Source organism: Podarcis muralis, chromosome 3 (assembly GCF_964188315.1).
Source record: "Podarcis muralis chromosome 3, rPodMur119.hap1.1, whole genome shotgun sequence".
Lineage (NCBI taxonomy): Eukaryota > Metazoa > Chordata > Lepidosauria > Squamata > Lacertidae > Podarcis > Podarcis muralis.
In genome coordinates, this window is record NC_135657.1 from 32,343,477 (window position 1) to 32,486,841 (window position 143,365).

General features: G+C 44.4%; 4 protein-coding genes and 1 long non-coding RNA gene across 6 annotated transcripts in view; 3 read left to right on the forward strand and 2 right to left on the reverse strand.

Moving 5' to 3' along the window:
• Nucleotides 1-1,977: 1,977 nt before the first annotated feature.
• Nucleotides 1,978-60,412, forward strand: XDH (xanthine dehydrogenase). Its single transcript, XM_028724488.2, has 37 exons — nt 1,978-2,195; nt 11,775-11,832; nt 13,210-13,306; nt 16,375-16,483; nt 17,242-17,368; nt 18,106-18,167; nt 19,951-20,019; nt 21,697-21,759; nt 22,359-22,445; nt 24,174-24,315; nt 25,469-25,561; nt 26,842-26,993; nt 28,374-28,467; nt 29,783-29,892; nt 32,535-32,719; nt 33,700-33,874; nt 34,510-34,599; nt 34,948-35,117; nt 35,812-35,935; nt 37,160-37,279; nt 38,578-38,674; nt 39,649-39,773; nt 40,898-41,031; nt 44,881-44,968; nt 45,795-45,881; nt 46,985-47,176; nt 48,310-48,455; nt 48,816-48,897; nt 49,483-49,578; nt 50,323-50,451; nt 51,327-51,401; nt 52,778-52,830; nt 54,365-54,479; nt 55,341-55,406; nt 56,443-56,631; nt 57,335-57,502; nt 58,385-60,412. The coding sequence occupies exons 1-37, from the start codon at nt 2,154-2,156 to the stop codon at nt 58,433-58,435; spliced, it is 4,062 nt and encodes a 1,353-aa protein (XP_028580321.2). The 5' UTR covers nt 1,978-2,153; the 3' UTR covers nt 58,436-60,412.
• LOC144327227 (uncharacterized) lies at nt 42,363-44,310 on the forward strand. The gene is made up of 2 exons (XR_013392163.1): nt 42,363-43,072; nt 43,835-44,310. It is a non-coding gene; the product is annotated as an uncharacterized LOC144327227 (long non-coding RNA).
• Nucleotides 60,413-62,737: 2,325 nt separating the features above from the next.
• Nucleotides 62,738-65,102, reverse strand: LOC114593414 (carbohydrate sulfotransferase 8-like). The gene is made up of 2 exons (XM_028721749.2): nt 64,909-65,102; nt 62,738-63,881 (listed from the first exon to the last, which is right to left on the reverse strand). Exons 1-2 carry the CDS (start codon nt 65,006-65,008, stop codon nt 63,070-63,072), a joined length of 912 nt encoding a protein of 303 aa, XP_028577582.2. The 5' UTR covers nt 65,009-65,102; the 3' UTR covers nt 62,738-63,069.
• Nucleotides 65,103-66,181: 1,079 nt separating this feature from the next.
• Nucleotides 66,182-90,911, reverse strand: EHD3 (EH domain containing 3). 2 transcript variants are annotated; one of them, XM_077925630.1, is made up of 7 exons: nt 90,064-90,911; nt 82,042-82,218; nt 78,256-78,353; nt 74,243-74,287; nt 72,121-72,533; nt 69,905-70,069; nt 66,182-68,886 (listed from the first exon to the last, which is right to left on the reverse strand). In XM_077925630.1, exons 1-7 carry the CDS (start codon nt 90,288-90,290, stop codon nt 68,359-68,361), a joined length of 1,653 nt encoding a protein of 550 aa, XP_077781756.1. In that variant the 5' UTR covers nt 90,291-90,911; the 3' UTR covers nt 66,182-68,358. The 2 variants fall into 2 exon arrangements, with proteins under 2 accessions (XP_077781756.1, XP_077781757.1); XM_077925631.1 differs by lacking the exon at nt 74,243-74,287 and having other exon boundaries at nt 90,064-90,910.
• Nucleotides 90,912-98,698: 7,787 nt separating this feature from the next.
• Nucleotides 98,699-143,365, forward strand: part of CAPN14 (calpain 14) — a 48,863-nt gene continuing 4,196 nt past the window's right edge. Inside the window, exons 1-19 of the mRNA XM_077925632.1 lie at nt 98,699-98,852; nt 110,590-110,941; nt 111,509-111,578; nt 112,398-112,519; nt 113,953-114,089; nt 114,862-115,043; nt 117,293-117,348; nt 119,880-119,965; nt 121,590-121,664; nt 124,327-124,490; nt 124,602-124,765; nt 126,465-126,473; nt 130,308-130,510; nt 131,914-131,950; nt 132,644-132,700; nt 133,212-133,269; nt 137,375-137,439; nt 139,578-139,646; nt 141,114-141,192. Of these exons, the coding sequence (XP_077781758.1) occupies nt 110,696-110,941; nt 111,509-111,578; nt 112,398-112,519; nt 113,953-114,089; nt 114,862-115,043; nt 117,293-117,348; nt 119,880-119,965; nt 121,590-121,664; nt 124,327-124,490; nt 124,602-124,765; nt 126,465-126,473; nt 130,308-130,510; nt 131,914-131,950; nt 132,644-132,700; nt 133,212-133,269; nt 137,375-137,439; nt 139,578-139,646; nt 141,114-141,192 (1,879 nt within the window). The 5' untranslated portion in view covers nt 98,699-98,852; nt 110,590-110,695. The remainder of the gene's footprint in view (nt 98,853-110,589; nt 110,942-111,508; nt 111,579-112,397; nt 112,520-113,952; nt 114,090-114,861; nt 115,044-117,292; nt 117,349-119,879; nt 119,966-121,589; nt 121,665-124,326; nt 124,491-124,601; nt 124,766-126,464; nt 126,474-130,307; nt 130,511-131,913; nt 131,951-132,643; nt 132,701-133,211; nt 133,270-137,374; nt 137,440-139,577; nt 139,647-141,113; nt 141,193-143,365) is intronic.

Consider the following 143,365-nt stretch of genomic DNA (forward strand, 5'->3'; position numbering starts at 1 on the left):
TCACTGACCTTTCCAGTCCTGAAATGTTTCCAACTTAATATCATTCTCAAACTCTAAGCTGCAAGGCTGCCCATCTCCATGAGTATTTCTATCTTGACATCCATGTACCCAGCTTATCTTGTTTACACATTCCACAATCCAGATTTATTGACCATTAATTGATGAAGAAAACGTTGCCTTTATTACCTTAAATGATGGATCGAGCATTTCCCAAACATCAGTTAAACCTTTAACCTCAAATATTAGTTTTATGGTCCAAAATTAATGTATGTCTATAAAACCGACCATTCCAGCTTGTGAATTAAGCTGATATCCGTTACCCACGATTTATTCTGAACTTGCTTTGAGTTAGTGTCCTTCCTTCATAATGTCACAGATCCAGGGTACCAGAGTCTGTTAGTGAATGGTAGAAATTACCGTAATAAATGGTAGTATTTAGATAATACAGTGGTACCTTGGGTTACATACGCTTCAGGTTATATACACGTCACATTACAGACTCCACTAACCCAGAAATAGTACCTCGGCTTAAGAACTTTGCTTCAGGATGAGAGCAGAAATCTGGCTCTCGGTGGAGTACAGGATCAGGTTTAAGGTGCTGGTTTTAACCTTTAAAGCCCTATATGGCCTAGGACCCTCGTACCTATGGGGCCTTCTCTCCTGGTATGTCCCACAGAGGACCTTGTGGTCTACAAACAAAAACATCTTGGAGGTCCTGGACCAGAGGGAGGTTAGGCTGGCTTCAACCAGAGCCAGGGCTTTTTCGGCCGTGGCCCCAATCTGGTGGAACGCTCTGTCACAAGAGACTAGGGCCCTCTGGGACTTGACATCTTTCCGCAGGGCCTGCAAGATGGAGCTGTTCCACCAGGCCTTTGGCCAAGGCACAGCTTGGTAATCCTCACAGAACTCTAGCCCAATGGTTGCCATTAATTTGATTTTGAATTGATTTTAGAATGTATTGATTTTAGAATGCTGTATTACTTTTGCTGTTGTTAGCCACTCTGAGCCCGGCTTTGGCTGGCGAGGGCGGGATACAAATAAAATTTTATTTATTATTATTATTAAAAGGGTATCATTGGCTACTAACCATAGTGACTGTGCTCTGCCTCCATAGTTACTGAAGGCCACAGGTTGTGGGAGTGCTCTTGCACTCAGACTGTACTTGCAGGCTTTTTATAGGCACCTGGTTAGCCACTCTGAGTAAAGACTGGTAGCTAGTTGAGCTTCTGACCTGATCCTGCAGGTTCTTCTTATATTCATAATAGTTTTTAACAGAGTTGAAGGTCATACGATGGACCACTTTCTATCATGTTATTTTGTCCAGCTGTTGATGCTTGTCACATTTTGAAATACTGCACTGCAAAACCTACTAAACCTATAGCTGGAGAAGATAAGCAGATGAGTGTGCGCTTGACAGATACTTGTGGGGTAGGCACTCCTGGATCCAGCCTTAAGCTACCTTCTAACTCAGGCTTCTCCAAACTTGGGCCCCCAGCTATTTTTTGGACTACAACTCCCATCATCCCTAGCTAGCAGGACCAGTGGTCAGGGATGATGAGAATTGTAGTCCAAAAACAGCCGGAAACCAAAGTTTGGGGAACCCTGTTCTAACTGTGCAAATCACTAGCCAAGGGGTCCCACGATCAACATGCTTTTTTTTAAAGTTAGTAAAATCTGCTATGAAGCTATAGCTAGGTGGGTGGCAGAGACAGCAGAAGTGGTTAGAAAATCTACCCGGGAGCTGAAGGAACAGGAGCACGACTTGTTGGCAAACTTTCTTGTGCCAGGTTCTGGGTGCCCTGATCTATTGGAACAGCAATGTACTTGAAGAGTGATTCAGTCTAATCTTGTGCCATAGAAAGGGGCGGTGACTTTGTTTTGTTCAGCTTCTCCTGTGCTATCATTAGAGAGGGGGGAGGGAGAAAAGAGAAGGCACAGCCAAGTGCAGCTGGCACGCCTCCGGGTGGCTCTTATATAACCTGGGCTCTCCCAGGGCACTACCGTTGGAATAAGGTGAAAGATTCTTAAGGAACTCCTTCTATTGCTTGCGCTGCCATTGCAGGGATTCAGATTGCTGTGGCGCTGGAACTGTTCGAAAAAGTGTGATCTGGGATCCTGCTCTGCTCTTGGATCAAGTTAGGAAGCTGAAGAGGATGGCTTCAGATGAGCTGGTCTTCTTTGTCAATGGCAAGAAGGTAGGGGAGACCCCTCACATTTAATTTTCTTTTATTTGTATCTCAACCCTTGGATTAACTTCACAAGTTGCAGATTGCACTTGAGAACTGTGCTCCACATGCAGCTAAACAGCCTTGAACATTTATGAAAATGAAAAACCATCATTTCTAAAACAAGCAAACTTTATTGAACTACTAAAACTTTTTTCAGCGTAGAGTAAGGGAGACACGTTAATCAAATGACCAAGTTTGCTGCTATTGCTCTCTCTCTCTTTTAGAAAGATAGTATCCAACTTTCTTTTAGCCAAAAAATAATAATGATCTGTAATGCTTTTCAGTCTTTTTCTTCCAGAGAATGCTTCTGTTTCATTGCTGAAATAGTTACGTTTAAAAAAAGATAGACCCCAATTCAATAAACACCCACATTTCCTAAACTTACATTGAATAAAGCAGAGTGGAAGAAGGCTACTGAAAGATGCCCAGTGAATGAAGTACATGCAAGGAAAACCATCCTGTTTCTATGTCATTTTAAAAATATGACTACCTGTCGGATAACATAACTATTCTCAACACCCTCTGCCTGTAGCTTGTCCAGCCAGCAACAAACAACAACTGAGTGACAGCGCTGGGCAGTTGCTGTTGGACTGATATCCTCACTAAATTAAATTACAGAAGCAAGCACGATGATTGCTACAAACCCACAGCGATTTCCACCTCTCCGTAAAGAGATCAAATGCTAGCGATTACCAGCGAAGCAGCTGCTTGCCAGGGGTGGGGTGGCAGGTTGTTCCGTTCCTGATGCATTTGAGAGAGAGAGAGAGCATTGCGCCTAGTCGTTCTGTCTGACCCAGCAAGGCTATGCTTAGGTTAATTTAGCCGGAGCTGCCTAACTGTGTGGAGATTTTGCTCCGGCCACGAGACTGCAGTACACAGACTGAAACGAATCAGCACCTCCCCTCTATAAATAGTGGTATTAATCTGATTCAGCATGGTGGAATTCTGTTCCTCTGCCCGGGGCTGGAGCTGACCTTCCCGAGCAAACAGATGGTTCTATGTTGCTACTGCCCAGTGGTGTCAACCAGGGCGCACCTTTGTGCACTGGGAGCTCCAGAGAGCTTCCATATGGATTGCACAGTTGGGAAGGGCCAGGGGTGGAGACGGGGGTTGAATTGCATCAGCAAATCACAGAGCAAATTGACTTGTCCGTCCTGCGCTCTGTCCTTTAGTAGCAGCAAGGCTGGACCTAGGAAAGCAGAGTGCTGACATCTGACTGCCCTAATATTTGGGCAGGAATCTGGCCCTCTCTGCAGTGTGTGTCCTACAAGTGTCACTCTAAGAAAGCAGTAATAATGGAAGGCTTAACAGGAGTCAACAGCTTTTCCAGAAACCACCAGGACACAGTTGGGACCCCATTTACACACCTGTTTCTGAGATGAATTGTGCACCTGCAGCTCATAGGGTTGAAGGCTGCATGTACCTTGTCCTACCCCTACCTCCCCAGCACCTCTTGCTAAAAGGATATTGGGTGGGAAGGCAGGACATAGGACCTCCAACCAATGTGGTGTAGTGGTTAGAGTGTTGGGCTCAGACCTGAAGGACCAGGGTTCAAATCCCCACTCTGCCAGGACTGGTTGACCTTTGACCAGGCACTCACTGTCAGCCCAGCCTACCTCACAGGGTTGTTATGAGGACAAAGGGGGGGGGGAGGAGAACTAGGTACATCACCTTGAGCACCTTGGGGGAAAGGTGGGATATAAATGTAAAAAATACATCTCTTAACAGCTAAATTGGATCAGGCAATGCTGGGCTAGGTGGACCTGTGGTTTGACTCCGCACAGGGCATAGGAAGCTGCCTTACACAGTTGCACCATTGGTCAATGTAGCGCAGTATTGTCTGCACTGGCTGGCAGCAGCTCTGCAGGGCTTTGGACAGGAGCCTTCCCCAGCCCTCCCTGGAGATGCCAGGGATTGAGCCTGAGACCTTCTGCATGCCAAGCAGATGCTCTGCTTCGGAGCCGCGGCCCTTTGTACTTGTGCCACTGCCTCCCTATGCCATTTCCACGTGGGTTAGGGCTGCTTCACACATCGTACATTTTAAACCGCATTTAGATATTCTGACGGCAAGCGCTCTTTGGCAGTGGAATGGTCTCTCTCGGGAGGTTGTGGACTCTCCTTCCTTGGAGGTTTTGAAGCAGAGGTTGGGTGGCCATCTGTCATGGATGCTTTAGCTGAGATTCCTGTGTTCCAGGGGGTTGGGCTAGATGACCCTTGTGGTCCCTTCCAACTCTAAGATTCTATGATTCTAAGTGCACACTTGCATTTCACAAATCCAGGAAATTGCCTAAGGTTAGTACCTCCAGATAGGCTGGTATTTTACCCATCAGCCCATCCATAAGGATAGCTTACAGTAGAACCTCAACTAAGAGTGGTGGACTCGTAATCTGGTGAACCGGGTTCGCGTCTCTGCTCCTCCACATGCAGCTGCTGGGTGACCTTGGGCCAGTCACACTTCTCTGAAGTCTCTCAGCCCCACTCACCTCACAGAGTGTTTGTTGTGGGGGAGGAAGGGAAAGGAGAATGTTAGCCGCTTTGAGACTCCTTCGGGTAGTGATAAAGCGGGATATCAAATCCAAACTCCTCCTCCTCCTCCTCCTCCTCCTCTTCTTCTTCTTCCCACTGCCCCATTCGCGAACAATCCAATTCACGACTACGGCAAACCTGGAAGTAAATACTGGGTTTGCTGCGATTCCTGCATGCGCAGAAGCAGCATCTGCCGACTGCACATGCGAAGAAGCAGCTGCTGATGTCTGCACATGCGCAGAACGGCGCTGCCGCCGAATGTGCACACACAGAACGGCGCTTCTCCCAGCAACCCGGATCGACTCACGAACAGACCTCCGAAATGTTTTCCATACCTGAGTAGAGTTTCCACTGTATTTAGCACTGTGCATGTGCTAAATAAAGCTGACCAAACCTGCAAGAGGTGTAGTGGTTAGAGTGATAGACCTGAGGGGCCAGGGCACTCAACCAGGAAGCTCCTTCGACCAGCCATTTACTGTCAGCCCAGCCTACCTTACAGGGTCGTCGTGAGGGTGAAACGGGGAGGAGGAGACCATAACCTGGAAGCTCTGAAGATTGAGCTCTGTTCCAAACCGTTTGTTCAGATCCTTGCAAACACGGCAGCAAGCAAAGGCCCGTCATTATGCAACGCTTACCAGAACAGGAGGCTTGAAGTACATATGGGTGGAGCATTGCAACACACCCCCTGGGAATGTTGACCGAGAGCCTGGAACAGAACGTGATACCTTGTCCTGCAGCTGGTGAGAAAGGTTACTTCGTCTCTGTTGCCGATAGCCTGACATCGCAAAAATAACCAGTGCTGTATTGTGCTGCGTGTGACTTCAAGGCTATGGGGCCGGGCGATAAGGGACAAACGATAAGATACGGCTTTTGCAGAGGAACACAAGCTACAATGAGACTTCACCAGCCAACTCTTATTTCACAGGCAAATCTGCTGGTGTGTCTTTAAGCACCTGTTTCATTTCTGCTATGTATCGGCTGCTAAGATAACGTTCCTTGACCTCTTATGAGAGTGCAGCATGACTGTAGCTGGAAACTTTTTTCTTTTTCTTCTTTTTTTAACATCTTGCTCTTGGGGAAATAGGTGTGTTTACATGTTAACCACATAAAGATAAAGAGCAGTAGCATGGGGAAGGCTTGTAAACCATTCATTTATTCATTTACACACTGCTGCCCGGACAAAATGAATTTACCTACTAAAGCTGCTAGCGCTATCTGAGGGGGAAGCTGCTATGGGAGCTCTGAAGGGGACTTTGCTTGGGAAAGCAGCACAAAAAAACCCCACCCGCTCCTATGCTGTAGCTCCAATCCTGATGCCCCTCTCCCTTGCTTCAATTTCAAAACATGCCCTCAAAACATGTACAGGGCCAAACTATATGGTGCCTTAGGGAAGCCCCCAAGCTAGGCTCTGAGGTTAATAGCTCTTTGTTGGTTTTCTGCTCTTCCCCAGCTTGTGTTCAGTGGTATACGGCCTCTGCATATGGAGGTTCTATATAAATAATCAATCCACCATTATAGCAAATAGCTGCTGCCATCCATATATTTGTCTAACTCACATTTAAAGCTGAATGAGTAGGTGTCTCCATGTCTCGTGGCATATATGAGTTCTGCGTATGATTCAAAACTTGATTGAACCCAGTGACCATGAAATATACTCGGAGTCGAGAGTGGATTTCATGCTCTTTATTCAGCTCATAGTGGTGAGGAGGAATGGAAGTTCCCCCAGAGTGTCTGCTTTATATACATTATTTACACAATGGGCCCCACGTGATTGGCTAATTCTGGGATTCTCCTGTAGGCCAATCGGGTTGCGGATTCACTTCCACCTGGAGCTGGATTGGGTGGCTCCTGTGGACCAATCAGACTGCTGCATTCTGAATCCTATTGTTCTAGGACCAACCAGACTGCTGCATTTTGGATCCTATTCAACTCAGTACATAACAGAGCAGGATTAAGAAAGTAAGGGAGAAATAAAAAAACCCTGAAGCACTTTATCCTAAAGCGTATAATAGAACTGAGATGGCTCAGTTGGTTAGAGCATGTGGCTCTTAATGCCAGGGTTGTGGGTTCGAACCCCACATTGGGCAAAATATTCCTGCATTGCAGGGGGTGGGACTAGATGACCCTGGTGGTCCCTTCCAACTCTACAGTTCTATGATTCTAGGGTAGAATAAGATGAAGAATTCCAATAGACCTCAGTAGAAAGGGCAATACAGGATTCATAGAAATTGTAGAGTTGGAAGGGACCACGAGGGTCATCTAGCTCAACCCCCTGCAATGCAGGAATCTTTTTGCCCAACGTGGGGCTCAAACCCACGACCCTGACCTACACGAGCCACAGATTCCATAGATAAATTATGTGTTATGTTTGTCTGCCCTGAGTCTTCTGCCAATCTAGGTGATGTAAACATAGAATAAACACTTTTCGGTTGCCTGTGCAGTGGTAAGAGCTAGGAGCACATGATCACCTTATTGCGCATGAGTAAGAAATGCGCTTAGATAATCTGTTAATAATAATCACAACAGAGTCTTCATGCCCTACGGCCAGGAAGAGAAATCCAAAGAAATGTTGTCCTTCTGACCCTAAGGGCAAAGTCTTTGAAATAAAACCTAAGTGTCTAGCTAATAAGGGCAGATAAAAGTAAGCAGTATTGCTAACAACAGAGGCTGAGCTGGCTGGGATGTTTCTGATTAAGAGTTCTCCAGAACCAGCTCTTGCCATTAGAGGTTCTGAATGAATTAAATTAATCAGGGGTCAGCAGACTTTTTCAGTAGGGGGCCGGTCCACTGCCCCTCAGATCTTGTGGGGGGGCCGGACTATATTTTTATTGGGGGGAAATGAACAAATTCCTATGCCCCACAAATAACCCAGAGATACATTTTAAATAAAAGCACACATTCTACTCATGTAAAAACACGCTGATTCCCAGACCGTCCGCGGGCCATATTTAGAAGGCGATTGGGCCGGATCTGGCCCCCAGGCCTTAGTTTGCCTACCCATGAATTAGAAGGTAATGAGGAGTTGCGTTAAATTGTGCTCCTTGGCCGGAGCAACATTTTGGCCTCAGGAGGCTGTGTTGTGGGGACATTTGCCCTCGTTCTGACTGGTCATTATTAAGTCAATCAGACTTGAAGTCAATGCTTCCTGCACTCACTCTGCAGCCTCCTTGTGAGGGAAGAGGATCTCCCAGAGGCACTGTCACCACTAAAAGGTAAAGGGACCCCTGACCATTAGGTCCAGTCGTGGCCGACTCTGGGGTTATGGCGCTCATCTCACTTTATTGGCTGAGAGAGCCGGTGTACAGCTTCCGGGTCATGTGGCCAGCATGACTAAGCAGCTCCTGGCGAACCAGAGCAGCACACGGAAACGCCATTTACCTTCCCGCCGGAGCGGTACTTATTTATCTACTTGTACTTTGACTGTGCTTTCAAACTGCTAGGTTGTCACCACTGCCAGGTTGATAAAACAGGTGGCAGCAGCTTAAAGTTGGCAGGGCAGTTTTGTGAAACCTTCCGCCTTCCCCGGGGGATTTCAGTTTCAAAAGACAATGTGAGAAGTCAGAACAAAGAAACTGCAAATTTTTACTAAAATATACAAAATGGGACAAACTATAACAATGAATGCAGTCATGAAGCGGATTAGCTGCAAATTTACAGCCTAATGCAGCCAAACATCAAAACGAACAGGCTTCTAAGCGCCATAAAGACATACATTGTATACAGAAAGATGGGAGAAAATGGCCTAGGAAGCTATCCTAGATAAACCACCACTTTCAGTTTGCCACAACAGTCAGCAGCCAAATGGAACTTTCAATGGCCAAATGTGTTTCTTCAGTAGCACAGCTTGAAACATTAAGTCCTAGAATAGGCAGTGGATACTCCCCCCCCCCCCCCGAAGGTGGATGTATATTCTAGTGCTGCTTTTAATCATGCCTGTAAAGCAGCTTGCGTATACAACAATAACATGCAATTCTTTCTGTTTTAGTATAATTTGTAATTTTTTAAAAAAATATGGAAGGACTTGATGGAGGCCAAGCGTTGGAAGGAAGGAAGCATATGCATACAGGGGTTCTGTTTCCAAAGAGGAAAGAGATGTCAGGAATCCTGCCTAGCAAACTGCAACAGTTACGACGGTTGGGTAAATTGTTATGTGTGCAGGGCATGGAATACCTGGGCATAGCAGGAAAGGATTAAAAAAGAAGTTGTAGAGCAAGTCAAACCAAATAAGAGACAGCTGCACAAGTGGTTATTGTCCTGACACGTTTGGAAAATCAATCTCTTCACTGGGGAATTTCCCTCAGTGTTCCTTAAGAAGCTGCTTGGCACACCTTCTCTTCCTGCTAGAATTCTCAGAATGCCCTGGGACAACAACATAACTTCTACATAACTGAGCACCCCGAAGAACACAAAGAAGAGCCTGTGGGATCAGACCAAAGGCCCATCTGGGCCAGCATCCTTTCCTCATAGTAGCCAACCAGATGCCTGTGGGAAGCAGGAGTAAAGCACAACAGGGCTCTCTCTACCCAGCAATTGGTATTTGGAGGCTTTACTGCCTCTGGCAGTTAATGGAGAATGTCGCCATTTTGGCTACTAGCCACTGGCAGCTTTGCCATTCATGGATTTTTGCCTAATCCTATTTTAAAGCCAGACAAGTTGGTGGCCGTAACTTCCTCCTGTGGGATTGAGTTCTATTGCTATAAACCCTGTAAATTAATAAGTGGTAGGATTTTGGTTATTTGGAGTATTGAAGGGAAGATTGGAGGTCAGCGGAAAAATACAGGCTAAGCTTCCTTTCCAAGCCAGGGCCTCAGCTGGGATAAGAGGCATTCTCGAAGCTATGAACATGAGTTTGACCAAACTGTGGGAGGCAGTGGAAGACAGGAGTGCCTGGCGTGCTCTGGTCCATGGGGTCACGAAGAGTCGGACACGACTAAACAACAACAACAACATGACAAAAGGTGTTGATGGCCACTGTAAGAGGAATCTTGAGCCTGGGCAGACTAAGGTTGCCACGGTGAAGGGGTGTGTGAGAGAAGTGGCAGGAAAAGACTGCTTTTGAACAAGGTGTGCTGGGAAGAAGGGAGAGAATAAAGACTGGGCTAATGGTCCCTTTACCTTTAAAAGTGAAAAGCGCCCCGCCCGGCTGCCATAATCCCCAAGGCTGTATGCTTTGGAGGACGTTGCAGCCATACCTAGCAAAGCCGGGGATTAAATCTGGGACCGCCTGCCAAACCACTGTGCCATGACCCATACATATGTGTAGAACACATGGTTTGTAGGTACGTACTTTGGATTAGCCTACTGAGAAAGCCAGCGAAGGTCATATGCAAGCAGCTATTGCACAAGAGCTGTTTTGTTGCAAGGAAATGGTTAATTTGGCTGAAGGCCGGGAGAGGAATTGGCAAGGCCAAAAGTGTTAAGCCAAGAATGTAGGAATGGAGCGCAACTTGAGGTGCAACGAAGTCTGCTTTGCAGTAATAAATATGCGTGCTTCCTCATGCCTGCCTTCTACATGTAGGAAGAAAATTGTGCCATTTTGATCTTGACAAAAAGTCCTGTCCCGATCCTGTGGGCTTGCAATAGCTGCAGCGGCAGGAACAAAGGCTTGTGCTGCCCCAGGCACCTGAAGTTCCATCTAGAACCTGACAGGCAAGGTAAACAAAGAAAAAAGCCACTTCAGATGTTGTCAGGCAGATTTTAATCTTTTACTGCAGGGGTCAGCAGCAGGGCATCCCTGAGCATCAGTTTGCCTGCCAGTACCTCCTATGGCACCCATGGGGAGGTGTCAGTCAAAATCCCCTCAAAAAATCACAATGCATGAAAGTGCCCATAGCTTAATTGCCATTATTATTAATTTTAATTTTATTTTATTTCAATTATAAAGTGCCCAAAATTACCTGCCCTCCAACCACCATACATATTTTGAAAGATAAGAGGTACCTGCCCCTGTATATTTTGTACAGACACAAAAGGAAAAGCAAATGGGGAGGGAAGAGGAAAGCAAGCACCAGAGTGGCTGCTCTTTCACTGGCTAATGGATAGGACAATGCTGGTCTCCCCTTTGCCCTTATAGCCTGTACACATGGTAGTTAGCAAGACTTTTATAAAAACAAGTAGAGCGTGGTGCTAATAATGCTCAGGTTGCAGGTTCAATCCCCTGCATATTACTGCATTCCAGGGGGTTGGACTCAAGGTCCCTTCCAGTTTTAAAATTCCATGAGTCAACAAAATAGAAAGGGGGAAAGGCACTTGGAGCTTCTAAAACAAAATAAAACACTGCATAGGACAGAAATACCACAATATAGTTATTGTCATACTATTTATTCCATTTTATATATAAAAAAAATTAAAAAAGATTTCTTAGTTTACAGTCACCCAATAAGAATAGCTCTCCGGATGATGTACAAAATTAAACAGGTTGAAAATCACAAGTCCCATAAAACAAGAATCTATCAAGCAGCAAATAAATAACAAACAACCTTTCCAAAGAAAAGATCCGTCAAATCAAACACCATAATATAATTGCCTGGAAAACGAAAGGGATAAATCCTACAGTGCTAAAATACCCATGCCATAACCATAGCATAATGCAGAGAGCTCTTTTGTTTGTTTGCTTGTTTAAAATGATGGTTTGGGAGATTTACTGACAATCATCAGAATTTTCTGACTTCTCAAAATACCGTATTTTTTGCTCTATAAGACTCACTTTTTTCCTCCTAAAAAGTAAGGGGAAATGTATGTGCGTCTTATGGAGCGAATGCAGGCTGCGCAGCTATCCCAGAAGCCAGAACAGCAAGAGGGATCGCTGCTTTCACTGCGCAGCAATCTCTCTTGCTGTTCTGGCTTCTGGGATTCAGAATATTTTTTTTCTTGTTTTCTTCCTCCAAAAACTAGGTGCATCTTATGGTCTGGTGCGTCTTATAGAGCGAAAAATACGGTACTTTCTGATGCTGGTGACGCACTGACTATAGCGCATGCATGAACACATATCTTAAGGAAATCATGTTTCTTGTCTTCCAGGTGGTGGAGAAGGATGTGGACCCGGAAACTACTTTGCTAACCTACCTTCGAAGGAAATGTATCTGATGTCAGCCGGCACGTCCTGCGTGCGATTTTAAAATGGCCAAGGCCTAGTTGTATAGATGGTCCTGCAGAATTTGAGCTTCACTTGAATTTAGAACTGGGCACCTGCTAATACTGTTTCTCCTGCTATTCCTACACCTACCATTCCCAGTCTCAGTGATGCTTAACGTAGTTCAAGACTGAGAGCAATAGCTTAATATGTGGAGATGGGCAGTCTCTCTGTTGTACCCCCCCCCCCCCCCTTTTTGGCTTCTGTCAGATTGGCTCTGAAATTTGTTGAGCCACCTACTCCCATGACCCACAACTGAAAAACAGCTTGGCCTATTTCTGAGTGAATTTGACTTCATAAACGAGTCGGTCTCCCTCACAGACTTGGAAGCCTCCTGTTTGCAGTAGTTGACAGCAAGCCATGGGTAGAGGGGAGGGTAGTCTCTCCCAGTCCTGTCTCTGATGCCAGGGAATGAAGTTAACTACTTTCCTCAAGGCCCCATGTTCCAGTGTATGGCAACACACCATGCCAGGTGCAGAAATATGTCCCCCCCTCTCTCCGTTTTCCTCATGGTTTGGTCCTGCTGGATATTGGTTTGGGAGGGGAGTTGGATAATCAACAGATTGGAGAGAGAACGGCTGGCTGGGTGGTTTGGAGGAAATACCTCTCTGGTTTTGATTAAAATTGAAGCAAATTCTGCAGTGCTGGGGGTTCATACGTGGTAACATAACTGATTTTTAGGGCCCAACTATTTGTTTTTTCCACAAAAAAAGGGCTGGCCTCTATTTTCATGGACAAGTGGCCATGTAGTGCTAACTAGATTAAGAATACTTTTAAGGTAAATATCATGCATTTTTTTCCATCCAAAGATATGCGTTAACATCCATAATAATCTTTGTCGGAACTAAAAATCTATGAACTATGTTGGGGAAGTGATGCTTAAATCTGATGTTTCTTTAGCTGGTCATGTGTTGTTATGAAGTAAATATAGCCTGTGTTTGTAAACACAATTCTACATTTATTTTTCACTGGCTGATCCACCCCAGCAATTAAAAAAGGATAATTCATATCTAGATATTTAAGACCATTCTTCTGTACTTTTGTATCAGCTGATACATTTAATTGCACAAGCAAAAATAAGTGAATTGCCACTAATAAGGAAACAGAAATGGTTTGGAAGGATGATGAAAAAACCTAGGCCGCAATATGTTTTTGTTGTGTCCTAAGAAAGTATTGGATAGTCCTAGACAAATTGGATAACTCAATCTTTTATTTACTCTGTGCATCTGGAAACTGAGCCTGCTATAAGAAGCAGTGGCTGTAGATATATTTAAGAATTTCTTGCTCAGTTGCTACTTTTTTCCTTAACTGCCATACTGTTAGTGGGGTTATGTGGAACCAAGCTGGGCTGTGGAGAAGGTGGATGTGGTGCCTGCACTGTTATGATTTCCAAGTTCGACAGATCCCAGAAGAAAACCATGTATCCTTTGAATGGCAAGTGATGAGATGGGTGAATGGGTTTCTAATGTGGGTATCGGCCGTACGGAGGACAGATTCTCAGTGGGTGGAAAAATGTAATTGTGTAAAGTCTGTTCCTCCCATAAATTTTCAAATGTATTTGATAATTTGTTTGCTCTGTTCCTTTGATGGGTGGCAGAAAGTTTGACTATGATTGGGAACCTGCAGCCCTCCAGAAATTCTCGGACGCCAACTCCCATCAGTGCCAGCCAGTGTAGCCAATGGTCAGAGATAATGCGAGTTGTACTTGAGCAGTTTCTGGAAGGTCAAAGGTTCCCCACCTCTGAGCGATGGTCATCTAGGACAAAATGCAATTTATTTTAAAAAATATTTGCCAAAGTAGCTGCTTGGCACTACATTCAAGCCTCATGCAGCTCCACAATATGCCAGCTGGGTCTTCCTTTATGTAATCACTTGGGCTGCAAGTATATCTTCATTCATGTGGCAGTAAGCCCCACTGAGGACTTGCTTCTGAATAGACACAGTGCTTAGCACGGTGCCGTTAGTCTTCCTTTTAAAATGCCAAGAATTGGGGCTGGTTCACGCAACAATCTCACTGTATAGAGTAGGGGGAACCAACCTGGTGTCTCCAGGCTCTCAACTCCCATCAGCCCCAGCCAGCATGGCCAATGATCAGGGATGATGGGAGCTGGAGTCAAGCAACTTCTAGGGGATGGCAGCTTCACCACCCCTGTCCTGTGCAATCCTTTTGGTTTCCTAGGAATGGCAAAGCACATGATTACCGTATGTTACGGCACATCCAAATGTTTTGCCCCCTGCTGTTATCTTGATTTCTTAGCTTTAGCATCTGATAAGGGTGCTTATTAAAACCCACTGGCCTTTCCCAGATTGGTTTGCTTAGTAAGATTAATGTTTGCTTTAATGTAATGGACAGTTTTGTGCCAAAGTTCAGTATCAGTATACTGAGTGAATCTACTCTTCTCTTGGTCTCTTCTTAGCTCATCTTCCCTGCTTTGCTTCCCTTTGCCCTGTTTCTCTTCACAGCAGCACAAACTTAATTTAAATCTTTAGGAGTTCACAGCCCACCCTTTTTTTCCGAACCCGGCCATTTTCAGAATGTTGGCTTTAGTAGTTTGTATAGTCTTGCTTTGGAAATGATTGTTCAGCATTTTGGGGGCTGGGGAACTGGGAAACTTTATTGGGTTTCCTGTGAAATTCTGAGCATGAATTCCTTTCCTGGGTCGGGAACCATGTGCTCAAATGGAACGTGGGTGTATATCTGTGCACACATCCAATGTGATATCTGCCTGTAGCGCTTGAGGAGTGTGTGTGGTATCTTCCCATCCATCTCACAACACAAGAGGCACAGCAATCACTTCCATCCTATGTCTTGAGCTTCTAGTTGCATAGAATACCTTGCAGCCCATGACTCTATCTGGGTTGGAGCCCAAGTTGGATTTATAACACTTAGGCTATGTACACCTTCCTGGCTTACAAGAAGCTCCTTTCGATTCCTTGGGTGCAGCTCATCAGACCCTAGAGATTTGAATTCCTTTACTGTAAAGTAGCTTGCCACTTCTTTTCCTATCTCAGGCTGCAGGTCTCTCCTTGCATCATTTATCCTGTTATCGCCAGGTTGGTCACTGCTTTCTTTTTGGGTGAAGACAGAGGCAAAGTAGGTATTGAGCAGTTCCACCCTCTCTCTGTCGCCCAATCACATTTCTCAGTCTTATCCATGCAGAGGGCTTGCAACTGTTGATTACCCCTGTGTACTCTCCCTTTGTGATTTCCGCTTTCTTTCCCTATGCATGCCCTTCTTGCATCTCAGCTCTTCTGTAAGCTGCTTACGCAGCCACACTGGTTTCATTAAATGCCCCCCCATTTTTCTTTCTTGTTGGAATTGTCTGCCTTGTGTCTTCAGTATTTCACCTTTAAGAAACTCCCATCCATCTTGGACTCCCTTCTCTTTGAGTATTTCGGAACATGGGATCTCACTCAGTTGTTCCTTAAGCTTCTTGAAATCAGCCTTCTTAAAGTTCAGAGTGTATGTCCAACTACACTCAGCTTTCCCTTGCATCTGTATCATGAAACTCAAGAGGACATGATCACTTCCTCCCAAGGTTCCCAGTACTTCCACTTCATCAATCAGTTCCTCCCTATTGGTGAGGACCAGGTCCTAGATAGACTTGTTGCTTCTTCCACTTTCTGGGAAATGTAATTGTCAGTGAGGCAATGGAGAAATTTGTTGGACCTTGCATTCTTGGTAGAGTTTGAGTTCCAACCAATATTGGGGTAGTTGAGGCACCCCATGACTACTATAAAGGTCAAGGTATAGGGACCCCTGGCCATTAGGTCCAGTCGTGACCGACTCTGGGGTTGCGCCGTTCATCTCGCTTTATTGGCCGAGGGAGCCAGCATACAGCTTCCAGGTCATGTGGCCAGCATGACTAAGCCACTTCTGGCGATCCAGAGCAGCGCACAGAAACACTGTTTACCTTCCCGCCGGAGCAGTACCTATTTATCTACTTGCACTTTGACGTGCTTTTGAACTGCTAGGTTGGCAGGAGCAGGGACCGAGCAACGGGAGCTCACCCCGTCACGGGGATTTGAACTGCCAACCTTCTGATCGGCAAGTCCTAGGCTCCGTGGTTTAACCCACAGCGCCACCCGCGTCCCATATCTCTCCTTTTTTGAATGTTGTAGGAAGGCATCATCCAAGTCTTCAGTCTGGCTTAGAGGTCTATAGCAGACACCTATAGTAAGTCACTGTTGTTTCCCTCTCCTACAGTTTTTACCCATATACCCTCAATCTGCCTTCCATGCTCCAGGTCATGGATCTCTTCACAAGTATACACATCCTCTACATATAATACTGAAGCCAGAGGAAATGGCAATGTGTACACAGCCTAATATGCATACCCTTCTGCCATATTTGCTTGCTAGGACAACTTGCTTCTGACCAATGTTGTGTAGGCAGTTTCAGTACAAGCCAACAGCCCATTGGCTTTCATTAGTGTTACCAGCAGGCAATTTTACAAAGTGAACAACTTCCTTAACTCATGGCTCTAGACATTTTTCTGCAAATGCTTGTTTATTCCCTATCTGTGCTCTCCACCATGTAGCAGTAACTACCATTGAAGGCATAGGAAGCACTAAGACAAGGCTGCACCCAGTGCAGGTAAGGTGTGGAGTTAAACCTACATTCTAACAGTCCCTGGCCTTCCATATTACCTTGCCCAAGGCACAGTGAATTGCTAAGGCTTATGTGTTTTGTAAGCCCTTTCCCAATCAATTCAGGCATTGTATGGCAGCCAAGGAGCTGGCTAAAGGAAAGAGGAGGATGCTCTCTAGTTGGAGAAAAGTGTATGGTTCACCAAGAGTAGATACAGTTCATCAAGATGAAGTCATTGCACCCTTCTGAACTATTTGGTAATCATTTTGGGAGCAAAGCAGGAGTATGCTTATTACATTTACTGATGACACCAAGTTGAAAAGTTAATGCAACTATGTATTGACAAACTATGCAGGGTGAATTGGGAAGTCTCACAGGAAAAATTGACACTGCATGAAACCCATAGCAACAGTACCAAGATTGTGCTCTTGTGCACATGGGTACGAGTATGAATGTGTTTTTTCCTTCAAAGTTTCAACCGATGAAAGAAGAAATATTATCGTGATTATGGTTGAGTACATCACTACTGGCAGTGAATCCTCAAATGAAGAATATGCATGTTTTAGGCACATGTTTAAGCATGGTGTTTCCATTAAGGATAAAGCACAATTACACACATACCACAGTAGATGTGGTTAGAGATTACTTAAGAAATTAGGCCTCTGAACTCTGTGCCTTCTTTGGCAAGACGTTGTTCAGTCCTGGGTCAACTAAGGGGGCCATTGTCATACTAATAAGAGCCTTCTGTCCTTGCATTCTTCCAGGAAAGAATAGCCAAAAGCCATGGGTCTCAGTGTGGTTTCTGCACTCCTGGCATTGTTATGTCCATGTACACGCTCCTTCGCAATCAGCCTGAACCAAAAATGGAAGAAATTGAAGATGCTTTCCAAGGTGAAAGGTTTTTGAACCTTACTAACTTTTGTCCAACCCCCACGACACAACTTGATTTTTTGGGGAGGGGGCTGCATATATGATTGGAGAAGTGATGGGCTGTTACATGTTCAACCTTACACCTTGGACATTAAGAAAAGAAAGCCGGCTGCCTTCAGCTGCTTTGCCATCCTTGGCGGTGGTGGGAATGGCCCTGTCATTGTGACTCAGCAGAGTATGTGTGCCTTTCTAAAATAAAAAGTTAACATACCCCCTCATGCATTCCAATTAGACTGTCCTTGCTGATTGAATTAGATCATTGAGGGGTGGGGATGGTAAATCATCTTGTATTTTTTTAAAAATTGCTAGGGAAAATACTGCACAAAATTTCTTCATCTCTTTTACCATTTGGCCCTCAGATAATTCTTGTAAGGTAGAGAGCTTACAAGGCAAAATTTATTAACTAGTAATGTAGCAGCAAAGCTGGGCAAACATTTGGAAAGGAAGTTTGGCAAACAATTCAGGTCAATTCTGTGTTACCTGGAGGTTATGGTTGTGGTGCCATTTGAGATTGGAACCCCATTTTCAAAGCTATATAGAACCACAATGATACTTACTCATTTCTCTGGGGGTGAATTTTGGATATCCTCAGAAAGTTTAATGTCCTCCATGGTAGAGCAGAGCCAAAATAAATATCATTTTTTTCTTGTACATCCTTAAGTGGCTCCTAACCTCTGCAACTTGATTTGGTGATTCAGGAAATCTCTGCCGCTGTACTGGATACAGGCCCATTCTGGAGGGTTACCGGACGTTTGCAAAGGTAAGAAGCCAGAGATCAAAAGCATTTCATAGAGTTAGGTTAGCTTTTGATCAATGCCAATGGATTATACACCTAAAATAGAAAAAGTTGGTCTGCTGTGTCCAGTGTTAGTCCTACTCAGAGCAGACCCATTCATATTAATGGTTGTGCATTAGTCATGTCTTTGAATTTCAATGGCCTACTCTGAACAGGACTAACATTGGATACAAATCAATTTGCTCTCACTTCTCCAGTGCCAATTTTTAGCATTCTTGCCACAAATGTTGTTACAGGAAAGGTAGTGAACATGGAATCCTCCAGATGTTGTGGGACTCCAACTCCCATCCATCTGTGGTCTAGCAACATATGGAAGGAACATTCCACATTGCCTACCTCTGCTTTACAGAGCTAGCACTTCTAATGGGGGCGGGGAAGATCTGTTCTAAAGTCTGGATTTTCTGGAACAGATCATGATTCTTGGAGGAGTTCTGGTGCAAACTCTGTTGAAATTAATATGGGATGTGAAAGAACACTCTGCCCTTCCATGGCTCCTACTCATTTATGTAGGACTGGAACAAGAAAACATCCTTGAAGATGATATCCCATGTTGGCAAATTTATTTCAAACTGGTGTTCACTTCATTAATTTATGTCTGTTTAGGGAAAGGGATGCTCCAGAAAGGAGATGGTATAAGAAAATCTGGATCAAGGGAGGGGAAAATGTCTATAGGCAGTGATTTGCGTGCCAAGGCTCCATGATCCGCAGTTCCCTATTGGATAATAAACACACGGATGCAAGTATTTAGGTTTATGGGTTCAAATAGGCCACAACTATATTGGTTACAGATGTGAGCGGTTTAGCTTAGACATTGGGTGAAGCCAGGCTGTATTTCGACTCCTGCCCATCTGCAGGGAGTCCATCTAAGAGTAAACCACCAACAGGGGGAGCCCTATAATTTAAATAAAATAGGGGTACCCTGAGGGGTCCCCGTTGGGGTCATGGCATGGCCCTAGCCCATGTCTGGGCATCAGACAGAACCCAGACCCACGGACCCCTTTAACAGGATACCCTTAATGAGGAGGGGCAGGCGGAGACTACAACCTCCCCTCCATCCAAACAAAGGCTTACCCAGTGCCTAATCTCACAACGTTGTGATGACTGCTATAAGGGAGGCGAAAGCCAAATGATTGGTGCCAATTTGCCCAGTGGGAAAAATTCCCATGCGGCCCCAACAATATGGCGGCTGACGTTTGTCCATAGCAAGGTTGTGTCATAGAAAAGCATAAAAAGAGGATGGGTGGGTTGGGAGATCCGGCGAAGGGCACAAGAGGAGGGCTCCCCATGGCCACACCTCCCATGGGTGCTGATTGGTCAGCAGGACCACCCATGGACGGGCCCCTGCCCAGGTCTAGTGACGCAGCCTGGACAGTGATGTGGGGGGCGCCAGTTCCAGCCCCCCACTGGATCACTGCAGGGCCCCGGATGCCTGGCTGCAACGCTGCCCAACTGGAAAAGGTGAGCGGACTTGTAGCAGAATTCCATACGGACTATGGAGAATTAATGGAGGTATGGGAACCTTACTTTCCACATTTAATGAATGAATGAGCCCTAAATCTGTATGGTTAAATGGTTTCATTAGCAAATGTGTTAAGTTAATATAGCTTTGATGGAGCTTCTTTTGAAACATCTCCCCAGAGTGGCTGGGGAGGCCCAGCCAGATGGGCGGGGTATAAATAAATTATTATTATTATTATTATTATTATTATTATTATTATTATTATTATTATTATTTCTTTCCATCTAGGATGGGGGATGCTGTGGGAATAAAGTTAATGGTCTTGGTTGCTGCATGGCTGGAAAGCAAAATAATGTGGTAAGTTGGTTAATGGTTTAATGTTTAATGTTGGTTGTCTCTTAAACCTCTCATATATTTCCAAGAGGAGAAAATTATTATTATTTTGAGTGATGTGCTTTAAATCACTGCAATTAGGATATTTCATATCTGTCTCTCCCCAAATCACCATTGCAGCTTGCTGAGGGTGCAGAGAATTCTGTTGAAAAATTTCCTAGCTCCCTCAAAACTACCAGGATTCTCTCGGGGAAGGGAGAATGACTATTAAAACCAGTTTTTAATTTTGTAGGTTATATTCTGAGATTCCCATGTCAGGTTTCAGGAAATAGTAGTTACTGTAGTATTGGGATTTCAGGAGCCTTTAGATTGCAATTCTGTGCACACTTAACTTGAGACTAAGCACCACTAAACGTACCCAGATTTACTTTCAAGTAAACATGCAAATGATTATGCTCTTAATATGCTATATGATTATATTATGCACCATCCATCACAGCTCTGACTTCACTCATTGGCTAAAAACACTGAAAGGTGGGAGCAGCCAGGCAGGGTCATCTCACAAAAATAACTTGGAAGGTTGATTGAACATTTTGCTTCATAAATTTCTTTCTAGAAGGGTCAGAGACTTAGGGATGAATTCAGCAACGTGCACAAGCATTTATGCTTGTCAGATGGACTGATCCCCCTTTCCTCACCTACATTCTCTTTTGGGGGTACTCCTGACCCTTCAGAGTGGAATGTGAAAGGGATCCGGGAGAAGGATGGGGAAAGCTGTGTTGTGCTGGTATCCCCTAGTAAACCTTATTAGTTGAGTCTTGGCCTTACTTTTAAAAAAGAAAAAAGAAAAGAAAGCCCAGAGTCTGGGGTACCTGCTGACTACGGGTCTGGTATACCAGTACTCCAGAACTTGTCTCTTGGCACTCCTGGATATAAACATAAGTCTGCAACCATATTCACACCTGCCTGGGAGTTTGCTCTACAGTGGTACCTCGGGTTACAAACACCTCGGGTTACAAACACTTCAGGTTACAGACTCTGCTAACCCGGAAGTAGTATCTCAGGTTAAGAACTTTACCTCAGGATGGGAACAGAAATCACACACCAGCGGCACAGTGGCAGCAGGAGGCCCCATTAGCTAAAGTGGTACCTCAGGTTAAGAACAGTTTCAGGTTAAGAACGGACCTCCAGAATGAATTATGTTCATAACCAGAGGTACCACTGTATTTAAAACATACTTATTTCAGTGGGGCTTATTCCCAAGTAAGTAGGGTAAGGACAGCTGTATTTGTTAGGATTTTCTCGGTTTGTAATCGTCTACAAGAAAGAAGATTCCACCTAAACATTAGGAAGAACTTCCTGACAGTAAGAGCTGTTCAACAGTGGAATTTGCTGCCAAGGAGTGTGGTGGAGTCTCCGTCTTTGGAGGTCTTTAAGCAGAGGCTTGACAACCATATGTCAGGAGTGCTCTGATGGTGTTTCCTGCTTGGCAGGGGGTTGGACTCGATGGCCCTTGTGGTCTCTTCCAACTCTATGATTCTATGATTCTATGAAAATAGTGTGTGTCCTTTTAAATCTTTTATGTGTGCCTTATATCTTAGCAGTTGCTGTTTTAAATGGAAAGACAGAACAAATGACATTCCATCTCCATGTAAGAAAGTTCCTGATTCCCATGTTGCTCTTTCTCTCCCCTCCAAATAGGGTGAAGGTTGCTGTGGAGAAAAAGTGAACGGCTGTTGCATGAATGGAAAAGAGAACAATACTGTAAGTGCCCCAAACCTATTACTGTAGTTCCTCTTCTTCCATCTTCTTTTGTTGAAATAAATATATAGAATATCAAGCCATGCTTAAGCAAATACAGATGAAGCTATACCTTTATTTATTGGTCTTGAAATGGTGTGCCCAGCAGCCTTTGCAACATAGTGAGTGATTTCTGAGGGAGGGAGGCTAACAATGAGCTGAGCCCCTTCCTGTATCTTGTTGGGAGAACTGGTTGTGAATGGGAGTTAGCAGAAGCCGTGCAAAATTTAATTCAACTGCAGTTGTTCTTGTTAGGTCATGGAGGTCCTCTGTGGACCAAGGTGCTTCCATGCTATTGATGGAATGTGTATCTATATAGCTATTTAAACCATGATAAGTATATTAAAAAGTTAAATGTTCATTATTAAACAAATATTGTGATTGTTTCAAGTCCTTTCCGTAGCAAGGATTTTAATTTTTTTTCAAAGTATCACTATGAGGATTTTACTACTGCTCTGTGTTGGGCTAGTAATATTGATATGTTTTGTATAAGACATACAGATAGTAATCTTCTTTAACAGTGAGAAAAATATATATGCACTAACCAATGACAATTTCTTCAGGGATTGATCTCCTCAGAGCTGTTCAATCCATCTGAGTTCCAGCCTTTAGATCCTACCCAGGAGCCAATATTCCCACCAGAGTTATTGGTAAGAACGTTCTCTTCTCATGACTTTCTTGTGGTGTTCCTCCTGCATGGAAGATTTACGTATCCATTGACTTCTGTGCATGGGCTGAGAACATGTTGAGATGATGCACTGTCTTGGGACAATAGACCATGAATTCACTTCAGCCTCTGTAGTTTAAGCAGTGAATCACTTAAACACAAGTAGGGAGAGGGAGAATCAACAACCATAGGCAGGATTGAGCCACTGGTCTTTCAGCTTTGGGAAAATATAGTTGTACACAACAGAAGGGCTGTTATCTCTGGGAGTTTACAGTTCCATAGGCAAAAGCACTTCCTATGACCCAAGATATGAAGCAATGGAGTACAGAACAACTTGTAATTCCATGTTTGTGTAGACTGGTGTTGTTGCATCGGTATAGCAATCCTAGGGTAGCCTTGGCACAGAGATATACAACTTCTTAACTGCCTTTGTGTATTGGTCTTTCCTCATGAAGTTCCTGGAGATGGACATATGATTGTTCCATATTATCATTCCAACTGGCCTGTGGGGTAGGATATTCTGAGGTAGTGAGTGGCTGAAGGCCGTCCATTGACCTTGAGCGATGGTTGTTAAGCTCTGCTTGTCTCCTTGCCTTGGCGGAGGACCTTTATTTGTGTCCGGATAATTGTCTTCAAACAGACACTGAGCACAGCCAGGAGAAGAGGCAAAGCTCAGTGGTAGAAGACCCCAGGTTCAGTCTCTGGTACTTCCAGGTAGGACTGGAAGAGAACCCTGTCTGAAATCTTGGAGAGCTTGTGCCAATATGTGTAGATGACACTGAGTTGGATGGACCAATGGTTTGATTCAGAACAAGGCAGATTTCTATGCTCCTACATGACAGGTGGGGACCACTGCCAGTTCACAACCACACCTAGGGGGTGGGACCAACCTGTGCATTCAGTATGATGTCAATTGATTTGACAGGTGCATGGTCTGGCCCACTTTTCAAAGTTGGTCCAGCAGGGTGGGGGAGATAGAGATCAGGCCTGCCACACTAAAAAGGTTCCTCAGCCCTGACCTATGAGGATAGGGACATCTGAACATGAGGCTAGCACATGTATCCCATCCAAACTTCATTCCTCCAGCTGCTCTATGGATGCTCCTGACAAAACTCACCTAAGGGCAGTGCTATTTTTCTAGAAAAAAGAAGTGCCGGAACTCACCACGAATATATACCTTGTTCTCTTATAATGGCAAAGGTGCCCACCTGAGAGGTGCCAGAACTGAGTTCCTGTGAGTATTGGCAGAAAAACACCTGCTCAAGGGTCAAACTACACATGACAATCACACTCCCCCCCCCCCTAAGCAAATTTGAAAGGTCTCACTTTCTTTATGAAGGTACATGGAATAAGAAGTGGCTGAGGTTCGTAATGATAATGATCTGCCCAAAGCATTGGAAGGTTAAACTTCAATGAATTTTGGAAGGCTGTTTGCTACATGTATATTGAAGGACAAAGTTACCTTGTGGTGTTGCTTTCACCTAAGATATGGTTTTGTTTTGCCTATGAAAACTTTGCAAGGTACCCTATAAAGGTGTGACACACCAAAGCACAACAATAACAGTTGACTACTTCTAACTTTTCTGTTTCTTGTCATAGCTTTATGGATTCAGTCTTGCTTCGCCATAGGAAGAATCAAACAGAGCCTAGATTCTTTGCTCCTGTGCCAACGTATTGTGATTTGAAGCTAAATCTGGTGTTGTTTCCTCAGACTCACACTGATCAGCCTCAGAAGCAACTGTGCTTCAAAGGGGAGCGAGTGATGTGGTTTCAGCCCTCAAGCCTCAAGGAACTGTTGGTGCTCAAAGCTCAGTACCCAACTGCCAAGCTTGTGGTGGGGAACACTGAAGTAGGTAAGGAAAGAACTCAGTTTCTGTTTGAGTTTTTTGTCAGTATAATGCAAAGGCTAAGGCTTCGTCCACACTTCTGCTTGTTCCAGGCCTAGAAAGTATGGGTCTGAGCGGTTTGCTATTTTCCCCACTGCTTTCCTGGTGAAAAAACCCCTCTAAATCAGAGCAAATGTCAATCCATGGAAAATCTGACTGACATTTGCTCTGATTCAGCTGTAAAGAGCAGGTTTTCTCTGGAGGAAAGTGGCGGCACAAACAGAAGTATGGACAAGGCCTTAAATTGCCTGCCTAGTTAAGAGTTTACCTATGCCTTTCTTTAAGAGATTGCCCTGCCTCCATTGTAATAGTTGAGCTTTTTAATAGTTGAGCTTTAAGGTATAATTGATGTGCTCCATCTGGAACATAGCAAACTGTCTTATACTAAGCTGTACCATTAGTCCATCTAGCTCAATCTTGTCTGACGCTCCCTGGCAGCAGCTCTCAAGAGTGTCAGTCCTTCCCAGCCATGCCTGGAGATGCCAGGGATTCATTCTGGAACCTTCTGCATGCAAAGCATGTAGTGCCTGAGATTGGCATGAAGAATCTGACCATGCCCCCACCCTTGGCGAGGCTCCTGGCAAACTGCACCTTCCAGTGCAGATATTTGGGCTTTCAGAACCTAATGGCAAGTTGGTTTTGTTATCCTCTGAGAGTCTAGAGGTGACCTTTACATATTTGAAAACAATGCACATTTTAGGTAAGGAGTGGAAAGTAGCCAGACTAATTAAATCTCCCGAAAACCATCCTTTCTAAGTCTCTATTGTCCCCATTCTTGATGTTTACCCTTGTGGTTTGCTAATGCCATGTTAGCTAGAATCTTGTAATTTCCCGTAGAAATCAAACTGTGTGTGCTGAGGCAGTGTTTGTTAACTTTGCTAGCTGCAATGGAGAGTCCCTTTGGCCCTTGACCTTAAACTTCCATGGCAAGACAGTGCAAATGCTTTGTGGAGAGATTGTTCAGGCGAAAGCTCTAAGAGTCACTATAGATATCGTCACAGAAACAGGCTTTGGTGGGCTGGGCCTGTTAAGTAACAGCCCTGCTCTTTCATTGGTAAACCTGTTAAGTCTGGCCGGCTGCCATGTCTGTATTGACCTCATTGGATTGTGTTTCCTTGAGGTATTGAAATGCGGTTAAAGAACATGCTGTACCCTGTGATCATAGCACCAACTTGGATCCCTGAAATGAACTCTGTTCAGCACACAGAGGAGGGTAAGTAGCAACATGCTTATCGCCTCAGGAGACAGGCCGTGGGCCTGAGGAATGTGCAAGGAAAGACTTCTAAGCAATGCAAAGGATTCTGGATGTTGATTTGTCACTAATTAGGTCCACAGGCCTGTCTCCCGCCCACTACTGATCTAGTGAGTAGGTGGATCCCCTGCTCTGATACCTTCTTTGTTCCTGAGGCCAAGGTGTACCGCTTGCATTTATGTAGGCAGTTCCAAAATGAAAATAATTGTCTACTTTGCATACTATTAGTGAGCATGCTGCTGAACAAACCGCCTCATTTTTTTCTTTAAGGGAGTGAACCCCCATGTTGTAGTGTGTCTGTGTCTGTCTGCGCTGATAACACACCCAGCACAGCATAGATTCAGCCACTCCTTGCCTTTCTTGCAAAAAGTGGTACATCTGAAGTAGTTTCCTGCCTCTGCATCCTCTAAATGTGGCAGCTGGCTCAGTGGTGGCTGGTGCCCATTGGGGCTGGTGGAGAAGAAGGCAGGGAGACCAGCACAGGTTGGGCACTGCCTCATATGGCCAAATTGACCAGTCTCCATTGAACTTGACATTCTGACAGCTTTAACATCCTTTAACTGTGCTTAGAGTTCCTGGTGCCCCAGGAACTCCCAAGATAATAAGCTGCAGGTAATAAAATGCTTCCAAGAAGCCACAGCCTCTTGGTTTAGAGGCCTTAAAATGCTACCAAGGCCCAGGGGCGAAGGAAGGTGTCATGACACCCGGGGCGGGCGTCACTACCAAGGGCACATGTGCGGCGTTGTTACGTATGACGTCCCCGTACGTAGCGACGACGCCCCAGCACCATATGGACGGTGCCGGGATCCCTCTGGCACCGCTACAGCCATGAACGGAGGATTCCGGCACCGTCGGTACAGCGCTGGAGTGGTGCTGGCGGCAAACCGCTATACAGCCCATGTGCGGCATCCCTATGTACAGTGCATGCATGCTATGCCACACATACGCTGTACTTATCGGTTTGCTGCTGGTGCCGGGATCCTCTGCTTGAGGCTGCAGCCGCGAACAGAAGATCCTCCAAAGGTGACTGCGGCGGCACGATGGCTGCTTGCGCAGCCATGAGCCCCCGCGGGGTGGCCTCTTGTCACCCCCGCAGACATGGAACCCAGGGTGTACCGCCCCCCGCCCCCCCATTGCAACGCCACTGCCAAGGCTTGCCAATGCCTCAGGGCAGCTCTTTCATCTTGAGAAACTACGTTATAGCTACCAGCCAAATCCCTCTTGTGTCTCTGCTTTTCCAGGAATTAGTTTTGGAGCCTCATGCACTCTGAGCCACATGGAAGAGGTTCTGCAAAAAGCAGTGGCTCACCTTCCTCCTTACAAATCAGAGGTGTTTCAAGCGGTCCTAGAACAACTGAGGTGGTTTGCAGGGCCTCAGATCCGAAATGTTGCTGTAAGTGTTCTCAAAACCTTTTTTCTTTTGATGTGAGCAAAGGCAGCTTTCAGGGCAGTTGTTCCTTGAGAATTCATGCCAATACATTTGCACAAACTTGCACAAGATTATACGGTGCCTGTGCCTGTTACTCATTCATCCTGACGTGTTTGCATGGAGGTTATATCACACTGACAGCTATCAGTTGCTATGCTGCAGTTTCCAGTGCAATTTTCTGTCACTTTTTTTTTGGTCAGATGACTCACAGTCAGAAAAGTGGAACAATAATTGCACTGAAGTGCAGGCTAATAATTTGTTGTTAAGGGAAAGGTAAAGGTAAAGGTACCCCTGCCCGTACGGGCCAGTCTTGCCAGACTCTGGGGTTGTGCACCCATCTCACTCAAGAGGCCGGGGGCCAGCGCTGTCCAAAGACACTTCCGGGTCACGTGGCCAGCGTGACATCGCTGCTCTGGCGAGCCAGAGCCGCACACGGAAACGCCGTTTACCTTCCCGCTAGTAAGCGGCCCCTATTTATCTACTTGCACCCGGGGGTGCTTTCGAACTGCTAGGTTGGCAGGCGCTGGGACCAAGCAACGGGAGCGCACCCCGCCGCGGGGATTCGAACCACCGACCTTTCGATCGGCAAGCCCTAGGCGCTGAGGCTTTTACCCACAGCGCCACCCGCGTCCCTTGTTTGTTGTTATTTTTTGTTAAAAAAATAAATAAACAGTCTATCTGGAAGTGCGGAAAGACTCAAATGAGATAATAGCAGGCAGGCATGATGCGCCTTTCCTTTGAATCTTGCCTTGCTTTGCAGTTTTACTTCCAGTTTGACTCTAGGCCCTTTGCACATTACTCACATGAAGAGGCATTAAAGGTGAGAAGTGCTGGAGTTGGGGAAAGGCATTGAGCAAGAGAGCTCTAGAGTAGGGCTGGGGAAGCTCAGAAAAGCCCTGATGGATCAGCTCGTAGGTCCATCTGGTCCAGCAGCCTGTCTTCACAGTGGCCAACCAGATGCCCTGGGCAAGCCTGCAAGCAGGACCTGAATGCAGTCTCCTCACTAGTAATTCATAGCAACTGGTATCCAGACATATATTGTCTCTGATACCACGCTCTCCTCACCCCTGATTGTTGTCTGGTGCTGATGGGAGCTGAGATACAATGGCATATGGAGTATGGAGTATACAGTAGGCAGAGAGAGGCTCAGATTGGGTCCCGTTCCTGCAGGTGGACTGGCTTGGGCTCCAGCAAATCCCTCACTCATGTTGCTCCACCCCTGGGTTGGGTGCTGCCCCCGCCCGGATTTGATAATTCAGTAACAGTGTTTAAATGGAAAGAAGTATTCTCGCAATGTCTTTCCGGCTGCTTTCTAACCCAACCATGTTCTGTATTTGGTTTCAGGCTCTTGGGGGAAATATAATGACTGCAAGTCCAATATCTGACCTAAATCCAGTGTTTATGGCAAGTGGGAGCAAACTGACCTTGGCATCAAATGGTAAGCTTTAAGTAAGAATGGCAGAAGGTGCATCATCAACCATCTTCTGGCTTGCTTAGGACAATGATAACAGCCCAGGGAATTTTGTACCTCTGTTCTTTTTGGGGTGAATCAGGTAGCACTGCAGCACCTGTTGTTTCCATCAGCTTTGGTGGACAACACTTGGTAGCATTGCTCTAGTAGATCCTTCTTTTGCTTTGTTGATTTTGATGGTGAGTCTTTTCCAGGTCACTCTGAATCCTCAGATAGTCTCTAAATGCCCTCCAAATATTTTCTGTCTATATTGGATTGATTTCAATGTTTGACAGCTGATATTTTGCAGTGTTTGGCAGTTGATACGAGGCAGTATTTTGTATTTGGCAGAATTGGTAGCTCATATGCAATGGCGTATCCAAGTGGTCAAAAATGTTTACACTGTTCACATATCAATGTCTGTCAAGGAACCTCTGCATTCCTGTCACAGAATCTTTGACCATTAAAGAGGACTGTTGGACCCGTTCATGGGTGCACACTCAATTCACATGTAATAGTGTTGGGCAACTGTACTTGTGAGCTTATGTGTGTTCCCTAACACACCCACACCACCCCTCTGTGGTTGTGCTTTGGCAAGCTGGGTTTGCTTATATATAAGAAGGTGCTCAGACAAAACCCTCTCATTAAACCTTGCAGGGTGCAACTCTCCTGTTGACAATCATCTCCTTCCCTGTTGCCTCTCACTCCAGATTCCCACTGAAGCCATTACAAAACCACAAACACTTAGGGTGTATATATGAAACCAACCTGCCTCTCAGATGTGGCTACCCCACCCAACATCCCTCCCTCCTTGGCTCTCACCCAGAGAGGAAAATCTATGCTAATACAACCAAGAGAGTCCCCCCCTTGCTCCTCCCTAAAGGGTATTACTCCTTTGGGGTCTCCCCATGCTGGGGATGCCCCCTGCCACAACAGTGCCTCCTTTTAGCCTCTGACTTGATACCAATTTCATGATTTTGACTTCCCAAGTTTTGTCAGCAAGGATGTCCTGCTTAACCCATTTAGAGTGGTCTTCAGGAGACCCTAACCATGCAAAAAGATGCTGATGTCAGTCAGTACCTGACAGTACACAAGAGAAAAAGCACTCACATTATGGTAATATACTTTACAGCATGACTGTAGCTGCTAGAATATATTCTTCCATTAAGTATAGCTCCATAGTTTTTCATTGCAGAGACTCAAAACCAGCAACTCTACCACTAAGAATGAATAAAATGGAATATGATTTCCCTACACATCCCACCCACTGTGTACTGTCTTTTTTTTTTTTTTTTTTTTGCAGAGGGAAGGAGGACTATAAGGATGGACGAGACATTCTTCACTGGTTATAGGAAGACTAAGCTTAAACCTCAGGAAATACTGCTCTCGGTTGAGATTCCCTTCAGCAGGAAGGTGAGGTGATTGGAATGCAGGAAAGCATTGCTTTGAAAGCTAGGTAGAGAGCAACAGTTACTTTAATGGGAAGGCTAAATCTCTCTTGGTTCTACTGATCCATCCTTGAAGGAAAGGTGAGTATCCTCAGGAATGCAGGAAGATCACAAAAATGAGAGGAAAACGAAGGAAAGACAGCACTTGCTAGTTCCTAGAAAATAACCAATATACTCCCCAGCTACTTCAAGTGAAGTGCAACCCTGGGACATTATGAAATATGCACAAAAAAAGAGTATTTTTGCAACACACACACACACACACACACACAGAGAGAGAGAGAGAGAGAGAGAGAGAGAGAGAGAGAGAGAGAGAGAGAGAGAGATTACCACATTCTTCAGCCCCCAATGCTTCTCAGGCCCTACTTCTAGGAAAAGAGCACATTGATTAAATTTTTGATAGTTGCTCAGCCCTTATATTTAAAATGGTATTATTTATTCATGTATTTATTTTTTTTGGTGGTGGTGGTGGGGAAGTTAGCCTAATTTTCAAGGAAACTCAAGGCTGCTATTTAGAGGAACCAAATTTGTTCCTCTTTTTTGCCTCTTTTGCCTGAAGTGAAAGCATTTGTTTGGGAATAAATTGTAAGGGTTAGTTGAGGACAAGTCGCTCTTGACCTCCTCCAGCTTACAGTAGTTTTCCAGGAATGGAATTCCATTGATTTTAAGTGAGGTCATGTAATATTTATTTTAGGTTTTCTTTGTTCTCAAGGATTCAGCACTTGTTCCAATAGAGTATACCGTTATTAAGTTGGCATGGAATAAGTGTTTCTGTGCCACAGATGAGGGACAAGAATGAACCTGTAATTCAGGGGTGAGGAACTCACATTCCTCCTCCCAACAGGCACACTCAATAGTCAGGGATGTTGGGAGTTGCAGTAAAATGCCTGGAGGGCCAGAGACTCCCCACCTCTACTCTAAATGGAAGGCAGGCCTATCCCCTTCCCCTGCTGAGTCCTTTGCTTTCCAATATATTAATCAGAGCCAAGTGGCTTTGTTACCACCTACCTGTAGAAATGTAACTCGGTCAGAGTTGCTGTCCTGGGAAAAGATGGGCAAAGATTGTGACCTCCTCTCTCAGTGAATCAGGCTGACTTGCACTTCATGAATTTAGGTGTACATGTAAAAATAAATTAATTAAAGCATGGCTGAGATAGACATGGAGGATATGGACACACTTGTGAGAGAGCCAATCAATCAATCAATCAATCAATCAATCATAAGCCTGGGTTTGCTGTCACAAAAGTCTATTCATGGATATGTAGTCAGAGTCTGTTATGTAGTGACTGTGCAGGAGTCCTGTTGTCTTTTATATCTGAACCACCACCCCCTCCGCCAAGTTCACTGACTGGTCTGGTTTGGTCCTGCCACTCTGTAATCACTGGAGAGATAAGGGAGGAAGCTGAGAAGTAAGTACCCCAAAGCCTGTCCTCTGAAAATTTGAAAAACAACAACCCCATGCTCTAAAGTGAAATGTGCTTGCATTCTTTTTCAGGGCAGAGCAATATGGACCCCAGAGGTGCTGTGTCTCATAGTGCAAGATAGAAACTGGCACTGACTGCATGAAACCGTTGATTAGATTTCACTTTTCCAGTGTTATATCAGCCTCAGGAGGAATCTCTTGCCAGCTTTGCAGGAACGTGCAGCAGTGTAGTCTGAGACTCAGTACAAATAGTGCAAAGGACGACCCAAACGCTTACGTTTTGAATTGTTGCAGTGGGATGGTTTAATCCAGGGATGAGGCATCTGTGGTCCTCCAGCTATTGTGAGAATACAACTCCCATGATCCCTGACCCTTAGGCATGCTTGCTGGGGTAGATGGGAGTTAAAGTTCCACAACATCTGTTCACAGGTTCCCCATGTCTGGTTTAACATCCTATTTCTACAGTTCTGTGATTCTATGTGCCAATCAGTGAATTTTGCTTTTTAGAAATATAGCTCACAGCACCCTCTGCTGTGCATACATAAAACAACATTAAATCCTGCTCATTTTAAGAAGTCTCATTTGGAAGTAACCCTGTCCAAGACTACAGCCTCTTCTGCCATGTGGTACTGTCATTTTGACTGCATGGCAAACTGGGCACGAAACACTAAATTCTGATACTGGAGGTAGTATATAGTCAACTAGCCCAGGGCTAACTTAACCCACTCAAAACTTTGCTATCCAGACATTCCTACTTTTCTGTTAGTGACCAGTGTTCATAGAGAAGGAAGTACATGAACAACTAGCCTTACACATTAATTTTATGTGCTGTTTAGTGAAGAGTTGCAGAATGAATTTAGTGTGCGATGTTGTCATGTGTTTTTACTATTTTTTTGTTGGGAGCTGCCCAGAGTGGCTGGGGCAACCCAGTCCGATGGGCAGCAAACAAACAAACAAATGAACAAACGAACGAATGAATGGTTAATATTGTTGATATGCATATTAACAGCTTCTTTTTTTGCACTTGCTGCACTGGGATGAAAATAAAGTACATATTTTGGGGAACTTTCTGGTTTTTGGTTCTGTGTATAGAAATGGACTATGAACCTGTCCATTCTCTTGATTCCACCTGTGCTCAAAGAGAACAAATCGAGGCAAACATTTGTCTCCTTTTCTTCTCCTAGGGTGAATATTTCTCAGCATTCAAGCAAGCTTCAAGGCGGGAGGATGACATTGCTATAGTGACCTGTGGGATGAGAGTCCTGTTTCAAGAAGGAACTGATCACGTGCAAGATATTAAGCTGAGCTATGGAGGAATGGCTCCCACAACTGTATTGGCTGTTAAAACTTGTCAGGAGCTCATTGGAAGGTAGGAGAATTAGACCCTGATGTTGTGTAACAGAGGAAATTATTGTTGCACACCACCCCAATCTCTAAGTGGTCCAAGGCTCCAGGGGTTCCCAGCATTCCAGGGTTTGCATTTTCTTCAGAATGTGGCCCAGTGGAGACTGTGGTGTCTTTATGATATATGGTTTATTGACACATATATACAACCTTGAGCCTACAGTGGAGAGGTTCACAGCATTAACACCCCAAAAAGGGCCTTGCTTCGTCCATCTTGTAGCCTTGGATTCAAACAGATTCTCTATCTCTCTTTCCAGCGTGCTGCTTTTTCTTCGGGCTCACATCACTTCACTCTTCAACTCTCACATTGTCCGTCTATTTGTCAGCTGAGGACTCATTTGCCATCTCACACAGACCCCCTTTTCATTATTCCCCTTCATGGCCCATTGCCTGGGTGATCACCTCATCAGGAAGCAAGTGTGGCTTATATTTCAAAGCATGCTGGATCCAGGGGTTAGAAGGGTCTTTGCATATGTCCTACCCCTTCAAGGAAAAAAAACCCAGCCTAATAACATCATGTACCTGCATGTGAGCCTTGGATGCCAAACGCCTTGCTGACAGTTTCTGCTACCGTGTTTTTATTTTTTTTGTATTTCTTAGATTTGTATACCACCCTTCATCAAAAGATCTTGGGGCAGTTCACAAGATGAAAATACAAGATAAATAAAAGATAAATGTTGACACCGCTGGTTCTTTTTGCCCTTACCCCATCAGCAATGCAGATGCATTGGAGATAAACATGGTCTAAGTTAGCAATGGGGAACCTGTTCCTATCCTTATGTTGTTAGACTACAACTCCCATCATTCCTGACCATGCTGACTAGAGTTGATGGGACCTGGAGAACCCCACATAATCCGGAGGGTTACAACTCCCCTGACCTGGCCTAAAGACTGTGGAACAAATGAAATGAGTTTTGGGTTAATTTATGGTTTATGCCCCTACAGGGAGTGGAAGGAAAAGCTCTTGCAGGAAGCCTGTCGCCTGCTGGCTGGCGAGATGAACCTGTCCCCTTCAGCCCCGGGTGGCATGGTGGACTTCCGACGGACCCTTGTCCTCAGCTTCTTCTTCAAGTTCTATCTCACGGTGCTTCAGAAATTAGGCAGGGAACTCAATGGCAACGTGAGTGGTTCCATCCTCTTTCTGGGTTGAGGGTTCAGCAGGAATCCATAGTGTGTAGAGACAGATTCTATTGAATTCTAGGGGTTCCTTTAGAAATTGGCATACTAGAAGGCTGGAATGGGGTACCTGTGGTTCTTTCAATATTGTTGGACTCCCATCAGCCCTAGCAAGCAAAGCCAATTATCAAGAATGATGGGACTGGTAGTCCAACAATACGTGGAAAGCCACAAGTTGCCCATCTCCACAATAGAGGAAATAAGATTTTTGTGGTAGGTGTTTTGCACTGTAGGTTCTGGGTCCTTGAAGCTTTATGGCCTTTCTAAAGATATGAAGGCGTGGTCTGGAGTGGGCATAAAAGAGGAGGAGGAGGAGGAGGAGGGAAAGGGGGAAATCTGGAAAGGAAAAGGGGACTTGCTCCTTTCTCAAATCACTCCTCTAACACTGATGGACCAAAACTGGAACTTTGGGTGATTTGATTTTTTACACAAGTCACAAAGAGGGAAAGTTGCATAGGTAGTATTAGCTGTTCATAAGTTTTTGGGTTTGTTTGTTTTTTAAAATAAGAGTAATGCTCTGTGCAAAATGCAAGAGGCATATGAGTAGACTAACACTGGATTTCAAATATGTTTTTACAGAATAATCTTGCTGATACGGTCCCTGCTAGGTATGCCAGCGCCACTCAATTATTTCACAAGGATCCTGTTAAAAATGTACAGTTTTTCCAGGTAAGTAAGAGGAACCAAATGAGCATGACTTCCAGTTCCCAGCTCTATAAAATGTGCTACTCTTTGTCTCAGTTCCCCAGGTCTCATTGATCAAGAACTTATTCCCATTCTTACTTTGGCCTTCTTTCCTCTTATTTATTTGTTTAAATGAGCACTTCTTCCTGCATAGAACGAGCTCTCCATGAGGCTGAATGTGATGGCGATGATTGCTCTAAGCATCCTCGTGGCCCCACTGCCAGTACTGGAATTTTAGACTTTGGAGAAGATACTATATTTGCCAGCAATATTAGCATCAACATTTGACCACTAGTCCTGGGCATGTATGACCAGCCTTTGGTTTTGTTACAGGAAGTGCCTCCTGGACAGTCCGTTGAAGACATGGTGGGGAGACCCCTTGTGCATCTTTCAGCTGCCAAGCAAGCAAGTGGGGAGGCAGTCTATTGTGATGACATTCCTCACTACGAGAATGAGCTGTACCTAACACTAGTTACCAGCACCAAAGCCCATGCCAAGATTGTGTACGTATTTCTCCTGCAACAGATATATTTTCTTACACTAGTGATAGCCAAGTGCCCACCACTCTGACAGTTAGAGGATCACTTCAGAGGCACCAGGCACCTCTGCCTCCTCCAGTCTCAAGAACAGGGGTCAGCAAACTTTTTCAGCAGGAGGCCGGTCCACTGTCCCTCAGACCTTGTGGGGGGCCGGACTATATTTTGAAGAAGAAAAAAGGGAACGAATTCCTATGCCCCACAAATAACCCAGAGATGCATTTTAAATAAAACCACACATTCTACTCGTGGAAAAACACCAGGCAGGCCCCACAAATAACCCAGAGATGCATTTTAAATAGAAGGACACATTCTACTCATGTAAAAACATGCTGATTCCCGGACCATCTATAGGCCAGATTTAGAAGGCGATTGGGCTGGATCCGGCCCCCAGGCCTTAGTTTGCCTACCCATGCTCAAGAATGTTACAAAACAAACAAACGTGTAGCCAATTTCCATCACTGAGAGTAGCTTGCAAGAAGAGCTTGGGCTAGAAGAGTCAAGCTGTGTTGTGATTCCAGTCTGCCACATGGCAGCTGGGCAACTTAGGCTTTGGGATTTTGGCCAAGCTTGCTCTAGGGAATCCTTTCTTCAGACACTGCTTACATGAGCTGTGGGGCTAGATAACATAGAGTAATTCTTCTCTGTTCTGTTTCCTCAGTTCTATTGACACCACAGAGGCCCAGAATGTCCCTGGTTTTGTCTGTTTTGTCTCTGCTAAGGATGTTCCAGGGAGTAACATCACTGGGATTGCTAATGATGAAACCGTCTTTGCAAAGGACACTGTATGTAGTTACCTTTCCCCCTTCCTTTTGTAAAATGTGCAATGCTGTACCTAAGGCAAGAGTGGCTAACCTGCAGACTCTGGGCCAGGTTTGGCCTGCCAGCCCCAACTGCTTTCCAAGATCTCCTGATCCGTAAATAAAGTGCAAAGTACCACATCTTCCTCCTCCTCCTCAGATATTGATATTGTATCTTTAAACAGCAACAACGCCCCTCTCCAAACAATACCCCAGACCAAGAGTCTGTTCAGCAGCCTCATCTTTTGTAGTTGGAGTCAGTCAGGGCCTTGCTTTCCCATGCCAGGTGGAAAAGGCCTGCAAGGCAGGGAGCAGGTCTTCCAGGACTTGCAGCCAAGACTGGAGATAAGATAGGAGACACACAGAGAGTGCCCTGAATCTCCACTTCAAGTCAGCATTTCAAACTGCATTAACTGCTGAGTTGCTGGAGGGAATGCTGGTTTTTTTACCCTTGAAGAGGAAGCAGAGGTCTTTCTCTCCAAGCTTAATGCTATGATGCTTAATGCTGAGATCGGGAGATAAAATCCACCTGCCTGTTCTTTAGAAAGGATATTCCCAAATATTGGCTTATGTTTCCTACCTAAAGGCTTCCAGTACCTTTTCACCCCTGTACTCCCCTTCAGAAATTAATAGAAGAAATTCTGTAGTGAATTAGTAGATTTCTGAATGTTCAAAAAGAAAAGAAAAGAAAAAATTGAAGGGAACCTCTACTAATGAAGGAGGATACGTGGGACAAGGGCTAGAATTAAAATAATTGCACAGATAACCTGCAAACTAATTGCAAGATGTTGATGCCTCCCTGATGAAGTATTAACAGTTATTCATGTCAGGAACTTGTTAGTAGAATTCTAAGCATGGGAATGAATGGCAGAAAATAGGATAAGGCACAAGCTTGCTGTACTTGAAATGATAATCAAGGGGAATCGAGCTGGTGCAGACATATTGTGCAAGGCTTCCATCTTGTCTACTCTTATGTGAAAAACAAGTACTTCCACTTGAACTCAGTGGGTCACTTCTGATTGTGTGCATTGAAGTTTTACCTCCTACTGTTATTTAACTGCATATCTTAATTCAAATTCCTACCCCCCCTTTAAATGAAGATGCATTTCAAAGATACCGTATCCAAAATTAAATGCCACAGCACAAAGAACAAAACAGAACTGAGATTCCCAGAAGCCAGTGAATAAACTGAAGTCTTTTGACTTGTAGGTCACATGCGTTGGCCACATCATTGGTGGAATATTGGCAGACACACAAGAACATTCCCGAAGAGCTGCCAGAGCAGTGAAGATCACATATGAAGACCTTACACCGATTGTCACCATTGAGGTAAGGTGACACTAATGCAACCCCCTTCTGAATGATTAGTCGAGATTTTTTTAAAAATCCTTTGGAGGCAGCTATTTGAGTTTTTACTACAGTGGTACCTCAGGTTACATACACTTCAGGTTACATACGCTTCAGGTTACAGACTCCACTAACCCATAAATAGTGCTTCAGGTTAAGAACTTTGCTTCAGGATGAGAACAGAAATCGTGCTCCGGCGGCGTGGCAGCAGCAGGAGGCCCCATTAGCTAAAGTGGTGCTTCAGGTTAAGAACAGTTTCAGGTTAAGAACGGACCTCCGGAACGAATTAAGTATTTAACCCGAGGTATCACTGTACTATGATTCTGATATGGATGGGTGAAAATAGAAAGAGAGAAATAAGACACAGAATATTCCTTTTATTTAATATTTTATTTAGCTCCATACAGCTGCTGTCTGTGTGCTATATGTGTATAGCCTGTGTTCTGTCTGTAGGGGGCAGTCTTTTTGTGCTCTTGGGCCCCTTCTGACGTACAGATGTTGGCCCCTATTCCATTGTGTTGTCCTACATGCATAAAACCCATTCCTCATAGGCCAGAGCCATACAACCTATATCCCCGAGCAGATGGTCCCAGATTGTCTCCCATCCAAGCGTTGGCTAGACCCAGACTTGCTTAGCTCCAGCAGGGACGCCACTTGTGATTTTATCCAATTTATATCCAATGCTGTGCAGGTGGACTTCTGCACAGTATCTAGAGGTCCACTTCCTCTTCTCCATCTTGCAACCCCCCATACACCCTCAAAACCTTCTCTGGAGGTCCTGCAAACCTCTGGAGAAGATTTTGAGGGCACGCTAGAGGCTATACGGTGGAAGTGAGTAAGGGAAAGTCCTGTTATGTGAGTGGAAGTCTGTTGCACTTATTTCAGCGGCAAGGTTAGATACTGATATTAATCCCGATGAATAGGAGATCCAAGTAGGGTGACTGCATCCAATAAAGAGGTAGATCTTGAAGCTTTGGGAGTTGTGAAGAACAGGGAATTGGGTTGTGTGCTGCTTTTTTCACCCCTCAACACTTACACTGCTTCACCAAAGTGTTTTTTCTTCCACACAGCTGTCAAAAGTAGAGGATCTCTGTTCTGTTTTGCCCCTAATCCCAGATGCAAAATAGGTGAGGTTAAGTTTTAGAATTGACCCAACCTTGGCTAAGTTATGCAGCACTTTATCAAGCAGAATGAAAGGCAGAGATTCTAGGGCATCAAGGGCATTTGGAAGCTGTCTGTTGCACTTCCAAATATCCATCATTTTCTTGTAATTTCCCCAGGAAGCCATTGAAAAACAGTCCTTCTTTGAGCTTGTGAGGAAGATTGAGAAAGGGAACATCCAGAAAGGATTTGAAGAGGCTGATCATATTGTAGAAGGTGAGATCCCTTTTTCTTCTTTATAAGGTTATGTGCATCTAAGAAAATCATTATGTTATGCAATCTTCACATGAATCATACTAGTGTAACTCTTGACATTCCAATTCTGGAAAAAATGGAGAACCATCAGTAGAACACATTGGTTTGGTCCATGGTTTGACCCAAGCTCTCCCCATTTCCCAGAATTGGGTGAAACTTGGCAACATTTCCTTGAGCAAACTGGTTGGTTGGAGGCTCCCAACTTGTCTGAGGGCTCCTCCAGGTTTTATCCTGATTTGCTTGCACAAAGCTTACCTTGTGGAGGTTGGAGTGTATCTGATCTTCAGATATCTATGTGGGGAAGTTCTGTGACAAGGAGTGTTCATCCTGCTTGAAGAGTGTTTATACATCTCCCCATTATCATTTGTTCATTCCACACTTTTCAATTCATCCCCCCCATCAACTTCTTAACTGCAAAAAGTCCATTTCTTCTTAAAAGTAGTTTTGTTGCACTTGAATTGTGTGCAACAAATGTCCTGGTATGCGCTTGAAACCCACCCACCTACAAAATACTGACAGTTGGCTGTTGACTGCTCTGGCTAAGAGCACAATGGAGTGGTCTCTACTCTGGGAGGTGTGGCTTGTTTGAGGGCTCTTGCGATGGGAGACTGTAGACTGTTGCATGCCACCCGGATCTCTGAGCGGTGTGAAAGTCCAGGGAATCCATTTTCTTCCTGTTAAGAAAAAATTAAAGAGAAGAGGGAAGGAAGAGAGATTGTTTGGGAACTGGGAGAAGTTCCGCAGGTGGTGCCGTAGGTGGCAGCAAGGTGGTGAAGACAAGTGATAGACACAGGAGCTTCATTTCCTCCTGAGCTCTTAGATTTTGAGCACTCAAAAGAAGAAATTTGGTGGCTGGAAGGCTCAATTAAGTCCCAAATGATCCTTTGGACTTAGATAGTTGCTACATTGGGAGGTTTCTTCTTTTCCCCTTCCAGGTGAGATATATATTGGTGGACAGGAGCATTTTTATCTGGAGTCTCATTGCACTATTGCTGTGCCAAAGAGAGAAGATGGAGAAATGGAGCTCTTTGTATCTACTCAGAACCTAACAAAGACACAGGTGAGGCAATTCCTTGTGAAAGCGTTAAGCTGGCAAATGAAGCTGTGAAATTGAAGTACAAAACCTGTGCGATAATGCTGAACAAAACCCCACCTGGTTCACATAAGTGCATTGCGATTATGTTTGTCTCCTTTTATAAATACTGGATGCTTATGAAGAAGCCACAAGGCAGTGCTGGAATAGAGGCATCCTGTGGTTTTTGTGGAGTACCATCTTTTGCTGTGTTGTGATTTGAGGTTGCCCAGAGTGTGAGATTCAGTCTCCTTGGCCAGCTTGGTTAGCAGAAATTTATGGCCTCGCCTTCTATGAATTTGTGTGACTTCAGTTTATTTGTGGCACACCCATTTCCACCTCAGAAGTATTCTACCTACCTGAAAATTAATGGAATCAGAGAAACAGAATGTAACATTTCCCTCCTCCACTGTAGACCTTTGTACCAGTGGGGAATCCACAAATACAGATGTTAATTTCAGCAGAGGAATTTTCCTCAGCCTACGTTTTATTTGAATTTTAGCTGCTGAGAATCATTGGTGGGGAGAGTGCTATTGCATTTGGGTCCCTTCCATGGGCGTCTGGCTTGGCTGCTTTGAGAACAGGTGTTGGACTAGATTCCCAGGGCTCTTCTCATGTTTTTAGGACAGCAGCCGGGGAAATAAAGCATTTAAAATAAATTTCTGCCAGCCCTGAAACCACAACTTGTCAGCACCTCCCCTGATGATGCTATTTGCACTTGAAAAACAAAAACAAAACTCTGCATGCTAGATTTGCACCTTCAAAAAGCTGCATGTTTGTGGAGAAATGGAGGCATTTATATTTTATTCTTCAAAGCTACCAGTCCTTCTTTCCCACTCAACTTTGTAAAAAGTCCTATGTAAATAAATAGACACCAAAGAGACTTGGACTTTGTGCTTCTTTGTGCTATTAATTACAGGTGAGCCAGTAAGCTGGCCAAAGATGTTTCAGAGCAGTACTAGAAGTTCCAGTGAGACGCTCATTAATTGGTGACACTGTATTGTAGTGTATATATAAATGTCTTTTCAAGAGTAGGATTGCTCTTGTGTCTTGTTCTCAGTGACTCTATTGTTGCCTGTAGGCTGATGTGGTTTTTTGTTTTTTGGTACCAGGAATTTGTTGCCAATGCCTTAGGGGTCCCGTCAAATCGAATTGTGGTTCGAGTCAAGAGAATGGGAGGAGGATTTGGAGGCAAAGAGACAAGAAACACCATTGTCTCTACAGTTGTAGCAGTGGCTGCAGATAAGTAAGTTGTGACGAATTGGCCACATTGGGATAACCTGAAGTTGAATATTAGGATAACTCTTGGTTGTTTATAAGAGGATCAAGATAATGGACTTGTTTCAGATCATCTGCATTTACTTTGGCAGGATGGTTACCCTGCTCCTTTCACCACTTAGGAGTTCATAATTCAGTGATTCTGAGAACATCGCATAAGAACCTAAGAAGAGCCCACTGGATCAGGCCAATGGCCCGTCTAGTCCAGCATCCTGCTCTCAGTGGCCACCCAGTTGTCTATGGGAAACCCACAAGGAGGATTCAAGCACAATAGCACCCTCCCCTCCTGAGGTTTCCAGCAATTGTTATTCAGAAGCATTACCACCTCTGATTGTGCAGACAGAGCAATAGCCATCATAGCTAGCAGGCACTGATATACTTTTCCTCCATTAATTCATCTAATCCTCTTTTAAAGCCATCCTAGATGATACTGGAGAAGACCTCCATTTTCTGTCTTCCGCATGAATGCTCAAAGGCAAGGGAAATTTGTGAAAAATTTTCCATTCCTTTGTGTGTGAGAGAAACAGTGTGATCTAGACATCCACATAACTGAGCATCTTTATTTGTGTTGCTCTACGCATGATGGGGGACTACTCTTCTCCAGCATGGGGAAGAGCAGCAGCCTCCACTGCTGTGAAGGAACATGATGGAAACCAGTTTACGGTGTGATTTGACTTTTGACTTGTTTGCTGTTGATTATAAATGTGGTGAGGTATTGTAAATGGTCAGCCCACCCACATCTTGTATCTTTAGAGAAGGTCACTAGTTTAACAAGGACTAGGTTTTGCAGCCACTAGACTCCTGGATCAACAGGCTAAAGGGATTCCCCCTCCCCACCACAGCTTTGATATTCCGAACTATTTATATCTTCCCTGGGATAGCCTGCCCCTCTCCCTACTCCACAACAGAACATGTTTTTCTGAGTTTTAGATGTTAGCCCCAGTTCAAAAGCAGGCCTTCGATGTGGTTGAAACTAAATTCAGAAACAAAGATTTTCCCTTTTTTTTGTTCGTGAGCTTTTTTTTGTTCTTTTTTGGGGGGGTTGGTCCTTTTCTATATATCTCCTTTTTGTTAAATTTGTGAAATTTGAATAAGACTTTTAATAAAAGACTTCGGTTTTTTAAAAAATTAAATAAAATGAAATAATGAAATGAAATGAAATACTATACTATACTATACTGCACTGCAGTGCACTGCACTGCACTGGTGAAGGACCAGCATTGGCTGGTACAATTGGGAGGTGAAGGAGTAAGTGCAGAATCCTATTGGAGGTGGCATCATGGGGTTGGGGTGGGGTGTAGTGACTTCAAAGCTGTTGTGGGGCAGGGGAGCAGAGCTGGACAGTAATAGTCACTGACGGACAAATCAGAAAAACTCAAGCCAAATTTAACTTGATCTAGCATGTTCATCTTCAGGAGACTCTAGGAAAAGTAGATGAAAAGTATCTTCATGGTTCATTGCAAAAGAAGAATTCTTCCTTCTAAGGCAAGCAAAAAACAAAAACAAGCTTAATTATTAAAGTGAGACTGTTAATTTTCAACACAGTTAGTTCTGGAAGCTTTGCCAACAGACTAATTCTGCATCACAGAAGCTACCAGAACCACCTGGAACCCACTGGATTCCTGTAAGTTCAATGGTGGACAGAGCAGCTGTGGTCCTCCAGATGTTATTGGACTAAACTCCCACCATCCCTGAGCATTGGCCACCCTGGGCCAATGGACATCTCAAATTTGTGTTTTCAGGATCAACACTTTTATTGTGACTGTTGTCTGTTTTAACTGTTTTTAATCTAAATATTAAACTGTTGTAATCTGCCCTGGGTCATGCCGATGAGGAGCAGGTAATAAATTTAATAATGACAATGACAATAGGATTTGGAGTTCAACATCTGGGAGACCATAGTTTTGCCACCACTGATGCAGAACTTCTGGATTTCAAAACAGGCTCTGGAAGGTGTGGGGGGATCCAACCTTCTAGTTAGAACTATAGAATAAGATAATTAGTATTGGGTACTGTCAGAGACTGCCTCCAGGTCCCAGCTCACAGAAGACCAACGCTAGCCAGTAGAACTGTACAAAAGTCTTTATTGAAGTTTAGTTTCCATTTTCAAGCCCTAGCGTGCGTCTCTACGTCTAGACCCTAGACCAGCGAAGCCTCGTCTGAGTCTCCGCCCCCTGTACACCAGTTTAAGACTCTAGCCTTACTCCACCTTCTTCGTTTCTCCTTCCGCCTCTGGGTCCTACTACCCCCCGGGGTGCCTTCCTTCCTGGACGCCTCGGAGGCGGACCCCTCGGACTCCTCCCCCTCTCTTCGGCGGGCTTTGGGACCTGGCTCCCTCTCCGGGCTGCTCATTGCGCCACCCTCTTGTACATTTGAACTTGGCGCGCGCGCGCTGCCTCTGACCTTCCTTTTGACCGTTTCCTCGCTCTCTGATGCAGGCGTGGCTAACCCTGACTCCTCTCCTTCCGCTGACGGAAAGCTGCCTGCTGCCGATGCCTGGGACTCCTCCCCCTTACTGCTCTCCGGTGGGGAAGCTGGTCCCGATTTCCAACTGCTGCTTTCTGAGTCCCCTCTGGCCCCTCCTTCCTGGGGTGTTCCCTCTGGCAACCCCCTAGCTCTGACCACGGGAGCCCCTTTCTGTGAATCCTCTGATTCGCTGGAGAGACTTAGAGACCTCGGACGGCTATCATCGCTGACCTCTCCCTCGGATTCCTCTCCCTCGGTCTCTAATTCCTCCCTTTCCTGTCCCTCTGCTCCTGAACCCCTGACAGGTACTTTAGGCAGAGAAAAGAGCAGAGCCTTTAAAAGCAAGTCCTACAATAATTTATTTTAAAGTGGCAACTCCAATTCAGTGGCATTGCCCAAATTCAGAAATTCTGGAAATGGATCAGTGAGTAAGATGCATGAAATAACAGGGATTTGGGAGGCTATAGCACTACTTCCCGTGCCTTTGAAATAACTTGGAACAGGACAGGAAATTGCCATTTGCTGATGGAAGCAAAGTGATTGATTAAAAACACTGGGAAGTGAAAGATCTACCGTTAATTAAAATATGGAGAAATAAATGTTAGGATGTTTTCAGCTGTCCACAGTAGACTTATTGGATAAAGAGGAAGGATGATAAAATACACAGGATTCCTCAGTGAATTTTTCAATATTGGAGCAGACACACTGGAAATATTAATTACAGCTTTGTCAATGAGACAACTGCACAAATTGATGAACTGGGCACCAGGCAAGAACATTTTTTAAATTTTCCCAGGCCTTCTAACTTATGTTGTAGCTTCGTATTGCTTTAGCCCTGTGACATTTAAATTTCTCTGCCTTTTAGTTTTAATGCATTAAGGCTCCCCTTCTGTGTGCATTTATCCAGGAATAAGCTACACTGAACACAGTGTGATTTACTTCTGAATAAATATGTTGTTAGTGCTGCAAAATCTTTCCTCCTTTACTCTGTTTCAAAGTCATTTTTTATAGTGATGCTTTATAATCAGTTACCTTGTCTCACCTGCATTTTATTAACTTATCGTAAGTTTGTTTTTGTTTTTTAAATCCCTGTAAGTTCAAATTCGGTTTTTGGGATGGCCTCTAAATTGTACATATGTATGTATGAAAATCTTAGTCATGCTGGCCACATGACCTGGAAGCTGTACACCGGCTCCCTTGGCAAATAAAGCAAGATGAGCGCCACAACCCCAGTCGGCCACGACTGGACCTAATGGTCAGGGGTCCCTTTACCTTTACCTATGTATGAAAATAAATTGTGTCAATTATATGACACAGGCTCATTCTCAGCCTGATTTTGGTGCCCTTACAGGACTGGTCGCCCAGTAAGATGCATGCTGGATCGAGATGAAGATATGCTGATTTCTGGTGGAAGACATCCCTTTTTGGGGCAGTATAAGGTAAATTGAAATGTTGGCTGTTGTTGTTTTAAGAGAAGTAGGCCATCTTGGGAAGGTCACATTAAAAAATGTAAGGGGATCTTTAGGTCCAATGCATTGTTCATTCCTACACAACAGGGATGGTCAACTTTTTTTCAGCTGACGGCCATAGTCACCCATTGCCAACCCTGTGGGGGCTGCATGTCAAAGATGGGTGTGGCCAAAGTGGTTGATTTGGAGTATAGAGCATTTGGAGATATATGGACTGCCAGTATTAGCAGTACAGTCGTACCTTGGATCTTAAACGTCTTGGCTCCCAAACAAATCAGCTCCCGAACGATCAAAACCCGGAAGTGAGTGTTCCGGTTTTTTAATGTTCTTTTGGAAGCCAAACTTCCGACGGGGCTTCTGCAGCTTCCGATTGGCTGCAGGAGCTTCCTGCAGCCAATCAGAAGCCGCGCTTTGGTTTCTGAACGTTTTGGTAGTCGAACGGACTTCCGGAATGGATTCTGTTCGACTTCCAAGGTACGACTGTATGTGGAATGCTGCAGATAGGAAGAAGAACACCACTAAACAGGGCTGCTGGAATCTACCAATAGCTATCTTTTAGACTTTGGGTTTATGGAGCATGAGGTATAAGACTGTAGCTCAATGGCAGAGCACATGTTTTGCATACATCAAATAAATCCTGCATCAATAAATCCTGAAGAGCCACTGCCACTCAGTGTAGACGGTAGTGAGCTAGGTAGACCAAAGGGTCTGACAGCTTCCTAGCTTCGTTTCTTCCTAAAACATCTGTAATTGTAACAGGTGAATTCTGTATTCCTCCATCCTTTGTTTCTTCCAGGTTGGCTTTAAGAAGAATGGAAGGATTACTAGTCTAGATGTGACATATTACAGCAATGGAGGGAATTCTGTTGATCTTTCTCATGGCGTGAGTCAAGGATACATTCTGCTCTGTTTCATTTCTGATTCTAAGAGGGAGAAAAAGTAGTTTGGGGTGACTGGTTGAGAAGCATACCCAAGCCTCTGTATGTGTACACACACACACACACACACACACACACACACACACACACACTGCACCTACCTCCTTAAGTCAAAATGGTCCCATCCTGAAATTGTGCTTCATTAAACAAAGATCAGTTGTCCCCAAGCCTTCTCTAATGGGGACAGTTTTAATGTTTGATGCAACATCTTGACCACTACTTAACCTGCAATTTCAGTTAGGGATTTAAATAGAAAGATGACAGTATTGTTGTAAAAATTCAGTGCTCCCAATAGTTATTTATTTATTGTGTCTATACTACATCTTTGCCTCCAAGGGGCTAATAGGTCTACCTATTCTTTAATTACAGTGGTACCTCGCAAGACGAATGCCTCGCAAGACAAAAAAATTGCTAGACGAAAGGGTTTTTGGTTTTTTGAGCTGCTTCGCAAGACGATTTTCCCTATGGGCTTGCTTTGCAAGACGGAAACGTCTTGCAAGTTTGTTTCCTTTTTCTTAACACTGTTAATACAGTTGTGACTTGACTTCAAGGAGCAACTCATAGAACGTGGTGTGGTAGCCTTTTTTGAGGTTTTTAAAGACTTTGGTGATTTTTGAAGCTTTTCCAAAACTTTCCCGACACCGTGCTTCGCAAGACGAAAAAAATCGCAAGACGACAAAACTCGTGGAATGAATTAATTTCATCTTGCGAGGCACCACTGTAGTTGCCACAACCACCCTGTGTGATAGGGTAGGCTGAGAGGCAGTGACTGACTCAAGGTCACCCGCTGAACTTCATGGCCAAGTGGAGATTTGAAATTTCATCTCCCAGGTTCTAGTCTAATCACTGCACCACGCAATATATGAGGATGAGCATACATTTGCTGCAGTTGGTGTGTGGGTGAAAAAAAACATGTAAATGATAACTTGTTAGTTAGTGCAACTTATGATTGTAGAGTCAGAAGAACAAAAGCATTGTTCATAGATTAAGTCTTTCTTTTAAAGTTCATAAGTCTATTTTTGACCTGCTTTTTATTGGTGGTCACCAGGTTATGGACAGAGCATTGTTTCACATGGACAACTCGTACAACATTCCAAACATCAGAGGCATAGGCAAAGTCTGCAGAACCAACTTGTCCTCCAACACAGCATTCCGTGGGTTTGGGGGTCCCCAGGGAATGATGGTTACCGAGTGCTGGATGAGCGACATTGCCATGAAGTGTGGGCTGCCAGCAGAAGAGGTATGTGCAGGGCTGGATTTAGGTTTGATGAGGCCCTAAGCTACTGAAGGTAAGGGGGCCCTTTATATGTCCAGCTGTCCTTTGTCAACAACAAATTGTCACTGTTTTTTGTGTTGAATATATGCTATATGGTAATTTATGTACCTAATAGAGATCTAAAGCCATTTGCACGTGTTGCCATGTAACCAGTCCATGCAGAATGTAGGCACCCTATATATAGAAATGAGCAAACCGGTGATATTTTAGGGAGCCGGCTAGCCCATTACTTAGCATAGGAGCCTACACAACACAAAACATTGTTGCTATATGTAAGTTTTATTTTATTTGTTTTTTATCATATATTTTGGAAATGTACATCCAGGGTTTTCCCCCCTTTAATTTTTTGGGGGGCCTCCAAAAGAGTGGGGCCCTAAGCTATAGCTTGTTTAGCTTATACTGTATGTAAATCAGGCGCTGGATATGTGCTCTTAGAGGGAAAGGCTGGACATTTCCATAAACCCTGCATGCTTCGGCCAAAGGATGTTAAAGAAATGAGATGTCACCAGTTCGATACCCGTGAGCTTGTTTTGCAGCTTTACATTGGGTAATGTAATCTCAGCATTGACACTGATTGTTAGAGTCCTTTATGGGTTGGATATCTAAATGATATTACATATCAAGGGTGTTGTGTGTCATTCCTTTATACTCCAGTGGGAAGTGGTCGTTAGCCTCCTTCAGCGCAACACTTCACCCAGCCGGAAGAGTGAAAGAGAGAAAGAGAACAAATGGGTGAAGTGGAGAGAGGATGGGTGTCTGTGTGCTTCTGCTTTTTATGAATGGATGCATGTGTATGTTCGTGTGGATGGATGGATGTGTGTGTTTGTGAGATGGATGAAGTGTGTGTGTGGGATGTCCCTCTGTCTACGTTTTGGTTTGGCTGTACTGAGCACCATTGCTGTGTAGCCCCCTTCTCTGAAGGGAATGCAACCCTTGACCCTGAAATGGCTGCCCACTACAGAATTTTGGGGGAGCTGACCTCCATGTTTAGGAAGGCGTGTTTAGGATCAAGATGCCCAGCATTCCACATTCTGTTAAAGTCATTCTTCCAAAAGTCTCGTTGGTGACCTTGACCATGTGGGTTTTGCTTTGGAAAGGTTCGAAAACTCAATCTCTATAATGAAGGAGACCTGACTCACTTCAATCAGAAGCTAGAAGGGTTCACCTTGCGAAGATGTTGGGACGAGTGCCTTGCAAATTCAGACTATCACTCCAGAAGGAAACTTATTGATGAGTTTAATCGGTAGGTATCTTGCTTTTCAGAGTGATATCAAATATACTTAAATATTCTATAAAGGCCTAATTAGTAAGCCTGGAATTAAAGTCTGAATCAAATTTCTCCCCCATCCATACAAATCATCTTTGCAGAAGGTGTAATCATTTTGGGAAAACATTAACCCATTGTGTTTTAAAAGAGAAGCTCAAAATCAATGAAAAGTGCAATGTTGATTTGTTGATTTCAGTTCTCTCCCTGGACCCATTCCTATGAAGTCTTATTCTGATGCAAAATTGTGTAGGAAAAGAGAGCATGCCAGAGAAAGCAGTTTAGGGATGGGTGCATGCTGCAAGGGAACAAGAGTCTGACATCATTCTGTTTCCCCAGGAAGAATCGCTGGAAGAAGAGAGGCATGGCCATTATTCCAACCAAGTTTGGGATCAGCTTCACAGTTCCCTTTCTGAATCAGGTTGGCAAGCACCCTTTGTGCATCCTTTGTGACTCTTGTTTTGCTAATGTTGTGGGGGGGGGGATACCAGCCCCCACCCTAGTCAGTGAATACATGGGCTGAAGAGAAATGAAGTAGTGCTTTCTTAAGTATTGAATCCACCAAAAGTTAATTTTTAGGCTTATTGGATCATATCTGTCTTCTCTCTCTCTCTCTCTCTCTCTCTCTCTCTCTCTCTCTCTCTCACACACACACACACACACACACACACACACGTCTATCCAAAGTAGCATTCAATCTCTTGTTCTAATAGAGCCCTTGCCCTTGCACAGTGGAACTCCGCCCCCCTTCCAAATCTGCTCTGGGGTTTCTTGCAACCCTCCAGAGCAGAATTGAGGAGGGCACAGGGCATGCACAGAGGGAGGAGAAGCGGAAGCAGTACAGTAGCATAAATGTAAATCCTTGCGCCAATGGAACAAAGGCCTTGGATACTGCCTGAAGCGAGGAATGTTGATTTGTATGTAGACGATGCCTGTGACGTGTGCTTCAGAGAGCTCGTGTGTCAAAACAGTCTTTGACAGCCTGTCTCTCCGATTTCTGTTGTAGGCTGGTGCCCTGGTACATGTGTACACGGATGGTTCAGTGCTGCTCACGCATGGTGGGACTGAGATGGGCCAGGGCCTCCATACCAAGATGATCCAGGTAAACTATGAATGCATTAATTGTCTGGTGCTGTTTTGATTAACATTATCCATTAAGTAGCCCTGCTTAGGGAAGTTTTTAATGTTTGATGTTTTATTCTATTTTTAATTTATTGGGAGCCGCCCAGAGTGGCTAGGGAAACCCAGCTGGATGGGTGGGGTAATAATAATAACAACAACAACAACAACAACAACAACAACAACAATAATAATGATAATGATAATAATATATTATTATCCATTAAATGTATTAAAAATGTACTGCAGCATTCATTTTCAGAATGTTATCTTACAGATGTTGCAATTTCACCCCACATCCATTCTAATTTAAATGTGGATATGTAGGATGAAATCCAAAGAATGGGTTCTTGTGGGAAGAATTTAATAATAAACAAACTTTTACTCAGAGCAGTCATGGCCATTAATGTCTACCCTGAGTAAGAGTTGATTAACTACAACCCTTACTTTCTCACAAGGTATGGAGGATGTGTAGCAGGATTACAAAGCAGCATTCTTCAGAAGCGTAGCAACTTTCCTGTGTGTTTTGATTTTACTTGCAAATATAAATTAAGATGGATCAGGAAAATATCCCACAGTTGCATAACAGGACAGAATACAGGACTATTCAAAAGTCTTTGGAGCTTTGTGGACTTGGAATAAGAAGAACTGTTTCAAGTCCTACGGATTTCATTGGTGGCGATGACAACTGCGGTGAAGTTCACGTTTGGGCATTGTCTCTCTGCAGGTTGCCAGCAGGACTCTTGGAATTCCCACCTCCAAGATCTACATCAGTGAGACAAGCACCAACACAGTGCCAAATGCATCTCCAACAGCTGCTTCTGTTAGTGCTGATATCAATGGGATGGCCGTCTTGGTAAGGGATAGAACTCAACACACTGCTCTACAAGGGATGCTACCGATTCTGTCTGCAGTGCACTGCATTTTCACCCCAGAAAGAATCTGTCTCGTTGCCTCTATGAAGATAGGCCTTGTGAGAGGCTTCTAGCAGACTTTGCTTTAGGAGGAAAGCACACTATCAGCATGTGTGCTGCTTAAAAGTGCCCAGTGTGATGACTTTAACAGTAAAGGAGCCAACTACAGTGGTACCTCTGGTTACATACGCTTCAGGTTACAAACTCCCCTAATCCAGAAATATTACCTCAGGTTAAGAACTTTGCTTCAGGATGAGAACAGAAATTGTGCTCTGGCGGCGCAGCGGCAGCAGGAGGCCCCATTAGCTAAAGTGGTGCTTCAGGTTAAGAACAGTTTCAGGTTAAGAACAGACCTCCGGAACGAACTAAGTACTTAACACGAGGTACCACTGTATGTGCATTCTCTGGTGATGTGGCGAATGTTAGGTTGTTTCCAAATTGAACAATGGTATTAACTTAGGAAATACGTTAATGCTACATCGGAAGCTCTCATCTACTGTGTCAAACCACTGGTCTGTCTAGCTCAGTGTTGTTGACATTGATGAGCAGCAGCTCTCTGGGACTTCAGGTGATAATTGGTCCCAGGCATCTCTGGGGATGCTGTGGATTGAACCTTGGACCTTGCCCATTTCTAGCCAGAGTCTTCTGTTAAAAGCATAGTTAGTCAAAAGAGTACAAGACATTCTGAAGCCTGTGATATGTGGGCACCTGTTGTCACATCTGGATTAATGAAAATGAGAATACCTGGTGGCAATTTGCTGTGATATCAAAAGATGCATGCTGCTTGCTTTGAATTGTTTTTCTTTCTTTCTTTTAGAATGCTTGCCAGACTATCCTGAAGAGATTGGAGCCAATCAAACTTGCTAAGCCAAAAGGTTCCTGGGAAGACTGGGTATGTTTGCGTCTGCTGCAGTTTGGAAGCATGGTGTGGATTTGCTAGCATTAGGGAAATCTCAATTATCTATTAATTCATTGTGGCGTGACAGGGGCTAAAGGGAACTGGCTGATACTCTTGCAACTCTTCCAGCAGTTCTGTAAGCCCCAAACAAGTATGAAGCTTTGTGACTTCAGCAAGAGAAACTTGGGATTCTAGTAGGGAACTGGCTGATACTCTTGCAACTCTTCCAGCAGTTCTGTAAGCCCCAAACAAGTATGAAGCTTTGTGACTTCAGCAAGAGAAACTTGGGATTCTATATACCCAAGGTGCTGATGCAATTGATACACCTCTGAACTGTGATGGTTTGTGAATCTTAAGCAGCTTCCCCTCCTTGCCCCTCCCTTTAGCTTGGTCCCTGTCCCACTTTATCTCACCATCTTGTGCCATCACCATCCTACACTGACATTCTGTGGTGTGGCTTCAAAGGGCTGTTGCTGGCACTCTGTTCTGAAGTGACCTGTGCTATAGGATGGGGTGTTTTCTTTACACCCACACACACCCACACACACCCACACACCAGAAAACAGTCCGTCCATAGAGCCAGTGTGGTGTAGTGGTTAAGAGCGCTGGACTCGTAATCTGGTGAACCGGGTTCGATTCCCCGCTCCTCCACATGCAGCTGGTGGGTGACCTTGGGCTAGTCACACTTTTCTGAAGCCTCTCAGCCCCACTCACCTCACAGAGTGTTTGTTGTGGGGGAGGAAGGGAAAAGGAGATTGTTAGCCACTTTGAGACTCCTTCGGGTAGTGATAAAGCGGGATATCAAATCCAAACTACTCCTCCTCCTCCTCCTCCTCCTCCTCCTCCTCCTCCTCCTTCTTCATATGAGTTGGTGAGCATAATTTTGACGTGATTAGTTCTTGTGATCTATTTTATTTGGGGCTTTAGTTTTTCTGTTGTAAATTGTATTTAGTGTTTTGTGATGCATGTAAATCCCTCCATGAACTTGAGTGGCATTTCTGATGTTGATTTATATGACGATGATAACAGATGATGATGATGGACTAGGCTTCTGAAAGTTGCCCTTAGATTTTTTTTCTCTCTTCATGATTTGGAATGAAGATATCTCTCAAGAGTGAAATCTGTTTAACAGCTCCATTTGTGCACTATTTCACAAAGTTGGGCCTGGTGGGTCTAGAGGTGTCAAATGTAAGGCTTGTTGATAATGGTGCTCCCCTTTTTGCACATGGATAGAGTGCACTCATTTGTATTATGTTGAAAAAACACACCCATTGCTAGCTTTTCCAGAATGCATTGTAGCTATTTTAGTTCAGCAGAACTAATTAAAAAAAACAACCCCAGACACAAAGAACTCTGTGTGTTTTCATTAGGTGTCAGCAGCCTACTGTGATTGTGTGAGTTTGTCGTCTACAGGATTTTACAGGTGAGTCAGAACAGGACCCAAGTGGGATTCCAAATAATGCTTCTAAATGTTATTGAGTGCTCTTTATCTCGACTGGTCTGATATTTCAACTAATTTCATGAAGTGTGCATATAATAAGAAGATATGATCTAGTAATCTCTTCCTTGAAGGCTGGATTCTATATAAACGTTATGTGCCTGCTAACTTTTCCTTGGCACTAAAGTCACCTGCAGTCTCTACTTGACCCATGGCATACAAATGTAAAAGCAGTTCCCATTCATTCAAATCATACCTTAAAGTGTTAAGGCTCCAAAGTAGAATCAACCCTTTAATATTCCCATTCTGTAAACACAGAATTCAGAACTATGCATCTCCTACAAGCTTCAGAAGACCTTAGATAAGGTGTGGAAAAGGTGACACCCTCCAGACATTCAGACTCCAATTCCCATCAGCCCCAGTCAGCATGGGCAAGGGTTGGGGTGATGGAAATTGGAGTCAACAACATCTGGACAGGAGCAACATTGGCTACCCCTTGCCTTGGAGCTCTGTCTCCGAACTTAGATTTCAGTTTACTTTATTTAAAGTGCCATTTTGGTGTAGAAACTCAGGCTCCACAAGAGCTTTCAAGCTCGCTTGCCAATTCTTTATGTGCAACATCATTTGCAATGCCCTACTTTCTGCAGTAGTTTTGGGAATCAAACAGGCAAAAAGTTTAAGCTTATAGAGCTGAGTAAAAATGATCTCCTCAAATTATCCACACTCTCTGTGGGTGGTAAAAACAGAGGAGGGCATTTTACTGAAGACTGAACTTCTCTCACAGCTTTAGGTGGAGCTGGAAAAAAAGGGGAAACATTTAAAATTCGCAATAAATTAATTTTTGAAATGTTTTGTATTGAAAGGAAACTCGATTTTTAGTTCACACTTGTGAATAAAGGAAGCGATGCACTAAGATAGGATGACTGAAAGGAGTAGAGATCACGTCCATTGCTTTCTTCAACATTATTAAACAGTATTAAAATTGGATCTACCATCGTATCCAGAACTGGAGCAGGTGCCAAAGGGATGTGGGCCTGGGGAGAGGCCCAGAGGCCAGACAGAGAAAGCTGGAGGGCTGCATTTGGCTCCCTGAGTTTCCCCAACCATGGATTATTATCAGTGTCCTGGCTTGTTCCATAATAATGTAGTAGGCCCAATGTTGTAACTCCTTGGAGTTACATGAGTAAAGAGGAAGAAGCCTAGTTCTAGAGGTATATGGACAAGAAGTTGGAGAGCAACTAAAAATCTGGTGTGGTTGAAAGATAAAAAGGGAGAGGTGGGGATCTGGCCTGGCATAGTTCACAGAGCAATCAAAGGCATGCAGATCTACAAACTTTGGCTAATCATAATTACTGGCCTGATCCTCAAAACTCCCTGAATTCTTGTTGAGTCCAGTAACTTGCATTTTTGCCCAACAGGAAGTGATTCAGTGGAGTAAGAAAAAGACCTTTCTTTTAGTCAAGTGATGAGTAAAATTCCTGCAGATTTCATTTTTTCCTTCTTTCTTGCCACCCTTAAGAATTCCAGACCTTGGTTATGACTATGAGAAAAATGAAGGAAAGCCCTTCTGTTACTTCTCTTACGGTGTGGCTTGTTCTGAGGTTGAGATTGACTGTCTGACAGGTGACCATAAGGTAAGTAGGCTAGGCAGATTTGTCAAAAGTATTTCTTTGTTCTGGTGGATTGGGAAAGTACCTAATAACCTGAGTATATTTGATAAGGAAGTTTATTTCCAGCTCTGGTATTCGTTGAGTGAAATACCTGACTTCTCTGTGTATATCAGGGATGGTCAACCTGTGGCCAACCAGAGGCAGTTGAACTCCAACTCCCATCAGCCTCAGCCAGCATGGCCAGGGATGATGGGAGGTATAGTCTAAACTTCTGGAGGAAACGCATATAATTGGCCAATATATACTTCACGGTGATTATGTTCTGAGAATGGTTCCCACGCAAGCCACTAGCTATGAAGACTTATACCCAAGTTTCAAAGGCTCCAGATATTTGACTTCCATCCAAAAGCCAACACCTTTTTGCTGAAGTACTCTTCACGTCTATTTCCCCATGATCTTTGCAATAATCGTGTAACTTAGGCCACCTCTCTTAGCTCAGGCTAAGCTAATAAATAGCGGCTTCTCCTAGACAATATGGCACATTCATGGCTGAGCTGAGAGTTCATCTCTTCCAAGTCGGAGCTCAGGCTCAGAGCTACTATGTGACAATTCAGGTTCAAGTGAGACTTGGGGAAAAGGCACATCTCAGTGGTAGAGCATCCGCTCTGCCTGGAGCAGGTACCGTGCTAAATCCTTAGCTTCTCCAGGTAGAGCTGATGAAAAACTCCTGCCTGAAAAGCTGGAGAACAGATTAAACAGTACTGAACTAGATGGGCCAGTGGCCTGACTCTAAGGCAGCCTCTTGATGTTCATATGTTGCCCTTTTAATTCATTGCATAAAGTGAGTCCTGTACTTACTCAGCCTTTGCTTTTGCCGATATTTAGAATGTCCGCACAGACATCGTGATGGATGTTGGCACCAGCTTGAACCCGGCTATAGATATAGGGCAGGTAAGCAATGCAACACGATCCTTTTCTGTGGCGCTGAAGCGGGTCTGCATGCTAGCTAGATTATTAAATTGGCCAATGAGCAGCAACAGGCCTGATAAACAGCAGCATGAACTGTTGTGGCAGGAGAGATGGTTAATTGCTAATTTATTATTCGCTTGTTTTTGCTCATCAAGATTTTGGCAAATGATTCATTTCTGCACAATGAAACGGGAAAAATTAGATCTAGTGTTCATTGCACTGTTCCCAAGCTTTTGTTTTGCATTCTCCAAGTCAGTTACTCTAGAGTAATTCTATTTACTTCAGTGGCCCTATTGCACCAAGTAGTCAAAGGAGTCTTGTTTTGGATAGGCTAAACCTCATATTTTTGGGTTCCTTTTTCATTTTAACCTGCAGACCACCTGAACCCTTAAAACTAGACATACTAACCTAAACTTGAGGCTTCCTGTACCAGCAACTAAATACTGAAATTGGGCAGATACAGATAAATTTGTTTATGAATCATCACTCATGATGACCATATGCCACAAGGTCATTCTGCTATTATCCCATAAATATTTGGACTACCAATATTTATTACTAATACCAGCAGTGGCAGCACTCCTGCCACTCCTGCATGATGTTCATTTAGCATCAAACATGTCCTAGCCAATGAGAAAAATTAACTGAAAAGTTCCACATGGCTATGGGATGAAAACTGCCTTGGTCATTTTGGAGGACTCCTACTTCTCAATTCAGTTCTGATTGGGGAAGCCCAGGAGACATCAGTGGCCTTGGGTGGCATTCAAATACATTTTACTCAGAGTAGACTAGTTGAAATTAATGAGCATGACTGAGTTAGGTCCATTTATTTCAGTGGGTCTTCTCTGAGTAAAATTTAGTTGAATGCCACCCCAGGAGTGCTCTCTACCAGCTTTGGTTGGGATGGTCTTGCTGTGGTGATTTGGTCATGTCCAAACAAGACTACTGCAATGTGCTCTGTTTGGGGCTGACTTTTTATTTTGTGTCTGATTTGATTTTTGTGTGTTTACATTTACAGATAGAAGGAGCCTTTGTCCAAGGAGTTGGGCTTTTTACCCTGGAGGAGCTGCGTTATTCCCCAGAAGGCAACCTGTACACCCGCGGGCCTGGAATGTACAAAATCCCTGCATTCGGTGACATCCCAACAGAGTTTCATGTGTCTCTTCTCCGGGACTGTCCAAACAGCAAAGCCATCTATTCATCCAAGGTACAGTATCATCTGGAGCAGCAGGTTTTCCCACAGACATTGCACATTTTGACACAAAATAAACTGCAGTGAGGGAATGAGGAATGCTATTTTGCCTTATATTTCTTAGAGCAGGGGCTCCCAAACTCTGATCCATGAGATTCATTCAACTGGTCCATGGCATATCTGGGTTTGTTTCTGGGATACAACCCATGTACTAAAGAGACCAATGGACTATAATAATGTGGCTTGATCTTTACACAATATTGCCTTCTTTTGGACCTACCAGGTTCAATCCCTGGCATCTCCATATAAGGCAGGGAGAGAACGCTTCCTGAAACCCTGGAGAGCCAATGGCAGTCAGTGTAGGCCATGGACCAATGGTGTGAGGTGGTCTAAGGCAGCTTACTATGTTCCCAGTACAGTGGTACCTCGGGTTGCGAACACCTTGGGTTACAAACACCTTGGGTTACAGACTACTAACTCGGAAATAGTACCTCAGGTTAAGAACTTTACCTCAGGATGAGAACAGAAATCGTGTGGCGGCAGCGCGAGGCCCCATTAGCTAAAGTGGTACCTCAGGTTAAGAACAGTTTCAGGTTAAGAACAGCCCTCCGGAACAAATTAAGTTTGTAACCAGAGGTACTGGCCATGGGTACTGCATACTGTGAGCTGTGAATTAGTAGTGGCTGGAGCAATGCTTAATGCTCTTCAATCTCTCTAGGCTGTCGGTGAACCTCCCTTGTTCCTGTCAGCCTCCGTGTTTTATGCCATCAAAGATGCCATCGTCTCTGCCAGGGAAGAATCGGGACTGAAGGAGCCATTCCGACTAGACAGCCCAGCCACCCCAGAGAGAATACGCAATGGTTGTGTGGATAACTTCACCAAACTGGTAGGTTAACTGGCCTCTTTTCTCACGATTTCATCTTCTGTAATGAAATTCAGTAACCATTCCTTGGTTGTCTGCAGCTTTCATTTCAGTGGGTTCCCCTAACACTAATTAATGAATGCTTCATTAATTCAAGTGTGCCATACAAATGTGTTGCTTATTGCTTTCCTTAACAATAACCCCATGAGGTAAGTCAAAATTATTATTAGGAACAGGGGACAAATTTGATTCAGTTGGCATTTAAAGGCAAACGTACTTAATTTACAGTTTCCAAAGCAATGGGTGAACAGAAATGTAGCCATCCGTTGAATGCCTCCCAACTTGCACTTTGCCAAATTTTGCAGAGAAGTTCTGCAGCCAAACAATATGTACAAAAATTCACATAGGACTGAACCAGATATGCCTACATCCTTATCATGTAGTCAGTGCTTCTAGAAAAAGAGACGCCGGAACTCACTATGAACGCCTCCCTTGTTCTCTTAGAATGGCAAGGGTGCCCACCTGAGAGATGCTGGAACTGAGTTCCGGTAAGTTCCAGCTGAAAAAGAGCTATGCATGTAGTAAATGCCAGTCAGCCAAATTTAGTGCTCAGCTTGGCAATCTTGTTCTGTTTGGCTACCCCTGATTCACACCATGTGGTTGTCCTCCAGCTGTTGTTGGATACCCAACTCTCATCAGTCCCAGTGTGGTGAAGGGACAGGGATTATGGGAGTTGTAGTCCATCAGCCCCCGGTGTAGAAGATAAGTAAATCTGAAAATGGTTACATTCTGTAGTTGCCCAGCAAAGGCCATGCCAACTTTGGGACATGGTCTAGACATTTCAGATGAAGACAACTGTTTATCATCCTTCTCTTTCAATTATTTCACTCTTATTTTTTTATCCAGTGTCCATCTGCTGAGCCGGGCACCTTTAAGCCCTGGTCTGTGAGAGTATGAATGAAGTAACCTCTAGGAACCATCTCCACTCATCAAGCTGGTTTCACCTCAGGGGACCAAAAGGAAGCAATGACTCACTGCTGAAAACAGATCTGTGTTCCTGCACCTGCCCTGCAGATTCATGAAGCTTTATAATTTAATAGCTGAATTGTCCATTGCCTAAGGAAAGGGTTCCTGTTGGTGGAATACAGCTGGCGTGAAATGTAACAAAGAGGGGGGAAATGTATGGTTTTGCTCTCTGTGAAATCTGAAATCCTTACGTAGTTCATTTAAGCTCATGGCAAAGATCAGCGAAACCCGTTTGCTAATATGTTCACTTTTACAGTGTAATCACGACATTCAATGAAATGCTAATTTGAATTGATTATGATGCAGCCAGTCCCCCCTTTTCAGTTTTCCATCCTTCCTCTTTTGGATGTATGATTGCAAGCAACAATGAGGGCAGGACCCCATTGCATCCTCTCTCTGAATCATAAGGATGTGGGAAGTTCATTAACATTTAATTAATGAGATCCCAGCCTCCACTCCCACCTTCTACTTTGCTTTTGTATGCTGAGGATATGAGATAACACTGGAAGCAAATGCACAAGGGTTGGCTAATGTCATGATCCTCAGTATAGTTACTGAGTAGGTAGATAGGTTGATTTCAGTGCCACTTACTCCAAGTGTGATTGGAGCTGATGTTTAAGAGTTAGGGGGAAATAGCTATTACCTAGGTGGTTATGAATTATGGAGAGCCAGTTTGCATCCCATAATTAAGAGGGCCAGGTCCAAAAGTGGCCAGGATCCCTGTATCTTTTATTGACTGTGCAGAACAGATGACAAGCTATGCCTGATGAAATCCTCTCTTCTACGCAACTATTAGAAGAGCAGAAGTCTTGCCCTGTTTGTGCATCCGGCCACCTCACTTATGGTGCATTCCCCTCATTTGGTTTTGCTGAAAGTAAACCAGGGTAAATCTGTTAGGTTGCAAAAATATGAATGTGTTGAGGCTCACAAGGGACTTCTTTCGCACATTACTTGGCCATACAGAGGGGTTATGAAAAACACTCCATCAGAAAGATACTTAGCTAGGCTTTCCTTTATATTCTCCATGAGCTTTGATGCTTTGTGCAGCAGGCGCTAAATCCCATTTGCTAGCCGTTTGCAAATCTCCTAGAGGTACTATTATATCATTCTGCAAACTTGTTGTCAAAGTTTCAGGTGAACCCCTCCGAGTGAACTGAAGCAAATTGTACAGTTATATCTGAAATTTCATGCAGATTGCTGTGATCAGTTGACAAAAGAATGGTCCTCGAACGATGGCACAATGCAGAGAGTCTTGGCCAGTTGGCCAGGTTTGCTCCGAGATTAACCTGTGTTTCCCAAAGGTGTATCAGTTCATAATAGAACTGTTTGAATGAAAAGTCTGCACTCCATTTTCCCAGGCCGCACAATGTTGTATTTCCTATGCTAAACACCTCCTTTTCATATCAAAACAAAACAACACAACCTTATGGGAACTAGTTCTCAGAGAGAATTAGACATGAACTTATCCCTGAAATGTTCAGGAATCAGTGCATTGCATCATTCAAGAAAATGGATTTGCATCATGCCTTTGGGATAGAGTTGTCTTGTTGACGTTGGATGTGCTATATGAAAGCAGAGTGCTTTCTGGAACTTCTGAGACAGAAGCATACTCAACATTCACGGATGCTTCATTTTCTTGATTGCCGCTAGTAAATGGCGTTCTCACAATGTAAGAAAATAGCCTGCCAGAAGCAAATATGTGCATGAGCCAATGACAACTGAAACACTTGCTGCTTTTCTAAGGGTTTGCTTAGTATGCTAATATGCCCATCTTGACTTAGGGGCATTAAATGCTCTTCTGGAACTGTTTAATAATTATGAGCTGACACTATTGCCATTTACCAAAATGACTCCTAGCTGTTGATAGAGAACAATTTCTGTTCTGTTGAAATAAACAGATCAATCATGTCTCTCGCGCTGGTGTTAACTCTCCTGACTTTTGTGGTTTGTGTAATACTTGTGGAGTGGGCATATTCAGCGTCCGTCCCCAGTGCAATAATTCTGTACTGCAGCTTAAAGTGTGACTTTCTCTCATCCAAGAAGATCCATCCTTGACATTTGCTCTCATAAACCAACCCATGGCTTTTCTACAGGTTTCTGACCTATAAAAGGTTCTTTTTAACAGTACCTTTTGTAGGACAAAGGCTGAGGTTTCTCTCCCTAGTCTCCATAATATCTTGCCAAGCATAGAAGCAAACTGAAAACCTGTAGTACAATATTCTGGAAAATATGAAGCAATAGCAATAGTAACACTGACCTACAATTGTTAGTCCACGGTAATAACGATAAGTTACCAGGAAGCACGTAGTTTTGCTGAAACTGAGGACTTTATAGAATCTTTTAAATGAACTCTCTCATGAATTAGTGTCTTTGTGATCTGAATGTATAAGAAACACTGCTTGAAATGAACTATTGGGGGGGGGGATAAATGTGATTTGAAAAGCACTTTGTAAGTTTGCTAAATTACTCACTAGGAAAATACTGTCATTATTATGGGGGCTCTACACTGTGGATGGCTGTGCCACAAAATGTTGATATGGAGGGTAGAAGATTTTCTTGCCCTTTGCATTGGCATTCCCTATCCTAAACGCAGTCATTTATAACACCACCCAATTTATAACATGAGAAGAATGTCAAGCATGTACACATATGGGAGAAAACAAAAGGGGACACATATCAAAATGAGGTAGACAGGAGGCCAAATCTGCTCCCGACTCCTGATTACCGTACCTCAGAATCGATCCTTATTGCTTCCTGCACCGCTCCATCGTGGGTCCTGGTCACTTATAAAGCAGGGATAGAGAACCTGATTTAAGTCCCTGCTCTTAAGTCACTACTTCTAATTGGATGGTTTAGTTCCATTCCATTTAGTCGAAGGCCTTTACTAGGAACTGCAGGGGAACACAGTGCTGTTGTGCTCATGTCCTGGTTTCGGGCTTCCCACAGGCATCTGGCTGGCCACTGTGAGAACAGAATGCAGGACTAGATGAGCGATTGGCCTGATCCAGCAGGCCTGTCTTATGTTGCCCCCCCCCACATGCTGTTAGACAAGCTCCCATCAGCCCCATCAAGCATGGCCCAATGGTTGGGGATGATAGGAGTTGTTATCCAGCAACCTTTTAAGGGCTGCAGATTCCTTTCTCATGCTCTAGGGCATGTAATAGCAGTTCAATTGCTATGGAAGCAATTACCTAGAGTGGGGTGGACTCTTCCCCACTAGAGGTCTTGAAGCAAAGGCTACACAGCCAGTTGGGGGGTGTTTCAGCTCTGGCTTTCCTGCATCCAGCAGAGAGTTGGCCTATATGGTTTACTGGACATCTCACATTGATGGTTCTATGCCAGAATCTTGGAGCAGAATATCGTGCGCCATGTGTGGGAAGAACATGTGCACAAAAACAGTTCCAAAAACTAGTGTTAATAGTGCTTTAAATATACCTTCCTGAAGAAACCAGAGGCCTTTCTCCTGGGCATGGTCAGCCAATTGGTGCCAAAGAAGGATAGAACTTTATGTATGCTACAACAGCAGCAAGAATACTCATCGCAAAGCACTGGAAGACACAAGATCTACCCACCCGGGAAGAATGGCAGATGAAGCTGATGGACTACATGGAATTGGCGGAAATGACTGGCAGAATCCGAGACCAGGGAGAAGAGTCGGTGGAAGAAGATTGGAAAAAATTCAAAGTATATTTGCAGAAATATTGCAAAATTAATGAATGTTAGAAGGATGCTGGAATGAAGTTATATGGCTTTAGCAGAAATGTTATAAAGAATTAAGTAAAAATAGATTGTTAATGGGCCAAAGTGGAAAATTTAAGGTTAGATTGTGTTAAGATAAATTATAGAACAAAAATTGAGAAAGATGGAAAGGATTTGCTGAAATAGCTAATTTGAACTAGAATACAAAAAAGGGAGGTGTGAGGAGGTCGATGAAACAAGTAAATGAAAGGTAAAGATACGGAATATTGGATGTATTTTTAAATGTTTTTGTTTTTCTTGTTGTTTTGTTGTATTGCTTTTTGTTTTTCTTTTTATTTTTGATGTATTGTAAGGTATTGTTTTGTTTAATTTTTTATTGTCTCTTTTTTCTTTTTTCTGTAACTATTAAACCTCTAATAAATATCATTTAAAATAAAAAAAAAATAGTGCTTTAAACTCCCATAGCGTTTCTCTGTTGGGAGCCGCCCAGAGTGGCTGGGGAAACCCAGCTGGATGGGTGGTGTATAAATCATCATCATCATCATCATCATCATCATCATCATCAAAGTATTCCAAAAACAACCATGAACTTACTGCCCTTTAAGCACTGATTAAAAAAGGAATACAGTGTTACCAAAACCAAAGCGTTCCAAAAGCAAGGTTTTCGGCGTTTGAGAACCAAGGCATTTGAGAACCAAGGTGTTTTGGAACCAAGGTACCACTGTATGGAAGGAGGGGTTCTCAAAAGAGTAATGTAGATCCCCATTCTGTATACAAAAGAGGCTGTCACTAGACCAGCTAATTTCTACTGCATTTGTCCTTTATCACAGTAAAGGCCTTTCTCTGTTCTTCCAGCCAAAACAACCCTAACCACTTCCTGGAATGCAAGTGAGGTTCCAGAGCAAACTGCGGGGAAAGTGAAATGCGTGATAGTCAAACCGGAAAAAGTGGCACAGTCCTTTCCTCTCCCTGAGGGACAGTTGGCTGAGCATCTGCTCTTCTAGCCAGCGATAGGTCCACCGGATTTTGGAGTCTATGAACTCGGGGATCCGGATATTCTCCGGAAGCCCAGCCCGGAGCATTAAATGGCGCACCTCATTGTCAAGGAACCCAAACATTATTACGTAGTCATACCGCACGAGGCACGGTCTGCACAGAGTGACCGACGGTGTCCACTCCATGCTGCGATTCCTGGACCCGCTGTATAAGATGTACTGAACGAACTCCTTGAAGTTTAGGCCGTCTGCCATCCCATGCATGTAAGCGGAGATAAGTCTCTGGAAAGGCTCCCTGACAAACATCACTTTGGTGTAGGACTGCATTATAGCCTCCATGGAGGTCCGGTTATACTCACTCAGTGCCTTTTGACTGCCAAACCGCTGGTGGTGAGGAATTGGCAGCTGCAGGCTAACGTTTTTCTCCAGAAGCATCTCCAACAGCCGCTCCCAGCCCTCCACCCCAGTGGCTGGGGTTTTGCAATACAGGAAGTGCAGTTTGTGGTCCACCATAATTGAAGACAGGGCCTGGGAAGCTTCCTGTTGGGTAGGTGGGAGTCGGGTGATTTTACCTCTTTCGCTGCAGAAGGACCTCAGCGCCTTTTTCCTGAGCTGCTGAATATGCAGGAGACTGTCAAATGTCTGTGGGACATCTTCTTCCGCATCCTCCATGGCCAATCTGCCTGCAAAATAGGATCGGAGGAGGGAGGGGAGTTTGTCTGTGCAAGGGAAGGGTGCTAAGGACTGTGGACCCGGGATTAAATTATTCTCACTGGCTTGCACGGCAGCAGAATTACTATTCAGTTGTTTTATTGCCTGTTACTAATCAAAATGGAGTCCCCTTGGATGTGCTTTGTTTTTTAGATGCCATGCATGAATCTGTCAATTGCTTTCAAATTATTATTTCGTTATCTTCTTGCATTTATATCCCATCTTTCCCTCCAAGGAGCTCGAGGTGGTGTACCTGGTTCTCCCGTCCCCATTTTATCCTCACAACAACCCTGTAAGGTAGGTTAGGTGGAGAGGCAGTGACTGGCCCAATGTCACCCAGTGAGCCTCATGATTGAATGAAGATTCAAACACTGGTCTCCCAGGTCCTAGTCTGGTACAATAACCACTATACTACATTGGCTCTCCAGTCAAAGTGACTGTTAAATAGAAGAGTAAAAGCAAATATAATTTACTTGAGTAAACAGGACCAAGGAATGGGCATTTATGAATATCTCACCATATGAGATACAGTGGTACCTCGGGTTAAGTACTTAATTCGTTCCGGAGGTCCGTTCTTAACCTGAAACTGTTCTTAACCTGAAGCACCACTTTAGCTAATGGGGCCTCCTGCTGCCATCGCGCCGCCAGAGCACGATTTCTGTTCTCATCCTGAAGCAAAGTTCTTAACCTGAAGCACTATTTCTGGGTTAGCGGAGTCTGTAACCTGAAGCGTATGTAACCTGAAGCGTATGTAACCCAAGGTACCACTGTATTTTACAGAACTACCACAATTACTGCAGCAAAAGGCTACAGAAGTGCGAAAAACTTCCTCTGTCAGAATCTTTCATTCTAAATAATTATTAAAAGTACAACCCCTGTCCTCTAGTATGCTTGATGACTGAACTCAGAGGCACTTGACAGAACGAGAATACATTGCTGGACTGCATTAGGCTATAATTGTTTCTTGGACTGTCTTCTTATGGTGGCGGTGAATCCTACCTTGGTTCTGTGCTGTGTTTCTCCAGAGAAGGTGCCTCCGCCACAACAGGGAAATGAAACCCAGAAAAGCTAAGGTGAGGAGTCGAGCGAGGAAGCGCATGATCTTGTCTGCACTATCAAAGTGAACGGCTGCTAATGGAAGCAGAGAAAGCAACCTGAAGCAATGTCAGCAGGAGTCCCCTTGAGTGTTTACTCTGGGATGAAGCAACTGCGAGGGTCAGGTTAAAGTACTGTTTGCACATTCATGGGCCTTGCCTGCTTATCTGACTCTCAGGGAAACCGGGACTGATCGAAGGGCCCCAAATCATAGCTGTGCTTCCAACATACATAAGGATGATACAACATGGGAAACTACAAACAGCTTCAGGTGTCTGTGGGGAATGGCCCAGGCTGGCATCTTAATCTAAATGGAGCCGTTTATCCTCTTAATACATGGTTGCAAATAAAGCCTATGAACATCCTACCTAGACATTTGGGGTGCTTTGGGGGAAGCCACGGGCTTTAAATAGATGTGAATGGCTCTCCGATTGCTTTCTTCTGCAGAATATTTGTTATTGTTTCTAATAAAGCATTTTTAGCCACCCTTCAGGGTTAATACCTTTGTAAGGCGGCTTACAATGCAATAAAAACTATCTTAAATGCAACAGATTGATAACCCCAGCTGAAAAAAGGAGAAAGGAAGATACTTCAGATACTTTCATTTCCCCATATCACCCTTATATTTTCATCAAAGGGTGCTCAAACCATGATACCTTTTAAAAGCTGTGGATGCCCAAGCATCAAAAATTGTGGATTGTCTAAAAGAGGTATTGCCCATTTCCTCTCCTACAGACATGTCTATGTGCGTTTTTAAACAAAGCTTCAGTATGTGAAGATTTTGATGGAAACAATTCTTACATTCAAGAACAAGGAAAGGAAAGGAAAGGAAAGGAAAGGAAAGGAAAGGAAAGGAAAGGAAAGGAAAGGCTTGACTCCTGAAATTACCTCCAGAAGACTCAGAACCTCACACTGAGCTTCATACTTTATGGCTAAAAATGGAAGATCCACCAAAGAGGCTTACATGGAAAGGTGGAATTCACTGATTTTACAGGTAAAATCAGGGGGCGTTCTGGCTAGCTTGCAGACTTTTGCAGTTTAGTAGCATGGCACAGAGTGGGGAATGGGGCACAAAAGATTGCCACAAATCTATCCAGTTCACACTTTAGAGCTACCACTTAGGCACTGCCGAAAAAAAAGGACACAGATCTATATAAAAACTGCAACTGCTAATTCATAGGGCACAGATACAAATTTATTTCTCAATTTAAATACAGAGTACATCTCACCATAGTGGAGAATAAGAATGTGATCAGGATGAATGCATAAATGTAAGTCGTGATAAATGCATTGCAATAAGGTTGTTTTTACACACTGAATATTTATTGTTAATTTTATTACAGTTATATAGCCAACTATCAACACATCTCCCCTGGGTGGCTTACAGGACAAAGCCCAAAATACAATATTGACATACAATGCAATCAATGAAAACAATAAAATGCAGCAAATAACTTTCATTTTTGTCAGAGAGAAATGCAATCATTCAACAAACAGCTGGGTAAAATAAAAACAGGCCGCAAAATCAAAGCCCAGGTTTTAGTTGCTTTACAAAGCTAGTTTAAAGTCCCGGGTGAATAAGTTTCACTTGATAATGTAAAGACCACAGAGAAGGCACCAGGAAGAGGGTCCTCTGCTTAGTAGGCCCCACCTCATCTCAATTGGGGAGGCAGGAGCTTTGAAGAGAATCTTGTTTGTCTATAGAATATTAGTGCATGTCTAAAACAAGTTATTTTGTTCTGTGCTCATCCACCTTCTCAGTATCAACAAAACCCACATACTCGAACCTCTACCCAGATACCAACTAAATAATGGGGTCAGAAAAAGGAATGATTTGAAATAAGGCTGAGAAAAAGCAGCAGAAAATACCTTGGCTATTCTGTCTGGACAAGGTTCAGAATACTTATCCTAGGGTTAAGTCAAAGATGAAGGTTGCACGTGGGAAGAGGACAGAACAGAAGAGGCCTCCTGGGTCAGATGAAAGCTCTATGCAATGCAGCATTCAGTTCAGTGGCCAACCAAATACCTATGGAAAGCACACAAGCAACAGCAAGATCACTGTCCTCTGACTGATGTGCAAATGGGTGTTCTGGGGACAGATGTCTTACATGGGCTGAACAGACAATGAAAGAGTAGAGATTTGCCATTTCTGTTGTAACATCAAGATCTGTGATGGAATGTAAACACGCTAAATGATGTTAGTCCAAAACCAGGCTTGAGCATAATTCAAAGAGATGTGAAATGCACTGTCCCGTTTTAGGGATAGGAAAGGCCAGGAAGAGTTGCTCCCCTTGTCAAAAACCTTGATCCCCTGCCTCTGATCTTGCCATCATTTCCTTGCAAGGGACTCTCTTGAACTCCTAAGCTCTCACTCTTTCTACCCCATTCTCCCAGCTGCACCACTGTTCTCAGACTAAAGTCACAGAATTATAGTGGCACAGACTTACAAACCAGCACCCAATTAACTAGGAAAGGATTTAAGGCTCTTGGTTCGAACCCAACGTTTTCAAAGCATTGGAAAGATGTGGCATTTTCAGTGCAGGTTTCTCACCAAGAACCTAGAAGAAAATGCAGGTGCCTAGGGGGGTGACTTTCCTGTGGACTGGTTCTCCAGAGATATTCTGCAGACAAATGTGTACAGTAAGCCCGCAACATACATGCATTTAACCTGTGCACATTCAGTTTTAAGTGGTTGGCAAAACAAAACAAAACAAAAAATTAAAAAGGGCATAGAAAGGAGGCAGGTATCTGTGGGCGGGGGGGGGGGGGAGTCTTTGGCAATTCCACTTGCCATTGAACCCACTGTGTCTTGACTATACATGCTTTTGGCTTTCCAGAAAGAAACCCCCTTGTAAATTGTAGGCTTCCTGTACTCAATTTTTTTTTTTAAAAGGCACAACAGACAGGAAGGCTGAACAGAAAGTAAAGACTATTTCACAAAAATACTTAAGATCTAGGTAAGTTTTAAGCACAACTCCCATCCAGAGTTTTGGGGTCTATCAGGGATTAGAATGCGTTTCTAAAGCATCAGAGACATATGCAACAGGAATTTCAGACATTGCTTGACTGAACAGTGACAGAAACTATCACAAAGCTCTCCAGATCCCAGCCAACTTTGCACCTTCAATCTGTATCAGTTCTTATCAACAAATACATGGGAGCCTGGAAGATACCAGGACAGAGCTAGTTGCATCTCATCATGAGAAAGTACTGGGGCTTTGCTTCACATCAGTCTCCTCTTCACACCTGAAAACAGTTCTAAGCCAAAAGGTGACCTAGCATCACTGCAGGCACAACTTTGGTACATTCCCTTCCCTTCCCTTCCCCGTTCCCCATTTTCTTTCTGGTGGCTTCTCACCCAGCTAGTTTCCTCTTAGATGGGGGGATGAGATGGGATGGGAGATTCCCAGGAAGCTCATGACCTTCCAGCTTCACTTTTATAAGATGATTCGCCAAAGCAAATTCCTCATCGTCCAGCATCCCATCCTCATCGATATCAGAGAGTTTCCATACCTTGCCCAGCACTGAGTTAGGCAGCTTGGACTTCACCATCTCCCTTTTGGCATTGGCCCCCGTTATTTTCCCATCAACGGGCGACAGCGTGTAGAAGATCTCGTCGTACAGGGGCTTATCTTTGGCCACCACCCAATCCGCGTCATCAATTCCTTCTGCTGCCCCTTCCCCATAGCCATGTCCAAATGGGCCGTGGAGGGTGCCTTCAAAGGCTCCCCCTTTCACCATCTGAGCAGGCCTCCGGGACTCCTCCTGACGCACCAGGACCATGAGCTGAGCGATGTCATTGGTCAGCATATCCTCTACTGCATCCAGCAACTTGGTCTTTAGGGGCTGGAACTTGCTGAAATCCTGAGCTTGAAGCTGTTCCTGAAAAGAACGTCACAAACAGAAGAGAGGGGCGGTGAGGACTGTTTTATTGTTCAGTGTACCATTCAACATAAGAGGCGTGGCTACAACAATCCAGGCAGATCCCTTCTTCATTTGCTATCAGCTGCTTATTGAATACTTTTATATTTCAGTCAGCCGTATGGTGTGTGTTTTAAAATGCTACTGACCTTGGCTTTTTACAGCTTTTGATTCTAACGTCGTGATCCTTTCAATTTTTTTGGCGATCGCTATTTATAGATCTGTGCTCATTTCTATTTTTATATTGCTTCAATGTTTGCAATCGTCTATTCTGTAAGCCGCTGTGAATAACTTTGTGGGAAAGTGGAGGAAAAGTAATAAACTAAACCAAGCCTATTGCTATTGTTAGCCTCACACTATATAAATCTGCCTACTTGGAAGACACCTCATGCTTTTGACAAAGTGAGATTTGGCCAGCGAAAGCTTTTCCTGCATTGTGTGTGCTGTCTTTTGGGTGCCATGGGACACTTAGGTTTTGACTACGACAGACTAAGATGTCTGTCATTCTGGATTTTAGAAGCACAGCGACTCTTCCCCCTCACAATAATATTCTAAATGAAAAACTAGGTTGTCTTTCAGGTTAAAACATTCCTTTTGAACCAAAATGTCCCAACAGAGTAGAGGTTGGTAGTTTGGGGGCACACCAAACTACGTAGTTACCTATCAAACTACGGAGTGTATGACATATCTCTGTGTGGAGATGTGCCACTGCAATTGTGGCAAGATCAAACATGAAATTAGCTTCCAGCCCTTCTTGCACTGTGGCTCAAAGGTGATTTTTTTTTTTTTGGGGGGGGGGTGTTTGTGTATGTGTGTACATGTGCCAATACAGCTCCTTTCCAAGGGTGCAAGGGACCCTAGGTATGCCTCTGTAACAGACGCAGCAGCAGTGTTCATCTCTGCTCCAAACCTATTCTGCGCAATTGAAATGGAGCAGATTCTGCCATGGTTCTTGGATTCTATTGTTTCTGGCCCTTACCTGCATCTTCTTCAGATTAGGAAAGTCTCCTGGTGAAATCTGATGCTCCTGTACGATCCGTCCATAGATCTCCCTCAAATTGTTCACGAGTTCTTTCTTCTTATTGTCTTTGCCAAACACCGATGGCATTTCCTTCTTAAGTGAGCTAATGATGTACGCATGAACCTAAGGGCATTTCAGAGGGTGGACACATATTTTATGCGTTTGCAACAATGGGATCACCAGAACACAGCTAACATAGCGTACCCTCCCAACGGATCATCTGTGCTTCATTCTCATTTTCTTCTCCCTTCCTTCTCCTTTCCTACAGCATTTCACAGTTACAAACTGTAACTGTGTATAGTTTTTCTGCCTCATTCATTCTCACTATGACTCTGAGGGTTGTTTGGGCTGAGAGGCTGCGATGTGCCCATCAAGTATGTATCAACAATCAACAATGACCAACTAGCCAACCAACCACTGTGAGAGCCGCCATGAAATCGTTGATACTGTTGGAGATAGATGTGGTGGTCTGGATTCAAACCTCCATTCTGCTGTGGAAATCCATTGGGTCTGTCAGTCACACTGTCTCAGATTCTGAACACGAAGAAAACCTGCCCAGCCTAGTAAAATCCCCATGGAAATTTCGTAGGATCACCCAACATTGTGCCTCCATCTGCGGTACTTCTCAGTGGCTCAGACAGGGATAAACTGCCCTCGAGGATATAATTGAGGCCTCTGAGATTTCTCACTTTTAAATCCAGATTTTGCATTAGGATCCCAGTCTGATCTTTATTCACTTTTCATTGGGTACTACTACAGCAGCATTGTTACTATTGCTACAAGGGAAGACCAATGCCTATGAACAGTGGTTCTTTTCCCCCAGGGTATTAAATGGGCATTGTGCTGGCATTGCTTGTGCATCTCATGCCATGCTTTGAACTGACCTAATCTAGTTACGCCCGGGATCTAGCTCCAGTTTAACTATAAATCCACCCCATGGGCCTAAATAATAATAATAATAATAATAATAATAATTATTATTATTATTATTATTATTATTATTATTATTATTATTATTATTATTATTATTTCTGTGCAATTTTGGGACTGATTTCTTCCTTGCTAATTCCTCCATGACAGGGATGAACTTACTGCCAGCCTCCCTATAGAAAACTTTCTTCTGTGTCCGAATACCAAACTACCTCAAGAAATCAAAAAGAATTAGAGATCTCAATTTCGACCTCATAGTGGGAAACTGTTTTAACTGCTATAACAAGGGTGTCTCTGGATCTTCGATTGAGGCTCAGACAACAAAAAATAATATTTAGAATATGCTGGACCCCATTACGTTTGTTTAAAAAAGGGCTAACTAAGGTATCTAACTGTTGGAGATACAATAGGGACAATGCTTCTCTAAAACATATGTTTTTTCACTGTCCTATACTGAAAGATTTTTGGCAGAAGGTAACTGAAACCACCAACAGAACTGTATGGAACAGCCTTACATTTACAGAGCAAAATACAGTGGTATCTCAGGTTAAGTACTTAATTCGTTCTGGATGTCCGTACTTAACCTGAAACTGTTCTTAGCCTGAAGCACCACTTTAGCTAATAGGGCCTCCTGCTGCTGCCGCGCCGCCAGAGCACGATTTCTGTTCTCATCCTGAAGCAAAGTTCTTAACCTGAAGCACTATTTCTGGGTTCGCGGAGTCTGTAACCTGAAGCGCATGTAACCTGAGGTACCACTGAATCCTCTTGAATTATATACCCAGCACATGGAACCTTACAAAAGGACAATATGAGTGGACTCTCCGTGTCCTTACCACAGCAAAAAGACACATACTGATGAATTGGAAAAATAAAAATGTGGCTCCCTTCTACAATTGGATTGAAGACATATAAACTCACAACATATGAAGAACTCGCATATAAATGCAGACTTGCCATGGACAAATTCAATGATATTTGGAATCCATTCTTACAATACTGTAATAGCTTAAGATCTGGTGAAGTACAACAACAACCTTGTAAAATATACAGTTTTGGGTTCCTCCCTCCCCCCCTTTGTTTTCCCTTCTGCATGGGTTCTATTTCTCTTTTTCGTTTGCGTCTCACCATGTCTGGTGCACATATAGCTATGTACTTTTTGAACTTTCAGTAAAGATGTTTTAAAATAATAATAATAAAAGAAATCAAAAAGGAAAACCTGGCCAGAGCCACTTGGAGAGACTCACCTTGGCTAGCCGTGCCCGTTTAATGAGATCATTCAGTTTCCGAAGAGCAGCATTGCGGGGCAAACTTTGGATATCTTTGAAGAGGTCTTGCTCCTCTGCCTCAAAAAGCTTGCGGTTATCTGGGATGAGCAACTGGTGTGACCAGAAGGAACCAATATAGACTCTGACTACCTCAGGCGTGTTGACAATCTTCCCCAGAGACCACATGAGAGCGCCATAAACCCTCATAAGCTGCTGGGTCTCGATCTGGTCTGCCTTGTTGAGCACGACCCTCATTTTGTCTTCATGGTTCTTCAGGGCTTTGATGACTTCCGAGAACTCGTCCGAGATGTCTAGCTTGTGGGCGTCGAAGAGAAGAATGATGCGGTCCACCCGCTCGGCAAACCACTCAAGGACAGCAGCAAAGTCATAACCTTTGGGGGAGAGAAGACATCCCCATAAGAACAGAGACAAGGCCGTATGGCAGAGGTGGGGAAGCTTCTGCAGTCTGAGGGCCACAATCTTTTCTGAGCAGCTCTCTGGGGGCCACATTCATAACCTTTGGGGGAGAGAAGACATCCCCATAAGAACAGAGACAAGGCCGTATGGCAGAGGTGGGGAAGCTTCTGCAGTCTGAGGGCCACAATCTTTTCTGAGCAGCTCTCTGGGGGCCACATTCATAACCTTTGGGGGAGAGAAGACATCCCCATAAGAACAGAGACAAGGCCGTATGGCAGAGGTGGGGAAGCTTCAGCAGTCTGAGGGCCACAATCCTTTCTGAGCAGCTCTCTGGGGGCCACATTCAGTTATTTAATATAATCTTGCAAGGTGGTACAGATCTGGTACTGCAACATGGTTTACAGTTAGAATCATAGTTATTCCAAAACCTGGGGAAAGATAGGCAAATGGTGGGCACTAACTGGTCCATCATTTTGCTTAGATCATAGAATTGTAGAGTTGGGGGTCATCTAGTCCAACCCTGTGCAATGCAGCAATCTTTTGCCTAACATGGGGCTCAAACCCCTAACCCTGAGATTAAGAATCTCATGTTCTACTGGCTGAGCTATCCCAGGGTCTTAGCCAAGACCAGAGGCTCTTCACTTCTATTTTGGCAGCTAGGCTGAACGGGATAATTTCTCTTCTTTAAGCCCCCTTAACAAACTATTGTTCTCAGAATTCTTTTGGTGGGGGGGAGCGGGAGCTACACACTGTAAACATATACTGTGGATGTGACCATAGCCCAAGGCTACATTTTAAAGGTCCTAGCATCACATTTTAAATTAGCAGTTAGAAACAAGCTCTCCAGTGCTGTGATAGTAAGAAGCTGCAAGTGAGTTGCTGCTGTTAAAAGTATGGCTTGATCTAGGAGTGTGGCGCAGGTGTAGCGACAGTTGCCTAGGTTACACTAGGCCAGAAGGCCTGACCATTTCCCCTCACAAATTTGGTGAAAAGTCTTTATTTGATTTCATCATTAAATTTATATCCCACCTTTCCTGAAAGGAGCTCAAGGTGGCAATACATGGTCCCCCCTCCCCATTTAATCCTCACAACAATCCTGTGAGCTAAGTTAAACTAAGAGACCGTGACTGGCCCCAAGGTCACCCAGTGAGCTTCAAGGCTGGGTAGGGATTTGAACTCTGGTCTCCCAGGTTCTAGTCCAATACTCTATCCACTAAGCCACGCTGGCTCTCTACTTCAGCCAAGTCTTGTAACTAAAGTCTCTGCTTTCATTTAATGCACAATCAAGTTTTCAGATCCCATTAAGGAAAGTATCTCAGCAGGCCAAAATTCTCAAGAGCAATCTAAATGTGCAATTAAGCATGCTTGAATTGCTATTAAACAATCACAGGGTGTTGTGGGGCCAATGAAGTTGAAGAATTCCACCATTTTAGTTAGGCCTGGACCATTTGGCGATTTTACCTTCTAGATCGACCCTACGTTTTCTTTGACTAGACTGAAGCCAAACCCACAATCCCAAATATTTAGTAACGGCAACCCTGTTTAAAAGACTCCGATGCAGTGCGTATGGTGAGGATTAGTTTGCTACATGCCTGAATAGCTCATTGCTCTTTTCAAAGCATTTAGCTTTATGAACAAAATAGCCAAGGCTATAGAAAGCAGGTGGCTGCTCTGATGTAAATACCTCCATATGGGCATCTGTGCAGACTGCTATAACCCATTTCTTTGGCTGGAGGAAAATGAAATCAGACACTTGTTAAATGAAGAAACCTGGACTATGGAAATCTGGATAACAAACAGCCCATCTAGAGGATGCTTGAAGGAATAATGGCCTAAGCGAACAGGCCTGGTGTCCCAAAAGGACATCAGCTATTTCCTCATAGCTCATAGAACTGTAGAGTTGGAAGCTCATAGAACCGCAAGAGTAATCAAATCCTGATAAAAGCAGATTTCTAGTTGAGGAAATATTTGTGCAGAAATTTATAGAAAATATTTTATTTCTGGTTATTTTTTTTTAACATGGCAAACAAACTCAGGAGAACTGAAAGAAGAAAATGATATAAATCAAACAAAATAATAATTACACACACTTACTTTAAGCTTGTAACATACAATGGACACATTCATTGAAGTTAATTGGTGCAGACTACTGGGCCTGAGAGGGAAGCATCTCAAGTTTGAGTGATCTCCCATTTTGAAAAAATATGCCTACACACAGAAGTGAAGTATAAGGTTCCAGGTGTTGTTGGACTACAACTCCCATCATCCCCATCTAGCTTGGCCAATGGTCAAGGATGATGGGAGTTGTAGTCCAGCAACATCTAAGGGCAGGGGCGCAGACTTATAAAAAATATTGGGGGGGGGGCCATACCGGGGTCCTGCCCCGGGAAGTTTTCTAAATTTTAGATGAAAATTAGTGAGTTTTAAAGTTTTTTAAAAGTAATCACTAAAGTCGGAACGCTAAACACGTCTGCAGCATGCACTGAACGAAACTATCCACACTGAATGACTGCGCCAGCAGGGTGGGCTTTATATAGCCACGGCGTCGTAATGTCTCGAAGCGTCAAGGCGACGCGAGGTGGAGGATTCCAGGCGCTTCTGCTCCAGTCCTTTTGATGTCGCTGCGGCCGCAGCGCTGGCCCGCCAGACTTTACACGAAGGTTCGCGCACCGGGACAAATTCTAAGTGTGCCCGCAGCACCGTAACACTATCATGATTCACTATGACATTATGTTTGCTGACTGAGAACAGTTATGGACCACCGGTGTTAAGTTCACGGCATGTAATGCCTTAAGAGAAAATATTATGAAAATGATTTACAGGTGGTACATGACCCCAGTTAAGCTTGCAAAAATTTATCATTTGCCCAATAACAAATGTTGGAAATGTAATGAGGCTGAAGGTATTTTCTACCACCTTTGGTGGACCTGTCCGAAGATTAAAGCCTTTTGGGAAATGATCTATAATGAAATTAAGAAAGTCCTTAAAAGGACTTTTCCTAAGAAACCTGAGGCTTTTCTCTTGGGCATGGTGGGCCAATTGGTGTTAAGGAAGGATAGGACGTTTTTTATGTATGCTACCACGGCAGCAAGGATACTTTTAGCAAAGTATTGGAAGACGCAAGAACTACCCACGCTGGAAGAATGGCAGATGAAGGTGATTGACTATATGGGACTGGCGGAGATGACTGGCAGAATCCGTGACCAGGGGAAAGAGACAGTGGAAGAAGACTGGAAGAAATTTAAAATATATCTTAAAAACTGTTGTAAAATTGAGGAGTGATAAGATGTCAAGGAATAGGGAAATAGAGAATTGCAGCTGTAATCAATAAGTTAAAGAAGAACTTAAAAGAAATTGAATTGAATAATTAGTTAATTGGAGGAGTTGCTGAAGAAATGTAAAACAAGGAAGCAGAAAAAGGGAGGTATGGGGAAGTCCGGGAAGTAAGGTGTATGAAAACAAGTGTATGAAATTATACATGTTTATATGTTTGTATGTCTGTGTATTGTGCATTGTTTGTTTTTATTTTGTGTTTGGAAAACCAATAAAAATTTATTAAAAAAAAACAAAACACTATCATGATTCACACCACTCTTTTCAGTTAACCTGCTTACTACCGTAATAATTATTTGTTTTAACTCATTACTGAATGTATTTTAAAAGGTAACTATCGTCAAACAAGGAAAATAAAAAATACCAACATAATTTTGTGATTTTACAAAGCATAATATAACTAATAATTTTCTTAAATTATTGGGGGGTAGGGGGGGGGGAGTGGAGGGCGAAGGATAATGGGGGGGTGACTGAGTCTCCCAAGTAAGACAAATGCTGAAAACAGCTAATATAACGATAAATGCAAGGCAAATAAAACTATAAAATAAAGGCACAACCGACAACAATAGGACGGAAGGTCAATATGAGCCAGAAGGGAGCCGCAGCACGGGGAAGGGTAAAACTATAAATTAAAGGCACAGCCAGCAACCATAAGGGGGGAGGGGGTTGGTAAGGGAAATCAGAGTCAGGAGGGAGCCACGATGGGGGCGGAGGGTGCCTGTGGGGGTAAACAAAGCACGGAGAGAGACACAAGGGGTTTGAAGGACAATGGAGGCTTGGGTCCGTGTAAGGTAAGCAGCCTCAATGTAATGTCTGCAAAGAGATGCTCACCTTCAGCCATTTTAAGCACAATTTCAATGCCTGCACCCCCAACCAATGCTAAGACCGCTCAAAATCAGCAGCTTGAGGAGCAGTTTAAAGAGACAAGCATTGCTTCTGGGAAGGCCAAAACAAAAAAAATTCCTTCCAGTAGCACCTTAAAGACCAACTAAGTTAGTTCTTGGTATGAGCTTTCGTGTGCATGCACACTTCTTCAGATACTGGTATCTGAAGAAGTGTGCATGCACACGAAAGCTCATACCAAGAACTAACTTAGTTGGTCTTTAAGGTGCTACTGGAAGGAATTTTTTTTGTTTTGACTATGGCAGACCAACACGGCTACCCATCTGCTTCCGGGAAGGGAAAAACTTCCGGAGGTACACACAGACCCGGTGGGCATATATACCCCCCCCCCCACGAACTCTGCACACACACCAGCAGATTCAAAGTAAAGCGTTTCTGCAATCGCACAAACACTCAATATATCCACACACAGTCTCAGGACACACCCCACAGATTTAAACAATCGCTTCTGCAAACCCACAGACTCTCCAATTAAGGAAAGCCTTTAGCAGTAAGAGGGGTAATATTAGCAGAGTAGAATTAGCACCCACAAAAACGTAGCAGTGAAAGCTCCCCCGCTTTTTTCCCCAAACAGTGCAGCAACGTTGAAGACACACACACACTCCAAATTAGCTAAACAAGGAGGCTAGATGGGATGTACAAAGAGACTCCCCAGATAGAGCAAATCAACACACACACACTCCACTTGCACACACAGAGGCACTCAACCCTCCCAAATCAACTATCGTAGAGAAAAGGTAAGGCAAAACTTCTCTGTTAAAGCTTCTCTTCTTAGTCAGATCCACGTGGTCGTCGCTGCTGGGAACGAACGGGGGAGGCGGAGCTGGCCCCGCAGCATTAAGCTGCTAAACACGCCCACCGGAGACACCTGGTTGGCTGCCTCCGGTGGGCGTGGGTGCCAGCCCAGGTGAGGAGGGGCGGGGGCTAAGGCCCCCGGCCAGGAGGCGGAGCTCAGGCTCCCGCCCACAACCACTCCCCTCTCTTCCAGGGAGGAGAGTCTTAATAATTTTCTTAAATTATTGGGGGGGCGGAGCCCCCCCAAACGAATTATTGAGGGGGCTCAGGCCCCCTCAGGCCCCATGGAGTCGGCGCCTATGTCTAAGGGCACCACATTGTCTACCCCGAGTGAGGTTAAGACTCTTTCCCCTCAACAGCGCATGACTTTTCTCTGTGTTGAGGATTTTTCATATTGTGGAAAGCATTCAAAACATGAGCTATTCCCTTCTGCTGCAGTGGTGCAGTAAATTTTACCTAGGAGATGCAGAAAGTCTGTCCCGTTTCCCTCTCTGAGATCCATTTTAAAGCTTTCTAGAACATTCCAAATCAGTGATCAAATAAACAGTATTGTAAGGCCGCCATCTTGACTTGTGCATTTTGAAACAAGTCATAAGCTGAAACCAAAAGAACTGCACCTATGTTAACCCGCCTCCTCCAAAATAAGAAGCTGCACCTTTACCTTACCTCGGCTTATTCTTTGTTTCTCCCCTGAAAGGATCCCTGGTGTATCAATAATACTGATACTCTCCAATACAGGATTTGGCAGCTGTGCACACATAAATCTAAGGAGAGAGGTGAAGGGAGGGGAAAAACACAATAAAACGTTACAGCAAGTACAGTAATTGGGCAGAGTGGGGAAGAAAATGGATTTTAACAATGTGAATTTTAACGATGACTGCTTTGGCATTTCATGGCAAAATAAATAAATAAATAAATAAATAAATAAATAACGAGTGTCTACCTGCCAAATATTTTTGTGGAAGCTGCACATTTTATATAAGATGCCTGTCAAAATCCAGACAAAACCAAGCGCTTGCTGATTGGGGATCAGCTCTTTATTCACAACCCTACATTTTTGAGGTATGAAACGTCTTCAGCAGGAATACAATGCTTATTCATGCAAAATGCTGCATGTCAGTCTTCAGATTTATGTGCAAATACAAGGGCAGAAGGGGGTCCACTGGTCCAGGCCCCTGCATACAGGCAGGAGCTGCCAAAGCTGACAGTCAGAAAAAGAGATCAGTCCATGCCACCCAAATTATAGAATGCTAAACGTTATTTAATGGTGCAGAGAAAAAGATAATGAAGATTCTTTAGCAGGTCACCACAATATGAAAATATAACAAGTTTTTAAAATTTAGTATGATGATTGAAAAACAAAACAAAAACCAGAGCTAGAGGGGGAAAAGGTAGGATTTCTGGAAGAAGGATCTGGTAAGTGTTTGGGATATAAAGCCTCATATGCATATGCACATACTGCTACATTAAAAGATATAAATAGTAGGAGTGACTAGTATAACTGACATCGTGTTTCAAGCACGTATGTGTATTTCCGGCACAATCCTTGGTGAGGTATTCAAGTTCTTCACTCTAGCTATTTGAATCATATTAAACATAAATCTTTTTGCATGAACAAACAAAGCATCTTCTTTCAAAACCCATCTTCCCACATCAAGTGGCATGCAGTCCTGTTCATCGCCTACCTTCATTCTATCACATTTATATGCACCACCCCAATCTATTCATTACTGACAAATCAGCAGAAAAACAGTACTAAAATTTCAACACTGAAGCATAACACTATCCCTTGATCGAAGGACGTGGGTGGCACTGTGGTCTAAACCACTGAGTGTCTTGGGCTTGCCGATCGGAAGGTCGGCGGTTCAAATCCCCGCAATGGGGTGGGCTCCCGTTGCTCTGTCCCAGCTCCTGCCAACCTAGCAGTTCGAAAGCATGCCAGTGCAAGTAGATAGATCGGTACCGCTGTGGTGGGAAGGTAAATGGCATTTCCGTGGACTCTGGTTTCTGTCATGGTCCTCTGTGCGCCAGTAGTGGCTTATTCATGCTGGCCACATGACCCGGAAAGCTGTCTGTGGACAAATGCCTGCTCCCTCGGCCTGAAATGAGATGAGCGCCGCAACCCCATAGTCACCTTTGACTGGACTTAACCATCCAGGGGTCCTTCACCTTTACCTTTTACCAGTGTGGTTAGTGGTTAAGAGTGTGGTGTAGTGGTTAAGAGAAGTAGACCCATAATCTGGTGAACCGGGTTCGTGTCTCCGCTCCTCCACATGCAGCTGCTGGGTGACCTTGGGCTAGACACACTTCTCTGAAGTCTCTCAGCCCCACTCACCTCACAGAGTGTTTGTTGTGGGGGAGGAAGGGAAAGGAGAATGTTAGCCGCTTTGAGACTCCTTTGGGTAGTGATAAAGTGGGATATCAAATCCAAACTCTTCTTCTTCTCTTCTTATCCCTTGATCTGCAGTGGGCTTAATTCCATCATCTGCACAACTGGGTGAACAGAAACAGGAACCCGCGGAGGCTACTGTACATTCAGAAGGTAGAACATATGTGAGAGTGGCTGAGTCACGGGGAAAGGAAAGAGGGCCATGCATGTCTGAAGGAGCATGTTGCCAGTTGCCATCCTCAACTGGGTGCCCTCCAGCTGCTATTGGACTACAACTCGCAGCAGCCCCAGTCAGTGTGCTCAGTGATTATGGATGAAGGAGAGGTGCGAGTCCCACAATCTCTGGTGAGATTGGAGGAAGGCGAGTTATTATTATGATTATGATATATTTATTTGTACCCTAGCCTCTCCCCCTGACGAGACTAAGGCCAAAAATAAGAACTGCTAGAAATTTTGCAGGGGGAGGGGAGGGAGAAACAATCATTAGAAAACAAGTAAACATTGATAGAATTAAAACTATATATATATGTGTGTGTGTGTATGATCTATTACAAATCCTATAACTAATTACAATAAAAACAGCATAGCACCAGTTACAGCTACAGCTGCTGCCTGCATCCAAAAGCTTTTGCTCTTCCATTCCGTTCCGCTCTGTCAGACAAGAAGGAACATGAACTTTCTAGAACAACGGCATAGATTTCTAGGGAACAGGAAAAACATTTTAGCCATTTCTAATCTGGCTGCTTGTTCCGCATACCATACATCTTAAAGAACTGGGTGGGAGGGGGAGGGAACTCGTTAAATCATCCAGAATCCACTGTCTGCCAGAGGTTCTTCCTTCTTCCTAAACCACTAGAGTAATGCATATCTCTAGAGTATTCAAGTCATGACTCACGTTGTACAGTTTAACCCATTTCCCCAGCAAAGAGCAGGACGAACTGGGTGAGTGGCAGAAACTTTGCAGAATACCAGCTTCATTGCAGCATGGTCATTTGTTGACTTTGACGATAAGAAGAACCAAAGGACCAGGTAGACCAGCATCCAGATAGCACAGAATTCTAATTAGCGTACTTTTCTCTGTATAAGACTTGGTTTTGTTTGCTAAAAAGTTGGGGTCGTCTTATACAGGGATAGTGCATAGGGTGGACGTTTGATTGGTTGCTGCCGTGGCTGTCAGCGGCTATTGGGCATGTAATTGGTTGCTGCGTCAATGGTTGGCACTGATTGGCTGACGCTGCGGCAACTGGGCGGACGATTAGCAGCTTCTGCCAGTGAGGAGACAATAGGTGAAATTTGTGTCACGTGCGGGGTGTGCGATTTTTTGGCAACCCCCCCCAAAGAAAACTCAACAACCCTGGGTAATTCCCCCCCCCATTTTTTTAAATCTGAGTCCGCCCAAAATAGGGAGCGTCTTATTCATGGAAAAGTGACAATAAGAATTCCCCCACTCTGTTATTGTCGTTTCTCTCATTCACTTTGGCCTGTGTCTCACTCCTTCAGAATTCTTTAACCACAAAGAGTTTTAAATTAATCTCCAGAACCAAAGCACACAGTTTGCCACAGCTTTCAGCCCCCTCTCTGTTTTTTCTTTTCCTGCTCCCATTTCAATGTTCATTAACAAAAACACAGCAAGCTAGCAATTCTGATGCAGCAATTGCATTATGAGACTTGTGCGGCATTTTACCAATAGCGCACACAGTGACATCAATGCTGTTTTGTTTTGTTTTTGGTTGCTGCCGTATTTAATAATGCATACGAGCTCAGAGGCAAATGAGCAGTAAGCTGCAGCAAAGAGCAGACTGCTATATAAACTTTGAAAATCAAACAACTGACTAGTGGAGAACTCCTGCTATATTGGCTCCACACTGAAGACAGGGTTAGGTACAAAATCCAGCAAGAATTTTGGAAGAGGATTTCTGAAGTAGATAGCTTACAGGTTGCTTCAGAGACTGGGGTCCCCGGGTACAGATTTTTATCCACAAGACCCAAATTGGTTCCAATTCAAGCCCAATATCTTTCTGTCATGGCAGTAGCATTGCAAAGCATCTTGATATCATACTAACCTGTTCAAGAAGGCATTGCCAAAGGCATTAAGTTTCCTGAAGGGCTTTTTGGGATCCACTACCAATGCATTTCCAGGAATGATGCCCTCCGTATCGCCCTGCATCACAGCAATGAAGGAGTCAGTTGTAGGTTCTGGCCCAATCCTCATCCCAGGGAAATCTTGTTCAAGAAGGTACCTAGAAATAAACAAGAGGCACAGGATGTGTCATTGGTTCAGCTTAGATGTGGAGATGTAGAATGCTCAGAGGCTTGTTAGTGGTTGCAGGTGTGGAGCTAGATTCCTTCAAAATTGTTGCACAGTACCAGATTTGCGATATTAAAATGATTTCATTTTGTTATAGGGTTGGGGGGGGGGACGTGTGACAATCCGCTGGATATCCGTGGTTCCCTTCCAGGGCTGCGATTTTGTATCAAGGGAAACTTAGCATCTAGTAGAAGGGGCTGCGGAACCAGGAAGACCAGTTTCTTTTCCCATCTCACCATGTTGGATGGGGAAATATTAGGCCAAAGGGGGACTGTGTGAGAGACAGTTTTTGGCTGATGCTGGAAGCTGGAGTGAAATATACTCGGAGTCGAGAGTGGATTTCATGCTCTTTATTCAGCTCATAGTGGTGAGGAGGAATGAAAGTTCCCCCAAAGTATTTGCTTTATATACATTATTTACACAATGGGCTGCACGTGATTGGCTAATTCTGGAATTCTCCTGTAGGCCAATCAGGTTGTGGATTCACTTCCATCTGGAGCTGGATTGGATGTCTCCTGCAGACCAATCATACTGCTGCATTGTTCTAGGACCAATCAGACTGCTGCATTTTGGATCCTTTTGTTCAAGGACCAATCAGACTGCTGCATTTTGGATCCTATTCAACTCAGTACATAACATGGAGACACAGAGGCTTGTCTTGCTCTGTGCTAGACCCAAAAGTATGACTTGGGGATCACCCTGGGAACCTAAGGGGGAGGCAAGAGCTATCAGATGTTCATACACTCACAGAGTATAGAGGGACATGAGGGTCATCTAATCCAACCCTCTGCAATGCAGGAATCTTTTGCCCAACGTGGGGCTCGAACCCACAACCTTGAGATTAAGAGTCTCCTGCTCTGCCAGCTGAGCCATTGTGCTGTGAATCTGCAAAGCTTCTTGTGTTTGAAGGGTCAGGGGAGTTAACTTCCAAAAATAATAAAAGCCTTTCAGTATATTTCCTGCCAAAAGGCAACCATAAACCACCAATTACACAACACTTTCCCTATCACTCACTTCTGTGTCTTCCTGAAGACACTCAGAGGAGCAGGGTGGGAAACGGCTTATCGTGTATAAGCAGCCTCCATACATCACAAGCAAACATGTGATATATGGAGGCAGGCAGCAACTGCGTGGACAGCCTGTCTGCTGGCTCCAGTCATGAGGCAAACTGAACATGATCATTCTTTTGCAGACAGCAGAAAATCCAGGGGGAGCAGGATGTGGATCCAGACAGCTAGGAATATCACAAAGCAAGCGACAGTCGGATGCAGGCTCTGCCAAACCTCTGGAGAGAGGAAGGCCCAGAGCCATTTCAACAGCAAAGGTTCAGCATCACAGCAAGCCTCCCTAAAAGAACCATCTTCTCCACCCTCAGCAGTTTTTAGCAAGTTTGCAGACTGCTGCCTGTAAGTGCTTTCTATTGCGAGCTATTTGTCCCCTGGAAGAGGATAGATTAAAAAAGAAGTAGAGAGGAAGGTCAGGATAAAGAGCCTTTGGAAATCCTAAGGACTGCTCAACTGGAGAAATATCCACACTTATTTCCAGCACCAACCACTTATGCTTCGCATCAGAAGAGGGGTCTGGGAATCCGGTGGTCTGCCTTCTGGACCAACCGAGAAGGTCAGGTCTCCACTTGGAGGGCAACCTCAGGCTTTAAGAGCCCTTGGGTTTGAAAGCATCTCTTATTTTTTTGCCAATTTCCCCCCAGCACGTTTGATACAGCCATTCAAAGCAGGCAATGTTAGTCTAATTTCTTGGCAGATGCTAAATAATCCAGAGTCCCTGAGATCATTAGTACTGTAGGATACTGTCCCCTCATTCAAACGTTTTCACATATAAGGGGGAAAGGAGCATGTCTCTGAAGATATAACATTCAGTGAGGCACGTAGACTCAAATTTCCAAGAATTTTTTAAAAATTGCTTATTATAAATAACACCATTACAAATATTTTGTTTGCAAGGTGGACTTATTTCCCTGTGCACAGGGTTTCCACAGGGCTGGTTACGTGAATGAATCCTGCTGAATATCATGAAATGAGGATGGCTAGGATATTTGCATTGTTGATGTTAGTTGGCAATGTTTGCATTTTGTTTCCTCTTTGTTATATTTACATTTTTTAAAAAAAAATAGTGGGCAGTGATGGATATATAAAAATATTAATGGGGTGATGTGCTCCAGGAAATATGCTGGCTTGACGAAACAGAAGGAGGTGTTGCCACTGCTGCGCTTAGTAACAACTTCTTTTCAAGTTGTTCATTAAGGAAAAGCACTAAATTATGAGAAGATTCAACACTGTCTGGGAGCATCAGAGTTGATTCCACTTCTGTAACGATGGCTATTGCTTTAGAAACCAATGCTCACGGTTCAGTGAATACCACAAGCTCAGAAGGAAATCTGCATATCTGAGCCACCGAGTGGACATGCGCCAGGAATGGCTAGGCATGGCTCTCCTTACCTCTTGTCCACTGCATGTCCAAGCGTGTGGAGATTTGTGTCTTCCCTGCAAATCACGAGTATGACGGCAAAGCATTTCTTTGTGGCATGTACATAAATGTAACAATTTGTGCAGGCGAATCAGCCCACAGTCAAATTAGTCAGAACACAGTCCAATCTAGACGTGGTGTTGTTGATGTTGTTTGGTCTTGTATAGTTATAGTTTGCAGGGTGTGGGGCAGAGATGGATCAGGACTGTGGTGCGCGGGGTGTGTGGCTTTAATCCTTTGCCTCTGCTGCATGCCCAGTGTGAATAATCTCCCCCACCCCACATCCTACTATTTGCAACGAGCAGAAAGGATTGTTTTTTCAATCAGCAATGGGTGCTTTCTTCCCATAGCAAATAACAGCCCCCACCTGTCTTGCACAGTGCTAATCTGGGTCCACACACACATAATCTCTCTGGAGTGTGTGTCTGTAAGGGGGGTGGGGTACACGCAAGACTGAAATGATGTGAACAGCATCACATCCAGTCTGGCTCTGACTGGGACTTTTCAGAAGAATCTGATGTTGCATGAAGTACAGAAGGAAAACAGAGAGCCAGTTAGGTCAAATGGCAGCAAAACCTAGCCAGCAACATTTGCCCAAGGAGAGCCGAGGAAATGGTGCTACAAGAATTCAGCAGAACAAGGATTTTATTATATTCAGAGTGAGGAAGAAGAGAGACAAGGAAGTTGTTGTGAGCAACAGACTGTGCCAGGACATCAAACAACACATCAGTGAAGCATGATGCATTCACTACTGGTGGAAGAATCACATGTTGGCAAGTTGATATTCTTCTCTGTGTTGCTTAAAGAGCAGTGGTGCCTTCAATATTCAGCCTGGTCAAGTGAAACAGAAGCACCCTGGCAACTTTTTCAGTTAGACTATTGCAGTATGTTCTAGGTGGGGCTGCTCTTGAAGATAGCTCAGAAACTTCAGCATTAACTTCCCACCAATAGCATCTTAGTCTTATATAGATTGAGCTTGGGTTTGTTGGCTCTCATCCAGTCCATACTGAGGCTAGGCTGACTGAGAAGAGAAGTAGAGTTGTGTGTCATCAGCATATTGATGGCAACACACTCAAGAACTCCAGGTGACCCCACTCAACGGTTTCATGTAGACATTAAACAACATAAGGAATAAAACTGAACTCTGTGGAACTCCCTTTCTGAAGATGTCATTGGGCCAACCATTATCCCCCCCCCACAAGCACAACATCCTGAAACCATCCAAGTAGGAGTAGACTCACAGCAATGGTGGCCTCTACTCCCAACTCAGACAGTTTCCACAGAAAGATACCATGGTTGATGGAATCATGAGGCTGAGAGATTGTAGAGAATCTTCTGACATAGGTAATCATATGGGGCAACCAAGGCAGTTTTTGTGTCAAAAGCAGCATGAACCCTGGTACTACTGGTTGATATAGACCTAAAATATCCATCTTGTTCAAGGCTGTCTGGAGTTGATCCACCCACTCAAGGGCAATGTTCAGGAAGGGGAACAAGCAGGCCTATATTTCTGGGTCCAAAGAGGATTTCTTAAGCAGTAGTATCACTGCTGTAACTTTCAGGTGGCCTGGGACCAGGGCTTTTTTCGGTCAGAACTCGACAGAACTCAGTTCCGGCACCTCTCAGGTGGGCACCGTCACCATTCTAAGAGAACAAGGGAGGTGTTTGTGGTGAAAAAAATTATCAAGAAAAATAGCACAGCACACTTCTCTCAGAGAGATTAATTACCTCCCTGCCAGATGTTATCAGCCATGAGGGCCAAGGGTTGAGAACAAACAATGCCTGCATCCATCCCAGAACCTTGACCACAGCCTTCAGTCTTCACAAGTGAAACTCACCCATTAACACCTGACCAGGCAGTACTCTGGACAGCCCTGCGTAAAGATGTTGGTTTAATTTGGCCTGCTCTGTTCACAATTTTTGTTTCTATAGATACTTCACAGGCCAGAACCTGGGCTGGTTTTTGTGGTCATTTCTTCTCTGCTGAGACCTATAGTTCAATGACAGGTGTGGGTGGGTGTGTTTCTAGAGATCTCTAACAGCATGTTTGCAGCATGTTCTCTAAACACCAACTCCCAGGATACTTTGAATGAAACCATGACAGCCATACTGGTTTTGTGCTATTTTATGTTTTATACCATTTTCAGTATTGCAGAGGGTTGGGCAATCCTTTCCAAGTCTACAGTTCTATGATTCTAGGGTAGATATGCCCAGTGAAAGGAATGGCACAATGAAAACAAAACAAAACTTGTGGGTGATATTGAGCCATAGAATTGTAGAGCAAGAGTTTCAACTAAATCATACACAACAGATGGACATTAATTTATGCTTAAAAAATCTCCAAGGAAGAAGAGCACATCGCCTCCAAGGCAGAAAGAGTGGCTAAGCTGCAAATAAAAGGAGAAGGTTTTTTAACACAGCCCACATGGGCAACCAGCACTGCAGTAGTCAGTTTGGTTTATTTTATTAATAGCATTGATATTAGGCAGGTGCCTTGGTTGTACTGCTTTTGACGACTACTAAAACCCTTTTCTGCTTAAGCAAGCTTACCCAGGCATGCAATTTCATTAGGTGCATTTGTTTTTAAAACCTATTGATTTCATCTATACAGTACTTGGATAATTTTATGATGTCTGAAGGATTGTATCCAGCAAAATCAGCCCATTAGTGCAAGGATTTCCACCTGCACAATAGGACATTTCCTCTTCCCCCATGCACCTCCCCCCCCCAAAAAAAAAGTGTTCTGGAGAGTTAGGGGAACCCCCAGAACAGACTTGGGGAACATGCGGGAAAAAGAAGTCTTATCACACAGGCAGAAATCCTTGTGTTAATTGGATAACTTTCTTTGGATACAACCCAGTATTTTAAAAGTCTACTTTATGTTTATTTTTAAAGGAATACCAGCAGTTAATACAATTTTTATGTAAGCCACTTGCGATTTCTGTTTTGATTAAGTGGTATAGAAATCTTGCTAAATTAATAAAAATGAAATTTGTTATTAATGAGGTTAGTGGACTCAAGCCAAAGCTATTTTCTTCTTCTTCTTCTTCTTCTTCTTCTTCTTCTTCTTCTTCTTCTTCTTCTTCTTCTTCTTCGGCAATCACTCCTTCTCTGCCCCATGCAAACAATATATAAAAGCTACTGCGTTCAACTACAGTTTGGATCATGCTCATTAGCAGGTAGTAATGCACTTAAATTTCAAAGGAAGGTGCAACTGGAGAATTCAGCTCCAGCAGGCAGTTTGCACACTTTGGAACTCAGAGAAGATAGCCTGGGGTGAGAAAATGAGTACACAGCAGGAAGGATTCTAAGGGAGGGCTGGCAAAAGAGATCTGCAAAGAAAACGCAGTTGGATTCCCCTGGAACCAGACAGATATACTCCATTGACCTTAAGCACAGCAGGCCTCTTTTTCCTTTTCAGTTTCCAAACCCGTCTAAGAATACCAAAAACCAGCTTTCCCGGCCATGCCTCTGCAACCTCATCCACTGGTCATGATGCTGACAATTTCGTTTGACCCTTCGCCTTGATCTAAAGCAGATAGCTCAAGATGTCAGGGAGGAAGACTGAAGACTAAACTGAGGCTCTTCAGCCAATTGTCTTTAGATGCAGCTTAAAGCATTATGGTATCCCGGATAGCCACTAAAGGTTTTTAATCTGTCGGGTCCAAATTTAATCTGGGACTGGATAGCTCAGTTGGTTAGAGCGTGGGGCTGATCACTGCCAAGGTTGCTGGCTCACTGCAGGGGATTAGGCTAGAAAGATGATCCTTAGGGTCCCTTCCAACTCTAAACTTCTATGATTTTATATCATGCATCTTTTAATCGCATCTCTGAAGCCCTGCTTAACATTCTGAAGGACTTTAAAGGAGACCATTACGTGTCTGCTATTCCGTTTGGTATAAAAGCAGAAGACAGTGTTGAAACATCAACCATGTACAATCCATTTTGGTACTTACCCCCCGGGTAAAACAGTTTTACATCAGAATAAGCTACAATGATAACAAGGAAGACTGCTGCTAGCTAAGCTCCAGAGACAGCACAACCTCACTACAGAACAGGAAGAAACGGGCGGGTCTGGAGTGATGACATGGAAGAGCAAAAGAAGAGGCTGTCAGGATCAGGCCAATGGCCCATCTAGTCCAGCATCTTGTTCTCACAGTGGTCAGCCAGGTGACTGTTGGAAATCCACAAGCAGGACCTGAACACAAGAGCCCTCTCCTCTCCTGTGGTTTCCAGCAGCTGGCATTCAGAAGCATGGTTGCCTCCAATTGTGGAGGCAGAACCTGGCCGTCATGAATCCTCCATGAATTTGCCGAATCCTCTTTTAAAGCATCCAAGTTGGTGGCCACCATTGCCTCCTGCAGGAGCAAGCTCCATAGTTTAACTCTGCACTGCGTGAATAAGTACTTTCTTTTACCTGTCCTGAATCGTCAGACATTCAGTTTCATTGGATGTTCACAAATTCTAGTGTCACAAGAGAGGGAGGAAACTTGTCTCCATCCACTTTCTGCATGCTATGCATAATTTTACAAAAATTCCATCATCTCACCTCTTCCTCGCCTTTCCCCTAGACTAAAAAGTCCCAAATGCTGCAACCTTTTCCTCCATCACCTTGATCGTCCGTGTTGCTCTTTTCCGAACCTTTCCCCCCAGTTATATGCAAAAGGTAACAAATGTACAACAGTGAGTTTCTGTCAAAAACAGAATTAGCACAACTTGTTTCCCAGTGGTGATATGATCATTTGAATAGCCTTTCATTCTTGCATTGTTTAAGTCATTCATGTTTACATAGAGGCCTTCTACATTTCACCAGGAGACTATTTACAGAGCTGCAGGAGGGGCTTCCAGACTGCTGCTATTTCTGGGCTAGATTCAGTCACACACCTGCAAATTCAGGTAGTGCAATGATAGTTGATTGGCAGGCCTTGCACAGCAAACCTGTCCCCCCCCCCCAAAATGGACTGTTTGCAATAAGGAAAGTGATGGGGAAAGGCATAGGAAAAGCGTGGGATAACCATTACTTGAACCCAGCACCCTCTAACCTCCCTGCAAACAAATCATTGCCTGGAAGCTGACATGTGAGATTTTCCTTTGAGCCAGTGTTTTTGGAGTGTGATCAAAGCACAAGCCGGAAGAATAACAACCTTCAAAGTCACAAGCCAGAAACAAAGAACACAATTAGCAGCTAAATATTTATCCTGAAAGATGAACATAGGGATATTTCATGCATGCATGCACTTCTAACAATACACCCTAGTGTACACCTGGAAGGTAAAGAGCTGCCACGTTTTACCTTATGAAGGTGGTCTTCCCGGTGGAATACTGCCCAACAAGAAGGACCATCGGCTTGTTGTCAAAGTCCGCATCTTCCAAGGCAGGTGAATGAAAGGCGTGGAATTTGTAGTATTCTTCCAGAGGGAGAAGCTTGGTTTTGTACAGTTTTTTAAGACCTCCACTCACAGTCTGATACACCTCCGGGTCCTTCCTTCGCCCGTCTTCATTACCCAGCCAGCTGAACATTTTTGTAATTTAGCAAGAAATGCTACCAATTGTTCCTGTTCTGTCTGATCTGCATTAAATGGAAGAAGAAGGTCATAAAAAAAATCAACCCAAATAGATAGCTCTCTAGTGGAAATATCCAAGGTGCAGAGCTAAATCGATTGCCAGTATTCTTTCCTCCTTATCACTTCATTGCTTGGCCTAGGAGCAATTTTATGATTGTTGAAAATAAGCTCAGAAAGGGGGATGCTTTGATAAATCAATTGCGTTCTCAGCTCCACTTTTCTGCAGGCTTTCCAGTTGAAGGGCGAGGGCTGATGAGCTAATCTGCAAAGAATAAATTCTTCTGCCGCAGGACCAGCCGGCAGCAATAGCAGCCAGCAGCCTCTCTTGCAAAACAGCTGGCTATTTAAATGGAAATCGACCGGGAAGCAGGGAGCCCGCCGCTGCAAGTGGAGAGAGACGGCAGCGGCCCTCATCGGTTGCGCAGACTTGTCACCTCCACCTCTGCGTTTTTCATAGCTTTATGGCCGCTCTCCCGGAAAGACTTGCCGCTCAGCCGCCAGCAAAAAGTCACCGTAGAGATAGAAAGCTATAGAACGCAGCACCGATGTGGGTGACGGAATCAGCTACACCCAACGCCAGCCTAGCCAAAGCTTCCTCAGAGGTGCCTGCAAAGCCAAAGGCGCGGAGCTGGAGGACGCATTGCGCCACCTAGAGGGCAGAACGAGGATTTGAGCGAGGATTTTAGAAGTCTCTTAAGAAAATACTGCAGGCAGATAGTCTGTCCGAGGGCGCTTATAGTGATTATACTGTACACCCCAAATAACTGTTCAAGAGAGGCAAAAGAAATGACATCTTTACAAACCAACCACATAACCTGTGGAACTCACTGCCACAAGGTGTGACTTGGCGGCCTTTAAAAGGGATTTCTCAAACCAAAGGAGAATTAAAGGGCATCAACGGCTATGAGTCAGGAGGAAATGCATGCTAACTCCGGGATAGCTCCGCATACTGAAGTGTGGATCTCACTCCCACAGAAGCCAGCCAGAGCCACCAACTTGGATAGCTTTAAAATAGAATTATGCAAAATCATGGGGGTTAAGGGATCAGTGGTTACTAGCCATTATGACTATGCTCTGTGGAGAAGGGGAAGGCCTTTTCAGTGGTGGCTCCCAGACTTTGGAACTCCCTGCCTAGAGAAGTTAGACTGGCTCCCTCCTTGTTGTCTTTCTTCTGGCAGGTGAATACTTTTTTGTTCCAACAGGCTTTGGGGAACTGTCTGCTTTTAATGAAAAGGCTAGTGCCTGGCTGTTCTTCTTGCAATTATCTGTTATGTTTTTTTTATAGATTATAGATAGATAAAATCCTATCAATCTTTAACTGTTTTAATGATTGTTTTCCTGTATGTTTTGGCTGTTTTTATTTTTTTATTTGTAAGTTGCCTTGAGTCCCTGTCAGGGAAAAAGGTGAGGCATAAGTAAATATATAAATTCAGGGTTTGTTTGTTTTTTAAACCAGAACTTGCTGGAACTCAGTTCTGGCACCTCTCAGGTGGGCGCCATTGCCATTCTAAGAGAACGAGGGAGGCGTTCATGGTGAATTCCGCCACCTCTTTTTCTAGAAAAATAGCACTGTATATAATTATTATTATTATTATTCAGCTGGAGGCAGTAATATCAGTTGCTGGAAACCACAGAGTGTTCAGGGACTGCTTTGCATATCTGGAGTTCTCTGCCATGGATTCAGCGATTTTTTGGGGGGAACAGTCTGCTGTATAAAATGCTGAATTGTTTTCTAGCATTTAAAACTATTTTCTGTAATGTTTCCAGAATGCTTTCTAAACTTACTGTAATTTCTTAGTGGCATTCTGCATTTCATTGACATGTGTTGTAAATGTGGCTGGGATCACTGTCGTGAGTAATGCAGTTTTAGTCCTTGCTTTGTTTTTGTGACATACGTGGGAGAATGGATTGTGCAAGGACAAGATGAGCAAAGTGTTTGCCCCAGACTGTTACTAATTTTCATTGTGCCTTGGTCCAAATGCTTAGGCTCTGACCCTTTGCAGCTCTACGCACAAAACTTTATCTGTTGGCCCTGCTGGGCCTCACTCCAGGTCAGGGAAGAAACTTCGCATTTAAAGGCAAAGTTACCTTTTCTGAATTCTGCAATGCGCTTCTCCTGCCAAGTAGTGTATATAAAAAAATACGCATATGCCAGGAGGAAGTGTGCAAATTACCGTATTTTTCGCTCTATAACACGCACTAGACCATAACACGCACATAGTTTTTAGAGGAGGAAAACAAGAAAAAAAAATATTCTAAACGAAATAGTGGATATATGATTTTTGTGGTTCATGCTGTGGCCACAGACATGTGATCTGACAGTGAGTTTGGAGTAGCCCAATGCAAAAATCCTGAGGATCCATGTGGATCCATGCTTTGCAACCACGGAGGAGGGAAGGAAGGGGAACCATGGATCCTCTGCTCACGACTGCAGCAGATCCCCCCCGCCACCCGCAGGCATTCGCTCCATAACACGCACAGACATTTCCCCTTACTTTCTAGGAGGAAAAAAGTGAGTGTTATGGTGCAAAAAATACGGTAATGCATATACGATTGAAAATAACATTCAAAAACACATTTCTTTAAGGAAAATTGCTTTGGAAAAAAAGGTGTATATTAGAACAAATTCCATACAAAAATATATTAGGAAAAAATTATTCTGCTAGCACAAGGACTTTTAGCTGCACAACAGAACTTCCTTGCTCTCTTTTCTTCCTGCATGTCCCATAATGCCCCAGAGCATTAGAGGAAATCCTGGAACAGATTTAGGGTTCATGGGGAGGCACGCAACGAAAGAAAAGGGTGGAGTAGTTCTATGGTGCAGCTGAATGGCCTTGTGATAGGGTTGCCATAATTCACAAAGTTGTTTTTCCTAATCTGGACACAAAAGTCCTGTGCATTTGGACCAAGGCACGATGAACTTTTTTTGCAGCAAAGTTGTTGCACTTTTTTTAGATTTGCCCAAATTTGTTGAGCTTTCTGGACAAAATCACAAAAAAAGAAATCTTTGAAAATCGCCCAAAATGACAGTGCCAACAATATGTCTGGATTTTCTGGACGTTTTGTTTTTTTAAAGCAATTTCTGCCTGGACACTGTTTCTGGACATATATATGGCAAGCCTACTTGTGATAGCCATACTTAATGGAAAAAAATAGAAACGCTGAGAAACCAAAATGGAGGGATTCACCCACCCTTCCTGCTGGGTGCGTAACTCTGCCTTATGACCCTCGCTGGGCTCTACCCCCAGAGCCACCCAAGTCCCTCAGTAGGTGGCAACTGAGTGATTGTTGCTATTTTTCTCCTTTCACAACATTCTGTCTCTATATTATTTACCTGTACGTGTTTTTCAGCATGTACTGTACTGTGCTTATATTAATAGACAGCCTTTGGTATCTATTATTTATTGAAGGTATTTATATACCACTTTATTATTTGCATTTCCTAGCCATGTACATAAAACAGTCTACAGAAGATGGATGGGACAGTAAAACAATAAAAAATGATCATAAAACCAAGCATGACCTTGACAATGTCTGCTGGACTATGAGCCTGAAGTCCAAGGAAGGTAAAGGTAAAGGTACCCCTGCCCGTATGGGCCAGTCTTGACAGACTCTAGGGTTGTGCGCCCATCTCACTCAAGAGGCCGGGGCCAGCGCTGTCTGGAGACACTTCCGGGTCACGTGGCCAGCGTGACATCGCTGCTCTGGCGAGCCAGAGCCGCACACGGAAACGCCGTTTACCTTCCCGCTAGTAAGCGGTCCCTATTTATCTACTTGCACCCGGGAGTGCTTTCAAACGATGGGAGCGCACCCCGCCGCGGGGATTCGAACCGCCGACCTTTCGATCGGCAAGCCCTAGACGCTGAGGCTTTTACCCACAGCGCCACCCGCGTCCCGAAGTCCAAGGAAGGGACCTGTATAATCCCAATTAGGGGGAAGTTCCACAGGTTTGGGCCCATGACACTGACTGCACAGCTTCCATTAGTTAGAAGCCATGTATCTGAACCATGGGGGGCTACCAACTAGTGTTAGAAACAGAAATGAAATATAGGAGCTAAATGGCACCTTAAACCTAGGTTATGGGTGCAACAAAGGAATGTCTAGGCATGTTTTTTAACAACAAGAATACAAAGCTGACAGTAAATGAACTTCAGCTAAAATATTACGTTCATTTTTCACAGGGTCTAGTCCTTCCCCTGCCCACCCCACTAATATTCTTAAGAGGGGCTCTTCTCCAGTCTTCAAAGAGTAGCTGGAAGCGGGGAGACAGAAAAAGGTCCTCCTTTCCTTCCACTCTGCAGTTTTAATCTGAAATCTTAGGCACAGTACTGCACCCAGAGCTCAGAAACTGCTCATGCTAATGAAATCCCCTGTCGCATAATGCACCTAGAACAATGGGAGTTTCGAACATTGCTATCAACAGAAAGTCCCCCACAAATCTCAGTAATTTGCCAGGAATATAAGAGATCGGGTGGTCCTTAAGATATCCTGGACCCATGTTGCTTGTTTAGTCGTTTAGTCGTGTCTGACTCTTCGTGACGCCATGGACCAGAGCACACCAGGCACTCCTGTCTTCCACTGCCTCCCGCAGTTTGGTCAAACTCATGTTGGTAGCTTCGAGAACGCTGTCCAACCATCTTGTCCTCTGTCATCCCCTTCTCCTTGTGCCCTCAATCTTTCCCAACATCTGGGTCTTTTCCAGGGAGTCTTCTCTTCTCATGAGGTGGCCAAAGTATTGGAGCCTCAGCTTCAGGATCTGTCCTTCCAGTGAGCACTCAGGGCTGATTTCCTTAAGAATGTTGCTTAGGGCTAGTAAATTAATACAAGAAGATTGAACATTGCCTGGTAACACATGGGCAACCAGTGCCAACTTTTGAGCACCAGAGTTATGTGGGGGGTGGTTACGTACCGATCAATGCTCTAAATGCAGCCTTTTACAGGAGCTGGACTGAACCAGGTGCAAGGATAGCCTTCATAGAGTGCGTTGCAATAACCAAGTCTTGAGGTCACCACTGTATGACTCAGTGCAGCTAGGCTATCCCTGTCTTTGTTGCACTAGCCATAGCTGGTAAAGGCCACCCCTAGCCACTGAGACTACCTGAGCCTCAAGTGACAAAGTGGACCCCAAAATTATACACCTGTTGTTTCAGAGGGAGATCAACTTCATCTAGGACAAGCAGAGGATCAATCTAGTGGACACTGGAGGAACCCACCCACGGTGCCTCCATCTCCCCAGGGTTCAAGCTCAGCTTACTAGGTCTTATCTGTTCCACAACTGCATCCAGATGTCATTCCTGACCATGCTCAGCCTCACCTGACTCAGATATTATGGAGAAATAGAGCTGGACATCATCAGCGTATCTCCTCATAAACTGCAATGTCTCCTAACACAGACAGTGAGGTTTATGCAGAAGTGTATTCCCTCCAAACCTGAGAGTGACTAACTGCTTACTCATTATCTGCTTGAAGAAAGAGACTTGCTACCTTTACCAGTGCCTCAAAATTAGTCACCTAAGAGGAAGTAGATAAATTTTATAAAAATATTTTCTCGTGTTTGTAATAGTAAATTTGGTTTAATGTCTACAAACTTGGCATGTTAATAGGGTTGCCGTGTTTTGAAGAGCAGAAAAAAAGATGCTGTGACCCCATTAAAAGCAAATAAATGCAAATTGTCTCAAATTCTACCCCTGAAAAAGATGACGTGTGCTGGAAAAAGAGGACACATAGCAAAAAATAAATAAATATTATTCCTAGTACTACTGTATTTCTACATATCATTTTTGGGCAAGCTTTCACAAGGCAGCTTACAATACATATAAAAGTTTAAAGCAATGTAGCAATGGTTTTTTTAAATACAGCATCCAATAAAACTGTATATCAGGGATGGGAAAAGTAATTAAATCAACAAAAAGCCTGGCAGAATAAGGCAAGTGAAAGAACTATGCAAAGTTCTTGGGATGGTACATTGGGCCCATCACTGAAAGAGCCCTCTCCCTGGTAATAATAACAATAACAACAACAACAACAACAACAACAACAACAACAACAATTTATTATTTATACCCCGCCATCTGGCTGAGTTTCCCCAGCCACTCTGGGTGGCTCCCAATCAAGTGTTAAAAACAGTACAGCGTTACATATTAAAAACTTCCCAGAACAGGGCTGCCTTAAGATGTCTTCTGAATGTCAGGTAGTTGTTTATCTCTTTAACATCTGATGGAAGGGCGTTCCACAGGGCAGGCGCCACTACCGAGAAGGCCCTCTGTCTGGTTCCCTATAGCCTCACTTCTCGCAATGAGGGAACCGCCAGAAGGCCCTCAGCGCTGGATACCAGTCTGATTGCTCTTAATGGGAGCTAGAGCAGCCTTTCCCAACTTTGGGTCCTCAGATATTGTTGGACTACAGTTCCTATCACCCTGACCATTGGGTCATGCTTGATGGGGCCTATAAATCAGTTGGTTAGAGTGTGGTGCTGATAACGCCAAGGTTGCAGGTTCAATTCCTGTATGGGACAGCTGCATATCCCTGCATTGCAGGGGGTTGGACTAGATGATCTTCGGGATCCCTTCCAACTCTGTGGTACTATGACCCATAGTTTGGGGAAGGATAGGACACCTGAACCCAGTTGTAGGACCCATGTAGTTTTCCATGGGCTGTAGTCAGTGCAATGAAACCAATTAAATTTAACGAAATGAATTCAGCAAGAGAAGCTATTTGTTTTATTTGACCAATGATTCTTGGAAATGCTGGAACCTCAGTTTTCCATTTGCAACTTATTCTTACCCGCTGCAAGATTTCTCTCTCCACACAGAGTAGTGTAAACCCCCTCCCCCAAAGTAATGCATATTAAACAAAATGTCTAAGAAGAATTAAAAGAGGATTAAAGCAGAACTTTATTTGGTAATCAGGGTTGTCAACTCCAAATACCCTAAATGCAAACATATGAAAAGTGGATTCCGGGCATTTCCATCAGAAAGCAGGCTGGCGGAGATTAGGGATGCCCATATGGAACAGAAAAAGGGTTTCCTGCCCCCTAAATAGTAGTGTAGAAGAAAGAATTCCAGGAGGTGTCATTTGCATGATAAATTACATATGCTGAAATTCCTTCTATACAGCTACTGAAGGTGCAAGAGACCTGCTGTCCTTTACATCTGGGCTATGGAGATTTCATTAAAAAATAATAATGAAAGGAGGAAATGTTCCAGCCAACAGCAGTTCCAGCATAGATTAGAAGCCTTACAAAGGCATATTTCTGTGTGATCTAAATAGATAGATCAAAGTAATTGGTAGCCATATTGCCCTCACAGAAGTAAAGAGCAACAGCAGCAGCACTGATTTTATTGCACTGATTAAACTGCAGAATGAGAATGCAGTAATCCCCTACACGGAAAGCATTTGGGGCTTTTTAGTTTAGAGAAAAAAGCAAGCAGGAGGTGATACAAGTTTATAAAATTCTACATGGCATGGAGAGAGTAGATAGAGAAAAGTCCCGTTCCCCCCCCCAATTCGCGAACATCCACTGTAGCTGAATGTTGGAAGATTCAGGATAGATAAAGTACAGTGGTACCTCGGGTTAAGTACTTAATTCATTCTGGAGGTCCGTTCTTAACCTGAAACTGTTCTTAACCTGAGACACCACTTTAGCTAATGGGGCCTCCTGCTGGTGCCGCGCCACCGGAGCACGATTTCTGTTCTCATCCTGAAGCAAAGTTCTTAACCTGAAGCACTATTTCTGGGTTAGCGGAGTCTGTAACCTGAAGCGTATGTAACCTGAAGCGTATGTAACCCCAGGTACCACTGTAATAACAATTTCTTTACACAGTGCAGGATGCTTCAAAGGAGAACTGGGCAGATTCATGGAGGATGATCCTATCAATGCCTAGCCATGATGGAGACTTTGCTTGGCCTCCATGGTTGGAAGTTGTATATTTCTGAATACCACGTCCATATTTTTATGTGCAGGGTCTTGGCCTCAGCTGATGCGCAGATACGTGGCAACTGTCACAACCTAGCTGACTTCCTCGCATGAAAACCAAACTCTAGTTTTTTGTGTACTAGTCCCAAGTTAAATAAGCCCATCCATCATGCTGTGGCAGGAGGCGTTTCTGTCCACAGAGTCACCTGTTTACACTTTAAGATTTGGAGAGAAAAACAAGCCATAAACAGAGAAGGAAGTGCTCTTTCTTTTGGGCAACGGCTGTGTCATTTTCTGTCAAGCTGCCAGGTCCTTCCAGGTAAGTCATGTGATTGACGTTGGAAATGCCTACTGTTGCAACACTTTCAGCAAACCCATTCCGTTAACATTTACCTTCCTTGAACTTTTGCTTGGTAGGTGGAGATTACCTGTTAGATTTGCATAAGCAGGATGTACATACACATAAATGTTTAGATGAGAGAAATCGTCGGAGCTTTACTGCCAGTTAGGGCGAAAGATAAGGTGCTACTTGAGACTGAGACTGCTACTCTGCTAGGATCTATTACTAATCTCTTGTGAACAGAAGAAAATACTTGGAATAAGGTAAGATGTTTCAATGTTCTTTTGTGCTACAGAAACCAGAAGTCTAGAAACTGGAGCTGCGTTGCTTTTGATAGTTTAGATTTAAAGATGCCTAGGGCCCAATCCACAGCCCAGTGGAACTGAAATGGTTAAATTTAAACAGATTACTATCCAATTGAAGTTGGCCATCAGCTTAATCCACAAACCTATTTGGTCACCTGGAACACATTTCCACCCTATTATCATTATTGGCATCTTAAATGCCAATTATATTTTATTATTTGGTGGCTGGCTTCCTGGGCTTCTATACTAAACAAGGTGATGGAGAAACTTGCTGGGACCCCCAATCTCTTTAAAATTTGGCAAATTGATAAAACGTGTGTTTTTGTTTGAGAGATGGTCAGGACGAAACACTGGAGGAAGTGGATTTAACACTTTCCCCTGCAGCTATTTGGAAACACTATATATCCACGTAAGCTCCCCTAATGGAACAAATATCTTGGGGGAAAGTAAGTGTTATGGGGGAAGGCTGGGCATGGATTTCCTTTGTCTCAAAATTTGGCCCCTAGCTTGGGTATGAAGGATGTAAGCACCTTCCAGCCTGCGTTTAGATCTCATTTGATTGACAGATCTTGTATATCCTTGTATATTTCCTTAATTTGTTTTAATGACAGATATGCTACATACTTTCTTCATTTGATTATCTAGCTTAATTTGGTTTGCAGCGTTCTCCCTGGTATTCAGACCATAGCTGTCAACTTTTCCCTTTTCTTGCGAGGAATCCTATTCGGAATAAGGGAATTTCCCTTAAAAAAAGGGAAACATTGACAGCTATGATTCTGACCCTTCTTGATTTTGTAACTGTGCTGGATCATGTCATTTGTTTTCACACGTGACTGTTGTATGTTTTACACCCGCCCTCCCACCCCCAAACCCACTAGTCAACATAGTGTTTTTTTAACAGTGCAGTCTTAGTGAACAGAATAACAAAATGTTTGAAATGGCCGGATTAATGTTAGGGGGTTTCTTTCAGAAATTATTTTGTATGTAGAATATCCAAGAAATGAAACAAAATGACACTGACATGTAAAAACTCCTGCTTCTACTTTCAGTTCTTGCATTCTTTCAGTTGCTGTTATATTTGTGTTTCACTGGCACAGTTTCCTATTGGGGAGGGGTAGGTCTGAGTGTAAAGAAAAGTTGTTTCAATAAGGACAAAGTAAGTGAAGTGAGTGGAAAAGAGAGGACATATTTACCACCTCAAAAATTAGATGGGATAATGTTTTTAACTGCACAGTGCAGTGGTATCTTGAGTTAAAACTTAATTCATTCTGGAGGTCCATTTTGAACCTGAAACTGTTCTTAACCTGAGGTACCACTTTAGCTAATGGGGCCTCCTGTTGCCACCACACCACCGCCTCACGATTTCTGTTATCATCCTGAGGTAAATTTCTTAACCTGAGGTACTATTTCTGCGTTAGCGGAGTCTGTAACCTGAAGCGTCTGTAACCCGAGGTACCACTGTAACTGCTTTAAAAATGTTTTTAATAGTAGCTACTTTTATATGTTTTTAATTGCAATTAGTTTTAGAATATTTTAACTGTTTTAGAATGCTTTTGATGTCTTTGTTGTTAAATTGTGCATCTGTTTGCTGCACTGGGCTCCTTGGGGAGGAAGGGTGTGGTATTAATAATAATAGTAATAATAATAATAATAATGATTAATCTGTCATAATATGGAATTCTAAGGCCTGGGGGCATTTACTTACTTACTTACTTACTTACTTAAGCTACTTAAACTTACTTTATATACCTCTTAGCCACAATAGTCTCAAAGCAGTTTAGAAGGATACAATACAGATTGTTTTTGCTTTCTTTGTGTTTAAATTGTGCATTTGTTTGCCACCCTGGGCTCCTTGTAGAGGAAAGGTGGGGTTTAAGTTCAATGATAAATAAATGAATAAATAAATAAATAACCTGTTACAATAGCCTATATGGGATCTGAAGGCCTGGAGACATTTGTTTGTTTGTTTGTTTACTTAAACAATTTACATTGCTATCTACAATAGTCTCCAAGCAGTTCAGAAGGACGCAACACAAAGAGTAAAAACCCTTGGATGGTTCAAATAGAGACTTAATATCGTTTTTTTTAATGATATGAACAGTTTTAGTATCATCATTTATTCAATTTATTTTAAGCTTCCTGCTGCAAACGGAATCTTACGTAAACAAACAGATCATGACAAAATATCAAACAGATACAAATACTCTAAGGGCTGACATTTAAGGCAGTATACTTTACAGAAATACAAGATATTATTTTCTTGAACATTATAAAAGAAAATATTTGTGAAAGATAGTTCTTGGAGCACCCCACAATTGCCTAACCTTCACTCCCATAGGTTCAGGTCAGGGGTCACAGGCAAGAGACTTCAGCCAGGTGATAACAGGCAAAACAGCGGCCTGTTGCAACAAGACTTTCCACTACCACAAAGATGAAGCAGCCAGAAGCCCTGATCAATCGTTACATCAGGTTTTTAAAAGTTTCCCAAATCTTCCCATAATGCATTACCAGAAGCATCTTCAAGATATCATAGATATGTCACAGAACAGGTGTGGTCTCAGGTAGAACCTGAGATCCAGGCATGCCCCTGTCAATCAAATACAGCAGGGGTCGGCAAGGTTTACCTTGCCTGGGCCGGTTCACTCCAGTGGAGATCCTTCCGTGGGCCGTATTGCGTGCACCTGCTCACACGCGCACCTGCGATTTCCGGCATCTGCACAGACACGATTTTTGGCGTCTGTGCATGCACAAACGCAATTTCCGGCACCGTGGAAGAGAGTCCTCACGCTACACTGCGCTGGTTTAGCGCAGCAGGCGGGGATTTGCTGAGTGGGTGGCTTGGTTTGGGAGCGGCTCATGGGCCAGTTAAATGAACCCTGTGGGCCACTTGTGTTACGTGGGCCTGAGGTTGCCTACCCCTGAAATACAGTCTTTCACATTTACTCCTTCACAGTACAAAGGAAAGTATTTACGTTTGCTTGGTCCCTGAGTCAAGTCAAATGCACCCCTTTGTCTTGTCTGGTCTTCATCCCACTATGGGATGGGTATGCATTGTGACTGAGATGGTAATCTGTCTGACACTCTTGGGGCAGAATCAGGGCCAGATTTAGGTTTGATGAGGCCCTCAGCTACTGAAGGTAATGGGGCTCTTTATATGTCCAACAAATTCTCACTGTTTTTTGCGTTGAATATATGCTATACAGTGGTACCTTGGGTTAAGTACTTAATTCGTTCCGGAGGTCCGTTCTTAACCTGAAACTGTTCTTAACCTGAAACACCACTTCAGCTAATGGGGCCTCCTGCTGCTGCTGCGCCGCCGGAGCACGATCTCTGTTCTCATCCTGAAGCAAAGTTCTAAACCTGAAGCACTATTTCTGGGTTAGCAGAGTGTAACCTGAAGCGTATGTAACCTGAAGTGTATGTAACCCGAGGTACCACTGTATGGTAATTTATGGAACTAATAGGTATCTAAAGCCATTTGCATATGTTGCCACGTAATTAGTCCATGTAGAATGTAGGCACCCTATATATAGAAATGAGCAAACCAGTGATATTTTAGGGAGCAGGCTAGCAGGCGGGGTCCATTACTTACATCATAGGAGCCTACACAACACAAAACACTCTTTCTGTATGTAGGTTTTATTTTATTTGTTTTTTATCTTATATTTTGGAAATATACATCCAGTTCCCCCCCATTTATTTTTTCGGGGGCCCCAAAGAGAGCGGGGCCCTAAGCTATAGCTTGTTTAGCTTATACATATACCCTGCTGCAGTATATCCCATTATGACTCCTTGGTGAGCCCCTGGGACATGACTGTACATCTCAGGGATTATGGTGGGCTCACTCACCCCTCGCCTTACACCTCACTTCCCTGGGCCCTCAATGCCATTGGAACTGAGAAGATTGATACGAGTGATTTCTTAATGAATTTCTAAAATTTTCCCATTGAGCCAGTACGTAGATAGATTTATCAGCTACATTTGGTATTGACACACTCCCTGCTTTCCTCTGTTGGAGACCTGGGGCTCAGCCAGGAGTCTGGACTCCTGCAAACTGGGCTGAGCTTCCCTTGCAGATGCAATACTTTTGCAGATATGTTGCTGTTCATTTTCTTGACATTATGGGCTCCTGTCAGGGTTCTGGAGTTTCTGATTCGGCAGGCACTTTGTGAATGGAGGTTTGAACCTAAACGAATGAGGTTTGGGTAATGTGCAGCGAAGACCCCTTGTCTTTGCCTCGTGGTGAGGCAAGGCTTGGGGGGTAGGGCAGTCTCTCAGCCTCTCCCATCCAATTTCCCTGTAACACATTACAAATGAAAACCAAATGCCAAAATATGATAAAAATTCCAACATTATTAATGACTCAGCAAAAGGAAGAAAGAAACAGAAGTTGCACCTACATTCCTCTCGACAAAAAGTTCTTTTCTTGTTAGGAGCCATTTTCATTTTGACCGAAAACTGGTGTAGAAATCTTTTTAAAATGCATTTATTCGACAACACCATAAATCTGGCTGCTCTATCAAACAAAAGCAAGTCCAAGAGAAAGCTTTATCCTGAGGCCTAGGGGTGCAAGAGGCAACTGAGTACTCTAATAATGTTATTTTTTGTTTGTAGCGTATTCCCTTAACACCCAGACCTGGCTATTGTCAAGAGACAAGAATGCTGGGTGAAATGGCGCTACTGGCCTGACCATTTAAGGTTATCCTGCCTTTTGGTTTCTGGCTTCCGGGGAAGCTGCTATTGTGCCACAACAATAAATTTAGCTCATTGACAACAGCAATAAATCTGTCCCATATTGTTTGACTTGCTTAATCAGTAGCCCAGTTTCATGAAGCTACAGTGCTGTCACACAATGTTGTATATTTGATGCAGAGTTGCCTCCCAAATAGTATTTCATTATACCCTGTGAGGCATTTTTACAGTCTGACGTCTAACTTGTTTTCATTCTATGTCACAATAAATCATGGCTCCTTAGGATTCTCTCATCTGCCACACTTCTCAACCCTCCCGCTACATGGATATTTGCTCAACAGAGACATACAGTACAGCTAACATACAGCTAAAACTCTCTGTTGTCAAACGCAAAGAAAGATTGTTTGTCACAATAATTTATTTATTTTTAAAGGAACAAGTCTTTTTATTATTTGTATTTTGTCATGTGCAAGTAACACGTTCTCATCTCACTTATCTACCTGGTTGGCTTTTATTTATTTCAATAATAATAATAATAATAATAATAATAATAATAATAATAATAATAATAATACTGTTATTATTTATATGCCACCCATCTGACTAGGTTGCCCTAGCCACTCTGGGTGGCTCACAACAAAATATTAAAAACACAAAAAACATCAACATCAATTTATACATCGTTTTTAAGATATGTCCAAGGTATTTGGATTTTAAAGCTAGAAGATAAAAATCAAATCAAATCCAGAAAACAGATTTTTAGCTGTTACAGGCAGCCCTGTATTGGGACATTTTTAATGTTTGATATTTTATTATGTTTTTCTGTGTGTTGGAAGCTGCCCAGAGTGGCTGGGGCAACCCAGTCAGATGGGTGAGGTTTAAATAAAAATTATTAGAGGGATGGGAAACCCGTGACCCTCCAACTCCCATCAGTCCCAGCCAGCATGGTCAATGATCAAAGATGATGGAAGTTGTAATCCATCAATATCTGAAGGACCACGTCCCTGGGTTAAATAGTGTAATCTTATGCATATCTACAAGGGACATGGGTGGTGCTGTGGGTTAAACCACAGACCCTAGGGCTTGCTGATCAGAAGGTCAGTGGTTCGAATCCCTGCAACGGGGTGAGCTCCCATTGCTCGATCCCTGCTCCTGCCAACGTAGCAGTTCGAAAGCACGACATGCAAGTAGATAAATAGGTACCACTCCAGCGGGAAGGTAAACGGCGTTTCCGTGCGCTGCTCTGGTTTGCCAGAAGCAGCTTAGTCATGCTGACCACATGACCTGGAAGCTGTACGCTGGCACCCTTGGCCAATAAAGCGAGATGAGCACCGCAACCCCAGAGTCGGTCACGACTGGACCTAATGGTCAGGGGTCCCTTTACCTTTATGCATATCTACGCATAAGCAAGAGCTGCTGAATTCAGTTAAGCAGGTGCATGATCACAGCCAAAGTCTGAAAGTCTCCCTGGAAGAAGGACCAGGACAAAGAACCTTGCATGGCATTATTTGAATCCAGTCAAGTAGTAGTAGTAGTAGTAGTAGTAGTAATAATAATAATAATAATAATAATAATAATAATAATAATAATATGCCGCCTATCTGACTGGGTTGCTCCAGCTACTCTGGGTGACTTCCAGCAGCACAGCAAAACATCCAATATTAAAAATATCTATAGTTTTTAATGAACATCTATAGTTAGTTTCATTCTGGGCCTACAGATATTGGTTCATTAGAATGGACCAGTTTTTGTTCCCACATACAACTTGGCTTGTTTGATTAGAGATTGGCTTTGTCCCTCATTCCACATTTCAGCTAGGAAATATGTGGGAACTAGGAAACCGTTTTCTGGGTTAGTGGCACGGGATATGATGGCATGGTTGCTGTCACTTACCGGGCTGGGCTTGGCCAGCTTCCTTGAATCATCCTCACTGACTCCTCTATGGTTTACATTCAGTGCGGCACATTCGCAGTGTGGCACAGATGTGGCTTCCCTGAAGTTGCTCCAGTGACATTTGAATAACAGATTGCTTTTAGAATCCTATGAGCCATAATTGAATAATATAATAATAATAATAATAATAATAATAATAATAATAATAATAATAATAATACGGCTCAGCACAAGGTTTTGGGAAACCCTTTGTCATGTTTTTGGATTGTCTTCTGCTAAAGCGGACATGGGGAACCCCACAGTTCTTCACAGGCCACACCCCTCCTCACTAGCTCCGCTTCAAATCCTTGGCCTAAATGCATCCTCGAACTCTGGTGACTCTTGCTTGTCTGAATGGATGAGAGAGGGAGCTGTGCGAGTGTGTGTAGTAATTTTGCAAAGGTAAAACATTACATTCATAACTTCACCCATTTTTGCCTCAGGCCCCATCTACCACTGTCATGTGAACTCCAGCATTTTACCCAGAAGGCCCTTGGTGGCTCATACCCAACACATGTAGGCAGAGCTTCTTACGTTGAAGTAAAAAAGGGATCTTTATTCAGAGGGTAACAGTGGACAGGTTTGGTGGTGGACTCATGAGTCACAACTTAGGAGCTCAGGGATCAGGCAAGATGTTTAAGACTGGACAGAAGCCACTAAAGTTCCTCAAGAAATTTCACACCCTGCATTTAAAAACGGGGCATGGGGCACTTAACTGGTGAGACTCACTTGCTGTGCGAGAATGTTGGGATTTCAGGGCTGATAGATCCAGAGGTGTAGCAAGATGCTAAATTTTTTTGTCACACACCCCCCCCCCACATTGTAATTTTTAGGAACATTGCCCAGAGTTGTTGAGCTTTTTTAAGGGAGGGTACCTAGCATCCCCGGTGGGCAGATTTGATTGGCGCAGTTCTTGGCATGACACCTGGGGCGGACCGCGCACCCCTGCACCCCCTTGCAATGCCCCTGGGTAGATCTGCTCCCACCTATGGAGAGCAATGTCTAGTTCAATGTCTAGTTCTAGGAAACAAATTTGCCCCTCCCCTGAGACCAAACCCCAACTGTCACAATTTGATCAGGATGTCCCAGAACTACAGAAGCCATCCCGGCTCCTGATTGTATCTCAGAATGTCCCACTTTTGGGTCTGTCGCGAGTCAGCTGACTGGCTGCCGCAAGAGCTCAGGAACAAAAAAGCATCCACCTAATTATGACCAGCAGGATGTTGGAGGGTATGTGAGACTCTGTTGGAAGGTGGTGATGGGGGGCAGAGCTGGCATCCCTGATCCCCCTTCTGTAGTGGCTGAAGTCGAGGCACACCATAGAGAACCCCCTCCTCTCACCCCAGTTCCCACATATGTTTGGCATCAATGTGAAAGAAATGTGCATGTGTCCAGATGTACCTGCATGTATGTGGTCCTTTTACCTTGATGCCCAATATTTAGACAGCAGGGGGAAATGTAGGGGCAAGACTCTCATGTGGTCCTGTTTCCTGCTCCCATGTTCATGAATTCAAACAGTCTGCATCTGTATTGGAATTGTTTTTGGATGGTTTAATTGCTTCACTGCTTGTGTGTTTGCTACCTTGGGCTCCTTTGGGAGAAAGGGTGCGATATGAAATTTAATAGTAAGAATAGTGAGATACACTGCCCTCTGGAAGTTATTTTAAGTTGCCCATAGAATGTGAACCAACACAGGACTTTAACCCAGCCAGTGTGGTGTAGTGGTTAAGAGCGGTGGACTCGTAATCTGGTGAACCGGGTTCGCTTCCCCGCTCCTCCACATGCAGCTGCTGGGTGACCTTGGGCTAGTCACACTTCTCTGAAGTCTCTCAGCCTCACTCACCTCACAGAGTGTTTGTTGTGGGGGAGGAAGGGAAAGGAGATTGTTAGCCGCTTTGAGACTCCTTCGGGTAGTGATAAAGCGGGATATCAAATCCAAACTCCTTCTTCCTTCTCTGGTCCAAGGCCAATATCTTTTCTACATACCTCCTAAGTATTAAAAGGGTGATATTTACTATTAGTCATAACCCTCTGTACATAATTACAGTGCACAATAACTATCATGTATGTGACAGTTTTACAGATGCGCAGAGGGACACACTGTGATGATTAGGATCAAGTCCAAACAAGAAGCACTTCTTTTTAATGAGGACTGGGCTCTTTCCAAGTGTTGTAAAATGATATACTCACCCATTAAATTTATTAGAAACATCCATTAAAAAAATGGTTTTAGTCTTGATAATTTCTGGCAAAAGCCAGACTCTTCAGGTCAAAAATGAAATGGCACATAACATGACCCCTACATGTACAGCTGCTGTTAGTAATGCAAAAATCTATTTATAATGCATTTGGGGAGGGGAAAAATAATAACAATAATAATGTAGATTTCTTACCTACCCTTCACTACTGTGGTCCCAGGCTGGGTTACAACAATTAAAATCCTTGGGGTTACAACAGGATTCATAGAATCATAGAGTTGGAAGTGACCATGAGAGTCATCTAGTCCAATCTTTTTGCTCAACATGGGGCTCAAACCCACAGCCCTAAGATTCTGAGTCTCGTGCTCTACCAGCTGAGCTATCCCAGGAACTGATACTTGGGATTAACATAGTCAAGAGTTTGGGGACGCCGGTGGGTGTTTGGAACTAAGTATTATAACATCCAGCAGCTAAAGTAGAACGCATGCTTAATAAATAAAAGCACTGGTCTTCTTCACTTTGCTTTTCCTTAAAAAGATTCAACTTCTTGGCTATATTTTATGGAAAAGTTGAATCTTTTTAAGGATTAGCAGTCACTTTCTATTTATTTATGATTTACAGAACTGTAATTTTTGTGGGGATGTTCTTGATTTGTGTGCAAGTTTTTGCTTGTTGTACAGATGCCCTTTACTCAGTAACAGCCACACTCCCTCCCCAAACTGACCTCTATAGGCTCCTGCCAGTTTAGGGCCGTTAGCTTGTTCTGCTCACTGCAATATAATTGTGGGGTGGGTTGGGAACTGGGCTAGTAATACCTATGATTTAACCAAACGTGATCTCAGCAGCACCTGCCAGCCAGCAGTTTAAAAGTACTCCTTGTACAGCCTAGAATTTTCTTCAGGATATCCTTATTTTATTAATGTTCAACATCATTGGAGGTACTTATTTCCCTGGCAGGACATGGGCGGGTAATTTATCCTTACAACAACCTAGCAGGGTAGGCGATGGTGACAGGCCCAAGATCATGCTGTGGGCTGAGTAAGAACTTGAACTGAGGTCTCCCCCCTGTCCTAGGCTGGATCTAGACACATCAAAGAAGCGTTTCGGTTAAATGTGCTGTAAACTCATACAGGGAAATCCGGTTGGGAAAGACGGGACTCGACAGTGCCATCTGGTGTCACGGTGTTATATCGCATGTAAAAAGGTAGAGAGACCCCTGACCGTTAGGTCCAGTCGTGGATGTCTCTGGGGTTGTGGCACTCATCTCGCTTTATTGGCCGAGGGAGCCGGCGTACAGCTTCTGGGTCATGTGGCCAGCAGGACTAAGCCGCTTCTGGCGAACCAGAGCAGTGCACAGAAACGCCATCTTAAAAAGGTAAAGGGACCCCTGACCATTAGGTCCAGTCGTGGCTGACTCTGGGGTTGCGGCGCTCATCTCGCTTTATTGGCTGAGGGAGCCGGCCTTTGTCCGCAAACAGGTTCCAGGTCATGTGGCCAGCATAACTAAGCTGCTTCTGGCGAACCAGAGCAGCGCACAGAAACACTGTTTACCTTCCCGCCGGAGCAGTACCTATTTATCTACTTGCACTTTAACATGCTCTCGAACTACTAGGTTGGCAGGAGCAGGGACTGAGCAACAGGAGCTCACCCCGTTGCGGGGATTCGAACCGCCGACCTTCTGATCGGCAAGTCATATACAATGCATATAAAACACTTTTTCTTTACCAATCTAGCTGAGTCCCTAGTCCAACACTCTTAACTACTATGCTGCACTGCTTTGTTCTCTGGAAAGTAAATATACCTCTTGCTTTTTAAATTTCATACCTAGGTTGGGATGGTTGAAAAGAGACAGTTTGCAGTTCAGGCCATGATGGCTCTGCTCCGCCTCCACGGTCAGAGGAAGTAATGCTTCTGAATACCAGTTGTTAGAAGCCAAAGGAGGGGGGTAGGATCAGGTCCTACTTGCAGGTTTCCCACAGGCATCTGGTTGGCCACTATGAGAACACGATGCTGGACTAGATGGGCCATTCAGATGTCTGATTTGTCCACAGTGACACAGTTACATCCCATGTGGATTACTGCAATGTACTCTACGTGGAGCCGCTTTTGAAAAGTGCTCAGAAATTTTCACTGGCTCAAAGAGCAGCAGCCAGATTGTTGACCAGGGCTGGTTAGAGTCAGCTGGTTATAACAGCTCTGCTAGCTAGTTTCCGCCAAAGTGTTGTTTATAACCTATAAAGCGATGGCTTATGTCCAAGCGATCTGAAAACCCATATTCACTCATATGAAACTGTCTGTGTTTTGAGATCTTCACGGGGGGCCCTTCTCTCAGACCCGCCACCATCACGGGGGGGGGGGGGGGGGACATGGGAGAGGGCCTTCTCGGTGGCGGCTCCCACAATTTGGAACTCCCTCCCTAGAGAAGATAGACTGGTTCCCTACTTGCTGTTGTTCTGCTGGCAGGCAAAGACTTTCTTATACCAACAGGCTTTGGAGAACTGACTGGTTTTAATGAAAAGGCTGGTGCTGTGCTATTTTTATTGTAATTATCTGTATGTTTTTTTAGCAGATGAGAGAGAGAGAGAGTTAATTATATCAGTGTTTAATTGTTTTTTAATGGTTGCTTCCCGACCCCAGCAGTGTTTTTAGCTGTTCTTATTTTTATCTTAATATTCTTATGATTATTCCTATGAGGATAGCTTACACTGCTAAACCACTCACTGGTTCTGTATACTTATGAATTAAGTTCATCTTTCTGCAAATCCAGCTAGCTTCTAAGACGTATCATCGAAAAATAACTTAGTTTAATCATTAATGTGCTATCCTGTACATTTTTAATTCACTTGCTGACTTTTTACATTATTTCCCATAAGTGCACATTGCATTGAGGAAGACTTTCATCTTCAGGAGGAAGCTAGAACGAAATATCCCAGTCCCTGTAGGGACAAATCCTGTCAGGTTCCCCTGTCCACCTCTGCCATGGCTCTTTTGCCTTTCCTGCACCCATGGAGGAAGAAGAGTCGTCGTCAGTGGCCTACGTGCGAAATGGGAGCTGCTCAGAAGCCCAGCAGTCTTAGCCAGCAGAATTACCAAACTTTGCTGGAGGAATGCTTCAAGAAAGGATGCCTGTTTGAGGACGAGTTCTTCCCAGCCGATATTAGGTCCATTGGAAAGGGAACATTGCTCCAGAAACTACCTCAGAGGTTGCTGTGGAAAAGACCACTGGTAAGTGATGGAAATTTCCGAAAAGGGTTGGTTTGGAGAGCTGCACGCCACATTCTCAGAGGGATTGGATGGATGGCCTATGGCTCATGGGTAGAACATATGCTTTGTGCATAGAAAGCGTGAATCAGGCTGCACTTGACAACACCTAAGACACACAGGGATGGGTAAGCAAACAGTAGCAATTTCTGCTCTTGTTTCTGTTGGAATTCTCTGACATCCCTACTTTGCACACAAAGGGAGCACTTTGTACAAAACTGCCATTAGGCCACAGGGTGTTATTCTCACAGTGGTTTCATAGGCCTTGTTTTCCATTGAATGGCGTACCGCTGTTCAAAATTGGGATGCTCGGTTTTTGGTCCTGAGCTCTCATGGAAGGCAACTGACTCATGCAAGGGCACTGGACAAAAAATATGGGACATTTTGGCATCCAACCAGAAGCCGGGATGGCTTCTGTAATTCTGGGACAACCAGCTCAAATTGGGAAGGTTGAGGGGTATGGCATGAATGTATGAAACCTTCTGGCTTGGCATTTCCTTATAAGACTGCTATTTTCTTTTAACCTTTCAGGAACTGCATAGGACCCCAGTGTTTTACACTTCGAACAAAAAAAGGCTTGATCTGTGCCAAGGAGTGATAGGTAAGGACCATTGTCTGTCCTTTGGTGCACGAGTATCTTCTGGAATACTAAACCCTCTTACTAGGGAGTAAACCCCATTGAACACAAGAAGATCTGCTTCCAAACAAATATGCACTGGATTACTTCTCGGGTTTTCTGCTGTATTTTGTACAACATTGCCCCTTCTCAGACAGACCCCTCCCCCAGCCCTCCTACCTGAGACACCAGATTGAACATCACACCTCAATCCATAAGCAGCTAGACAGAACCAGCAGAGCTAATCCAACAATACAATTTCTACATTTGTTGTTTTTTGTTTATATTTTACGCATGATGGAATAAAATGAATTTAAGGAAAAAACCCTTCACTCATGCCCTGTTGGGTTCCAGGCCAAACATTTCAACACGGATATTTGCATGGATGGAAATTGTGCGGCGGCAGAATAAAATTTTAGGTACTGGCACATAATTCCAAAGTGCTCTGTTTCATGGAAGGTTTGCTCCCTAATCTAATTTTAAGTTCAATAAAGAAGTGGCAAAATCACCCTTGAATGTGAAATCAGGTCTACATAATAAGGCAGGCACCAAAACAAGCCTGTTCTAAATTATCCAGTTACATGCTAACGATATAGTTAATAAGTATTCAAACTTACATTGCTTAAGTCCTCTGAAATAGGTTTGTATTTTATTCCGGTTTTATACTTGCTTTTAATGTTTGCATAGCTATGTAAGTTGCTTTGGGTCACTCCTTATGAAATTAAAAAAGATGAATAAATGCTAATGATGATGTTAATAATGCTGTTTACATGCAGTTATTTTATGTTGTCGTGTTTTGAATAGAGGACTGCTGGTTTCTGGCTGCCGTGGAAGCGTTATCATTTCACCCAGATATCTTGTCTCGGGTCGTGCCCACGAACCAAAGCTTTGAGAGGAAGAAGTATGCTGGGATATTCCATTTCAAGGTAAGCATCACCCTCGGCAAAGCTGATACGGCAAAGGTCTCCTAAGGTGCTTTCAGGTTTCGCTGTTTTCAAGCAGGATCCAACCCATGCTGTCCAATTCGGGTTGTGTAATCACTTTCATGGGTATTCTGAGCATTCAAAGGCAAAAACCACCTTTGTGAGATGCAGCGCCTTGTGTTTGAATTTGAGCTATCCATTGTGGCCATTCTATGAAGCTCAGTGCTCCTGTTTGAAGCCGATGCCCTTGCCACGTTTCCAAACCCATGCCCTGGTGGCGCAGCTGGGGCTTGTATGATCCAAGCTCTTCTGCTCTTGTTTTGCTCTTTTTGTCTCTGGTCTACTTCTCTCAGTCATCCATCTATCACGCTGAAGCAGTACAGTGGTGCCCCGCAAGATGAACGCCTCGCAAGACGGAAAACCCGCTAGACGAAAGGGTTTTCCGTTTTGGAGGCGCTTCACAAAACGAATTTCCCTATGGGCTTGCTTCGCAAGACGACAGCCCATAGGGAAATCTCTGGGACAGCGGACCTCCTCCGGGACTGTCCTCGGACCTCCTCCGAAGCCGGACGGCGGGGCGGGAACACCTCCTCCCGCCGCCCGGCTTCGGAATGATGCTCCGAAGCCGGGCGGCAGGACGGGAACGCCTCCTCCCGCCGCCCGGCTTCGGAACGATGCTCCGAAGCCGGGCGGCGGGGCAGGAACGCCTCCTCCCGTCGCCGCCCGGCTTCGGAAGGCTCCTCCGAAGCCGGGCGGCGGGGCGGGAACACCTTCTGAAGGCCGGCGGGGGGCAAAAGTCTTTGTTCCCCCCGCCTGCCTTCCCGGGAGAGCGGAGAAACGCAGCGCGTTTCTCCGCTGTCCCGGACGGCTTTTGAAGGCAGGCGGGGGGGAGCAAAGACTTTCGCCCCCCGCCCGCCTTCAGAAGAGGTCCTGGACCTCTTCTGAAGGCTGGCGGGGGGCAAAAGTCTTTGTCCCCCCTGCCTGCCTTCCCAGGGGCTTTTAAATCGCCCCGGACAGCGGAGAAGTCCTCCGCTGTCCCGGGGTTTTTTAAAATGCTGGGGGTGGGAAGAAAAGCCCTTGTCCCCCACCCCCCAGCCTTCAGAAGAGGTCAGGGGACAGACTGTCCCCGGACCTGGTCTGAAGGCGGTTTCCATAGGAACGCATTAATTGATTTTCAATGAATTCCTATGGGAAACCGTGCATCGCAAGACGAAAAACTCGCAAGACGAAGAGACTTGCGGAACGAATTAACCACTGTAAGTCAGAAAAATCTCCTCATGTTTTCCTAAAGCACCAGCTGATGGGTCGATGATGACTAAGCGTGAAGGCATGTCAGGGCTATAGCTGAGTCATGGCTTCAGTCCTCTCTTTAAGAATGGCCTCTTAGAAACGTGATCACCTGCTGAAGAAGATTCATGCCCTCTTTTCTTTCCCAGTTCTGGCATTTTGGCGAATGGGTTGATGTGGTAGTCGATGACCGACTGCCAGTGAATGAAGCCGGACAGCTTGTTTTTCTCAGTTCCGTTTATAAGAACCTGTACTGGGGAGCTCTTCTGGAAAAGGCTTATGCCAAGTAAGTGGGCCTTCCTGCATTCCACATTGAATCTCGCTATGAAATGGGGTCCATATACAGTGGTACCTCTGGATGCAAACGGGATCCGTTCCGGAGCCCCTTTGCATTCTGAAGCGAACGCAACCTGTGACTGCGCGTCTGCATGTGCGCTGGTTGCGATTCGCTGCTTCCGCGCATGCGTGTGACGTCATTTTGAGCATCTGCGCATGCGCAAGTGGCGAAACCCAGGAGTAATGCACTCCATTATTTCTGGGTCACCGCGGAGCGTAACCTGAAAACGCTCAACCTGAAGAACATTTAACCTGAGGCTTGACTCTGTGTGTGTGTGTGTGTGTGTGTGTGTGTGTGTGTGTGTGTATGACCTGTTCCTCCTTGTCTCATCCCTTCGTAACTTGATTGTAGGGATGGGCAACCTTTTCCAACTGGAGGACTGCATTCCCCTCTGGGCAGCCTCCCAAGGGCCACAGGCATAAAGGTGGGCGGGGCCAGCATGAAAAGTGGGCGGAACAAGTAATGTGAATTTTACCTTTGTACAGTAGGCTAGTTTCCACACCCACCCACCCACCCTCTCTATCTTCCATCCACATAAGCAGCAAGCATGGCCAGTATTCAAGGATGCATTCCATCCAGGCATAAACACTCAAAGAGGGCCGCATAGGGGGCGTGGAGGGCCGTACTTGGCCCCTGGGTCTAAGGTTCCCCATCTCTGCCCTATTGCAATAATCAATAGAGTGTCATATATCTATAATGCTTGGCATATTTTTATTGACAGGCTGTGTGGCTCTTATGAAGACCTGCAGATTGGGCAAGTGTCAGAAGCTCTGGTGGACTTCACAGGTGGAGTTACTATGACGATCAAGCTGTCTGAAGCTCCGCCTGACCTCTGGGATATCATGACAAGAGCAAACTACAGCAGATCTCTGATGGGTTGCCAGACACAGCCAGCCCAGGTCAGTTTATGTGGGGAGAGGTGATTCTGAGGTGCTGGAGCCACATAAGGCTTTTATAAATCAAAACCATTACTCTGAATTGGGCCCAGAAACTATTTGGTGGTTAATACAGTTACACCAAGATCGGTATTAAAGGTTCGGACCATCTTGCCCCAGGCAGCAACTGAGCTGCTGATATTTCCACCGGCTGCAGTTTCTGAGGTACAGTGGTACCTCGGGTTAAGTACTTAATTCGTTCTGGAGGTCCGTTCTTAACCTGAAACTGTTCTTAACCTGAAGCACCACTTTAGATAATGGGGCTTCCTGCTGCCGCCGCGCCACCGGAACATGATTTCTGTTCTCATCCTGAAGCAAAGTTCTTAACCTGAAGCACTATTTCAGGGTTAGCGGAGTCTGTAACCTGAAGCGTATGTAACCTGAAGCATATGTAACTCGAGGTACCACTGTACCTCAGAAACTGCAGCCCGTGAAAATATCAGCAGCTCAGTTGCTGACTGGGGCAAGATGGTCAGCCGCATGTATAACACATTATATTAATCCAACCTAGAGTTTACCCAGTGAGCTTCTATGCCAAGCAGGGATACGAACCCATCTGTCCTGGGCCAAAATCAATGTACTATGCTGGGTTTCATGTTGTTGATATCAAAATGGGAAACAGATTTGGCCCTTTCCGAGAAATAATTCCCTCCTATACACATTACTACTGTGTATTTTCCTTGTATAAGACGCCCCCATGTATAAGACACCCCCTCTTTTGGGGACTCTAAATAGAGAAAATGGGGGGAGATTGCCCAGACTTGTTGGGCTTTTAGGGGGGTTGCCAAAAATCGCTCTCTTGCAGGAAGGCAACAGCCAATCAAACGCACATCGGTGAAGCCACCAATCGCTTGCCAAAAGCAAGCACCAATCGCCCATCCAATTGCCGCAGCAGCCAATAGCCAGTGGACCTTGCAGCACCCACCAATCACCCGCAAAAACGCCACAAACAATATCCTGCTTGCGGCAGCCACCAATCCCCCGTCCCACCTCTCCACTATCCGTGTATAAGACGACCCCAGGTTTTTAGCACAATATTTTAATAAAATAACCTAGTCTTATACATGGGAAAATATGGTAAATCCCCCCTAGTATAGAAAGTGGCTCTACCGAATCTTAATTGCTATTGTTCTAATATAGTATACACAAACTCTCTTTTGCAACCATTTTTTTGTACGCCTTCTCTTAACCTAATTCAATTAGCCAGTTCTATCATATGATCAGTTCCATCATACACGCCATATGTTACACCATACTTAGCAGCAAATCAATGGAAGGTGGAGAAGGGCATTTCTGATTCTGGTGTATCATCAGTTTCACTGCTGTTAACAGATGGATTGCCATTTAGTATACTGAACGTACTCCAATATCACTACTGGTCTCTAGAAATATTTTGATGAGTCTACTAAAACAGACTCCCCAAAAGCTTTCAGCATTGGGCAGTCCCACATAAGATGATATATATTTGCTTTCGAGAATATGTCTTGCAGAAGCACCTAAAGCTATTTCACTTAAATATGCAGCTTCCCTTTTGACCCTGAGTTTTTCATGTTGACAAAAGGAAGTGTCTCTCCATAGCAAACCTCTATTTCTGTGCCTCAACTCGATAATCTGTAGTTTTTCTTTCCTGAATACTTTTCTTTATATGGAAGGTGAGTCACCCCCTAATGTCAAAATGCACAAAGCAGGAAGTTTGCTGAGGTGTTTAGTGCAAACTGTGAGTGGCATTTACAGTAAGCCCAATGGAAACTACCCCTGTTGTCACTTTAGTTTTCTGCGCGCTCTCTCTCTCTCTCTTTCTTCATATATTGAGTAGCATAAAAATGGTCACCAATAATGGTCACCATAATACAGTGGTACCTCGGGTTACATACGCTTCAGGTTACATACACTTCAGGTTACAGACTCCGCTAACCCAGAAATAGTACCTCTGACTAAGAACTTTGCTTCAGGATGAGAACAGAAATCGTTCTCCAGCAGCGTGGCAGCAGCGGGAGGCCCCATTAGCTAAATTGGTGCTTCAGGTTAAGAACAGTTTCAGGTTAAGAATGGACCTCCGGAACAAATTAAGTACTTAACCCGAGGTACCACTGTATCAGAGACTAGAGATGTGACCAAATTTCTGCAGTGTTTTGCAAATGGGCCCAACAGGGTTGGCGCTTCCTGGTTTACATCATAGCTAAATGTTTTTATGCCCTTCTCTCCAGAAAAGAAGAGTCCTGTCAAATGGATTAGTGTCTGGCCATGCCTACACTGTGACTGGCATTCGAAAAGTAAGTTCCACCTTTTTTTTGTAGTATCAGCTATGGTTTTATAATCGTCGTCATCGTCAACAACAACAACAACATTATTTTAGGTTGAAGCCTATTCTCCCACTGCTTCATGCCAAGGCAATGCCCGTAACATGTCCTTTTTTTCTGAGGGTACGCAGGGGAAGCCATACCCCTAAACATTTTGTGAATCGAAGTTTGGCCTCATCGAGGGGCAGTATTTTAATATGAGTAGAAAAATGAGAGTACTCCTAAACATATTTTTTCAAAAACAAGCACTGCCCGTAACATTTTGCAGCTACAGGTGAAATTGAACGATGGCACCCTGGATGGGTCTGGAAGCCCCTGAGCCTTGTGGCACCCTCTGATAGCCCTTCAAACTGGGCACTGTAAAGTAGGACACAGGACCACCCTAACCACAAGGGTGGTTCTCGGTCCTCAAGAGTAGCAGGTATATGGCGGAGGTGACAGCTCAGGGTGAGCGGGGAGAAAGTCTGAATGGTGCAGCTGCTCTATCTGAACATGAATGCCACTGATTTTAGATCAGCCTTCCCCAGCCAGCCCTCTAGACGATTTGGCCTCCAGCTCTCAACATCTGGAGGGCACCAGGTTGGGGCAGGCTGATCCACAGTCTCATAGTACCTTGGACAAAAGCAGGGCTGTCGGGTACATTTGACATACACTTCTGCCCTTGCATTAAATATTATCAGGCCTTATTGAAGATGATGAGCGCATCAGAATGGTTTCTTTCTCCACGAGCTGTGCTTCCTTTTAATGGCATGAATAAAACATAGAGGATAATAGCTGGGCCCATGTGTAAATCAAAGGCTGTAATTGATTCATGAGGCTCTGCTGACAGAGAGGCTCACATGTGCATGCTAAGCGGAGCCGGGTTTAAAGCTGAAAGCAGGTCTGTGGAAAGGGGAAGGTTGAGGAGTTCAGTGTTTTCTTCCATAAAATGCATCAGAAGGTGACCTGTCCCTGGTCTACGCACCTTTTAACTCTTGCCACTTGTCTGTTTAACCCCAGTTGGGGAAATGCTGATAAAATCCCCTGCTTTGAATTATCAATCATGTACAAACCAATGTTCTTTTTACGGCAGGGGTGGGGAACTTGTGGCCCCCATGCGCTGTTGAACTGTAATGCCCATCATCCCTGACCATTGTTAAATACTCCCCCCCCCCCGTTAAGCAAGCCGCCCCAGAGGAATGAGTCTGGCCGTGTGCATTAGCAATCATTCTGTTGCGTAGCATTGAGTTTTGTGTTGTTTTGTTGCACAGTGTCGATTTTTCACTCCACGTTGGTAGTTTGAAATGTCCAGCATATATTGTTTCACCTTGGGCGCCCTGTTTGAGCTCTTTCGGGAGAGGGGCAGAGGGAGTAGGACCATCTTTTTATTACTCAATCTCTCAGCAGCTTTTGATAGCCTTGGCTATGGTACCCTCATGGATTGCCTGTATGGAATAGGCATTGGAGGCACTGTATTGCAGTGGTACCTTTACTACCTGCATGGTCCAGTCCAGAAAGTAGTATTAGGGGAGTTCTCTTTGACTCCCTGGCAATTGTTCTATTTTCTCTCCAGTGCATCTCCACTGAGAACGGTCACTGGGATTTTTTGAGCAAGGCATCTCCCTATGTTCCTTTTGTCAGTGTGATTCTGACCAAAGGTCAGAGGAATAGGCACTGTCTTGGAGGCAGTGGCGTAGCGTGGGGGGTGCCAGGGGTGCCGGCCGCACCGGGCGCAACATCCTGGGGGGGGCGCGAGTCCAGAGGGCCCAGCCCCGTTGTGCCCTCGGCCCGCCCCTATTGTCAGAGCGGCCGGCCAGCCTCCGCCTGCTCCTACCTTGCCCACCCGAGGACTGCGGCAGCGCCTGCCCCCGTGGCCACCTACCCCCGCCTCGCCCATTGGCTTGCCTCCCTCGGCCCCGCCTCTCTCCGATGGCCACGGGGGTGTCCTGCTCGGCGCCGTCGCCTTTTTTCAGGAGGTAGGGAGGCTGGACGGGGAGGTGGGGTTGGAAGCGGGCAGAGAAGGAGGGGAGCTCGTAGCCAAAAGGGCTGCGCCGGCTGGCAAAGGGCCGGGGAAAGTTTGGAGAGGAGAAACGCACCGTCATGCTTTCCCGGTGGAAGCGGCAGGATTAGGGATGGCGAAGCGTAATTACGCACGAATTTCGCTGGGTGAGAGCTTCGGGGATCGATCGGCGGAAATGGGAATCAATTGGAATATGAGAAAGAGAGAGAGAGAGGGACCATCATTCATAGGCATAGATTTGTAGGGTTAGGGGGCGCAAATCCACGGGTTAGGGGGCGCAAATTACTTGCTTTGCCCCGGGTTAGGGGGCGCAAATTAGTTGCCTTGCCCCGGGTGCTGACAACCCACGCTACACCGCTGCTTGGAGGGACCAGGTTGCTGAGCACCTCATAGGCCAAAATTGGCTCCTTAAATTGTACCTGCAATGTTTTTATATGTCACCAGAGCAGCTGGGAAAGGAGGTTGTAACCCCAGTTAAGGCAATCTGTTTGTTGTTTCTGTATAGGTGACTTGCAAACATGGACCCGAGAATTTAGTGAGACTGAGAAATCCCTGGGGAAAAGTTGAATGGAAAGGAGATTGGAGTGACAGGTGCGTTTCTGAGCAAAAAAAGAAAAAAAGAAGAGGTTATGGTTTATAGAGATGAACCCACAGTGCCACCTGCAGGCAGATACTGATCCCAACAACTGCATGAAATGTGAATATGGTGCTGTCACACTGAGAAGGGCAAGCCAAGTGGACAGAGTTGAGCTTATTTATTTTATTTCGACAATTTATTTACCACTTAATTACAGTTGCCTGTAAGACTTGTACAGGAGGCTCAATTCAATTCAATAAAAAATGAGTTAAAACTATACAAAAAAAAATCCTGACTATTGAAGGGAAGCACCATAGCTTGGTAGTAGGGTGCCCGCTTTGCATGCAGAAGGTCAAAGGTTCAAATTTCGGCATCTACAGGTAGGACTGGAAATGTTCCTTGCCTGAAATCCTGGGGAACCACTGCCGTTCTCTGTGAGCAGTATTGAGCTAGATGGGTAAGGTAAGGTAAACTGAGCTAGATAGACCAAGGATCTGACGCCGTATAAGACATCTTCCCACATTCTCTAGCATCATTATTTTTGGGGGTGGCGGTCACAGTTTGCACCCCCTCTCCTGCAAGAAGGGTGCCAAGTCCAGGGCATTCTGGAGGCTGCAAAATGGTTGCTGATGTTGATGATTGCAGCGTCAGCAAAATAAAACTGGAAAAAAACGCAGGGGAGAAGAAAGCGTTGTGCAGAGGCGGAGCAAGCGGATTGGGCGCCTGGGGTGGCACGCGTGCCCTGCGCCCAGGGGTGGGGCCACCTGCCAGCAGGGTGGGGTGAGCTGGGGCAGGACGCTTTGTGGGGCCTCTGAAGAGTCTGCCTGCCTCCTCCCACTCAGCCGCCCTATGGCTGGGGGGGGGGGGGGAGGCGGTGGGCAGACCGTTTGTGGCAGCATGGAGCCTGCGGGTGCCCAAGCCACTGAGTCACTCCCAGGAGAGACGCGTGGCTCGGGCGCACTGCAGACCCCGTGCAGAGTGCCACCAGGCATCTTGTCACCCCTCTCAGGGCGAACCACCCACACCACACACCCCTTCCTCTGATGGTGAGGTCCATCCCTGACCAACGGCTGGGTAATTTCTTCTCCCCACTGCATCTCTAGTCCCTGATATTGGTGACTGTAATATTAAATAAATGCCCATGATGATGATGATGATGATAATAATAATAATAATAATAATAATAATAATAATAATAATAATAATAATAATTTATTATTTATACCCCGCCCATCCGGCCGAGTTTCCCCAGCCACTCTGGGCGGCTCCCAAACAGTGTTAAAAACAGTACAGCGTTACATATTAAAAACTTCCCTGAACAGGGCTGCCTTAAGATGTCTTCTGAATGTCAGGTAATTATTTATCTCTTTGACATCTGATGGGAGGGCGTTCCACAGGGCAGGCGCCACTACCGAGAGGGCCCTCTGTCTGGTTCCCTGTAGCCTCACTTCTTGCAATGAGGGAACCGCCAGAAGGCCCTCGGCGCTGGATCTCAGTGTCCGGGCTGAACGATGGGGGTGGAGACGCTCCTTCAGGTATACAGGACCGAGGCAGGCAAGGCAGAACACTGGCCTATTCTGCAACAAAGCCGAGTGGGTTCCTGTTTTAAACAAAGCTCTTTTCTTCCTGTCCCTTTAGCTCTGGGAAATGGGAGCAGCTCAGCCCAAAGGAGAAGATTTTGCTGCGGAAGAATGATGATGATGGAGAATTCTGGTACTTTAATGAAATTACCTCGTTGCTTCTCTCCCCTCTGCTCCCAGTGCCTATAGAATGACTGCTCAGCAAATTGTCCCATGACCAGTGCTTTTTTTCCTAGGGGTATGCAGGGATATGCATATCCCTAAACATTTTGTGAATCAAACGGGAGAAGAAATAATTTTTTAAAAAAACAATTAGTTTCTTCTCTAGCACAGTGAATCGTCAGTTCTGTTGCTACCCCCGATGGCAGCCTTTTGTCCATTTACTGTATTTATTTTTCCCAATTTGAACTATAAAATGGTGATTTTCTTGAGTGAAAATGAGAATACCCCTAAACATTTTTTATAGAAAAAAGCACTGCCCATGACCCTCCCTGCCTCTCCCCTGTTAGTAGGTCAGATATCCATATGGCATAGTTTTAAGCTTAAAGAGACCACTGTGGATATCGATGAGATTTTCTTCTCTGTCGTGTATTTAGGACTGGAAAAATACTTCTTAAAAACCTTAATTTCTGCTTGCTGAGGGAAAAAAGAGGTGGCATGCCACATTCACACCAGTTTCTGGGAATTGCAGGTGGGTTGAGTTCCGCTTGTGAGATTCCCAATGGCATCTGGGAAGATGCTGGACTAGCCAGGCCTTTGAACTGATCCAACAGGACTTTTCTCAAGTTCTTATGTTCACTGCCAGCGCATTCACTCCTTTGCAGCTAAAACACTTGCCTTTTGAAAAGGGAAGCATTCTTTCCCCCCGGAATTGGCCAGTTAGTTGTTGCTCACAAGCACAACTTCTAATGATGATGGCCGCCCTGCATCATTTATCACCAGCACCTTAATATTGGAGGTATGCCCTAATCCCTTCAAACATAGACACTCCATCTGGCTATATGGCATTGTCTCTAATGAGTCCAGTTTGCTGTGATATTTTAAATAGGTATACCTCTAGTGAGCGGCTTTTTGTAATACAAGTCGGGCCTGCAACACAATGTTGCAGCATAGAGTGCTCCCTCTTCAGGATTCTCTCCCCACTCTGATATTCTTCTTTTTATATCCTAGCAGTTATTCAGCATTTCCTGGACACTGAACACTCTTGGTCCTCACTGCGTTTTCTTTTCTGGGGACCAGGGTTCTTAAGCTCCCAAGTTCTGCCAATATACTTAGGTGTTTTGGCTACATAAGCAATGACAATCGCATCCTGTGCAACTGAAATAGAGGGAGGGAACGATAATAACAAAGGGTGTGTTTGTGTGTGAGTGAGTGCAGCGCTACTGTTTTATTCGAAACGTACACATTTTTGCATGCCGTTTTCCCTAACGTAACACATTTTTGTATGTTATTTTCACCAATATCATCGTTCTTGAATGCACACTTCCCCCCCTGATATGTATACATTTTTGTAAACATTGGTTGCAGAAGTACGTCGCAAAATTCAGATAAGTGCAAGTTTTGAGGGATAGCAGTGTTTCGCTTCACATATTGTTTCGGAAAGTGTGAATTTGATCATTCCGCCTGGGACTGCAACTTGAATTTAATTTCTTCTCCAACCCTGCCTGGTATAGAATGCAGTTGGACTTGTGTTGCTTCAACCTATTCCGATTTTAAAACTCCCTCAAAAGTGAGATTAAGCTTTGTTTAAAAGGCTGCATTGTGAAGTCTGAAAATCCACATTTTCCCAAATGAGCACATGTGCACACCCACAACCGCACATCAAAGGAGGATACAAGTGATCCAGTTTCTCATGTTACACCATTTTGCCACTAGGTGACAGTGTTAACACACAGTGCCATTCCTCCTCTTTTTGGGCTCCCAAAAAACCTCTCTGCTAAGAATTATTTGCGGTTGTCTTGTCTGCTTCTCCTCCTCATAGTGCTGCTGCTTATTGGTAATTACTAAACGTAAGCCAAGGCAAAACATGTATCCTCTGCAAGCGCTCTTGTCCTATAATGTGTTGTCAGCAGTCACACGCTTCGGCAAATCCAGTGTGAGAAATGGGAACCTGCGGACCTGTATGCGCATGATGAGAAATGGGTGCACGTCAGAGGCAAAACGCATCCGTTCTACAGTCAGGGATTTAATTTTGAAAGCAGCACTGGAGAGCCTTTCTGAGATAAAGGGCTACATTCCCTTCTGGGTCACATGCTGAGGGTGGGTGGAGCCAGAGGAAAAAGTGGGTGGAGCAATGAGTGTGGGTTTTACAGTCGGCTGCTTTCTATGTATGCTCACACACCCCCCTCCACCAGACAAGCAGGAGGCACTATCAGAGTTCAAGGACACAGGCTAGGCCAAACGGGAAGGACAAGCGGAGCTAGTGAGTGGTGAGGCCTTGAGGAGAAGGGGTGTGGCTTGTGAAGAGTCCAGAGGGCCAGATAGACCTCAGGGGCCACATTTGGCCTCTGGTCCTGAGCTTTGCCACCTCTATTCTGAAGAACAGGAGCTAGGAAACAAGGAAGCTGCCTGATACTGTGTCAGATCATGTGCCATCTAGCTCAGAACGACCAATGGCTCCCCAGTATTTCAGACAGGAACATTATCTGGAGTTGCCAGGGATTCAACTTGGGACAGAAAACCTGACAGCAGCCTTAAGCCTTAAAGAAAAACAGAAGATGCATTAGCTTCAATGTCAGTCCTAAGCCAGGATGGACATTTGATTCCGTGTCTTTGTTGTTGTTCTTTTCTCACAGGATGTCTCTGCAAGATTTTAAAACCCATTTTGTGGGCCTGATGATCTGTAAACTGACTCCTGATCTCCTGAGTAAGGAATTAGGGAAGAAGTGGACGTGCTCAACGCAGGTCGGCAAATGGGTCAAAGGAAGCACAGCGGGGGGCAGGATGAAGGCGCACAACGGTGAGGTGCCCCTTGGGGAACGCTGCTTTTGAAAATAATTTGCTGGCATAATGAGCTAAGCACCTGCTCTTCTGAGCTAGAGGCTCACATGTTTGCATCTCTCACCTCCAGCTGCATTTTGGAGGAATCCCCAGTACTTGCTGAGAGTTCTGCAAGGCAACGGGAGCAAAACGTCCCGTTACTCCTGCAGCGTGTTGGTGTCTCTGATCCAAAAGCGCAACGACCATCACCGGAATCGGATGCCTCATCTTCACATAGGCCTCTCCGTCTATAAGGTTGGTGGAATCTTGTTGCTTTCCTGCTGAAACTGTTGGGTTAAATTGTTCTAAGCTGGGGCAGCCAATGTGTGGTGCCCTCTAGATGTCATTGGACTCCATCTCCCATCACCCCCAGAAAGCACGGCTGACGGTCAGGGAATGATGGGAGTTGTAGTGTAGCAAAATCTGGAGGGCACGGCATTGAATACGCCTGCCCTAAGCTGTTTCTCCAAAGCCCCTTGCAAGAAAATAAGAAGTTTCTTTCTAGCAGGTACAGATTTCTTTTGCTTAATGCGAACAGAGAGGGACCCTGACCTACCAAGGGAGGCTGTGAATCAGAAGTAGAAAACAGGGAAAAGAACTGGGCAAGTCAACATCCCATGTAGGCGCAAATGATGCCCTCCATCCTAGTTCTGAGCAAGGCTCTCTTCTGCTTCAAGACTCCCCTGTGAGGAACCTGTGGCCCTACACATGGTATTGGACTATTACAGGTTCCATCACTCCTGAGTGTTGGCCAAGCTGACTGGGTCTGATGGAAGTTGGAGACCAAGCACATCTGGAGGACCACAGGTTCTCCACTCCTCTACCTTCAATAGATAGGTGTCTAGAACAGCCTTACTCAACCTTGGGCCCCCAGATGTTGTTGGACTACCACTCCCATCATCCCTAGCTAATCAGGGATGATGGGCATTGTAGTCCGCCAACATCTGGGGAACCAATGCTGAGAAAGGCTGGTCTAGGAATATCATCAAGTGTAGCTGCTGAAGCAAGTCAGGATTTCTGCCAGTGGCGTAGCGTGGGTTGTCAGCACCCGGGGCAAGGCAAGTAATTTGCGCCCCCTAACCCGTGGATTTGCGCCCCCTAACCTGTGGATTTGCCCTAACCCCAGATGTTGCGCCCGGTGCGGCCGGCCCCCCCTGCACCCCCCACGCTACGCCACTGATTTCTGCCCCCCACTCCCCTAGGGCTTTTGACATTGTCTCCACCACCACCACCTCTGAACCCCACCAGGAGTCAGAGTTCATCCTGTGGCTGTTCTGGACTTCAGCAACCTTACCTCCCCAAGGTGCCTAGTATATGGGATAAGTTTTAAAATAGGGAGATCAGTGCTTTAGTGTCTGGCGGCCCTTTTGACTGATTCAATCAACTGTAACTTTCAGTTGTAAATTTTACTTGGAATTCTCTGGCTGATACATATTCTTCTTTCTTTTTTCCTAGGTGGGCCAGGAGGTACGTATATAGTCCCGTGTTGCTTATTCCCATTTTGGCTGTGTATTCTTGCATATGCTTCCTTCCTGCACTTTTCCCTGAGACAGAGTAGGTAAAAACAGATGCAACTTCTGTGTGCTTACCATAGCCGAAATTCTGATCTGAGTGCAATCTCAGTTGGGCTGGATTTAAAATCTTTTAAGGTGGAAACAATTGGATATTTGAAATGGTGTTTGTGCCCAAATACTGAAATGTGTTGTTTGCAAGTAGCTGCATCTTCCTCTCTCTCTACACATGTTGAGACACATGCACCCATTGCTAGGAATCATATGTGTGCAGAGAGCCTTTGCATTCAGGTCCTGCTTGGAAGCTTCCCTGGGGCATCTGGTTTTCCACTGGCTGGATTTAATGGCTCTTTGGCTTGAACGAGCAGGGCTCTTCTTTGTCTGTTCTTATGAGGTGCTATGGGCCTTGCATTGACTTTGTGCAAGTGGGAAATGCCTGCAAGCTGCACAAAGTGTGCAGCCCTGATAAATTTCACATTCTGGTGCCTTTGCGCCTTCCACCCTGGCTGGAGGTTCATGTTCAGCCATGCCAGCTTACAATGGGAATCGGATTTGCACCACGATCCTAACCGTCTCTGCTGGGAAGTTACAACTGCCGAAATCTGTGTTCAGGGTATTGGAAAATCCCAAAACCTTGATGCTTTGTATTCTGCAGAACATGGAATTTCTGTTCGTATGTGAGTGTTTGGACATGGCTTTCCAAACTCCGTTCAAAGCTAGTGTGTCCCATTTTCTTTTCCACCTATTTTAGAGAAGCTTCTTAAGGCATTAAAAAAAAAAGATTGTTAATGCCGTCGCGACTCAATGCATTTCAAGATAATGCATTTTTATGGCTTAATTAAGCATTAATGGTGGTGTGTTCCTGAGCTATGCCCAGAAGCAGTAGACAGGGCTGAGTGAGAAATGGTTTTATTATATTTCCTTTTTAAGCCCCACAAAGTATAAATCCCTAGGGGAATTCGCCCACTTTTTTTTTTAGCTCATTCTTTGGCATTATTTGCAGATGCCACTAAATCGATGCTATCATTTCTTTTTGTCCATTGCATACAGTTAAATGATGTTCCCAAGTGCCTTCGTCTCAGATATTTTTGTTACACCGCCATCAAATTCAAGTAGATGTTATGTCAGGGAAAGAGCTGCCTATGAAGGCGTTTTTACCAGGACATAAAACCAAGGATTGGCAACACACTGGCTATATGATGCTGTGCACTTGAGCCATGTGATGTGCATGGAAGATGGGAACAAAGCAGTGGCATGATTAACCTGCATGGGGACTAGAGATAGGTTGATGCTGGTATATCCTTTGCTACCTTGGTCTGGGTCCATTTGCATCAAAGTATCAGCTGAGACGCTTCCTCTGATTTTAGCAATGTCAGGACAATAGGACCAGGTCATCAGAGAAACTGTGAATCTGGCCTACGCCAGGGGAAGCTAGCATGGTGTCCTCCTGATGTTTTTGAATTCCAAACTCCCCCATCAGCCCTAGCCAGCATGGCCAATGGTCATGGATGTTGGGAGTTGTAGTCCAACCGTAGCCAGAGGACGCCATGTTAGCTACCTCTGGCCAAAGCTTTTGCCCAGGCCCAGATGGCCCAAACCATGTTGGGTGGGAAAATCCTGCATTGCAGGGGTTGGACAAGATGACTCCCGTGGTCACTTCCAACTCTACAGTTCTATGATTCTATGATTTCATGACCCACATATTTGGCTCCATATGGTCTCAGATATGCTGTGGTTTGAAAGCCCAGCCTGTCTACCTACTGTCATGCTGTGAAACCAGTCTGGCTTCTACCCAAAGGCGCCAGAGGCTCAGTATCAACAGACTGGTTGAGACTACTTGAATGCAGCAGCAAAGCCAAAGTTGTTTGTCTCTTGTCTGGAGGCTTGGACCAATTGGGAGATAACACTTTTACATCCAGGCTCATTGAAGATCAGAGCTGGAGTCTGCTTGGAAGTAAATTCCAGACTTGTATTGAGCACCAAGATTAATATAGTGAAGTACAAAACCAAGAGCAGTTTTAACATTGGAAATACAATGAATCACTGCATTGACTGAGGCATAAAAGCCTTGCATTTAATATATGATGCATTCAAAGGGGCAACCCCACCCTCTTAGGAGATGACAGATTGCTGCATTAGCAGGAGAGAAATACAACCAAAGAGAGAGCAAAAGTCTTTCTGCAACTGCTCTCGTGGGCAGCAAAGTCCGCCAGAGAGCAAAATGTCAGAGCCATTTTGAGGAATGGCCAAATCAGGAAGGCACCAGAGTTCTTAGCCAATGCAGTTATTGACCGTCTTCATGTCCGGCATTCTCTCATTCAGTCGCTAGTAATGGGAGATGCCTATTAACAGTGCAATTTTGCCTTCATCATCATGCCATAATGGGATGATGGGGTTGTCAAAAAGAGACCACGGTTGTAATTCTATTCTAAGCCTACTTGCAGAAAAGTAAGCCCCACTGAAATCAATGGGGCTATTTTTCTGAGCAAAATTGGTTGCTTGCATTCTTGGGTTTTAGGACAACATGCACAAAGGGTATGCACTGATTTAGGAAATATTTGGACCACTCTGATGATTCTGTGTTGCCTGGGTATAATTTTTCTGATAAAGGCATTCTGTAGAATTATCATTGGTTCCCCACTTTTTCCAGTCTATGTGCAGTATGTGTGCCCAATAATTTATTTTAGTATAGATTTTAATGGCCTTTGTATGCCACCTCATAATGCAAAGAGCAGCTTACAAGAAAAGTAAAAACTATTTTAGTACCTTGAAATGTGAAATCAAATGCTACATAAATATAACAAAAGAGGCTCACAAAATTGAATGTAGATTGAAAAATGGAGAGACCCTATTTAAAAGGCCTGGAGGAACAGAATAGTCTCTGCCTGGCGTTGAAAAGACCACAAAGATGGCACCAAGAGAGCCCCCCAGGGAAGGGCATTTCATAACCAGGGTGCCACAACTGAAAAGGCCCTCTCCCTGGCAACCACCTGCTTCACTTTATTGGTGGACACACCCAGAGCAGGGCATGTGAAGTGAATCATAGAATCATAGAATCATAGAATCATAGAATCATAGAATCATAGAATCATAGAATCATAGAATCATAGAATCATAGAATCATAGAATCATAGAGTTGGAATAGACCACAAGGGCCATCGAGTCCAACCACCTGCCAAGCAGGAAACACCATCAGAGTACTCCTGACATATGGTTGTCAAGCCTCTGCTTAAAGACCTCCAAAGAAGGAGACTCCACCACACTCCTTGGCAGCAAATTCCACTGTCAAACAGCTCTTACTGTCAGGAAGTTATTCCTAATGTTTAGGTGGAATCTTCTTTCTTGTAGTTTGGATCCATTGCTCCGTGTCCGCTTCTCTGGAGCAGCAGAAAACAACCTTTCTCCCTCCTCTATATGACATCCTTTTATATATTTGAACATGGCTATCATATCACCCCTTAACCTCCTCTTCTCCAGGCTAAACATGGCCAGCTCCCTTAGCCATTCCTCATAAGGCATCGTTTCCAGACCTTTGACCATTTTGGGTCTTAAGGAACATGGAACAGGAAGTAGCTTCACAGGATCTGAGTGCTGGGAGGAAAAAAGTATTTGTTGTTGTTATCATGTTTTGGGAAAATATTTGCATGTAATTTAGACAAATTCAAGCACCCATTGTTTTCAGGGTTGCCTCTGCTCTTTCATTTACTTCTAAGTAACATGGATGTAGGGACGCGGGTGGCCCTGTGGGTAAAACCTCAGTGCCTAGGACTTGCCGATCGTATGGTCGGTGGTTCAAATCCCCGCGGCGGGGTGAGCTCCCGTCTTTCGGTCCCAGCTCCTGCCCACCTAGCAGTTCGAAAGCACCCCTAAGTGCAAGTAGATAAATAGGTACCGCTTTATAGCGGGAAGGTAAACGGCGTTTCCGTGTGCTGCGCTGGTGCTGGCTCACCAGAGCAGCTTCGTCACGCTGGCCACGTGACCCGGAAGTGTCTCCGGACAGCGCTGGCCCCCAGCCTCTTAAGCGAGATGGGCGCGCAACCCCAGAGTCGGACATGACTGGCCCGTACAGGCAGGGGTACCTTTACCTTTTTAACATGGATGTGGTTTCTGATGACACATTTAGCATCACATCTATTTTGTGCCTTCGGAAATGGATGCTACCCCACCCTATTTTTCATATAAATATTAGCTCGTTCCTCTCCATGGAACTCTTTACATGACTTAAAATAATAATCCCCAAACAGTGTAAGCTTTTTGTAAGTTTCTCTCTCTCTCTTTCTTCTCAGTACCATGACCTTAATAGAAAACTGCCGGCTGCCTTCTTTGTCTGGAACATGCCCCTGAATAGGGCAGTCTTTGTAAATGACCGTGAAGTGACTCAGAATTTCCGGCTCCCACCAGGGGCCTATGTCATTGTCCCAGCCACTGCAGAACCCAACCAGGAATCAAACTTCATCCTGCGGGTCTTCTCCAGGAAGCACAGCCTTCAGTAAGTCCTCCGGTCTTGCTTTGCTACAATCATTAAGGGGCAGGGAGTGTGTAATTTTGCCAGAGGGAAAGGCTGGTGGTGGGTGCTCCCTGGTGGGAGATATGTAGTTTGCCCTACCTTTTCATGGCCATTGGTCAGGGATGATGGGAATCGTAGTCGAGCAACTCCCTGTGGAGGACTGCAGGCTTCTGAATCCTGGTCTATACCACTGTGAACTGTGACGACAACAACAACAACAATTTAATATTTAATGCTGTATTGTTTTTAAATCGATTGGGAGCCACTCAGAGTGGTTGGGGAAGCTCAGCCAGATGGGTGGGGTATTATTATTAATTATTATTATTATTATTATTATTATTATTATTATTATTATTATTACTACTACTACTACTACTACTACTACTACAATGGCAGCAATGTCATGGTAATAGTTGGTCCCTATTTGTGGAATGCTCTCCCCAGGGAGGCTTGCTTGGCACCTTTATTATACACCTTTAGGCACCAGGCAAAAAACATTCCTCTTCAACCAGGCCTTTGGCTGATGGACCTCCAATGTTGTGGAAGGCGGGTTCTAGGTTTGTTTTTGTTCCTATTTTTATTAGGAAAAATATGCATTTCGTGTTTTTTATATTGTGATTTTATGTTGTGAACTGCCCTGAGATCTACGAATAAGGGACGGTATACAAATTTAATTAATTAATAAATAATAAAAATAAAAATCCATTATTAATCATTGTTCATTCTTTTATGAATTAGTTACCCACTCTTCATTGCAAGGTCCCAGAGTGGGGTACATACATATTAAATAACATGAAAGCAGAACTTAAAATCATAATTAAGCAACACAAAGATTACTACAGTGCAGATATGTGGTGTGGGAGTGGAGGCAGGGGCAGTGGGCACATAGCTTAATCTAAAATGACTCATTCGCTCCAAGAAAATCCCATGGCATCTTGTCTTACTGGCAAAAAGTGTTCAAGACTATTGCCAGGGCTTTCATTCCCAGCCACCAGTTGTCTGGCGACACCAGTTGCAATGGACTCATAGACCATCAATGAAGCTCAGAGACCTCTGTGTGCTACATTCTTCAACTTTGGGTCCCTAGAGGTTGTTGGATTACAACTCCCATCATCCCTGGCTAAGCTGGCTGGACATGATGGGAGTTGTAGTCCAGCAGCAGCTAAGAGCTCGAGGCTGCAGAACAGCTACAGGCCTGTCAACTCTGTAAAAGCAGATGGCTTCACAGTTGTATCAACACTGGCTGAAGCAGCAATGTCTGTGGGGAGAGCTTGATCCAGAAGAAGCATTGTATGGGACAAAAGAAACATTTCTGCCTTCCCTCCCCCTCTCACCTTGTTGCACTATCTACACCTCTCATTGTACTTGTTAAAATTTGATTTCAGTGAATTGGGTGGTGATTCCAGCTGTGTCCTTTCAAAGGTGAGTTGAAGAACCGCTACACCGCTTGACTTGCTTCTCTCCTCTATTCCTCTGTGCTGACCTGCAATCCTCAGCAGAGCTTCCAGGGTGGGGGAACCAATCAGTTGAGTACGGTGGGCTAAGCTTGCAAATGGACTTTTATTACTGGCCAGCTTCACTTTGAGACCTGAATGGCGGGATGTAAATCTGGAAATATATAGGCGATCCCTGCTGTGTGCTTTTAAAAGGGGAGAAGAGGTGTAACTCACTTTGTTTTTTAACATTCTAACAGCACCACAAGAGTATGTTGATGTCGTAACTTATGGGAAGTGAATACACTCCCTTTGAACGAACCCCAGCAGCTGGCATTTATCATATCAAGAGAAAAGACATAAGCCAAGTGGATGCTCATTCTCACGGCATCTTGGGAACGGCAGTTACTGAGTGGGGGCTCTGACCTCAAAAGCCAAACTCAAGAGTCTCGTGGCTGCGGGTGTCTGTCCTTTCCCCCGTAAACTCTTGCAAATTGTCATGCAGAATTGGACTGCAGAAAGTCGATTTTTCTAGGATAAGTTTGACTGTCAGCTGTTCTCTTGCCACTAAACCTCTGTTGGTCTAGTGGTCTGCTGATCCACTGCAATCCATTACCTAGATCTTGAGCTACCGCCTTTCCATCCTGCTTCCGTTCTGATTTGTTGTTGTTGTTGTCTGCAGGAAATAGTTGATGAACATGAAGATTGGGAAGATTTCTTCACTAAGTACTTTGATCAAGTAAGTCTGCCTATAGGGTCCGCCAGAGGAAATAACCAAACTGCCCTGTTCGTGTTAGTTTCCGTGAAAAAAAATTGTAGGAGAGGGAGGGAGGGAGAAACCTACATTCTGGAAAGCATGCTGATGAAAGCCCATCAGACAGTGCCTATAGAACAATCCCGCCACTATGGTTTGACTTGATTTGTATATATTTTCAAACATATATCAGCTCATCACCACTTGAAGGAAGGAAGGAAATTGGGACAAAATAATAAAGCCAGTTGCAAGGTTCACATACAGGTAGAGATTCCCTTGATAAGATTTTAAGTATGAACATCCCTCTCTGATGATCATAGGTACTGCTGATATCTTATGAAAATGCCTTGACTTTCACAAATGATCTGTGACTGCAGCTTCAAAACTCAGTTTTCTATGTGATACCTCCATTAAAAATTATGGTCTTTTGAATGCGTAGAACTTGAAATATGCAAAGCTTGGGTTTTTCTATAATATCTTGTCTCTCTTGCTTTAGTATCCTGAGATTAATGCAATGCAGCTGCTGAGGATTTTGAACAATGTGGCTTGGACGAGTAAGTATGATCTGGACTGCGGAATGCAGCATCACGTATGTACATGGACCCAAGTGCAGAATAGCAGTGAGGGTTTTCATTATGTAGCTGAGTCTCCACAAGAGTTGGGTACGTTTCTCATTAGGCTCTGCAGATGGTATCGTGTCAACCTCTATCAATCGTGTTTAAATGATAACATTTTCATACTCTTAATTATAGCAACTCTACCACTTTTACTTTCTGGGGCTCAGTTGCTTGGGAATAAAAGTCAAAGAAGTCTTTGCTCTCATGTTCTGCTGGTGTGCTTCAGTAATAATAATAATAATTTATTATTTCTACCCCGCCCATCTGGCTGGGTTTCCCCAGCCACTCTGGGTGGCTCCCAACAGAATATTAAAAACACAATAAAACATCAAACATTTTAAACTTCCCTAAACAGGGCAGCTTTCAGATGTCTTCTAAAAGTCAGATAGTTGTTTATTTCCTTGACATCTGATGGGAGGGCGTTCCACAGGGCGCGTGCCACTACCGAAAAGGCCCTCTACCTCGCTCCCTGTAGCTTCACTTCTCGCGGTGAGGGAACAGCCAGAAGGCCCTCGGAGCTGGGCCTCAGTGTTCAGGTTGAATAATGGGGGTGGAGACGCTCCTTCAGGTATACTGGGCCAAGGCTGTTTAGGGCTTTAAAGGTCAGCACCAACACTTGTAGTAATCTGGTGGGCCACCGAAACCCAAGATGTAGCAATGGCTGTCAATGTGGAAGAAGAGTGCTGTGGTGCTCAGGTCCTGTCTGCGGGCTTCTCACAGGAAACTGGTTACCCTCTGTGAGATCAAGATGTTGGATCGTTGCATCGGCGATGTGATCCATCAGGAGCCTAGGACCAGGGGCAGGCTTTTAGGGTTGTGCCCTTAGGTGTACTCCTAAGGGAATTTCCAGAAACAGAATATCACATCTGGCTGAGGATGCAGCAGTGACTGCGGGGTGGGGAGAAGAAGATGCAACAGAGAAAGGTGGCTTTGCAGGCCTGGAAGCCGGATGCTAGTAGCTAGAAGAGAGTGAAATAGACATCAAGAACGCAGCAGTTGCGTATGAGGGAGTTGGAGGGGCATCGCCACCCTCCTGCTGGTGGTGATATGGTTGCTGGGGCGGGCATGGGGCAAGGCACTGGTGAGGTTGTGGTTTTGCCCTGCCAATCCCAATGGACACCAGCCTCCACTCGTTAGAATTATTGTAGTTGCCTTACGGTTGTATCAAAGAACTTTGAAAGCAGGCATATCCTTAGGCAGTGACTTATTATCCTCTCCATTAAGTATGAGTCAGGGTACTGATCATCAGAGCCCTTCATGACACACCCCTGTGACTTTGGTCTTGAGCCTGGGGCACAGTTTGAATTCCCAAGCTGTGAGAGCAGAGAACTATCTTCAGGTGCCACAAATTCTCCATTAACAGAGCTATCCTTCCTTACTATTTAGCCTTTCCTCTTTGATGTCTTCTTGTGTCATAATTCCTCTGGCATTACTCTTCTCCCATGTTCCCTATGGCAATTTCTCCTTCCATAATCAATTCTTTCTTTTTATTTTACTTATTTATAAGATTCCTTTCCTGCTCTCCATCAAATATGATCTTAGCGTGTGCAGCAAGTTCAAATATAATGAAAATAGAACCACAAAATGCAATTGAAACAAAAACAAACAAACAGGCATAGTTCCAGGAAAAAACATTATTTTTGTTGAATGCATTTCCAAACTCTGTATATACTAGGCATTGTTAGTTGTTACCATTTCTTTTCACTATTCCCATCTCTGCCCAGCTCCTTCCCTCACCCAGTCCTGTTTTCCCGCCATGGGAAGCCTTCTTGACTGACTCCCTCTCAGTTCAAGATAGTGCAAACAAACCAACAAACCGGCCCCTCCTGCCATATTTTATTTAGGAAGGCTTTTGGTTCTGTAGCATATTTAGATTTCTTTATTGTTCACTCTTTCCTGTGAATGTTTGTGCCATTGATATTTTATTAAGCGTACCCTAAAAACATGGGGCAGACGAATCCTAGGGTGGACTGCCAAGATGTGGAGGGGCACATCCTGCTGCACATCCTTGCTGCTGCAACATCGTGTTTGAGGGACCCCCTGCTGGCTGTTGCCGGTGGGAACACCCCTGCCAAGAGTGTTTCCTCCGTAATAGTGGGGCCTCCATAACAGTGGAACCCTCTGTTGGTTGAGGTTAGCAGGTAGAGATGTCTGCTGGATCCTAACTCCCACCAACAGCATGAATAGAGGTTGGCGACTGCAGACTTAGGTGAAGAAAAGGTAAAGGACGCCTGACAGTTAAGTCCAGTTGTGAACGACTCTGGGGTTGCAGCGCTCATCTCGCTTTACTGGCTGAAGGAGCCAGCGTTTGCCTGCAGACAGTTTTTCCAGGTCATGTGGCCAGCATGGCTAAGCCGCTTCTGGCGAAACTAGAGCAGCTCATGGAAACACCGTTTACCTTCCCGTCAGGCCTATTTATCTACTTGCACTTTGACGTGCTTTCGAACTGCTAGGTTGGCAGGAGCTGGGACTGAGCAATGAGAGCTCCCCCCGTTGTGGGGATTCAAACCACCAGCCTTCCATTCGGCAAGCCCTAGGCTCAGTGGTTTAGACCACAGTGCCACCCGCATCCCTTAGACTTAGGTTAGCATCTCATAAAAATAATGAGCACCGTGAATAGCTTAAGGGCAGCCTGATTCCTTATATCCCTAGCCAATCACTGAGCTCTTGGGGGGAGTCTTTGTTGATGGTCCCCTTATGGCTAAGATGCACATCTCATATCTGCTAGAAATCGTGCATTCAGTGTTGCAGGACCAAACCGGCAGAACTCCACCCCAACTGAGATTAGACCGGCACCCTCCTTGCTGAACTTCAGGGGCCTGGCAAATACTTTTTTCTTCCACCAGGCATTTTGTGTTTGATTCCATGATGAATTTTTGTATTGCTTATTCTCTACATGGTTTATTGTGATGTACCCCGCTTAGAAATGCTAACTATTAAGCACTATGTAAATGCCTCTCAATACGTGAATGGCAGATACGGGTTCCAAGAAAGCCCTGTCCTATTTTTCCTGTGGGCTGTTCTACCTCCAGATACTCACAGCTTACAGACTGAGCGTAGCCAATAAACAAGGTAGACGATTCCTGATTTATAAATGGATAAGATCTGAAACTGTTGACGCTAATGAGATAAAAGCTCTTGTGGCACAGGTTCAGAGTAAACAGAAAGCAAAACAGAACCTTTGTCTCTATTCAGGGTTTTGGCTTCTTTTAGGACTGAGGGTGAGATGGCTATTTTATCTGTGCTTGAGTATCTTTCCAAAGTAACCCATCAGGCACCAGGAAATCTATAAGGAAACTAACCAGGCTGTGCTGCTCATCTTTTATTCTTCATAGGCAATCAATTTTAAGGCTTTCATTTCCAAACTTTACAGTGCATGATTCATATTTAATAAACAGGGCTATAATGAGATTAAAACATTGTCGGTTTCTGTAGAGAAGGGATCGGTGAGTTATGAGCCTGTTGCCTGCTCCATGGAAGTCTGCAGGCAATCTATAATCATGATTTGCAACAAGATTAGACTCCCTTTCTGTTCCATTTCTTGTCATTCGCTTATCGCTAACCGAGGCTCGGCTCTGTGTTTTTAACTCGTCTATCTGTTCGGTCTCCTAAGACAGGCAGAGGACACAAAACTTGTCAGATTTATCCCTGGTTGTCGTCTATTGCTGCTAGTCGAGCTACACAAGGGACAAATCAAGCAGAAAAAGGCAAAGACAGACTTCTCCCAAGGTCAATCAGACACAGCCGCCTGTGCACATTTCCTTGGGATTGCATGTCATTGAAACTGGCGGACTTGAGCCATGCCCAAATACAAAGGCATAGGCTGGTTTCTGTTCTTGCTGACATCTACTGTAACAGTCTGTACCAGAACCTTTGTGTCTATCTCTCCTGTTGAAGGCAGTTGCATGTGAGCATGCTGGTGATGCACTCTGTTCCAAAGAGGGCTACCATTACCCCTTGGGACCCGAATATTATTTTCCTGCTTGTGGATTTGCTTTGTCTCCCTATTTTCATTCAATTATACTTTTTTCCCTCTTTCCAGAGCTTCAGAACCATGGCCTGAGATTTAGCCTGGATGCCTGCCGGGGTATATTGGCCCTCTTAGATGTATCCTGCCTTCTTGGTTTATTTTATTTTATTTTTTCCAGTGTATATCTTTATTGATTTAAAATAAATATATTTATGGGAAAACAGACAAAGAAACAAACAGACATACAGTCAAACAAACAAACAATAGAAAATCAGACAACAACCACAATATTAGAAACAACAAAATTAATATAACTAACATCCTTTATACTCTGGATACTGGAAGCAATTATAAAACTTATAAAGAAAAGAACTAAAAATGACTTCCAATTAATCCCACTGTACTTTATCAATTACCTTATACCGCACAATTACTTATTTCTTATATAGTTTCTTTTACCCTCCCTACGACCTTATATTTATACAATACAAGGATCAGTCGAATTCTGCCAAGATGTTTCCTTTTATACCATAGTTTTTAAAGTATTCTTTAAAGATTCTCCAATCCTTATAGACTTTTTTTTTTTTTTTTGGTTGGCCTCTTATCCTTCTTGTTGTCTTCTTGGTTTAACTGTAGCTGTGCTTTGGTGTTTGCCTGAACACACAAATGCCTATCTGCGGATGAGGGGCAAGGGGCACCTGACATGTTCCAGTGCCTGTTGCCCCACCTGCTCAATCCCTGACTCTTCCCATATTGAGCTGTGAATGTCTGCAGGAAGCTTTTACCTGTTTTTAGTTGAACAAGACTGGGGACCCTGACAAAGCAGGGGCGGGGGGAAATCTTGCAAGATGTTCCAGTTCTGTTCAAGCAAAAATGGCCTGCGGACCTTCCATGCTCAACATGGGAAGGTTAGGGACTGAGAAACAGGGTGAATTAAAGGGTGATGTCATGGATAGATAGGGTTTGCATGTCCTATGCTCCTGTTTTTGTCCACAGGTATAACCCACACATGAATACCTGATTCTGTCGGGCAGATAGCCAAATAATTGACCAATGTTTCGGCACTGAAGAAGGGGGTTGCTTTCTTTTGACAGTTTCCAAATATGGAATAGTTAAATATTCAACTCCTTTGAATTGTAGGGAAGTAGAGAAATGGGAAGGAGAAAGGCAGTGTGTGCAGGCAGAGTCCATAGGACTTTCTGGGAGATCTCCCATCCAGGTGCTGAGCAAACTCAGACCAGCATAGTGTCAGTGAGATTGCTGGATCATGTCTCTCTGGACCAGACCCTGAGACCAGGGAGTGACTGTCTCCTTGCTCCTGAGCAGTAGTGTCTGAGTTTTTGACATTTGTTTTACTCTTCCCACCTTGTCCCTGTTTATTAGAATGTAGGCCTGCAGGTAGGGTGTCTTGTTTTAATTTCATGTAAGCTGCTCTGGGAGCCTTTTTGGCTGAACAGCAAGGTACGAATGCTATAAAATGAATGAATGAATGAATGAATGAATGGTGGATGGTGAGTTGTTATAGTCTGGGTGGTTTTGCTCACCTGGCTTCCTCACACCATTGCCTGCTATTGCCCCTAAGTCTCATTCCCATTTCCTCCTATTGAACATCCTATTGAACATTCCCATTTCCTCCTATTAAAGCTACAGACCTTGGAAAGATTGGTAGCCTAGGAATGGGGTAAGGAGAGAAGGCAAGACTCCTTCTGAGATCTCCAAAGTATTCCAGGCAACCCGGCTGAGACCTTAGGAAGGATGTCTGGTGGAGGCCAGGATGTCTCTCTTTGTAACCAAGGCTGTGATCCCAACCCTGGGAGTAAACCCCATTGAATTCAACAGAACTTACTTCTGAATAGACACAGTTAGAATTGTGCTGAAAGTTGCCCTTATAAAGACTAAATCTGAGTAAACAGTGTATGTGCTTGTTTTAACTCTCATGAATACACAGTCCATAGTTTGCTTTGTGCTGTCTTTGAAGTTAATGAGAAAATGCTCATTGATTTTAGGAAAAGGAAGAGTAGCCCCTGGGGCAAGGTTCAAAGACCTCTTGAAATCAATAACGTAGCTTTGACTTTGGTTGCATTAGGCGCTAGGTCACATTTTTAGTGGAAGTACAAAAATCGAGAAATTCCCCCGGTGGCTTCTCTTCTTCTAATCCAAAGTCTTTGACTTTGCTGCTCTTAGGTTGGTCTAATCAGAACTTTTCCAGGTTTGCACATTCTCCCCCAGCAACAAACTTCATTTGAATATTGTACACCTTGACCACACATTTCAGTTTAATAACACCGGCACCTTGAGCATTCAAGAATTCAGATGCCTGTGGAAGAAGCTGCTTCAGTACCAGGTAAGAAGAGTGTGTGTGTGTGTGTGTGTGTGTGTGTGCACGCGCATGTGCGCGCCAATATGATGATTGAGTGGGTGGAGATTCCATGGACAAGAACCTCATTACTTTCTCACCATTTTTTGAAACTCCTCTAGTACTGGAGCTGAGAGGGAGGCAATAGGGGCAATTGCCTCCTTCCTCTCCCAGTTCTACTGTTGGTGCTGGCATAGGGAGGAGGGGTGGGGAAAGGGCATGTACCACTGCCCCTCTGAGGAGGCTGGGCCACCCCCTCTTTAAAATACCAGGGTGGCACCAGGTGGAAACCATACTGGGCAGATAGGCATTGTGACCTGCCTCCTCAGCCTCAAAGCTGTGCTTTTTCTGGAGATCCCTGGGGTCCTATAATTGCCAGTGGTGGAAAAAAGAATTTCCGATAGATGAGCAGGCAAGGATGTTGTGTGTGTCCCCACCAGGCGTCTACTAGGTCACAAGCAACTAATAAAGGTTAAGCTTAACCTGGCGTCAGGTTCTTCCCAACCCAACCACTTTTTTTTACTGTTTTAAAAATACTGCCTAACGGGGTGTGGACAGAATTCTACCCTGGCTGCCAGAGGTTTTTGTGGCATCCAGAAAAAAAGGTTTTTTTAAAAGAGCTGCTGTCAAGCAGGCAACATTAAGGGGGGGGGGGGAGAGAGAAAAGGAAGGAAAGAACACACTGCTAGCCACCACAGCCAGCTTAAGTGCCTTCTCCCCCTGCCCAAATCTTTCATGCAACAGTCCTGCTCACACGCCAGAAAAAAGTAACATAGAACCACCACCCCATTTGCCACCTGCAGATGGGAGTGGCAAAGATAGGAGTGCCATTTTGAAGTTCAAAGCTAGTCCAAATATTTCAACAGGAAACTAAACCCTGCAGCCTACATAAATTAAGCAAACAGGCACAATCTTTCTTGTTGTGCATAATTTAGTCTATTGTTTTGCACTGTTTTATTCTGCTTCTTCTAGGCATGGGCAATGTTTTGGCCTCCGTCCTGCCTTGAAATTGCTCCCTCCCCATTGAAGGATGGGAAGCTAAAGGTGGGCTAGGAACTTGAGCTGCCTCTCCCACCTCTCTCTCTCTCTCTCTCTCTCTCTCTCTCTCTCTCTCTCTCTCTCTGTGTGTGTGTGTGTGTGTGTGTGTAGTCCTGTTCTTATCTTGTGTCCAGATGGGCAGAAAGGTAGCCAGACAGACCCAGAGAGGCAGATATATTTCCGATGGTCCTATCAATTCTCTGTCTGCGGCAAAATGGATAACTCTGTTGTTTTGCTTTTCAGGCTAGGCAGTCTGCCAGCATTGTCTGCTTCCCTCAGGTGGCCTCAGGACCTCTGCACCCTTTGCATTGAATGAAGAAAGGGGTGGCAGTGGTGCAGGTGTAGCCAGCTGAGGGGTGAATGGGTTGGTGTGCCCTGCTTACTTAGTTATCTTCCTCTTTATTTTCTTTGTGACAGGCAGTTTTCCAGAAAAATGATATTCAGCAAACAGGAACCTTGGATCAAGTGGAGCTGCAAGCATCTGTGCAAGAATTAGGTGAGGAAAAAGGAAGAGTTTTGTTTTTGTAGCATTCAAGCTTGCAGACTCCCCCCAGGCATTTGGGTGGCTTCTGTGAGCTAGTCTTGTGTTCTTTGGTCCTTATGGGATCCAGTCTGACTTTTTTCCAGAAAGAGCTGCAGGTTATAAATCAGAGATGAGGACCCTATGACTTTCCAAGTAGAAATCCCATTAACTCCAAGTCCTGTGGCCAGTGATCAAGGAGTTGTAGTCCAGCGACATCTAAGGGCACCACGTTGGCCCTTTCCCCTGATGTAAGATACGCTGGGCATGTGCTGAAGCCTTCTGTGCTGGACTGATGCTGTGATATAGATTACATAGCCTTCCTAGGTCAGTGATGGAGAACCTGTGGTCCTCCAGATCTTGTTGGGCTTGCATCTCCCAACAGCCCCAGCCAGCATCCCAATGACGATGGAAGCTGTAGTCCAACAATATCCTCTAAAGCAGTGTTTCCCAACCTTGGGCCTCCAGCTGTTTTTGAACTACAATTCCCATCATCCCTGACCACTGGTCTTGGTAGCTAGGGATGATGGGAGTTGTAGTCCAAAAACAGCTGGAGGCCCAAGGTTGGGAAACACTGCTCTAAAGGCAAATTTGAGCAATAAAACATTTGAGCCAGAAACACAGTTTTCAGCATTGTCCCATCATCAGGTTATCTGTTTGGTTGCAGGTTGCTCTGAGTTGCCTAGGGCAAGATAAAGTGGCTAGCAGTTTTAATAAATAATAATTATCCACGATAAGGGCTTGGAATCTACCTCTTTCTACCAGCTTCACTCATGGGATTCCCATTTATCCATAGAGTGGTGTCCTAATTAATCTGATGTCCCACTACTCACATTTGCTATGTGTCAGTCAAGTACAGTGGTACCTCGGGTTAAGTACTTAATTCGTTCCAGAGGTCCCTTCTTAACCTGAAACTGTTCTCAACCTGAAACACCGCTTTAGCTAATGGGGCCTCCTGCTGCCGCCACACTGCCGGAGCACGATTTCTGTTGTCATCCTGAAGCAAAGTTCTTAACCCGAGGTACTATTTCTGGGTGAGCGGAGTCTGTAACCTGAAGCGTATGCAACCCAAGGTACCACTGTAGTCAGTACATAACCCAATGCAAGCTGCACAGATCTGTTTTGCCAGATCTCTGAATCGTCACACGTTTTAGATCAGACCAAATAAACTGCACGCTCAAAGAACACAGTAGCAGATTCATTAACCTACGCTGCTCAGACCTGTTTTTGGAAATGTAAGTTGTTTGTCCCACTAGATTTTTCTCGAAATGAGCTGAATTGAATCTGAGGATTAATTTTCAACCCCAAACTTTTGGCTCTTCAATAATTATGCCTGATTCAAAAATGGCTGTAAGGTAAATTGTGGCAAGGTGCGGGGAAAGCAGCTTTGTTAAATGAGATTAGTACAGTTCACAGTGATGCTGGAGCTGGAGATTAATTAACTTAATTTAGTTTGAAACTAACATATAGAAAGCACTATAAAAGTTACACTTCAAAACTGTATACGAAAAGAAATGAAATTAGAATTCATTACAATTCACTTGCTACACCGTATGACAACAATAAGCCAATCATCACCGGAAGCGTAATGCAATTAAAAATACAGCATTTTGAACATCAAATTAACAAACTTTGTGTGATTAAATTAAGAAATGCATTATTAATTGATTTGGTGCGCTTCCGTCGCATATTCCATTGCTCTTCATGTAACAGATGCTTAAATCCCAGTGATTCTCAGCGCTTTACTTTCATGTGCTTCATGGCAGTAATTTCTTAATTGATGGCATGCAAATTTCTGTGTGGTTCTGGTGAAGGGAGGGATGGCTTCCTGACTGAAGCACAGTTGTCTTCCAGCATCATCACTGCCACCATTCCCACTGTCTTCATATGTAAGGCCAGTGTGGTTAGTGTCAGCCTATGACAGGCAAGAACCAGGTTAAAATCCCCACTCAGCCACAAAACTTATTGGGTGATTCTGGCCTGTCGCTATATTTTAGCCTCTCCTAACCCACTGAGTTGTTTGAAGGGATTCCCCACTGAGTTGTTCGAAGATGGAATAATATCAATGAAGTAAATAATATAACTAGGACTATCCACAATTGAGTCCAGCTTTCTGCCCATGGCAGTGCCTGGGTTCTGTCAGGGTGCT

Excerpts from the sequence above, each read along its gene's own strand:
- XDH (XM_028724488.2), top strand. The coding sequence starts at position 2,154 with ATGGCTTCAGATGAGCTGGTCTTCTTTGTCAATGGCAAGAAG. Across the intron at positions 18,168-19,950 it reads GTTACCGGACGTTTGCAAAG|GATGGGGGATGCTGTGGGAA; the intron begins GTAAGAAGCCAG and ends CTTTCCATCTAG. Across the intron at positions 32,720-33,699 it reads TGTCAGGAGCTCATTGGAAG|GGAGTGGAAGGAAAAGCTCT; the intron begins GTAGGAGAATTA and ends ATGCCCCTACAG.
- LOC114593414 (XM_028721749.2), bottom strand. The coding sequence starts at position 65,008 with ATGCGCTTCCTCGCTCGACTCCTCACCTTAGCTTTTCTGGGTTTCATT. Across the intron at positions 63,882-64,908 it reads AAACACAGCACAGAACCAAG|GCAGATTGGCCATGGAGGAT; the intron begins GTAGGATTCACC and ends CCTATTTTGCAG.
- EHD3 (XM_077925630.1), bottom strand. The coding sequence starts at position 90,290 with ATGTTCAGCTGGCTGGGTAATGAAGACGGGCGAAGGAAGGACCCGGAG. Across the intron at positions 82,219-90,063 it reads GGGAAGACCACCTTCATAAG|GTACCTTCTTGAACAAGATT; the intron begins GTAAAACGTGGC and ends GTTTATTTCTAG. Across the intron at positions 70,070-72,120 it reads AACGGGCACGGCTAGCCAAG|GTTCATGCGTACATCATTAG; the intron begins GTGAGTCTCTCC and ends AAATGCCCTTAG.